Raw genomic sequence first — 144,179 nt, 5'->3', positions numbered from 1 at the left:
TATATGCAAATACACACAGTGATGCTAACCACAAATTGGCTTGCTTACATCTTACCTTCATCTTGCAGGAGACTGGACACTTTTTACCCTGATGAAGCTGTTATATAATTCTGTATTTCTCACAGATTTGTAGGAGTCCAGTAGTACCAGCTGATGGCATCATTCTAAGTAGTTCCTTCACTTCCATTCACAGTAGTTACTATCAAAAATGCAGTGATCCACCTTCTTTTTGTAATAATTAGGAAATTTTCTGCACTCTTTTTCCTGGGTCTGGATCTTGTTTTCCAGTTTTGCATTTTCATCAGCATTTTATATTTGTCCTCATTTTTCCTCCAGGCCAAAGAAAACAGTGATGAACTGGCTTTAAGTTTTGCTCTTAAAATCTTACATGTCCTTTTCCTGGGCCTAAGAGGGTCCTAGTGTAGTTAAGGCTGTCATAGAGGAGTTACAGTGGGGACCTGAGGGAAATAGTGTCATTTTTAGAAGGCAGTGGTTTTTGAAGCAGTGCAGCAGTTGGTTGGTGAATATCATGCTGACTGACATGCAGAGTGATGTTCATCACAGAGGGGCTCCCTTAGGCAGTTAGTTCCTGCATTGTAGATTGCTATGTAGATCATAGCAGGCATGGTAGGTGCTACACTCTAATTGCTGCTAATAATTTACCATTACCTGAAAGGACTAGATTCTTTCCTGAATTAATCAGGAAAGGCTTTTGTTTTGACTCGAAATGCTTTCATGTAACCATAAGCCACCTTCTTCATGACCTTGAAACAGCCTCTATCATACAGACTTTTCAGAAGATGAGGTCATTCACAATGTACTGTCAAAGGCACCAAGCCAGTCCTGAGTGGCCAGCTGCATGTCAAACATGAGCTGCACAGTGACTTGATTGTAACCTAGATTATGTTAATCATCATGGAGGTTCTTTGTTGATTACCACTGAAGAAACCTCAGTCACCTACTGCACCACACTCAGTTAAGCTGCTCTGTCAGCTCTCAGGTTGTCAGTTCAAATGGGAAAGGAAGGAGGGCAAAGGCAGTTAAACTTCATTCATGTAGCTGCAGCCAGAAGGACCAAAACCATTTTCATTTTACAGGCATCACTTGTAAGAGCATGCCTCCTTGCCCCTTTGGTCTCAGAAGACAGGGCTGGAGTGGAGAGACATCAGGTGACTGTGTACTGTTACACCAAGGGCTCAGGGGAAATACACAATTGCTATGCAACATCCTCACGCCACCCCACCCCAAAAAAAACCTCCCCAAAAAGACCTTTGCAAGCACAGAACTTAGAGCTGCAATAGACACCATCACAAGGAAAACCACACCCACCATTCACTGCCACTGAACCAAAGCCAGGTCTATGCCTGCCAGACCTCATCTTTACAGATCTTCTTTCTCTTTGTACAACGCTTCTGTCCATTGTGTCCCTTCTCTGTACCTCCCTACTGTCTCCTTTTCCCAGTCTGGTTCTTGAAGGTTTTCCACCAATCTCTCAATTTCAACTTCATTGCAATTTTCTCTAATACTTCAGTTCCTTTCTTGGGTCACCTGATAATAGCAAACACAGAGGCTCCAGACTTGTGAATCATTGTGGAGACGCGCAGAGTGCTATATACCTGCTCTGCTAATCTAGTTCTTTCTAAAAGCAGGCCGAGATAGTGATACTAATAAGGATTCAAACATCTGAATCATTTGAAGATTAGAAGCTCTACATAATTCAGTGTTCAGCTCTGAAGAAAGACAAAGGGAATTGCAGGGTTATGTCCTGACATGCAGATTCACATCCACACATCACACATTTCATTGGTCTAATTTCAGATTGAAGAGATTAAAAGGGCAGTCTTTAGCCTGAGACGTGCAAAATTGGCCTCCATTTCTAGTATCTGCAAAAGGTATTGCAAAAATGAGTAAGTGTAACTGGGATGGAGGAGATTTTCCTCTAAGAGAATATGCTTGTGTTGTTTTTCTATGATTAATGACGAATCTGTCAACTTGACTCCTTAAGCACCCAGTAATAACAAGTCAGCATTCATATGTGATACTGGACAAAATAAAATTCAGTAAGGAATCAGAGGGTTTTTCATGCTTCTAAGAGGAAACATTATTTTAAACATTCTGGAAAGTACATTTACCTTTTCCTTTTCATTTTCTTTGACTGATTTTGAGGCTTTCATTCCCTTAATGATGACCAGAGGCAAAAGCAGATGACAGAAGATTCTTCTGTCAGGCAGAGCAGGTTCTGCTGATTACAGAAGAGAGACTCAATTAAAGCCCGTCACTAGAATGGTGTGGTTATTTGTCACACAGGAGAGATTCCTTGACACAGAAATATTTGTACAGTCCATTGGTGGAAGGAAGTACAGGCACAAACACCCAGCTCTGCATCTGGAGGTGGTTTTCACAGCAAAGTGTTGATGTCAATTCAATGTGAAATTTGAATGCAGCAATCAATGAAGTAACAAATTTAAGTCGGACTATTGTTCCCAGTGCAGAGAAATTTCTGGCTTGAAGGAACATATATATTATAAACCCAAGATAATATGATCCTGGAATTATTTTTATAACATGCCTGTGGATAAGTCAGGTTATCATTTTCTGATGAAGAATGAGATAGTTCCCACCATCTGAAATGTGCATTTTTAAATTTATTCTTGAAACTAAAAAATCCTGCAACTAGTTTTAACTCTTCTTTGGATTTAAAAAATTTATTCCCAGTAATGTATTTGACACCGGTTTTGAAAAGCCAGTTCGGAACCTGGAATAGTCAAAAGTTTCTGCCTTTGGAGCAGTGGAATACTACATTTATAAGAATTCATATGAAGCCTGTGTAATACATTGTTCTAGTTACCATGACTACCTCTAATAAATGTTTGTATACTTCAGCAGCGTCTACATCCAGTTAAAAACCCTTTATCGCCGTTCACTTCCTGCTGCATTTGGCACAATAAACTGAAGCCAGGAACAATTATGATTTTAAAGGAAACAGATATCGCATGTTCACACTTTCAGACCTGTTTTTTCAAAATCCCAGGTGGTTAGAGTAGCACATACACAATTAGAGCATGCACAGTGATTTCAGTCATTTATGGAGCAGCCAGTAGGACAGCTGATGCCTGATTTGTGCATACACACACATGCTCAGGCGAGCTTTAGTACCTGGCTCAGTAGTGTTAATTGTGTTAAAGTACAGAATCCTATGCAAGCTGGAGCACAAAAGTTTTTATAAGTCCTACTTCATGTCTAATTATGTTGGCTGAAAATATCACAGGCAATCTTTACAAGTTGAGATTGGACTTTAGGAAAACCTTCTTCACAAGAAGGGCAGAGCAGCACTGGAACAAGGTTGCCCAGAGGAACATGGCTTTACAAAGTCACAGCTAACATGATCTAGTGGTGGCAACACACAACCATTTTGTATGGGAGGCAGTACACATTGACCACCAAAGTCTCTCCCAAGCAACATTTTAACGACTTCTGTCTATTTTTTTAAACTTGAGACCATATTATATGAACTGGATGCTGTGAGTTTAATATTCCCATACATTCACATAGCTGTATGCATGCACATATACTTACACATACAGAAATTGCAAGTAGATATACAACTAGTACTGTTAAGAACATGAAAAATGCGTGCATTTTCATTCATACATCTGCAGACCAGTAGGTTCCAAAACAGGACTTCTAAATATCTGCTTGACATATGTGTGTGTATCATTTTTGCTCAGATTGTGGTTGTGGCCTCCACTGGGGTTTGCAAGATGGTTCAGGAAAGGGAGGGTTGCAAAACGTAGAGTGCAGCTATCAGCAGCAGCTCAGGTCCTTCAGGGTGGAGGTATGAGCGTAACCAGCTAGCTGCTGCAGACATTTTTACTGGTTCTTAATCTCCTGCCCAGGCCGAACTGAACATCTGCTGGTTTAGGAGATGGCCCAAAGATAAGATAAAATTGTGTCACATTTGCTAGGGGTTTGAAAGGTACTGATGTTATCTGCCTCTTGCAGTGCAAAACTTCTGAGTTTTAAGGTTAGATGCATTGAATAGGTTTATTAGCACTGGACTCCAAGCCTCCATAAGGGTAGGCTGGTTTTGACAACTAGACCAGGCTGTGTGTAAGGCGTGTCCAAAGACGAGCAGCAATTTTGAGCAATCTCAATAAATCTTTGGGTATCTGGAATGCAATGAGAAGGGGAGTACACCTCTGTGGAACAAGACCAATATTCCATTAAGTGAATTTTGCTGTGCTGGACTGATGCTAATTCACAGTGCACATTTTGATGGGAAGAAGCTATTATTTTAATTGAAGAGTTGGTTTTGTTCTAAGTCTCTCAGGCACTGCAATGTCACTTGCAGAAAAATTACTTTTGGGCCACAACTCCTTGTTCTTTTGTCAAAAGCAAATACTTCTAGAAGTTTAAAGTCTACTTTAAGGAGTAAATGGAACAGGCATTTTGCCTCATTTCAGAAATATTTACTAGTCTCAAAAGACACTTAAATTGTAGATTTAATCACCTGTGTATAAAATTTACAGAAAAAGAAACAAATCCTGCAGATCTGATATGTTTAACACACTACCCACAAGACTGGTGGCCAATGTGTCTCTTTAAGGATCTGGTTTACGGCTTTGTTATGTAGAAATCTTCCAGCAGCCAAGTAAGCAGCAGTGGCAATCCAGCATAAAAATTGTTCAAACACTGTCTAGCTTTTACTCTTATGACTGAACTGCAGCACTGGTTAGAAATAGACTGTTAATATACCTGTAAAATTCAAAATTTACTTAATATTAGTGTCATTGTTCTAAATAACATTTGCTTCCATCTCTAAATTCTTCCTCACAAATCCTTCTGTTTCCTGTCCTCTATTCTCAGCCAATACACCCCTTGCAGAAGTGAGCTTGGACTCTCTGGCGCACAGCAAATCACACACCTTTTCATTCACCTCTCACTGATCCCTGATATTCTGGCTTGGTGCAGTTCTTCCTCTTTCCCAGACCTCAGTTTTCCAATGCATTCCACCTACCTCAGCTGGTTTTTGGCAGAAGGGGAACAGTGGGAACTGGCAGCTGGCAGGCAGTAGCTCCCAGCAGATGGACAGTGCAGGAAAGGAAGGAAATTCTGCAGCAAATGGTGCAGATGGAGCCTGACCCTATTGTGTTCACTTGGCCCTGCCATTCAATGAACAAATCCTTTCCTTAGCCGTGAGTAGCTCTTTCTGTGGCTGCTGCAAACCCAAGGCTAGTCAACAAACTCATTACACAACTGGACAGTAAGAATTTTCTTTCTTAAATGTCAGACTTGCCACAGGTTTAGTCTGTCATGAGGAACAATAGTTTCTGCACATATGAAGGAGTAACCCTTAGAAACAGTAAAATAATGGGAATTGTTAAGAGGTACTTTAACAATTTAGGTAGGAGGCATTCCAGATGAAAATGCCTAAACACCTTTTTTTTTTTTTTTTTTTTTTATAAACACAGCTATCTTATTGCCACAGTTTCCTAGCAAGCAAGACACACAAGCATATATTACACGTAATATGCAACAAGCTGTGCTAGCAAGCAAAAAAACAAATCAAAAAGTCTAAAATCTATCTTCAAAATACATCAGAAGAGAGCTTTTGTATTAAATTGTAGTGTTACAGCCTCATAAAATTCCCTCTAAGACAATTTATTAAATGCTGTTTTCTATTTAGCCTTAACCTACAACTTCCTGTTTACTTGGAATTTGTCCTATATTAATTTTTTTCAGTCTTGTGTTTCTTTTCTTTTCTTTTCCTTTTTTTTTACCAAACTATTTCAATGATTTGTAAAAGCTGATATGGAAGTTCATTCCAAGAAAGAAGTTAATAAAGGCAGCAGATCTTGATTCCTTACAGAATTAGAAAACTGTGTCTATGGAAACAAAAAAAGAAATAAAAACCTGAGATTCCCCTTTTCTTCTCTGCTGTATGGAGTGATGAGAAATAATCAGTATGGTGATATCTGAGGACAAATATTTTGTTGTAGCAACTCCCAAGACATGAAGTGCCAGGAAAGCAGCGTCAAACAAGCTCCAAATGATGACACATACTAAAAGGTAACACCTGCCATTACCCCAACTAGTGTGTCTTGGCATGCAGCTTTATGACAAGTATCCCTAACCTATCAGTCTGTAGGTTTGTGCTGGTTTTGTAGTTGTTGGTCCTGCGTAAAAACAGCAACTAGTGTTGGTACCAGCTCATAGAAATACATAACTATAGCTCTTTTGACCATGACTTAATGCATTGCCGTAAGTTAAATGTTGCTAATGTCCCAAACATGGTTTGGGACATTATCTCCCTCACACAGCTACTTACATTTTATTTGTTATTGTAATCTAGAGAGTTACAGAACATTTTGTGGTATGTCAGCAAGCTTGATCTGGGGTGGTGCTTTTCTTCAACTGTGTGTTTTGTCTTCCCAGATTTTTTCATTTTCTGTTGAGGGCTGTGTACACATAGTAGTTCTCTTTCTCCAGAGAACGCTATATTTATAGTACATATTTTTTAAATCTTTGTTTAAAGAAACACCATCTTAACAAGATAACTCCCCTCTCTTATTTCCCTCTGACATGACTCCCAACAGTCTTCTAACATCTTCCTTACTCTTCATTTAGAAACACTGGCCTTCCATCCTCTTACTTTTCCCAGAGAATACAAACTTTCTTTCTCTACCTTTTTTTAATAGGTTATTTCTTCTGTATCGCTTTCAGAGCAGTCTAGTGAATCTACTGAATTGCCACAGATATAAGTTAACCACCTCTACTTTAATAACTTGTGGTAGCCCTTTCACTTTAAATCTATGAAGGTTTATATCCATTGGGTAAATTTGGAGGAACGATTCAGCAAATATAGTCACAGTTATGAAACATGAGTCACACTGAGGTAAAATACACACACCCCACATACATACATACACATGCATGCTGGTCACTAACAGAGCAGTTTGATTTAATTTTAGTGACCGAAAGGTAAGTCTCGTCACTTACTCCAGGTAGGGTTTTGCCCTCAAAACTTTCAGTTCTTCCAAATTGGGACTGCAGGGGCAAAAGGCCCAACCTCTATTTTGACCAGTAGCAACAGACTAAATTCTCAGACTCCACAAGACTACTGCACAGCTACAGTTCTTCTCTTTACTTTTCCAGTCAGTCAATCCAGTCCAGCCATTCCTTTCTTCAACTGTCTTGGTAACTCCCATAACAGCAACCCCGCTTGTTTAAAATGCAGAGCCCATTTATCCAGCTCTACTCCCTGACTGCCACATTGGTAGTGATCTATCAATCAGAGCCTGACTCTGTCTCAGAATAATCTGGATAACTAGATGAAGTACAAATCCAGCAAATGGTCAGCACTAGAACATCAGCAAGATCCCTGATTTAAAAATCAGCCTTTTCTTACTCATCTGCCCAGCTGACTAGAACTGAGCGGGAGATACTGAGAAATAGCAAAAGTGATGGTAATTTTCCATTAAATTATGCTGGGTAGCTTGAGCTAACTTAGTTGGAAAAATGCCCTGTTACTTCGTCCTAGTCTGAAAAATTCCCTAAAGCTGAGTCTAGAATTGGCACGGCTTCAAAACTGTCTTCTAAGTGCACCAAAAAAAACCTGTCTACCCCACGGTAGTGATTAATTTCCTTTGCAAAGACTTCAACATACATCTTCTCCTGAAAGAAACAAATGAGACAGACACATATGCTGTAGCAAAGAGCATATCTGGCTAAAAATGCTCCATAATCATACCTTTTTTCAGCTTTTAGCTACTTCATTTTTTACATCTTTGGAATATTTTCTACAGGAAGGCTGATATCTATCTAATGAGATTATCCAAACACTTCTTCACACTATTTGAAAGTATTTAATGTCTAACCTCAGAGGGTCATTGACTTCATTGCAGTGTCAGAGATATACAGAGTGGGTGCTTAACAACAGATCTCCCAATCTGGAAGCAGCATTATGCTGTTATGCTACTGTGATGCTCCCTTTGGGCTAATTAGCCCTGATACAGGGGCACAACGTTGTGCTAACAGCTGTGCTGCTGTCAGGATCCCATGATAACTCACATGCAGAGCTAGCTCATGTACCTGTGTTGTCTAGACAAATCTGTGATGTAATTTTTTTACTTGCGCTCCACAGAAAACTTTTTAGAAGTCCAGGATTATGAAGTCCTTGGCTTCCCTTTAAAATTCTTTCTGGCAATCTCCAATTACTCATGCATGACTTCATATTTAATAGCTATAATTAAGTTAGAATTTATCCAGTGCTTTAACTGCAATCTACATGAACAGCTTTGCTTTACCTAGATATGATAGTTACTCAAGTCAATAGTTTCCTGGCTGTTCCATAGAAGTGACTCACATGGTAAGAGCAATGTTAATTTCTGGAGAGTACTGAAACATCCCTCTTCCCAAAGGATGGTTGAAGTATTTGAACTCGTTTCTTTGCTGTGGGACAACAAGAAGTCTTCATGGCACAGGAGTTTTATTATTTCTCCTAGTTTCTTCTCTTTTCAACTTGCTTCTGGTAACATCACAATTTCTTTGAGTAATTCCACTTTCTATAGAGGAAAAAAACTTTCCTATATCTACTCCTTTACCTTATATGGCAAAAATTACTGTAAAGTTTTAGCAATGTCTTTACAAACAAATTGTCACCTTTTGGAAGTCTGATAGCCTATTTCAGATGTTTCCTGATTTTCCTATAATAAAAATGACTGATGTGTTACTGATTTCTGTGCAGTCTTGCTTTCTGTTAGTACCACCTGTTTTTACAGCTATGCCACCATGTCACTGCTAAAGTGACACTCTGCTTAGGCTGACAGGAGAAGCTGGAAGTAAAGACTGGTCCTGCCTCAAGAAGTGCAAACAGACCACACACATGGGGTACCAAAGGCCAAACACACTACAGACTTGACTGCGACTACTCAGGAAAGTCCACTCAAAGCATACCCAATACCTTAACACATAGACCGTGCTTTTGTTGTGCTATTGCTTTTCTTCCCATCTTTCTATCTTTAAGGTAATTCCACACAAGTTCCAATGTTTCCTTTTATCCTTCGACATTTGGGCCCTGAATCGTGATTACAACAATCTGAAAACCAGCTTTCAAATCTATCATTATTAATAATTGCAAAGGTAGCACACTCATAGAACATGGCGTAAAAACAAGAAAATATGAGTATTCTTGGGCTTTATTCTTGCTTCTTTTTTTTTCTTTTTTTTTTTCCCTTTTAAAATATTTATTTAATCTTGCTAGTTTTTTAAAATTCATCTCAAATTACTCATCCATTTCTCCCCTGGCTGCTGGAAATGTATCCTCTCCTAATTTTTTTCCCTTCCTGGTCAGTTTGGCTGCTTTTAGAATTCTGTTTCATTTTTGTTTTCCCACCCTTGAACAAAATAGTTAACACTATGAAGTTGGAGATTTTCTTAGGTGTAATTATCCACTGCAATCTCGGTTTACTGGGATACTCTTGATTAGGGTCCACATTTTAACTTTCCTGCTGACATCCCTAATTTCTCTTTATTTATCTAACTAGATAATTCAGCAACAATTCATCATGACATGAGTTCAAATGGCACTTATTTCCTAGTTTGTCATAAGTTACTTCTTTATTTTGAGACTGTACCTTTCACTTTTCAATCTATCATTTTTCTACATTTTCTTTGCTAGTTATAAAACTATTATCTGGTAGAAGTTGTTTCTTTAGCATACAAGGAGAAGAACATTAAAGTATGTGAACTGATGCACTTTCATTGATCAAAAGTCTATGCAGCCCTATCTACCAATCTTGATAAAGGCCAGCAAAAGTTGGTTAAGTAATAGCAGAAGCATATGAAATTAATTCAGTGATCTTTCACCGAGGTATCCAACCTGCTTTTGACAGTCAGCTTACAGACTTCCTGAGCTAGAGGTTCCATCCAAAATAGCTGGCAAGGGCTGCTCTTGTAATAATTTGTCTGATCCATTTTTGAACACATGCAAACTTTTGGCTTCCAGAATATCCTGTGGCAATAAGTTCCACTACGTATGTATGTGTTGTGTAAAAACAATTCCTTTTCTGTGTGTGTTTCAAACCCAGTCACTTAATTGGGTATGCTCTTGTTTCCAAAATGCTACAAATAGAGAATTACGGATCCAAATTTTAATTCTTTTCACCACATATGATATTTGAACTTCTTCCATAGGCCCCAGCTCCTTTATAAACACAAATCCTCAAGTATTTAATCTTTCTGTATCTGAAAGGAGATGAATAATCATTTCCAAAAGGCATCCAGGAACACCTCAAGCAGACCCACAGATCTGGGGACTAGTGCTCAAGTTCCAAGCAAAGCCTCTCAGTTGTAAGACAGGTAGAGGTGCGCTGCATCATTTACCAGCCATTTGTGTGGCTCAGTTTTGGACTTACTACAGTGTCTTTAAAGTCTGAAAAGTGTGGGGCTGCTTTGCAGCTTACCCTGTTAGAAACAGCTTACAGCTGTAAGCTGTGCACCAGAGTCATTTAGCAAAAATTTGTAAAGGGAGAGCACAGCACAGCACGGCAAGATCCTTCAGATCTAGCCCATCTGGAACTGAACTGAGCTTTTGGGACATGCAGGTAAGCAGCCAGGCAAGCACCTACTTAGTACTCAGCCATCTCTCTGTTACCACATTGCTTAAGAAAAATGTGTAATTACTCCAGCAAGCAGTTCTACATGATATGTAGGCAGACTGTCTGTGCTACACTTTAACAGCCTCTAGCTATAAATAACATTATTAGGAAAGCACATTGCCTTAGATGGAGAGAAGAGAGATAATCACCTTTCTGACTGTCTAGAAACATATTTAGATTTCATGCTTAAAGATTAAAAATAGACTCAACAAATGCATTCAGTTTTAGACATTGGGTTAAGCTTCTTACCCAAATGATACAATTGACACAGTAATGCCAACAGTTTATTAAAAGCCTTAAAACTCATTAAAATGCTGGTCAAAAATCTGAAACCCTAAAAGGCTTTTTAATTAAAAGGTGAAAATTAAGGCCACAACAGATTCATTCCAGGAGGTAAAACACAGGTGGCTGGCACAGTTAATCCCCAGCTGTGTACACATACCACCCTCCCAATGGACACCACTGCCCTAAACCTGGGACAGCTAAACTACCACAGGTTTCAGCCTGAGTTTCCATCCAGTATTAGGACTGGTTTATATAAAATGTCAGCCTGCAAATTCTGGCTGATTTTAAGGCAGACATTCTGTATGACTCCCTGCCATGTTAGGGATATTATGGGCTAAATCTATGTCCCTGCTGTCTCTGTCCCAGGGTCAAATTGTGGGGGCTACTTGGTGTGTCCTGAACTGTTCTTTTTCTGGAGCAAAATAGAAAAGCAGTGGCTGCAGCCTACTGCTCACATCTTTTTTGCTCTTCTACCTTCATTTCTTCTTTCTTTACATGGTGGAAGGAAAGGCCCTGCTTCTGGTTTTGTGCCACTGTGCCCTTTCCCCCCTTTCAAGCACCATTGGCCCATGGAAATGCTGGCCTGCTGAAAAGGCCAAGTATCCCACCTGGCAGAGCCTAACCTGGAAAACCTGAAAGCTGTTTGCTCAATGAGCGTCTCTCCAGGAAGCATGTGACTCCCTATGGGTGGGCACTTTAACATAATTTCTGACACAAGAAAGTTGATATAGCTTTGTGGTAAACTAAAAGAGCAAGTTTTCACTGAAGCCAGATTAACCCAATCATCTTGCCCTCTTGCAGTGCGTGGACGTTTGTGCCACAGCTTTCATGAACATTGTTAGGATGCACAGAAAGATCTGCACCCGGTCTCTGGGGTGTACACCATTGGGACCATTACAGCCTTTTATGTTGTTTCTTTCTGTTTGGTCCATTGAAGATCCAAGCAGTCCCACAAACAGCAGCATTGCTTCAAAGCAGGCCAGCCTCACCCACAGCCAGTGGTAACCAGCAGCGTGTGGTCAAGTGGAATTTTGCCAAGTGGATATGCATAGCTCTGTGAAAAAAATTAGGTGGCTAGGCTTATTGAACTAGTGAACTACCTATCAAACTAGGCCAGCTAGATTGGACTTCCACTTTCTGTTTGTAGAGATGCAAAATAACTACATGCATACACTGAACCACAATGCCTTAACAAACAACAAGCAGAGGATGTCACTGGCCTGAAGCCCATACAGGATATTCATTCACACAGGATACCTGCTGTGAACACTCCTTGCTATGAATTTTCTTTTGGTTGTTTTCTTGACACAAGGGCAACCCCACACCCAGGCACTCCCCGTATGTTCTCAGCAAAGTTGTAAAACAAGCTTTCTGAGTCAGGAGTTACACATTTCGGGTAAATACACCTGATAATGACCCACAACCTCCCCAGTCGCAGGTGTGGGACTTCATTGGCATGCGTGGTCTGGTGTAAGTGCCAAATAATCCATACGAGGTCTCCCATGTGGGATAAATTATTTTTATAGTTTATGAGAGTATAAAAGGCTAAAAAAATCTGTATTTTTGTCTTCATCATTTGGTTCATCTGAAATCAAATATTTGCACCTTTTGTTTGATTATCACATACTTGCCTCTGCTCATCATCTGCTCATCTAGCCAGAATGACTAGTCCTTAACATTCATGCCTTTCCAAACTTCATAGTAGCTGGCTTATTATCATTGTTCATCTCTATTTCTTGAGAAGGAGAGAAGTACCACAAATAGAGATGCGTCTAAACATAGAAACACTGAAGACATAGAAAACACCTTTATGTTAATGATTATAACACACATATACAATATTAACTGAGTAGCTGAGAACACAAGTAACATACAACAGCTTAAAAACAAACAGCTTCATTACAAGCCAGGCAGTAAACAGACAGCTGGCTTCTAAAAGATATACTACTTCCTGCTGCTTTCCACATACATCATGTTTATTTGAAATTTCAGTGGGCTTATGCAAACTGGACAGCCCTACAGAATTCTCATTAGGTCATTTAACTTTCTGGTGAATGAGTGGTACAAATTCCTCTTTGAGACAAAACCCAGAAGTAAACATGTTGCAGACTCTTGCCGTAGAGATTTGGCTTCTTAATTTGACCCGTAGCAGCTAGAGGTCCTGGTGTGATGGTGAGGAAAGAATCATCACCCTTGCTTCCACACAACATTCAGCCAGTGGATAATAGTTGATATATGCATTTTTTGCTTGTTTGATTCTCAAAACATCCACTTTGCAATTGCTAAACAGGAAAATTAGAAACTTCATAATAAGGTGTTTCTTTAGTTAAATCAATGTCTTCCTAGACAGCTGTTACCACACACTTTGATCAAACGCAGTGCCTCTAAAGCTAGATGAATTACAGAGTCTTTTTGCATGATCATCTTTATAGAATTTTTTAAATGTTAGTTTTAGTCCCTATTCATTCCGATGAATATTCCTGATCTAATCTCCTTTCGCACTAGTGGCATGACCCAGCTCTTGGCAAAATAGATGGGAACCTTTCCATTAATTTCAGTGGGCACTAAAGTGATCCCTGAAGATCAATTAGCAGATCATTGTTTAGTTATGTGCAAAGCTCTGCTAGGGATGGATTTTACACCTATTTTGTAAAGGAGCCATCCAGAAACTGGAAGTTTGTTTCCTGTAATTCATGGCCCCATTGGGTAATGCAGTAGAATACATTATGAGTGCTAATGTGAGCACCAGTATCTAGACAAATATTTTGTTTATTCACTGCCATCAGGGTTCTTGAAAAGAACATCCCATAAATTCTTAATGTTAAGTACCTAAAATAAGCATCACTGAGACACACTGAGTCAGAGCAGAAAACGAATAAGGTATCATATTCTGAGATCTTTTTAGTAGTGTTTAATTATTACACCTGAAAAGAGTACTGTTCTTCTTTTTGAAAGAAGTGTTTTTATAAAGGTGACATTTACATAGATCATAAAATAAAGTCTCCCAATTAGAGTACATGTGGGAAAGCCAATGCAGGAAAAAGCTTGCCTCACTGTTTTGTACTGCCTCCCAGCTTAGAGACTTAAAAAGAGATTCCAATTTCCAGATAATCCACCCTTTGTCCAGAACCAAATGCCAACACTTCTTGTGTTTTTTGTTAAATCAGTAATAGTATCTAAATAGCATTTTGAAGAAATATGAGTTAGAGATGTGGAAAAAATGAAAAAAATATCACAAAAAGTGCAATATGTTGTTTACCATGCCAGATATCCAGATATCTTTCATGATAACTGTCTTTCAGGACAAATGGAAGGTTGGTAAATCATTTGAGAAGTGTCACTGGGAAATTGTTAATTCAACAAAGAGACAATGGGTAGTGTTGAAAGGGGAACTTCTGGTTAGAGGAAGACTAGCAAAGGGATTTCTAAAAGATCAGTCAGGGCCCATCTTTTTCAGTACTGTCATAAGAGAATTTGGCACAGAAATAGAAATGAGAGAAAGAAAGCTGGTGACAATTCTTACCTGAAAGTATTTATCATCACAGTGAGGGAGCAGGCTTTTTTAAAGGAAGAACCGGAGAACTTTGAGGTCTAAAGTAATAGAAATGGCATAAAATGCAACATTATAATTGCAAAGTCTTCCAATTACTAATAAAATTTTTTTGCTACAACACGCTACTTTGAAATAAATGAGAGGGAGAAATAACCGAGAGCATCAGTTACTCACAGGATGATTATATTCCATCAGTGTGATCTGACTGTGAAGCAGGCAAGTGCAATCCCCATAAATCCCTTTTCCAGGAGAGGTAAGAAACTATTAGCATCATTGTACCTGTGGAACCTCCTCTTATATATTCTGATTGCTTGTGTTCAAGAAAGATGAATGCAAGCTAAAAGAAATATGGTGAACAAAATAATGATGAGCAACTGAAAGCACTTAACTTGTCTAGCAAAACAAGAACTGTGAGGTGGTATGTTTGCTGCACCTCAGGGGTAAAACAGAGGAGAGAGGAAAAAATAGTAGTGCTAGAGGATAATGTCAGGATAAGGCCAAGTATAAATGGTCCATGGGTGAACATAGCCTAGAATATACGAAAAGTTTTCTAACCATCAAAACATCATATGACCTGGAACAGTTTTCCTCCTGCAGGTGTGGGGCCATACTTTTGCAGTGGAGCTTCATGAATTTGTAAAGAGGAGAAAGAAAAAAGAGACAAAGATTTGCACGTCCATGCTGAAGTTTTATATACATTGATTTCAGTCTTCGCTTCTCTTAAAACCTCCTGGAGTGTTTTTGATGAGTAGATAGGTGAATCTGCGTCATTCAGGGGTTCAGCTGTAGGTTTGCCACCAGCCCTTGAGGCTGATGACTGGTTGCAGCAAGTTCAACAGATTAGCAATCGGACTGTGATCCAGAGGTGGGATGGATGTAATCTTTGCCAGAATATTTTCCCTTGCTGTGGCACCACACAGTATGAAGTGCATTGAAGAGAAGGAACAAATTCTTTTATCATTCCCTTCCCCTTTGCCCCATATTTACCTTCACAGATGTAGCCCATTACATTGACTGAAGTGTAAGTATTCCCAAAGGAGAGAAGCAGGGTAATTTGTGTTCCTGACTTATTCCTGCTAACAGTTGAACCTAGGATTATTTTCTGTGGACATTAAAAAAGCTTTCCACAGGTAGAAGCTACAGTGGTAACAGCATTTCTTCGATAAATACTTCTTGGTATTGCCAAGATTTCTCTTCAGATCTATAGCTCTGCTAGGCATCTGTGTGGCTGAATTGTAACAGCAAGAACTGTCATAGGTTGTTGGAAGGATTCATATACCAGCAGAAATGTCTGTATGTTTACTTCGATTAGCAGTCTTCCCTTTTGCCAAAGGAATGTCATGTGCTAACTTTGACGGTGTTGTGTGAAGCACTGTTACTTTTGTTTTACACATGGGAACCTGAGAGGCTATATATGACTTACTGAAAAAGAATTATAGAAATACTGTGAAGAGATCACAAGCAAGTTCTCCCAAGGCCTGGAGTAGCATTCCAGCCATTTGAATAACCCTTCTCTTTCATCCTAGAAAACTTCAGCTGAGGTTACCAAGGGTTCCTGCATGTGAAAGGCCAATGGGATTCATGCCTGGAATAGAAAGTACACAGTGAAGCCACATATATTTCTAGTCTGTGCAGCTGAAATGACAAACAAAAAGCCATCAGTACTTCCTACGACATAGAAGAGATGTGGCTACAGAAGGACTTTTGGCACTCAAGCCCGTTAATTTTGGCTCTCTGAATAAAGGGTTGTGCTGTCCTGCAAAAAAAAGGCATTCTGTTTCTGTTGTAAAAGGGGCCATGTAAGAACGGAGACAGGCAAATACACAAGAGAGCTTAAAGAAGGAAACCTCTGACGCACTATGTGTTTCAGATCTTTATCATTGATTTAACTTGTCCGTGGCAAGGAGCTGTTGTTTATAGACCTCATGTTCTTCTCTGATGAGTGATTTGGGCTGTGTTGATTTATAAAGTGAATGGTCTGACTATGGTTTTGAGTTTTCTGCTTTGCCTGCTTGCCCTGCAGAAGCCACCATGAAGTTTCTCTAGTGAGATATTCTCTGTGGCTTCTCAAATGTTGTCTTATGTCCTCTGTTCAGGCTTAAGCACTTATCAGAAATATGGGATAAAGTATTTCACATTGCTTTACTTTTATAGACATAAGTCTGTCAGACACCTGAACATCCAGTACCAGCTGTTAGAGTTACATACCCAGGTAATCTAAACAGCCTATTTACTGAGGCAGTCACTTAGAGTTACTCAATAAGAAACACCAAGATTCCGGTTGTGTTTGAAATCACTTTTTCATTGAGAGTTAAGGTCTCTGAGAGGCATTTGCAAGGAAAAGTCTTGCAATATCCTTGATGTCCAAACCCCCAGACTCTCATCTCTGGACAGGGCAAATCTGTGCTTTTTCCTTACATGGTATCCCTAAAGAAGGAGCCAGCCTTTTCTACTATGGCCTAGTGGTTGCAGTGTCTTTCTTTTCCTGCAGAGGATTATAGCCATATCTCCCCTGTAAAGTGGGATTACATGGATAGGCAGGTTATTGATTGGCCTGGAATGGAGGAGACTCTCCCTCTGCTAAAGTACAAAGCAAAGAGGTAAATATTGGTGAGAAAGAGAAGGAATGACTCCATGGTCCTAGTAGTCAGCCTGTCCCTTACAAGAGAGCTCTGCAAAGTGACTGCCACTAAGGCACTGCAGTTGTGGCCTCTTGCTGAACAGTGGCATCACCGTCAAAATAGATGGGTCTTTCTGCAAGTTGGGTTTGAAATCTTTCATGCTGAGAAGGGCTCCAGATCTTCTGGAGAAGAAATATAAGCCATTACAGAAAAGCTGGACTCCTAAATCTCTAACTTCCCAAAAGAAAGTGGCCAGCACTGCTTTTCTGGGAAGCTTTATGCTACCAGACTATATTAAGGATGCTCTGTACATGAGGTCTCACAAGAAACTTAAATGGTGGAACAGCTACTGCTGGTCTCAGCTGAGACCTGCATGTCCATTTGCTCAAAACAGATCTCTGTAACAAAGCACAGATGTATAACTCTAAGCATCAGAAAAAAAATTCAGGTTAAAGAGGTAAGCATATACTGAGATTAGCACCTTTTTCTACCAACAGGGTTTTCTAACATGATTTTCAGTTTAGGTTCCTCAGAAACATTTTGATCCTACTTCAGGATTAAAACCCTCTGTGGTATAAAGCCCTTTGTCCAGTCACATGCATTAGCTGTAAAGTCCAATATTAAAAATAAGCATGAATTATCAGTTTTGTCCACACAAAAATACTCCTCAAAAGTGCAAATACAAAAGGTCTCTGGAGGCTGTTACTTTGGGTAAGCATTGGCTCAGATTTTGGACCCTGCTGACTTCAGAGGCATGTGACTAAGAACAGATCTTCACCGTGTGCATCTAAATGGCTTTGGTTTATATGCATTATCATTTGTTAACTCACCTTAAGTACTGAGGTGTAAGTGAAGTTAAAGTGGTAAATAATGTGTAACACTGCATTGTTACATACCTAAAAAGCCTCTTGGCTTGTCTGAACTGTGCCTGTTGATATTGGCGATTCTGTGGTGTCAGTGTCTCCCAGACACTGCAGTGACATTCCTTGTGAATACACCAACCTGGACAGAAGACATAAAGAAACCACATTTAGAAGAACTTCTTCTTCACCCTGGTCACGCTATGTTTTGAGAAAAACTGGCAGAAACCAGCTTTGAGGAACAGCTTTGCCTTGCTTGGCAGCTGCGTTCTCTGTGTCGGCTGCCGGCAGAGCTCCAAGGTGATCTCACCATCACCTTCTCTTTAGCCTCATTTCCTGAGGAACTTGAGCTTCTTTCTCTATTCATGCTGTCTTTCCATTTGTATTTCAGTTTGTCATTTGCCTCCTACCCTGCTAGCTTTTAAATCTGACAGCTGCTGACAATCACGTCAGACAAGAACAGAATTTCCGATGGGAGATGAGTTCCTACAAGCCTTGTGAAAATCAACAGGTGGGTAGAGGAAAGCAACTAATGCAAATTAGAGAAAAGAAAAACAGAGAAAAGTTTCAATATGAGCTCCACAAGACCTTCTGGCTGGACAATCACCATGCATGTGTCTGCTTTCTGAGCAGCATGCATATGGGCCACAGCATCTGCAGTACTCGTGCTACCTCAGCCTGTAGTTACAGGACATGGGGGTAAAATGAGGTGAAGAAAAAATAGGGAAATAGAGGAAACAGGAGTAAATTAGGATTAATGTGAGGATGTGTAGCAGACATGAGGGGACTAGGGAAGTCTTACAGACTTTTGAGAGAAACTGTGATTATCATGGGAAGGTCAGATGAAAATCCATAGGAAGTTGGGCTTCCTTGTTCTGCTTCACATGAGACAGGATATGTGACATATTTAGAACTGAACCAGCTCAAAGTATAGTGGAAAAAATGCAGACCTTCAGAGTAGAGCCAAGCTACAATTTCATTAGATACTGTCTTCATTCCAGATTAGGCCAGATTTGACAACAGATGTAGCTGTGCCTATGCAGTAACCGTATTCAGAGCGAAAAGGGACTTGCAGCTAAGCTTTCAATAAAGGCCCTTGCTAAGTAGCTCCATTGCTGAAAACTGAGTGTCTGAGTTTAAACTAAGGAAACATTGGCTGCATCAAGTACTGAATGTGGGTTATTTTGAAGCATAAACTATACCCTTGCCATGGATGAAACAGGCCCCCATCAAAGATCAACAGACGTCTCCACTGTCAAATACTTCAGCTCCCTGTTTGCTGCCAGCATCTGATCCTCTCATCATTCATGCTGCATATATGCTCGCTCACTCCCAGGCTCCCTTCTGAAGTGAAATGACTAGTTTCCTTGGAGAGGAAGCCTGGATACAGTTGACAAAATAGTTTGCTCCAGGCTCGGCTCCAGACAGACAAAATGGACTTGGACTGTAGCAAGTTTAACTCCCTCAGCCTGTGATAGTTGTCTGATGTCATTCCAATAGGTCTTGTGTCCTCAAATCACCTATGTGCTGTCATGGCATACCACAAGCAGGCAATACATACTTTGAATTAGTAAATCATAAATACTTAATAATAATTTCTCAGGGCCATATGGGGCCAAAGAAGACCTGTGTCAAAGACTATCCAAAATCCAGCCATGCTGCCTAAAAAAGAGTAGTTACTCCTGAGCAACGTGGATGGGAGTCATCTTGCACCACTTGGCCTGGGGTCAGAGACTACCCTTTGAGCAGCTGCCCTGGTAGTGCAAATACGGCTCCAGAGAAGCCAGAGCAGACACCAGAGATCCCAACAGAAGGACTTTGCTTCCAGGCTTACAGCTGGAATTTGAACTATTCACACCGATAGGTGCCACCCCTCTCCATCAGCTTTTACTTGGGAGACTTGGGCAGCCGCACCAGCCCTTCTCCTCAGAGGCTGGGTAAAATATTCCCTCAAAATAGATAAAGAGGTAATAATTTTATTTTCCTAGTTGCTTAAGGAGAGTGTTAGAAGAGTTAATCCGGGATCAAAGGTCTTTGTTAGCACAGAGTCTTTTGAATCCCATGTGTGCTAGACACAAAAATAACACAGAAAGTGTACAGATCTGAAAATGACAGCCAGGATGGAAACCAAATCAGCCACTACCTTCTAATGTCATTTAATGTCTTTTGAATGTTTGGGTCAAGTTTGATTTTGGTGGTTTATGTAATTTGTTGTAGATTTAGCCAGCTGCTGGATCCTTTCAAGTAAAACTTTCCAAAAGGGCCTTAAACTCCAGCGACAAGTATAGTTATTTGTATGTCAACTGCTGCTTCTATTTATAGGATGATGAAAATATCCCCCAATCAGTAACTCTCTAAGAGACAAGTATTTCATAAAAATAGATTACAAAAAAAAAAAAAAAAAAAAAAAAAAAAAAAAAAACACACACACAAAAAAAAACAACAAAGAAGCAGGCATGTTTTAGGTTAACAGAAACATTGACATTCCAAACTCCCCTCGTAACCCTTATATTTAAGATATCAGTAAATTGAGGTAGCAAAACCACTCAGACACAAACACACCAACTTCACATAGGAAAAGGAATATTAATATATCCTATGGTGAATGAACACAAAAATAAGTGGAAGTTTTTAATGACTCACATAAAATTAAATTAACCATTTTCTGTGATACCCAGTAGAGCTCACATGAAGGCATTTACCAGAGGTGTATGTGCTTTTAAAGGGTGTTGATTTAGGGCCTGATTTGTTTGAAGATTGACTTGAAAGAATTTTAAAGGATGTAGCTTAATTAAAAATATTCCAAACTTTGCATACCTTGCAAAACCTTTTGACCTTTCATGACATTTAATGCTTGAAGGTGAGGAGCTGACTGACTGCTTCTCACTTCACCAAAGGCACTTCTGATCCTTCCCCCCATGCAACAACAGTCATTAATTGTTGATAGGTGCTCATTACACCAACCTAAAACGGGTGTCTAGAGAAGTAGCAGGTTAGTATGTTGCAGGCATCTACTGCACTGGGGGTACTTTTTCCAGCTGTGCATCAGACGTGGCTCATCCTTTCAAAGATCCCAAGGACAGAGCATGCACGCAAAGGTCTGCCTGTTGCAGCCATTGCAAAGCCTGGCATTCCCACCGATGGAGGAATCAAATGGAGCTATCCATTAACAGGCCAGCGAGGCGTCATTAGAGGGACTCCTCCGACCCCCGCTGCCTCCCATGATGGATGGCCTGCTGTCACCCCCTCTAAGAGGGCCTCTCACCACGCAGGCTGTTTGCATTCAGTCAACACTTTGCTTTTATAGGCCTGCGGAGCCAAAGATTGCCAGACTTTTGAACCCCAGGCTAACTTCTGTCTGGCTGCAGCCTCATTTTCTGGAGCCAAAATCTTTTTTAACAACTACACAATAACAAGTAATTAGGGTAAAGTCTGCTAATCTTCTCCTTTGGGCCTGGAGGTTGTGTATCCAGAATCCGTTGGGGTGAAGGTAGAATTACTGCCATCAAAGCCTGAGGTTACTTTGTAAAAGGGGTTGAACTCTAGGTCAAGGAAATGTTAACTGGACAAAGAGAGATTGGGGCAGATAGCGTTAAAATTAAAACTGAGATAATGCAGAATTGACTGCTTTTCCTCTGGAAACTAGCTGAATGCAAGACATGAAGGGAAAGCTACAGCATTTCTTTTGAAAATAAAAACACAGCAATAAAGGATCTATTGACTTACTTTCATTTGGGAATTTATTTTTAGTCTCTTTATTCCATAAGACAAAGCAAAATATCTTTCTTTTTTTTTCTTTTTTTTCTTTTTTTTTTTATGTCACCTTATATTTGGGCCACACTGTTTCCTAAAGCTGTTCATTGTACTAAATTAAATAAGCTATTTCTTAAACTCCTTCTCCCTCTCTCTCCCCTAAAAGCCCTAGCACAAAATTCATTAGAAATGGAGAGGTTTCTGCTCTTAAGAGTCCTGAGGACAAATGGGACTTTCTGGGTGGCCAGAAGGATAAACAAGCCCAGACTCACACATACGTGGAGGAAACGCGCTCCAGAAGAGAGCAGTTTTTGTGCAGTGTCCTGCACATAGCACAAGGCTGGGTTTTGTGACTCCACTGCTTGTACATAGCATAGGTCGAGGAGAGATTCCAGTTTTTCAAGGGATTAGAGCCCAACCACTGAAAATCTTTAAACATTCAAAATAAGATGACAGATTTTGCCTAGAAATCCATCACAGAGCAGGGCAGCCCTCATTCCACAGAATGGAGTCACTCCAAAATTAAATCCGCTTGCTGCCATCAAGGATAACAAATATGCTGCTACCCCCTTGCTGGTATCAAAGCTGACAGCTCCAACAGGATCGGCGGCACTTTGTTCTCCCCCGTTGCTGTGAGCAGGCCTTTGCCTGCTGCTGCCAGTGAATTTTGAGTCCCTATACGGGAGCGGAAGAGGGGAAATGTTGAGGCCAGCTATTTCCCATGCCAGGTCCTGCTGGGCTCTGTCATGGCACCCTGGCCACCTCTCTTGCTTTTGGAAAATGGGTGGAAATGCTTCAGCTGACACAGGCAAGGGGTATCTTTGGAAATCCTCAGTATGTGATGGCAATTAGCACAGCAGTGGAACTACCTCAGAGTTCAATTCTCAGGGCAAAGATGCATTTAATGGTGCTGCAATTGCCAGCTGGATTAAGCCAAGCACAGGAAAGCAGATACAGCTTTCCGCTTCCAAGTTGAGCTACCAGAATGATCCTCTTGTGGGTCCTCTGCAAAGCTGAAGGCTCCCAGAGTAGCTGGCACAGCTACCCTGTGCCACATCTACATTGTGTGCCACAGCTACATCGTGGCAGGAAAAGTGTTTTGTACAAGACCAATGGTAGCAAAAACAACTCTCAGCTCTGTGATGGGACACATGAGTCCACAGGGAAAGATGTATCCAGCCTCACATCTTCCTCCCAAGGAGGTGGCATCCTAGAGCTCTCCCCTGGGCAGTGGACAGAAGGACACTTTCCAGTCTTTCCAGTAAAAAAGGCAATAGCCAGTCTTCTTTCTTTCCCTGTCATTTTGTTGGCTTTTCCCAAGGGTTTTAGGAACCCCAGGCTGGTATTACCTTCATGAAAATGTAAATTTTCTCCATACATGAGCTAAATGAAACAGGTTTCATCAATAACAGCTTTCTTTTGTGATGGGTACGTTTTGCATATATTTTCTTTTAATTATATGAGAATAAAAAAAATTAGTGGTGATGACTAATCATGGACACAAAGCACTTTTTTTTTTTTTCTTTTGAAGCGTTCTTCTGACATGGAGATAGAAAATGACAAGTGCATTTTTATGTTAATTATGGCCATGTGAATTACCCCAGATAGATGGCACAGCAATGCTAAAATGCACTGAAGTGGAGAGTGCCTTTTTTTCTGAAACCTAGCACAGGAGCAGTGTCCATGTTACCACAGACATTGTGATGTTTCTTTAAGATTCAGGTAAGAAGTAACTGCTCTCTGCTGCACTAGCAGCAACACCAAAACTAGTTAACTTTTGCCTGGTTTAAATGCCTCACAAATCAAATTAAACAGTATAACCGTGAAGCAATTCTGTATTTGTGTGAATATAACAAATTGGTCTTTAGTCAGACACCTTTCAGACTGAAATGCAAACCTGTCTCCTAATTCAAATGCCTCTGTCCATACGCTTTTCTGTGTTAACTATGTAAAATGGCATTTTGCAGCTACCAGTGAAAACTGCCCATCAAAATACTACACAATACTTCTTCAATTAGGACAGCTTTTAGTTTTAGAATACGATTTATAAGCACATTGTGGCTGTTACACAAAGTTCAGTTATAAATGGGAAGAAAAAGTAGACAGAAATTGATGCTGCAGAATAAAAAACTAGCCTTCTTCTGTGAGGAACCTGTAGTTTCACACGTGGGTGTTACCCTGTTGTGCAGCTAGCAACCCAGTTTGGGGGTGTTGCAGGCTTGTTTCCTTTAGGAAAGAAATCAAGCGTATGGGTCCGGCGTGCCCTCTGGTAGCATCCCATTTTAATTCTTCATTTTTTTTTCTATGAACCCAACAGAAGCAGACATTAGAAAGCACTTCCCTTGGCCAGAAGCCCTCCAGTTTGTCTTTCTAATTAATTCCATGCCCAGACACTGGGGCCATAGTTAGATTTTATAGCTAAACCAATCTCAGCTCAAGCTAACGTCAAAAGGTTCAGTTCTATCTGTCCCTCTATTGCCACTAATTGCATCCTCCTATTCCTGACATTGCACTGTCTGTTGTTTTTCTGACCTCATGGTGTGCTACATCAGGGCTGGATCACCAGAAAAAAATATTGGTAAGTTTTGCAGTGTTTTGCAGACAGGCAAGTGCTTATAACAGGAAAGGAAGAAACAAAAGGACACAACTGAAAACTGAGAAGGAGAAAGGGAATAGACTGTCTTTTCAGAGGCATCTGATCATCTGATTGCCTGGTCTAGCATCAGACTGTACCCTGCACCCTGACTGTCTGCTCCATCTCAGTGTGATGACCATGACTCTTTCCCTTATAATCTGGTGACTTTTTTCTTTTCTGTATAAACAACATCTTGCCCATCATATTCTTGTTCTTGCAGGCACAGACCAAGTATTTTAGTACTGCTCAACTTTGTCATCCGCTCCTTGCCTTGGGCTGTAACCCGTGTCTGCTTCCTACCATCGTTGTATAAAAGAGCATTTATTAAACTCTCTGGTACTGAGTCCAAAAGAAGCAAACCCACTGTCTTTAGCCAGGACTGTGATTACCAACAGATCAGACCTGCCTGACAAAAATTCTGACCTCCAGGCAGACAACCAAAAGACAAAAACAGCTAGAAACTTCTACAGGGAATGAATCAATCCTCATCATCACCATAGGTAGAAGGCGCAAGGAACAGAATCATCTGACATTCACTTTGGAACAATACAAGTTCCTTTCTGTGTTTCTTGAGTAACAGTAACTCACATTTACAAGAATACATTAGAAAATATATTTTTTCCTTTTTTTGCCCTAAGTAATGGCACTCACACGCACAGCTCCTGGGCCTGATTCATCACTGTATTACTTCAGCTTTATTTCAGAGACTCCATTTATAGTGCTGCAACAAGATGAACCATGAGTCCTGTTTGTGATGCTCTCAAAAGCAAAAGGGCAGGATGGACTTTTAAGTGGCTTGTCACTTAGGACTGAGTTGCTTAAGTTCCCTGTTTGATGCTCTTCTGTGGAACCAGCTCCCCAGGATGTGAGGGCTCTACACTTCCCAAACAAACTGCTTCTTCCTCCCTTATGCTCAGCAGCCAAAACACAACGGCATTTAGCTCGTTAGTTAATTCAAAAAATGCTAGTAACATGAGAAATTGCCCTGCCCAAGAATTCTCAGATTCTTCAATCATTAGTCGATATTATCAATTATTATGTAGCCCGCAGCATGCCAAAAGGATGCCATAGTGTCTGATTTTGCCAATAGTTAAGCATGTGAATAACTTTACTGGCAGGAACAAGTTCATTGAACTCTGCAATAAGACTCAGCAATCCAAGGCTGTAGATAAGAATTATCATTCTGGAACATAGCAACAGGCACGTTATTTAAATCAAGCTACACACTGTAGCTGGCTGTGCAGGACTCAGGAAAAAGGGCAATTTTCTTTTGACCTCACATGATTATTGTATTTATTATTTATATCACAATAATGTCTGATAGCTTTAACTAGCTCTCATTAGCCAAGGTACTGTATAAACATACCAGGTGAATAAATCCATGCCAAAGGAAACTTACATATACTTTGAAGCATAAAAAGTGAGAACCCTGTTAATTTTATTCCACCATAATCAACAGGGTCATTTAAAACCTAATACTGTAATAACAAACTGAGGGCTTGAGTGTGATCTCTGCTACTCTTGTGTAAAGCCATAGGAATGCCATTCATTTAGACCTCAACAGAGAGGTTGAAATACGTATCGCTGGCAGGAAGTAAAAACACTATATTATTAAGGTGGCAATGATGTCAAGCACTTTGAAGCTTACAGAAGAACTTCTGCATCTAGCTGCCACCTGAGACACCTCAAAACATACAAAGTTTAACTTTTAACCAGAAACAGCTACATTTTCTCATCTCTCACCTTTCCAGCAACATCATCAAGGTACCCTGCTTTCTGTCAGCTGACGTGCATTTTCTCCTCTGCCTAACACCAAAGCTCTTTGTATATGACTGATTTCATCCATATTTTGCCCAGGGAAAACAGGGATGTAAAGAGCATTTATACTGCATAGTGCAGAGACACTTGAGACAAGTGCAATCAGTACTGCTCAGGTATAGAAAACAGTATAGCCATGCAATCAAACTTACCAATTTTGTGGCAGACTTACTGCATGATCTTCTACCGCACTGACACAACATCACACGTGTCCCCCCCGCCTCCCAGCACACTGTGCCATCACTGCTCACCGGGGCTGGCAGCTCAATGCCAGCAGCCGGCTCAGCTAAATTTTAACACTGCTAACTTATAAAGACCGTTCAAGATGCAGTTGCTTGGCATGTGCAAATCACCATCTTACAACTGCTCAAATCTTCGGCAAACGGAGCTTTTCAGGGAAGCAATGCCAAGCACATATCCAACACACCCTGCCAGATTCCGTGTCCCTTGCTCCAGGCACAGAGCACTGAAGATGTTTGAGGAAACAGTAACAGATTTTGTTACACAGACAAAAACCAAGGCATTTTCTTCAGAAAAAAGGGCCAAGTCTTTTAGGATGACATTTTCAGAGGGATATTCATTTCTTTTCATCTTTGTAGATCAGCCTGAGGCATTTATATTCAAGTCCAAACAAAGTCTAGCAAAGCTGTAAACATCTAAAAAATCCTCTAAGAGGAAGCATTGGTCTACCTTAATAATAGGTATTGTCTACTGTCTGCTTTGACGGTAATTTGCAAATATAAAAAAGCTTCTGTTCACATACAGTAGCCTGCAAAATTTCACTTACAACAAAAAAAACTGGGTGAGGGATTGTAAAAGTGTGTGTGAAAGACTAATTTGTTGTTCCTGTTTGTATTCCCAGAAATCAAACACATTTTGTCTTTATTTATAACAAAAACATCCTGCACAGAATCAAAGCATTACTCAGTTCCTAATGCTTAAATTCATTATCAGCTCAGTGCTGGGCTTCAGCATGGGCTGAATTTCAGCCAAGATGAGAGGTGCTGTACCACATTTCTTCACAGAGAGCAGGGTTGGCCTAGAACCCCTCAAACAAATGAATGTGGTAGAAATACGGACAGAGAAAGTGCAATTTTGATCACTGATAGCCCAGGAAATCCTAATCAGTCGAGCAATAGGTGAAGTCTCACTGATCCTGAATATTTTTTTTATATGTTAGTAGGTCCCTAGGACACTAAAATTATAATTTTTTAAGGTGAGACATTTTGACTTTCTAGCTCTTCATCTCTTTCAGAATCCTATGATGTATGCAGGGAAAAAAGGATCTACAAAAATTACTAATGTCCCTAATGGTCTCTACATAGAGGCAGATGATGTCTTCAAGGGGCTCAAGACTGTTACGACCACCAGTCTGTGGCAGAGTCTCCACTGGTAGTCTCTACCACTATGCTGATTTACATCATTTGAGTGTCCAGCCTACTAACTGAACAGCTAATGTGTTTTCACAGATACTAAAAACTAGTGCTTCCAGTCTGTTTTTGTAAGGACATAATTTCATAGCAAAGGGAAAGACCTCCATCTTTAAACTATAAAGAACTTTTGCCCCGAGTAAACCAAGTGTCAGCAACCAATGTTTTTCAGATGGCTTCACTTGCAAATGGGAATTTATTTCCTACAGAGTTGAGGTCAGCAAGAAAAAAAGATGAAGACAGAGACTTCCGCAATGCCACAAAACATGGCTTTAACAGAAAAACAGAGAAGTTCATTAAAATAAAAATCTTGGAGTTAAGCAAGAACATCACCCATTTAGGAAGGTGGAAGATCTCGGTAGCAGGACCTTCCAAAACACTTGTGCCTTTGGCAAAATGACCGCAGTGCTTCACCATAGCCTTCACTACTCCCATGTAGTATCATTTTATGTCACTGGTATCTGCAGTGCTAGAACAGCCTAGGGATGGGAGAGCACCAGCATTTCTGCACGCTTCCTGCATCCTGGGGATTGCAGCTGTGAAGCAGAGCAGGGTGCACTTTCTATTGCATCTCTCAAATATAGTCTTGAATGCAACTTCTGTCATTAAGAAATATTTCCTAAACAGACTCCATACCCCCACTTTCCATCTGATAATCATCTCCTTGTGTTTGTGGTAAGTCAACATCCTTCATCTTTGCCTTATGAGGAAAAGCTATGGCTGTGAGCACTCAAAAATTCCCTCAGCGCTTGCAGATGCCTATGATAACAAACAACAGAAAGCATCTAACACGCTTTTTTCCTTTCCTTACAGAGACAAGCACTTCACTCAAAAGAGAGCGGGTCCCATACCAGCTTTCTGCCTGTGCTATTTACCAAGTTATAGCACATGCTTAGCTCTCAAATTTGGCAATGAAGAAAGGAGACACATGATGCAGCAGTATCCATTTCTGGCTGTTGGGGGCGGGGGGCAGGGGGCGGGGGGAAGGGCAGAGTTCATATACCCCAATGTCACCACACACCATGAGAAAACACTAGTGGGTAGCCTTTATTTCCCTTCAGCTATGAGGTGTTTGGAGCAAACTCAGCCACCTTGAATGCAGCATCTTGCTGGAGTCCCAGGAGTCACTCACATGCGCTGCTGTGTGATGGAGGGGTCTGGCCCCATACTTGTGTACCTGGGGTAACTGAGCAATGCTGAGCATGCACACACGATGTCTAGGGGGCCCACTGAACTGAGCTTAGCAATTTGTTCCACGATCTTCACTCAGGCAAAGCTTCTAGTGATTTATAGCGGTGTGGAGAGGGGGCCTAAGCTGTTGCCTTGTTTGAATGCTCACATGCAATTGTTTTTCCTGGAGCTCTGAATGAAGTGTCATCATGCTTTTCAACAGGGAAAGATTTTTGGATAAGCTTTTCAGAGAAGCTGAAGAAATGTTCTCCAGACATACGACTGTTAAGCCTTGCTTCAGTTTTTCTAGCAGAGCCACCTTTGGCAGCCACGTTTTTGGTCTCTCCCTGCTTTCCACACCAATCCCCACTCCTCAGAGGGGAGTCAGTGCCCCGTGATGCTGGGTGGGCCCGAGGAAAGGCTCCTTCCTCACGCCCGCCTTCCCTGTTAGCAGCAGCAGAGTGCTGGGTGCTATATACAGAGGACCCTGGGAAGCCATGTGGAGCCAAATCTACACAGCAACAGGGAATGGAGATGGGAAATAAAGTCATCTGCTACAAGTGGCAAGAGGACAGCAGTAGTATTTACTTACTTCTTGCTCATATACACCTTTCCTACAGCTCACGTACAACTGACCAAGTCCATGAGACTCATCCTGTTTTCCACTGTGAAAACAAAGAGAAGCAGGGAGGCTTAAGGCTGGGAGAAAATGGAGCTGATTTAGGAAACATGAGACAAACAGCAAGAGGGTAACAGGGGGAAAAGAGAGGGTAAGAAAATGAAAGAGAAGTAAGGAAGGACCATGGAGCTTAAGTAAAGATCTGTGGAACTACAGAAGGCACAGTGGGAAGAGCAGCATTAAAAAGGGTCAAGAAACAGGACAGGGAAAGAGAAAACAATGGCTACAACAACCACAAAAACCAGAAGGAGCTGGAAGACATTTTGAAGGTGGCCATAGAGTGGTTTGAAAGGGTGTGAGTGGGAAAGAGGAAATGCAAGAAGGGGAACAGCACAATGAACTACACGTTATTGCGCAGAAAATGGAAAGCAAAGTGCTAATGTGCACCCAAACACTGAGGGGAACCTTGGCCTTACCAGAGCAAAGGGGACATGGGTGTCCTGGGACACAATTACACCCTTTGTGTTAAAGGCACAGATGGGTCACATGAGAAAGCTCTGATCACTCCTGAGGGTACAGTTTTCCTTGCTAGTATCTCCATAGCTTCTGAAGGAATTCAGTGCCTCACACTCCTACATTATAATATGAAGCAGGTTCTGAACTTTTTAGCTGCAAAGGGGCGATATTCCCCACCCCACCCCCCTTTCCCCTGTACACATCAGGCCTGTCCCTACAGACACAAAGGATTTATTCTTCCCTTTACAAATTACTTTACCAGCTGAGGAACCGCAATAGCTGCCAAACCCCCCAGAAGCCCGAGACCTCTGCCCCATCACAGCAAGGACTGAAATGCGGGAGGAGAAAGAGGAAGCAAGTTATTTTGAAACAAGTGCTGGGGGGTGGAGGGGTGGGAGGGACAGAGAAAGGCTGCAGGAGCAAGCAGAGCCCGCTCAGAAAAGCTGGCAGGTTCTCATGTAGCATGAGCCGCTCCCTCCGCCATGCTGGGGCAGGGTTACCCAGGAGCCTGGGGCAGGGGGTGTGTATGGTGGGTGTGAACTTTGTTGGCAAGAGCTCTCGCTGCTTTTCCCTCCAAACCACTTGTAATTAAGAGCCGGCATGTGAGTGAGCGTGAGCACCCCCAGCAAAATCAGAGGTCAAACCAGGTTTTGGGTTGGCTCCAGCTCCGGTTTGGGTTTGCCTGTGACCAAAGTTGTTCTCACCCCAGTGCTGGTTCAAGTTCAGCCAAGGTTTCTGACTAACAGCCCTGGTTCGGGCCTTGCTTTGAGGAAAAAATCTGGAACAAGTTTTTTGCCCGACTTTGCCGTATGTGTGTGTTTATGTGAGCAAAGCTTGTCTTGCTTGCTTGTCCTGAAAAATGATGAATTGCAGAAATACCCACTTGGTGTTAGTCATTCAGTGAAGCAGGAAGGAAGCAGGAAGCCCTTGTAAGCACTAACTTTTCAAAGCAGCTCACAGAGAAAGCCAAGGCCCTCCTCCCCTAGGCTACATGGCTGCATGCTGCTCTTTACCTCCTCACCTTGACGGGCACCCAGTCACAATTAACATTTGCAATTCATTCAGCTGGAAATATTTGCCTGGTGCAAACAGCTGAGGCATTTGGCTCCAGCCCTTTCTCCGGGCAGGGCGTATTAAAAAAGGGGGAGGGAGGACGAGCCCTACACTTGCTGAACAGGAGAGGCCCAATTGCGCTCAACAGGTTCAGTTCACGCTGTGACCCTGCCCGGCTTCCTGCTATTCAGATGTGTTACTTCCCCTTTGTGGTAATGGCCTGTGGCAGCCGGCCAGAAAACACTATTAATTTCAGAAGTGGCCTGACAACAAACCCACAGCGAAATGAGAGGAAGTGGCGGGGAGGCCATCTGTTGACTTCAGCAGAACAGTAGGGACACAGCTACGTAGGTTCTACAAGGAAAGCAGATTAATAATCCACAAAGAGGAAACTGGCTAAAATTATCTGCAGACCACATAAAAAAAAAAAAAAAAAAAAGGAAAAAAACCAAGGGAGTCACTTGAGCTGCAGCTGGACAGGAAATTGCTAGAGCTGCTTGCAAATCTCCACTTTGAACAGAGCAGCACAGGGAATGCCAAGAGCGGAAACCGTTCAAAACTGGATTAGCACAAGCCAAGTTTAACTACAACCCACTTCTACTTTCACAGTTTATGCACTCAATCTAGGCCACTACTGCATGAGACACTGACTCACTTTTTTCCCATGTTTTTGTTTGCTTTTCATTTCACACACTTGCAGTTTCTAAAATTACTTGAAACGTGCTCTGGCTGCCAGGAGTTCTGCAGAACCCCAGCCGACAGCCCCAGCTGCAACATCAGCCCATCAGCCTGGTACTGCACACGCATTTTGGCACCACCCTACCTTGGGCCACTTCTCATCGGGAAGGATGTTAATGAAAATAAGTTGCAGCAGGAAGTTTTGCAATCCCCCTTTTTCCTTCTACAGAAACAGGGCTACTTGAAGGGTCCAAAGAGGAAATGAGGTGACTAAGGATATATAGAAACTTTTCCTCCCTGCCTTCACCTGCAGCATGGCTGAAAAGTAAGTGGAAAGGAAAAAAAAAAATTACAGGCTACAGAATGCTGATGGATCTCTGTAAAATGAATTCCTGCCAGACAGATAAGGAGAGTGTGAACCCATCTCCTGGCACCTGTAATAGAGTGGACAAAAAATCCTTATGCCCTAGGGTCAGGTGCTTCCCTGGGGTAGCAGAGGGATGCTGGAATATTTTGCAATTAACCTAAAGGCCTTCAAAAGCATTCCCTTCACCAAAGCAAGACAAGAATCCAGCACATACACTGTTTATTCATTTAGGCACCAGTGGACCAAAGGGGAAATCAAAGCTTTATTGTCTTAGGGGCTGTACAAAAACTATTGAAAGCAATCATTACTTTTAAACATAACCATATGTGTATGTGCAATTAACCACACCCACACAGAAGGGAAAGGGGGAATAAACCAGCCAGGTTCTCAATAGCCAAAAATAGTTATTTATTTATTAATAATTTAAGGTTTTACATTCTTATAATAAATTCCATCTTAAAACTTTTACACCGTGAATTAGACTCTCCCTTATTGGCAACCATGTGCAGGTTCCCTGTGCGTACACACAGGTACAAATGCTTGCACATACTTCCAGTTTTATACAAAAAAAAAAAGGACGCAAAATATTGCATTTGAGGTGAAGCTCCCTGAAGAATTTGTACAGAGGTAATGCACTGTTTAGCACATCTGAAAGTTTTAAAAAGTGATCAAAAAATCTTTCGCATTCAAAGACAAACCTCCTCCCAGATGATCTATTTACAAAAGATAAGGCAAAAAATTAATTTAATTTAAAAAATATATATTTATCATGTGGAAACTACATCAAGAGAGTGAGAAAAAAAAAATCACCACAAGGAAGAGAAAGATATATGAAAAAAAAGACTGTACTTGCTCACAAAACATAATTTGCAAACTTCTCACCATTGCCATTTCTCCCTCACGGAAAGCTTGCTTCAGTTGAACAATAAAATTAAGCATGCTGCAAATATACTCTTTGCAATTTAAAAAACAAAACAAAAAAACCCCAAACAAATAAAGCAGAATTTATGAAGAGAACAAAAACACAAGCGTCCCTTGGATTGATTTCTTGAATACATGTGAATTCAAAAAAAATTGCAAATCAATTTAAGATTAAGTATTTACATTGATCAAGTAGAATACTACCAAGCTCCCGGCAAACAAGTACTCCAAATACACTAAGCTGAAATCCTTCTTTGGCTCCTCTAAATTAAAACAAACAAACAAACAAAAATAACCAGTCTTCACTGAAGACAAAGATGTGTGTCACAGATCCGAAAGCAGAGAAGGAAGCAGGACAGTTCCAGTCTAGAGAACACGTGCTCAGCCTGTCCAGCCTTCCCCTACCCCCCTGCAAGTCCTCGGACCCAAGCCACTGTGCAAGCAGGGATGAGCGTGTGCTGTCCACCTGCCGCCTGGTCACTGTGGTCCTTCCCAGAGAGCTCACCATGTTCCCTCCCTTCGCAATAGCTGATTCCATACTGTGTAACCTTTCCTAGCCTGCCCTGGCAGCTGCTTTTTGGTAGCAGAGGCCAGAAAAAGAGAAAGCTGCGTTTTCTGTATCACTGCCAAAGAGAAACCATTGAGGAGTGATCCCATGAAATGGACAGGAGAAGGGAGGTGGTGGGAGCTCACGTGGACTGCAGGGAATCCACCTGGAAGACGTTCTGGTTGGAAGGGGTGGTGAAGTACAGCTGCTGGTTCGGCACTCGATTGTCACAGGGGCTACTCAGCCCCAGAGTCCGCTCGAAGTCCAGCAGCTGACCCATGAAGTTGAAGTTGGGTGAAATGTTGGACTTCTTCATCTTTACAATATCATAGGCATCGTTCATAGACAAGTTGAGCTTCTGCATGAGGTAGGCCACTGTCACCGTGACCGAGCGGCTGATCCCTGCTAAGCAATGCACCAGGACACCGCAGTTCTTCCCCCGTGCTTCATCTGTACAAAGAGGCAGAGAAGGACACGTAAGACTGGGGGTTGGTAACTGATCTCTCAACACAAGTGAGGTTAGTGTAAAGCAGGAAGAAAGGACGATTCTGATCCCAGTGGCCAGCAGTGCAATGCAAGAGTTAACTTCACCAGCTTAAAACCAGGACAAGAGAAGAATCCACCCCCCTACATATATGTACCTGAGTTCAAGACCTGAGAAAACTAAGAACGAGACAAAGGGAGTAGGATATGCTGCATGACACTGGTTTAAAAGTCAGTTTTAAAGGACACGCTTTCGCCTGGAGATTTGCCTTAAATTCTTCCAGTCCCCTTGCCCCGGCATGGAAATCCTGCAATATGTCACTGAATGCCTTTTATACAGACCAGCAGACTGCAAAGGTCTATTAAATTATTCTCCAACTGTTGTGCAGCTAACAATGGAGGTATTCAGGCATTTTAAAAGAATGAGGGAAGTCACAGGGGACAGCCCATTAGGAGGAACAGGATGTCAACATTGGTTGAAAATGGGTTCCTTTGTAATAGGAAATGCATTACAATGCCTGGAGATTAGTTTCTTTGTGGCTTCCAGCCCACATTTCTTCCTGCTGGGCTCAGATTACCTACATTCTCCACTATTACCGGTATCACTCAACTGGATTACAGCACAGCTTCCCAACAGATAATGTGATGCCGACCCCACCGCACCCCGATGGGGCGATTTCAGTCCTCCCCGAAACGAAGGAGAGTGCAGATTTTAACCAGAACTCCTTGAGCCCAAGGGGACGCGTTTCCAAAGCTGACGGATAATGTCTAAGGGCTGGCTAACCGAGGCACGGAGCCCGAGAGGTATATCATTATTACCACGAGATTTAATTAAAGCTCTGACTATACATTTGCCAGGGATACTGCCTATGAATAACTTGTATTTAAAAGCTAAAGTTAGCTTCCCAGATAGTTTCTTTTTATTATACTGCTCTTCAGTAGCCTCAAGAAGCAAAAAAAAAAAAAAACAAAACAACAAAAACAAAAAACCCAAAAGCACACCAAACACTACCACCAAGAAAAGAACGAATAAGCCATCGACACGGGGCTCATCTGCTCATTTACCCCCCCCTCCCTGCCCCGCCGGGAAAAGATTTAAACAGATCCCCCACCCCGCGCATCGCTCACTCCCCAGCTCCAGCAAACGGCTCGGGGAGGAATCCCCCAGCCAGCCAACCCAGACAGGCGTTTGCAACCTGCAAACGTCGCTTACAATTCACCGGGCTCCTCAATAACCTCCCAACCAGCCCCCCCGCCCCCCGACTTAGGCCGGCTTTAAAACCAGAGAGCGGGGCATGCCCCAGAGACCGCCAGCAAATCTGCTGCCGCTGCTCGCCCGCCCGAAATATGAATTCTGCGGCAGAAACTGAGTTCTGCCGCTTGACATACAGCTGTTAGCAAATACCCGAATCTCACCTATAAAGGAGATGGCCTCAGGAAAGAACTGAGACAGATTTTGGCTCCAGTGGTCAGAGATTGGGATCTGTTTGTACTTGAATTCGCCGGCGTTTTCAAAGAGATTAGGCAGGTTGGGGGTAACATTCAAGATGTATTTAATGCCAAACTCTTCTAAAACGTCCAGGTTAGTGGAGTCCTTGGCACAGCCTAAGTAGAGGTAGGGTAAAATCTCCACCGGGAAGGAAGGCTGGTTGTTGGAGAGAGGGCTGCCATCGGAGTCCGTGGCACTGTTGGGGTCTCTGTCAATGTCAGATTCAATGTCTGATGAGGAATCGGAACTGATTCGGAGGCCTCCCAAGCCCAGGACCGGCAAAGGAGGAGAGCTGCTGCTACACGAACTGTCTAGGTTAGTTTCGCAGTGCAGGGCAAACTCGGCCTGGAACTTGCTGAAACCACCTGGGAAGAAAAGCAAAGGAGGGAGGCGGGGGGAAGGCAACCTGATATAAGATGGCAAGCCGGCATACTTCCCTGGTACAGCCCTGTCTGCAAAGGGGCATCCGCTTCCCACCCCTCGAGCCCCGGGAAAAAGAAAAAAAATAAATAATGTCACATCGCACTCTCATGCAGACGGACTAACCTAAAGGAGGTAAAATCCGCCCGCTGCGGCGGAGGGCTCAGCACAGTCAAGATTAAAGCTCTGTGCCGCGTCTCCCTGCGGGGACCTCCGAAGAGATGCCTCGGCGGCAGTGCCTCCTGCCCTCCCCGCCTCACGCCGGGATCCACATTAGCCCCGTGTTCCCCGCGCCGCTACAGCGATCCCAGCCCTCGAGGTCTCTTTAAACAAAGCGAGGACAGGGATGCTGCGGACGGAGAGGGCCGTGAGAAAAGCCCCCTGCCCAGGATGCTGTCCTCCCCGAGTGTCAGCGTGCAATGCCCGGGGGACGCTGCAGACACCCCCACCACCCGCCACCCCCCCCTTCCCCGGGCACAGAGCCGCACCGCCGAGCCGCGGGGCTCGCCGCCCCGCCAGCCACAGCTCCGGCCCCCCCGGCAGGCAGGGACCTCTCCCCCAACCCCGGCAGCCCTTCTCACCTTCCAGATAAAACGCCTTGCAGCCTTCGTCTTTGAGGCGCTTGAGGAGCAGCCCCAGCACGGACTCGCCGCCCGTGTTCTCGTTCCAGTCGCGGCTGTGCTCGTCGTACAGCACCACCGTGTCGGTGCCGCACCGGCGGGCGAAGCGCTCCCGGTCCTCCTCGCTGCTGGCGACGAGGGACCGCAGGGGCAGGTTGCCCTTCTGCAGCCGCCGCAGCATGATGCCGGGGATGGCCACGTTGATGGCCGACTCGATGTGGGACGACTCGTACAACTCCTGCGGCCGACAGTCCATCAGCAGCAGCCGGTCGTTGCCCATCTCCAGCTGCTCGTTCAGCCACGCCACGGATTTACTAATCGCCATTTCCGACGCGAAAGGGACGGGTCTGAACGTATCTAGCATGAGGAAGGACGGGGGGAGCGGAGCGTGCTCTGGAAGCGCCCCTCTCTCTCACAGAGGCATGCGGCTGGCGCGGCGGCGGGCTGCACCCCTCCAACTCCGCACAACTTATCTCCCTCCGCCCCAGGAAAATGAATCACGCAGCCCCCCCGCGCCGCCTCCCCCACGCCGGGCGGCGGTGGAGTCACGGGGAGGGAGAAGCAGCCCCGGCCCCGGCGTGCGTGTGCGAGTGTGAGTGAGTGTGTGCGCGCGCGCGCGTGTGCCTGCTCGCGCCACGCGCGCGCAGCCAGCCTGCCCGGTCTCCTCTCTCCTTTTTTTTTTTTTTTGTCAATGAATCCCTGAATGAACCTGCCTAATCGCCGCAGCAGCCCGAGCCCTGAGGCTTTTCCTCCACCGCGAGTGAATGAAATCCAATTAACGTGCCGCCGAGCGGGGCTGCCCCGCTCAGCGCGGAAACACCGCGGCAGCGGCGCCGCCGCTGCCGCTCGCCGCTCCCCGCCCGCCGCCACCCGCGCCCCGCGGCCGCGGCCCCGCGCAGCCCGCCGGCTCCTCAATGGGTACAACCGCGGGACGCCTCAATGGATACATGCTCCGGCGCAGCCAATGGGGGCGCGCGGAAGGGGCTGTTGCCGCGGCGACGGGCCGGCTGGAACAGGTTGTGTTGATGAATCGTTAATGAGTTTGTCATTCACAAAAACGGAAAGGAATTTCCGCTCCGGATAAGCCGAGTGCAAACAAGCGGCAGCCGCGGCGCGGCGGGCGGGGGCGGCGGGGGCAGGTGAGGGGGCGCGGCGCCGCCCTCCCCTCCCCTCCGCGGGCGCTGGCACCGGCGCCAGCCCCGGGACGGCCGCCGCCACCGGCGGAACAAAAGGCACCTTTCCTCTCCCTCCGCATTTCCTCTCCCTACATCCGACGCCCGCGGGGGCCCGGCTGCGTCGTACCCCCGCTAATTCCCCAGCGTTGCTCGCCGCCCGGCTTTTCATTAGGGCGTTCTAGGAATCCCATTTTTAAGGAGGCGGCAGCCTCTGTCCTCAGCTGATCTCTGCGCGGGTGAAGGGTAAACCCCGAGCTAATCTCTGCCTACGCGGCCCGGCTTTATTCGCTGCAGGCAGCGCAGCCGGCACCGCCTCGGGAGCAGCCTGCGGACACAGCCAGAGCCCGGGCGGGCCGCCCCAAAACGCGACCGGGAGGAGAGGAGCCCGCCTCGGCGCGGCCGGCCCCTGCCGGCAGCAGTCCCCGAGCACGGCTCACCGGGCTGGGGCGCGAGGCTGCCGCCAGCGCGGGGCTCGCAGCCACCCCTGGGGGCGCCCCGGCCCGGCCCGGCGGGGCCCCCCGCCCCTGGCAGCCCTCCCGCAGGCGGGCCCGGCCGCCGCACCGGCTCCTCCCGCCAGGCGGCCGGCGGGGGGTCCCGCCGCCGCCGTCCAGCGCCTTTCCCGGCCGGACGGAAGGACACCGCGGTCGCTCCCGCACCGGGGGGCGGGGGCTGCGGAGCGCGGCGCCGGGGGAGCGGGCGGAGGGGCGCCGGCGGGCCGGGGGCTGAGCCGGGCAGCGGTGTTCCAAGGTGCGGGGTAGCAAGCTGGTGAGCGTACTGCGGGAGCGAAAATAAATCGGCAGAAACCTGGCTGGCCTAAACGCTAATCCCGTCGCCAACATCTGTTTGGGAGTAAAATTGTTCTGGAGAGGCTAATCTCGTTCACACCGCTGCGTGTTTCGGGGCGCGTTGGTTTTAGCCCGGTTCCTTCGGTAGCGAGCGGCTGCAGAGCGTTGGCCCTGGGAACAGTGGCGTGGACAGTCCTGGGTGTTCTGCACAGAAAACACCTCTGATGTTAATTAAAGTTGGCACATCGGTTGCTGCGGTTTCAAGCAAGACTGACGCCCAGATGGCATGAACGACATCCTCCCCAGCAGGGATTTTGAGAGGATGCCTGCTTGCTACCTTTTTCAAGGGCTTGAAAGTGGGACTGAAGTAGCCCTAAGCAGGGCGGGCTTTGGCTACGCTGATGTGCCACCGGCTGGGCAACGCACCACATGCCTTGTCCCACCGCTCAGCGGAGGCAAATTGTCCAGTCCACCGTGCCCACTGGTCCTGCCCCCTCTCATTAGGGAGTTCCCAGGCTGTTCTTACCAGCTGCTCCACTTGCTGATCAGCTCTGTGTATTCAGGGTATGGCGTGTAACTGTTCAGAGAAGTGACAGATCAGAGCAGGAGCCTTTAACTTTTATTTATTTGTTCGTGTGTTTTAATTCCCTCCCTGTCTCTGTGTTATTTAAGTCTTCTGTTTTCACCCATGTCAGGGGTCAGGCAGGACAGCAAATTCTTTGAGGCTGGCACTGTTGGTCACTCTGCGTTAGTATGACAAATAGCACAGTCCTGGTAAAATGAATAATGAGGTCATAATTTAGGTACTACTTCCCCCTACACCCCGCATCCCCCCTTAAAATTGCCACCGTGTTTATTTTTTACCCTTCTTCTCAAGTGTATCAGATCAAGTTTTTGTTCAAATTTTACAAACTAATATAACCCGAACTTCAACCTTACGAACCATGGATTTCAGGCTCAAGAAATGGAAATTCTGCAAAGCACGAGCAACAGAAATAGAAATTCTCAAACCACCTCAGTTGTAGTTATGTCTTAAGGTGCAGTATAACGCAATACTTGTCTTACAATGATCTCAAATATTCCTTATTACTCATTTATTCTAATAATAAGCTGTGTTTTCTCTGACAACCTTCATCCCAACAGGAGCCACAGCCAGAAAAATCCTCAAATGATCAATTGTCACCTAAAGGGTCAACTCAGAAAACAAGCAGGAGTCATATTAAACTGTAGAGAATGTGACCTGAAAGTGAAAGACAGGGGCAATTTCACTATATCATGACAATTCCCAGCAAGTTTGACACAATGGTAAATACAATGTTTTCCTTGTAATCCATGTTATTATTAGCTAACATGGTTCTTTTGGGTTACATTGTACTTTGATTACGTTTTTAAAAATGAAGAGGCACAGAAAACCATCAGCACGTTGCAGAGTTAGGATTCATAGAAAACAGAGCAAGCCCCAAATTACTTCCACCAAACACTTCTATATTCATATAAGGTAAACTTGCCTCCCTGATGACTAAAATATTTTAGGAAGAAAATATGTTCTGATTATCATCTTCAGGGCATTTTCAGTGACGTTTTATGGCAGTGGTTTAAAATAAAAATCTTAGTCATTCAGCATTTTAACTGAAAGCTACATATTATGCAAGCAGTTTATCAAGCTTATTGAGATACCTGCCTAGTAGTAATGCAACAATAAATAATGGTAGTATTTAAATAGGTTTTTATCATTAATACTGTCAGATCTGATTGATATGTTATGAGCATTAAAATTAAGTGTATGAAGGCAATAAAATGTTAGACGAAGCATGCTCAAGAGAGGTGTATTTCTCAAGAGGAGCTGGGGGCAGAGGCTTGTAGTGATGATGATGGATATAGCCACTTTATTGCATGGCAGCAGTCTGAGGGTGGCATTTGGCGAGCTGGGAGCCAGGCAGGAGATTTTGCACTGCAGCAGATTTAAACAAGTAAAATACAAAAACACTCTTTGAATTTGTAGTAGTACCTCCTTCGTCCCACACCAGCTGAAGAACTCTAAAGGAGAATGAAAACTACATGGCACGTTGAAAATCTTTGTGTTTACATGTATGTATGCGCTCACTTTTCCTCTCTCAGTCTGAACCATGCTGTCCTGCCAGTTGCTGAGGGATGCAGGAGCAGGTTCAGTTAAGCACACTACCATTTGATGCTTTGTCAGAGACCAGATCTACAACCCAAGCCTCACCAGAAGTCACTTACCCTTCAACTTCTAGAAGTTTTTATAATATGTAGGCCGTAAGAAGAGCCTATTCCTGTAAAGCATGATCCTCTCAGTCATCCAGTCACTGACAAAGTTAGATTTTGAACCCTGAAATGTTTATTTCTCATAGGGTTTGCTTTGTTTTGGTTTGGTTTTATACTTCCCTGGCTGCAAATGAAACTTCTTCAGCCCAGTTCAAAAATTATTCATCACAAAAAGGTTATTTTGCTGGGGTTTGGAGCATAAACTTTTTGCTCATTCTTAGCATGTGTAGGGGCCCGAATAGATCTTCATGGGTGCATATAACCTGAGCTTGTCTTGGCCAGAAATGCAGAGGGCAAGATCCTCACATGAATGATGGAGATAAGAGTTCAGTGTTGCTTTACCCAATTCCTTCATGTCTGTCCCTGTAATAGAAGCCCTGGCCCTGGATTAGGCAGACAGGCTATCCACATAGTGTAATGGGAGAGAGAAGTACCAAAAAGGCAGGTATCTGTGACATCTTGAAACCAGGCCAGCTGGGCCACTGTGAGATGCTTCACAGCCTGGGATACTGAAGCAGTGATGCAGAGGCATCCTTAGGAAGCTTGATGTACTGATGAAGTTTCTTCTTGCACTAGACATCAGTGATGGGAAAGTTTTTTTCCTTACAGAAGTGCTTTCTTCCTCTAAAGATACAGGTTCACACCTCTCTTCTACTTAATTTGGAGCAGAATTCGATAGGATCCGGTCTTTGTATGAGCAGATGGGGCCTAAAATACAAAAGGTTTTTCTGTTTCTTTAGTCAGACCTTTTCTATGTTGCATCAATAAATATTTACGAAAGCAGGGACTCCAGCCTTCGTTTTCCATCTCCCGCTGATGACCTGAATGAAAGTGGCAGACACCTTCTGTCTCTGCACTGTTTAATGTTGGGTGAGTGAAGTATGCTTTGGGATTGCCTGCTGGAAAAGGCAGCATGAGACGTGCTGGCATCAAGATTTTTGTTGAGATGCCTACTCAACTCAACTCTGGAAATGCAAGAGCTTGGAAAATGTAGTGGAGACAGATTTTGCCAATGACAGGTCACACTTAGGCATGAATTTTGAGGATCTTTCTGTCAGCTTTGACTGAACCAGTAGATGCCTGTGGTTCAGCTAGGCAGGCATTTGGCTTTAGATATCAGAAGTTAGATGTTCACATTTTAGCTAGTTATTTCTCTTAATAATCACTTTCAGGGGGGGTCTTCAGAGAGGGTAAACTGCACTCTGGAACTGCTCAGTTCCTTTCACTGCCTCTGTATGGTGTGTAGCGTAACCAGCCCTTACTTTTAGGTGCTTACCTTACAGGCGGTGATTCTCACCTCTAGGGTTATCTGTAAGTCCCTCTCACAGTTGCTTTTAATTTCAGTAAAAGTGAGAATAAATGGTCTGTCTGTGTTGGTTGGTGTGAATGATCTATTTGAAAATAGAAATACACAAATCATCCTAAACCAAACTGGCCATAAAGTACAGTGCATTTGGTGCAAAACTGGTTAGTGTAGGCAGCCTCAAAGGAAAAATGAAAGTGCCTTGTAAAGCACTTTATTTGTTTTATGTAAAGCACAAACAATTTATGGAAATTACATTTAGCTGATTATTCAATGTCCAATTATTCACATCTAAAATAATTCCTGAAGTTGGAGAAATAAAACACCGAATGGCTCCATTTAGGAAATCCTTTTGACTCAAGTGCTTTCCTTGAAACAGCAAATAGCTGGATGACCTCAAGCACATATTTAATTGTGCTTTGTAATAAAGTAATGTAATTAGCAAATACTTAGGAATGATGCTTTGAAATACTTAATAGGTACTACAGACATGCATTTATTTAAGAGGTTTTGTTTTCTTTTGACTTTTTGTACTATAAACTAAGTTCCGTTCTGAATGTAGCTCATAGGCGAGTTCTCCAAATGGGTCCTCAGGATGTGCAAAGGTGAGCAGTTTTGTTTGACAGCAGATCGCTAATGGCTGTAAGGTTCTTCTTCCTTAGAGGAAAGATTAAGCTTGCAGGAGGGCAGTGCAAGGCACACATTTAGCAAGGCTCACAGTGTATTGGCCAAGCACACAGGCCAGCCCTTTAATCTTGCCTCCCACCCCAGCCTTTTTTTTTTTTTTTTCTACCAGGTACTACCATCGGTAGTGGCAGTTTTGGTGGCACTGACCTGTGCATGCCTTCACAGTGGTTTACATTCTGCTGGCAACAAAAACATAGTACAGGTGAGCAGCTCTGTCTTAAAAATAGTAGACATGAAGAGAACAGAAGGCTGTGTGTGTGCGTATGTTTCCTATAATGCATGTTAATTTGAAAGCTTTCAAATAAAAAATGGACTACATAATAGAGGCAAAAAAGAGAAGCAGACTAAATTTTAAAAGTGGTACTGAGACTGTGATTGCATAAAAATACTGATATGCCCTTAAATTTGGTGGCAGTAATTAAATTAATAAATTAGCTTACTATTTGAAATCCAGATTCATATGGTTCTGTTACCTTAGCTGAGGAAAATACCAACTCCTATTCAAAAGTCCTGATCCATGGTGCAGGAATATCAAGCTATTTGTACAGGGACAACAAGGTCCTTATATTATTTCTTTGCCAATACCAAAGAGTTGAGTAGTGTCCAAAGTGTGTTCTTATGTTTTGCGTGCTGGTGTGTTTCTCTCAGCTGTTGCAGGCTCTTCAGGGACAGCCTGTATCATGCTATACTGGGCACATACATCACACTAGATGAGGCTGCTGAGGAAATGCTATAATCTCTTTAGTGCTGCCCATTTTGATGTGCTTAGAAGGGCTTACAAGGCACTAACATGTGGGCTTACCTGGGGAGGCATTAGTGCTATCTCTAGTTCCTTCAATAGCAGTGTCTGATTTTCATCCCTATGAGGAAGCAAACCTGCCAGCAGCAAGCAAGTGTGGAAAGCAGCTCTCTCTTCCTAATGCTCAAGATTTATTTCCCTCTGTGTTTATGAGGTCCCCTGCTCCCAAATCTCTGTCTCGTTCTGGCCATGGGAATAAAGCCTGCCCCTGGGGTGATTGAAGGCTTGCTCTAGATGTGAAAAGAGTAAACAAGGACTTCGTTTGCACAGGGCAGGGTGAATCAGCTGTGCAGAGAGAAGAGCAGGGACAGCAAATTATGTAAGATAAAGATCTTTATTCTGGGACATGCAGATTCAGGAAAAGAAATGCCATGCAGCTATCATATATTCTGGTTCCAAGGAGATGCAATTAGGAGTCCAACCCAGGCATGAACAATTCGGTTTCCGCTGTCTGTTTTTATATGGCCACTGGAATGTGTCCTGGGGACCTCATGGAGCCAAGCACACAGTTTGGCTCCAGGATATCGCAGGGGGAGAGGCGTGAACAGACATATGCCCTGGCACCTGCAACTCCCATTTAGCACATCTGCTTTACTTTTCACAGATGAAAATTCCTACGTGGGGACCTCTCCTGGGCCAGGCAGGGCCTGTACTGAGTAGGGTAAATGCATTGACAGGGGCAAGAGTTTCCTTGTTATGGGGTCTGGGAGGTTCCCTGGTGACCTGCTGCTGTCAAACACAGTTTGGCAAAAGCTTATCGAGGGGGAAGCACCGAACTGGGAGCCTGATCTAGGTGCTGAAGTGTCCTACGCTGGAAAAAAAGGGCTTGAATCACATGCTGAATTTGAAGCACCAGCAGCATCGCTGGCTCCCAGGGGACAGCATGTGATGTAAGCCTTCGTCTCCTGCAGTGCGAGGGCTTACCTTTCTGGTTTAGTTTGCTACATTTCACACACACACCACCCCCAAAAAAAGGACGTAAAAAGAAAGCTGCCAAACTACAGCGATCTCAAGGGATTGGTCACCACAACTCGGAAGTCCCACAGATCGGCCTATTAATTTCTTCCAATATGGAAGCTTGAGAGACTTCGGTTGGTGGGAGAGGGAAACCAGTGGAAAGAATTTGGTGTAAATAGAACAAATGGGGAAAGGATAATATCCTAACCATTGAGCAGTAACAAAAATGTCTGGGGCGGTATTGAGTTGTGCACGTTGCTAGGAAAGTATGTGTTTAAGGTGTAGAGTCCTTCTGAAAGGCATACATTTCAAGGTATAGCCACAAATGGGTATGGTAATTATTTCTTCATCTTTGATTCAGTATTCAAGAGCTTTGCAGTATACAACATCCCTTGAAGACTGGGTTTGTACAAGTGTAATCTCTGCAAGTGTTGACAAGAGAATTACTGCTGTTGTTTATCCTAGCTTTAGTATGCTTAATTTACGAGGACTTAATGGTAGAACTGTCCCATCCAAACAGCAGACTACCACTTGATATACCAGAGCACCATGGCATGATGATTACAGTACCGTTCATGGTCACAGTTCGACTCATTTGGTACATTGGTGCCACCAGCATACTGCAAAGGTAAATTATATTAAATTATTGCTTTCTCTGAGCAGTTTTGTAGTGTAAAGTATGAACCATTTTCAGAACGTTTTCTATTCTGGCTAAACTGTGCACATAAATCTCTGTCCAAGTGTTCACAAGAGGTTGTTGTAGAGATGGCTACACCCCCGTGCTTTCTAGTAATACATTGGAGCCTCCCTGCTCTTAGAGACTTTCTCTGGTAGTTGTTATAACAATGTTGGTTTGTTATTTTGCTTCTAGCCCCATTTTGTACCAATCTGCTTGATTTCATGTGGCAGTCCCATCAGATCAGGGAAATTAAGCAGTTCTGGATCACAATGGAATTTGAATGGGAATAAGACATCAGTGTGCAGGAAGCAAGGACCAGGATTAAGCAGTGCGCTGCTCCCTTTCCAGTCTGCACCAGGTCAGTGTCTCGGCACGAGGTTAGGATGAGCCGCATGGAGGGGAATGCTGTCCTGCAGATAAGAGGGCTCACGGCCAGCTGTATTAACTGTGAACGTTACACAGCATGGAGGTCAAAACTTAGTAGGTTGTAGGTACTATTGCTTTGATATCTTGTTTCAGCAAGGAGAATCCAGAAGACCATGGACAGCCACATCTAATCCCAGCCCTGCCCTTGTATGGGGCTCAGGCAGATTTTTGGAGAGCAGATACTCTCTGCAGCACTGCGATTTTTGGCTGTTTCCTTCGTGATGGGTAGGCAGGATCCCAAAGATACAGATTATCCTTTTTTTTTCCCTGAGTGAAGTGTAACTTTATTGAATCAGGGAAATCACATTAGAATTACGCTATGGATGATGTATCCTACATGGTTAGGTCTTGAGATACATAGAGGAACGCTCAGTGAGTCAGCCCTGCAATTTTTGGTAGAGTAGGTCTATTCCGGCGTGTGGGTGTTCACAGAACAATTACGTAAGTGTCAGGGTAGCGAGGAACTTTTGACATTTCTGGCAGCTTAACTGAATGCTTTTCAGTCAAAAATACACTAATTGTTGTTCTCTTGCATTAAACACACATCATTGCCTTAACTGGATTTGGGGGGTATTTTTTTAAGCATCAGTTGTCAGGGCAAGATATTGGAGCAGTTTTATTCTTGAGAAAAGAGGAGATTTTTCACAGTTACAGTGAGACGAACATTTGTGAGAACCATTTTAAACCATATAAGAGGGTGTGAAAGTTGCTATGCCATATGCCTGGAATTTACTATGGTAAAACTAATTACTGCCACTGAATGCAAGGGCTCGTCAGCATTTTCATCATCACACCCACCCTCAACACCTTTTCTCTTTTTTTTTTTTTTTTTTTGAGTTTTAGTTTGCCTGAATTTTTTGCCTATGTAGTTTTTGGGCTGCAGAATGATAATGCAGTCTCCAAACTAACACTTGAAATGCCTTATGGCTTATATTCAGGGTGAGTAGGTTCAGTATCCCACTGAAGTATGGTGGACTAAATTATGAGGCAGCTGCTTTTCTACGTGTATTATAGAGGGGAAGAAGGAAAACCGGTTTGTCTCCCAAGAGCAAGCTGCCCAAATTAGTCAGACTAGGTCAGTGTCCAAATGGCATTTTCAGAGATTTCTCTCTAAAGGTTAAATATGAAAGAAACAAAAACTGGTAACTGCTTGCTTGCTTTCTTATTTGATCCAAGTGGTGCCTTGGTACTAAAACCCAGTAAAACTGGCTAATTGATTATTGTTTTTTGTTTAATCTGGATAAATAAGCAATATTTCAAGTGATCATGACCTTGGTATACTGCCTCTTTTTCTACATGGTACAGTTAATGAGCCAGGTCACAACTCTGAATGGTACTGGGCATCCAGCTGACCTGCCTGAGTGATTGATCATCTTGCAAAACAACATTTGTCCATGGATCTTGGAGAGTCAACAAATGGCTGTAGGATGTTTTTCACCTAAAAGAGTATATTTTCTGAAGCCAGTCAGAGAGGAGGGCTCTGTTACTTGCTCTGTGGGTTCAGAGGGAGAACGGAACCTACCAGCTGTTTGGGTGCTTGTCCATGCACAGACCATTGGCTGTGTTAGCAAGTCCTTACCAAGACTGGAAATATGTAAGATGAAGACTCTACCAGTGACAGTATGTGGTGAGGTATCACTGGGATAACCTGTGTTTTTTTGTGCTCCAAAACCCATATTTTTGGCCAGGAATTTTCCTAATTAGTGAGGACAAATTCAGCCTGGATGTTCTGTCTTAATGTATGTACACTATGCCAACTCAGACTTTTAGCATAAGGGGGTACATTTTATTACTTGTCTCCAGAAATAGAAGACTCGAAGTTTGAATCTGAAGTTGCTGCAATCATCCAATTACTTCTCCAAAACTCAGAAAGATCTGCAGGATGAACCCATGGCCTTGTATCACTGACAGCCTGGTGGACTGAAGGGATTCATTGTTCTGATGTGTGCAGGAGGAATTGCTTAAATCCAATGAGCAAAAACAAAGGGACTCTCAGTGCCTCATATTTCCTCCCCAGGATTTATGCAATATGCAAATAAAGGAACCAAGTCTTCTGCACTGAGTGCTCGGGGTGAGAGCACTCTTCACTCTAGCCCAGCGCTTTCAACAGCCACCCGTGTTGATTCGTGTGGATACTCAGAGAAAACTGGAGGCAAATAAGCATGAGTTCTTGCATACCAAGAGCTCTCTGTGCTCACTGATAAAATTAATCTCTCTTAGATTCAGACACTGACTAATTATTTAAAAACAATTGCTCCCACTCCTTTGAGACTCATTAACAGCCCACGTGATGCCTCTGCTATGTCAGGTGGACAAGAACTGTTACACACATGTAGGGAGAGGTCACCTTCCCACATCATTCAGCTTCAGGGCAACTCAGAAATGTGCAATGGGGTATTTTCTTTGAAGGATTTTGTTATCTGGACTTTTTTTTTTAAAAAAACCAACTACAAAAGTAAATGTATGAATACTGCATTATAAGTTGGTAAAGCTAAGAGATATATTGCTATGGGAAAATAGTGATTACAATCTAATTGTCAGATGCATGCCTGTCCCTCTCTAATGAGGAGGTATCACTTGGTTCAATCACGTTGATACTATTATCTCATCTGAGTAAGATGATCAGTATTCTCAACCTAGAGACTGGACTGGAAACAAATAGAGCAGTAGGTATTTCTGGGTTTAGTGCTGAGGCAACTGTAGGTAAATTGACCCAATTCTCTTCATCAATATGTTCCATGACAAATAGCAACCGTGACATTAACATATTAGCAAGAAACAATAGGAAAATTCATAGCCATTGAGATAACAGCAGTCTGTGCTGTGCAAACCATTTCAGGTGTAGTGCCTCACCTCCCTGTGAGTGGCATTGCAGCAGTTTCTCAAGCTGGGTTAGCTGACATAGTAAGGCAAAAGCAGTGCCTGGAATAGGACCCGTGATGTTGATTGCCTTTTTGCTGTTATAAGCATAGCCCATATTGATTTTGCCACCGAGTCCCTGCAAAAATATATTGCATATTACTTTAGAAGGCAGATGAGGCCAAAATTGCAGAAAAATTAACCAAGGGCTTTTTATTCTCAGGGCTTGGAATTGATCAGTCACTTTGATGATCCATTAAGCTGGGTTCAGCACATTACCTTGAGAAAGAAGGGGTAAATGAACTTCTGACCACAAAGACAGTAGAGATGAGATGGGAGAAACATGCCAGAGGGATCAGGTCCAGCTGTGGCAAGGCAAGCTCCAGACAGGGATTTCAAGTAAGGTGAAGATGACCCCAAAACTTCCCCTATGCCAACAGCTTCCCTGCGGATCTGTGCAGCTCCAGCCCTACGCCCCTTGTCTCCTTTCCTCCCAGATTCCAACCTGACCTTCATATACAGGCCTCCAAAAAAGTGTCACCTGCCTCCCGTTACTATGGGTTGAAGAGTTTACCTGCAAGCGATTCCTGGGCACCTGACATGTGTCCTACATGCTGCTGAAAGTGTTACATGGACTGGAAAGGAGGGAACCAAGCATTGGCTGAGGTTGTTTTTGCCTAAGACCACGTGTTAGAGACTTTTGCTTGGCTTGGGGTGGGGTTATGAACTGTGACTGAGGCCAGGGAGGAAACGGCAAGTTCTAGACAAAATGGGGCTACTGAACCTGAGATAACAGCCTCCCATGGAGTGTGGTCTCTCCCTCTCGAGAACAGGCTGCCCACCTGCTCTGGTCTCTGTCTTAGCTCTTTTTACTGGCATGGGCAGAAAATGCTTAGCCAACATATACTTCGGTAAAGACTGTTTTCCTTAGTTCTTCACAATGTGCCCAGCAAGGGCATTTGTTGAAACTCAAGGTGTCTGTTTTAATTTCTGCTGCTGAGAGGCTGCCTCACACTTCTTTGTCAGCGTGGTCTAGTTCACTTTTGGAGGAAGTATGAAATGCTTCTTGAGAAGTGGCAGGGAGGGCTTTGTTTTCTGACTCCTTTCCTTCCCTCAGGTCCAAAGAAGGGTTTCTAGGAAGCAATTTTGTGGGTTTTTTTAGAAGACATAGCACTTCTAGGAAGCTACAGTCACTGTATATTTGGAAGAGAGAAGATGAGTGTATCATTTCAGAGGAATCAAAATGAATTCCTAACATCTATATGTCAAAGATTTCCTCCAAGGATTTTCTTAGCACAAGGTCCATATTTTTCTGAAATTTCCCATACGTTTTCAGGACTTTCATAAGAACATGTGGGCTATATTTGCTACAGAGTGGCCCTTGGACCAGGGTGAATTTTTCCTTCCAAGCATCGAATTCAGCTGAAGCAACCCAAAGATCAAGTAAAAAATTTTGTTTTGCCCCACTGTCAGTGACATGTATGAATGATGGAAAACCATCCATGTGGCTAAACAGACTATCTCCACTCCCCCACAAGTAGTAACTTAATGGATGAAAGTAATATTCATCCTGATCATCTGTTTTGTAACAGGATATTTATCTCAAGCTTTCAAGAATGTCATTATTACTGGGGGAGGAGGGGAATGGGCAGTAAGACAGGATCTCTAATAGATTATTGATGCTGGGAAGCAGGTATATTGGAGGGAAGGAAATCTGCCTGAAACGCTTCAGCTGTGCTGTTGCCCAGAAAGAGGGACTGTGGGCCCATGGTAATACGAGGAGGAGGAGGAGTAGGAAGAGGAGGAAGCATTCTCATCATGGTCATTTAGGAGTCCAAGGAGACTAAGTAGGGTTTAAAAAATGATAGGACCCTGAAAGGGAGGGGGACGATGACACATCTAACACATGTGAAGAGAGGGCTGGTTAGGATGGGGACTAGGGACAAGGCTGTAAAACTGTTTCTGTGAGCACATCCTTAAAAGCTAATTGCATTGCGCTGCAGGGAGGCCAGCAGTGCAGGAGGCTGAATCTCACCTCTGGGACTCTGGTCCCGTTAAGCAAATGGCATGATTCTGACTGACACTGGCCCAGAGTATGGCTCAGTTGTTGTGGCCACCTAAAAATGATCTAATTTAAACTCTATTTCTGAACTAAGGAGCGTGAAAATTTCAAAGCTTTTTGCTTCTAGTCTGGACTTCCCGGGGTGGTATTAATAGCTTTGGTGAACTGTACTCCATTGATTTAAAGCACCTGTGCTTCTGAAAGTCAGGATTTTATCAATTTTTTATCACTTACACAGGAAGCAGTGCTGGGCTTAATGCTATTTATCCAGCTGGACATATTGACTTTGACTTAGGAGATCAAAGCATTTGGGTGAGGGATTGTGTAACATCTTCCTATAAGAATTGTCAGGGGTAAATTTACCGAGGTCTGAAACTTTGATTGATGATCATTTTGCATGAGTGTTCAGCATCAGGAAGCATACAATAGACCCTTTTTCTTAATGGAACTGCAGGCTGTGGCACCTTTAAACATACATATTTTTAAACATGTTTCATCACCTTCTGGAACATAGCAGTACATGAAACCCTGGAGGCGCACTTGAAAGTGAGCTTTGCCTTGGCTCCAAGGAGGTGACTCAAGACCCTTGAAGATACAGCTTGCTGTAGTGCAAGTTGGGAGCCAGTAAGGAGAGTAAGTTATAATAAGTCATTTGTCTTTTGTTGTTTGTTTATTTTTTTCTTTGGGTTTTTCATTGTAATAACAGCATTTCCCAGTAGGTAAGAGGCTGGAAGGTATCTTAGGAGCCCAGAGATTCAGGCCTGTGCTCCCATGAGTCCTCCTTGCAGGACTGCAGGCAACAGCACAGCCTGGCAGATAGATCCAGCCCTTCCTCCGAGGCTAGATAAAAGAGACCTGACTTCTTGTCCCAGATTAAGATGGGAGATATTACCTGTGAATCAACTTTCCCCACTTATTTATATGTGAAGGGTACTAGATGCTTGTTGTTAAGCACTTTGGTGTCTTATATCATCATGTACTAAGGGTTTATTCACATTCTCTAACTTTTAAAAGGCAGGACACTGCCCCCCTTCACTAGTGTAATGAGGAGAGACTGCACAGAGCAGAGCTCAGCAGGGGACTCTAGTTTAGGGGCATTATCTGCCCCCTGACAGAGAATACCTTCTACTGTTGGCTATAGAGGGTATGTACCATGGAGAATAATCTCCTGCCTCTGTCTCAAATAAAGTCATACAAAATACCTTTCCCAGCCTCAGTGGAACTAAAATGATAGTGGTCTCCTCATCACAGGAGGTGTTGTCGGCATGGATGTACTCTTTGGATTGTTGCCCTCACTGCAGTAGTAAGGGGCACATACAGAATTGAAATAGATGAAATATGATAGACGATTGTCTGAGTTCTTCTCTCAACAGAAAATTAAACCCCAATAAGCTCTATAGCATTATAATGGCCCTATTACTGTCCATCTCTGTGTTTGAAAGCCATGCAGAGCTTTGATCTGCTCCAAAAATTATTGCCATGTACAAGACAGTGTTACTTTTTTTTTTCTTTTTTTTTTTTTTTTGGCTAGGTTCTTAACGTGCAGACCATGCCCAAAAGATGGACCAACACTACTCTGGCTTGTTCCATCCTCTAGCTGTGCCTTGTGGTTCGATCCCTAGGGCTGGCTGAGGCTGCAGGGAGCCGTGCTGGCCAGCACTTATCCAGCATTCAAGCGTGTGTGGCCAGCTTGCTGCTACCCAGGGCAGCACGGGCATTTTGAGTGGTGGTAAAGGGACCTGTTGCTGCTGCTGCTGTTTTGTCTGCAAGTTGTAGCCTTGGACCTGAGTGTGCAACATCCTGTGCACAGCTGTTACTGCAGTGTGCAGAGGTCTCCTGTCCTGCAGAAGGGTGGCAGTTTGAAAATGTTCTGTGGGCTTTTCCTTTCTTTTCCTTTTATTTTTTCCTTTTTTTTTTTTTTTTTTTTTTTTTTTTTTTAGCTACAAACAAACAAACAAAACCTAAATATTTGGAGTGCAGATTGCATGGCTCAAGGACTCAGGATGATTAAAAGCAGGAGCCACACAGAGACATCCAGAAATGATTGTTTTTAACAAGACAGGAACTTTGTCTGAAAACAGGATGACCTGCTGCAAAAGACGCCAACAAATCCCTGTAGAGCTTTAGAAAAAACAAGCAGGCGCCTGAGTGTGCTTAAAAAAAAAAAAAAAAATTCCTGCCTTGTAATAAAAAGGGATGTGAGAGTAAACAGGAAAAGAGCACTCCACACTGCGAGCAGCCTGGAGGAGGAGAGGATGGGAAGAGCGCTGATCTGAAAACCTGATATGGAAACTGAAGGGAAAGATTTCTTAATGTTCCCCAGGACAAACTCCATGTGAAAACAGAGCCTCAACGCAGCTTTGAGTGGCAGTTGCCTTCTAGTTCCCGTGTGCCTTTCTACCAGTGGTGTGGACAGTTTGGGAGGGTAGCACAGGCTCCGCAGTTTTTGTTGGCTGGCTTCTGTGGCTGTAACGAAGTGTCATTTCTGACTTGTATGAAATACAGGCTTAAGAGATATTTCTGCTGCATAACTGTATTTCCTGGTGATGCAGTTACTGCAGTTCTGCACACCTGTACTGTAGTTATAGTGCAGTATGGCTCACTCTCCCAATTTTAGTTGTGAATCCCATGACATATGTTTTTTTCCGCTAAGCCCTAGCTCCTCAGGTCTTGCAATTTCATGACTGTCTTCGTTTTCATGTATCTGAAACAAGTCTTTCTAGCCTTCATGCCTGAGAAAGAAGATCTTGAAATTGTAAATGAAATGGCAGTTTACCATAATGTGTAGACCAAAATTCTATTATTGATTTATTTATTTTTTTTGATGGTTAATATTAACATCAAATGCTATTTTAAGCAATTAGGATATTTGGGCTTGATCACATTGGCATTGGCAGAATTTTCAGGCTCAAATACTAAGCAGGTTTCCCATTGCAACCCATGTACCATCACTGAGACACCCGTAGCGATACATGTGGTGGGATATGTATGCAGCATCAGGCCCAGGCACAGCAGAAACTTTTAAAGCAGGTTTCTCCTCAGTGCTGCTCAAAAGTCTAACACTTCCTAGGAATTCACTTACTGCAGCTTGCGTTCACATGTGGCCAGAAACAGATTCAGCAAGCTGTAAAAACCACAGAGAGTAAAAGATTCAGCCTCTCAAATGTGGGGCCTGGTCCCCAGCAAAAGACAGGCGAGTGGTTTGGTTTGATGTCATTGGTTTGGCTTCGTGTCAGGGCTTTTGGCATGGAGGTTGCTCCCCGCTGGGCACCAGACAGCTCTGCACAGCCAGCCCCACCATGGCAGCGATGCTCCTGCTCTTGCCAAATGAGCACAGCTCTTCTGGTTTGGTGGCTCCTGTGGAAAATGCTGCAGTTCAGACAAACACCTATAGCCTTACAAGCATTGATGGGAGTTACAGAGAGGCTATTGGATCTTCTCCCCTGGATGCAGCCCTAAATCTCCAGTGATGCATGTGTCCTAGAGCTCCTTTAGCTCCCTGAGGGCGTTTACCAGCCCTGGCCTGGGAGTGTCTCCATGTCCCTCGGTACCAGGGCTGCCTTCCAGAGAGGCTCCAGCCTTTCTGAGTTGTACTGGGGGAGCAGGGAAGGAAGACTTGTTTGTGAGCTCTTCAGATAATGGAAAAGACATTTGTCTCCACCCTCTTCTGGGTATTGCTTTAAGGCTGACAAAGAACAGCTTCTCCTCGCCCAGGAGGAGGACGGGAGTGCTCAGTACAGGGGCTGCCCTGAAGCTGGGCATCTCAGACTGGGGGCCCAATTCTGCAGCTGTTCACAGGGGTGACAGCTACCCCTGCACGCCTTTTTGGCCCCTGCATTCTGTGCAAAATGCTTCCCACTCAAGAGCTGTTGTGTTTTGATCTGTGCTTAGTTCACCTGCACCATTCCATTTTGCACCTGCTTTCTCGGGCAGCCCAGTACCTTAGGCATGGGTTTTTATTCATGCACTTTTTTTTATTACATAATGGACATGGGTTTTTTAGTTTGCTTTAGTATAAATGAAAAGTGATTTGCTGCTGTTAATGTATGTGACTGCCCATAGGTCAAATACTTATCCATGGCCTGCAGCACCCTTCAGCACTGCACTACTTGAGGTGAAGAATTACATAGTAGACACTATAATCAGAAAAATTTCCAATTTCCAAGAAATTAAATTGAAAATGAAGTAATTCTTTACCTCACCAAGATGGATAGAAATACCAGCTGCTTAGTCTGCCAGTTACCTTACTACCTGATCCTCACATGCAGGCTCACAGGAACACAAACAACTGCAGCGGCATGCTTTGGTTTGCCTTCATTCCTTCCAAACTCACTATGAACACAGAACACAAAAACCTACTCACAGGGTGTAGATAAGCATGTCTGTTGAAGTATCTTGAGGATTTTTTTCTTACAAGATGTTCTTGTCCTCCTCAGACAAGCAAAGACATGATATCATTTATATTGGTCTAAGAAAAATTAATTCTAAGTAGACATGTCAAGGTGGTGACAGCTTGATTTATAAAAGCTTGTAAAATAAGTGTGCGAGGTACTTAAATACATCATTGGGGGGGAAAAAGTTAATTCCTTCTCCATAAGCAAGACATGCTTTAAAGTCTGCCTTAAAATGAATACAGATTGGGTGAGATGTCCCAGGTCCCAGATTCATCTCACAAATTACCAAAGGAGCACAGCAGAAGCAGCATCACTGGAGACCTGACACAGGAAAAAATGTTTCATTTACATTAAAAAATGGTGAGTTCAGGGCAGCTGCTTAGTTTTCTGCAAATATTTTTTTTCTCCATAACTCTGTCTTAAGTAAGACATTGTGGCTTCTGTTCATCACTTTTTATTTGAACAGTGGCTCTTGTGAACCCTTGCATTTACATTTGAAGACATTTTAACTCTTGCAAATGACTTGTTGATCTCAGCTTCTTGGAAGGGAGTCATGGAGTACTGATGCCATTAGTGCAGGATAACTTTTAGGCCATTCTCTTTTTAATGGGCTATGCAGTAATTGGCTATTTTGGCACTGCCTGGCGGGGTCTCCAGCTTGGCCCAGTTTTGCTCTCTCAGTGGCTGCCATGCCTGTGCCCCATGAACGCCTGGAAGCACAGACCTTCTTCCCTGAGAAAAAAGGCCATTCAAACCAACCATTTTGCTGCAAAAAGCTCCCTGCTTTGGGCAGTGAGAACACAACCTCTTCACACCACTGCCCTCCCTCCAGGGGGACACTGCCATTTGCAAGGGCTAGCCAGGCAGCACAGAGGTCATGCTGGGCGTGGAGAGGTGCAGCCCAACGCCAGCGTCCCCAGCAGGGGACAGTCATGGCCACTGCCGTCCCTGAGCTGGCTTTGGGGAGGTGGCTCCTGGAGAAGACAGCAGGGAAGAGAGCAAAGGGGAGGCAGGCTGTGGTTAAGGTGTGAGGAAAAGGGGCTATTTAAGCAAGGGGCCAAGGCTGGCAGGGACCTCTGGAGACCGAGCCCCCTGCCCGGAGCAGGGTCAGCCAGAGCAGATTGCCCAAGATCAGATTCTGCACCTTTAGCTGTCAGCAGTGCAGAAGCAAGCCTTGAAGCCAGAGGTTTAGCATAGCACAGCTTATGCCAAACTCATGCGGAGAGGTTCGGAGCTGTGAGGGATGATGCTCTGAAAAAAAATTTCAACAAAGCTCTTTTTCTTTATATTCCAACTAGTCACAGATTATTTTTCTTCTTGCTCCAGATATTATTTTGCATCATTCTGGCCATATGGAAGAAAGCAATGATGCCGTTCTGATCTGCTGCCTTAAAAATATGAAATGCTGTTTGTGTGATCTTCAGAGTAGATTAGATCTGGGAATTTCCACTTTGGGGAGGATTTTCAACACGTTGAAATTTGTTTTCAATCTAGACAAGCCACAGTAGTGTCAAGTTGTCCTACAAATCAGAAATCCTATCACAAATTGATTTTTAAAATATGTAAATGTTTTATTGATGTTTATAAACAGTGCTTCAAAGCAAGATGTTCCTTTTTTAACTTTTTATAAACTTTTTTCTTTTATAAACTTCCTTTTATTATTTTACATAATTTGATTTTTAAAATATTTTTTTGATAAAAAGGTTAAAAAATATTCTTTTGGCCAACTAGAGCCTCAAAATATTCCATGAGGAAGGACTCTCAGAGACAGTCAGCAGTGGTATCGCTGCTCCCTCTGAAGTCATCACTGACTTCTGGGAACAGAACATGACAAAACCATGAGTGCTTTTAGCAAGCCCAATGTTGAAGAATGCTGTTCAGCACAAGGAGTTAAAAAAGAAATACTGTGAAGATGGGAGCTGTGGGTAAGCATCTCTCCAGTGGTACATGTCATCTATGATCAGTTATACCTAAGTTGTGAGGCTTGATGATAGACTGTGGTGTCTGTTTTCCTAATGTTATAAAATGACATAGGATTTCCCTTACTAGAGGTTGGCTACTCCTGGTAATGGAAATAATACAGCCAACGCAGGTACAACTGCTTCTAAGTCTCACAGAGGGTTTAGGTGTTGCTGCATTACCTTCCCAGCACTCTGGTTTCTGGAGAGATGCGAGCCGCTGGAGTGGCTGCAGTGGCAGTGAGCCAGTGCTCCCAAGGCAGGTTCTCCGCTCCAGCTAATAAATCCCCTGGGAGCTGGGCTGGTAGTGCAGTGCAGTGTGCTGGCGCTTCAGTGGCTTGAAGAAGAGCTGGCCCAGGTGCAATGTTCATGCTCCAGCAGTGCCCCACTGGAGACAGCCCGGGTCTCTGCCCCACATCCCAGCCACTTTTCCATGTTGGGAGGTGGTGCACTTGCATCCCAGCCAGCTCTGTGTAGAAATGATGGGTTTGGGTTTAGCGCAGTGGGGACACAGCCGTCCTGCTTCTTGTCTCATCTGCCCCTGGAAGCAGTATAGACATGCCTGCATGGTGCTTCCCCTGAGCCAGGAATCCTGGGTGGTTTCAGCCATCATCCTGATGGCACTGTTTGTCCCCCAGACAGCTCAGCCGCCCAGACACTGAGATAGAAACATACTTGGGGAGACCATCTGGCATCATTATACTTCTGTAAGAAGTAGGCGAGTTCATTACTCCTACAAGGGCACTTACAGTACAGGGGAGATTGGACTTCACATCGCTGAGTTTACATGGTGTGGCCTGGGTTGTGCCAGCTCAGCCCCACATGGGGATGGCTCCTTACCCTTCCCATCTTCATTCCTTAATCAGACATAAGTCATGCAATGCTGAAAGGTACAAAGCAAAATGTAAGAAGATTTATTAGGGTACATTATACCAGTACTCAAAAACAACACAGCAAAACAAAAAACAGCAACATAGAACTGTATCCACATGTACTTTGGATGAGTTTGCAGCAGCACAGAACCATTTTCTGAGGCATTTGACATGCAAAGTGCACCTATGGCCTTTCCTGGTATGAAATGCAGAACATTTTCAAAGTTTCTTGGCAGTGCAGACAGTGAGTTACTGTTGACTAGATGAAGTGATGCCACAAGTGGGAAGTGATAGATGAGGAGACAACGACAGCTCTTGGGGGCGCAGACAGATGTGTCTCCACTGCAGCACAGGGACAGATGTATCTTGTTCAGTCCAAAATTGCTTGTAAGTTGTCGTTGTCCAGTGTCACTGCTGAGTGAAATAAAGCCAAACTTGATTACTAACACAGAGTCTCTAGTCCTTTTCTCGTAGTCTGAGTCTATACATCATAACTCCAGGTTAAATTGCATATATTGGGGACGAACATAAAATAGCTACAGAGCCCAGAAGTGCAGATGACTGGGGAATCATGTTCATGAGATAAAAATCGTATTTTTCCTTGCAAATGCCAAGGGGCTATTTAAAGAGGAGAATTTTCCTTGGGGGAAAGCATTTCTGAGGGTTTTTTCCCATTGTTTTTCAGCATCATTCCAGCTGAGCCAAATAAGCCAAGCTACCAGAAACAGGGCAGTATCACCCGTGCGTGTTGCAAGAGCAGCTGCGGAAGGGGAGGAAGACAGAGACAAGCTGCTGGGGGAGATATGTGGGGCTTTGGCAAGTTGTTGAGCTATCTCCTGAAGAAACCAAGCAGAGTCCACCAAGAGCAGTCTAGAGCTGCTGCATGAGGAGGAAGAGGAGGCGGGGGTGGATTCTCTTTCCCCAAAATGATCCCGTGGTAAAAAAGAACCGGTAACTATAAGCAGAAAAGAAAGATAAGGGACAAGTGGAGAAAATGCTTAGTAAGGGATAGAAGATGCCAGACCTTCTCATGGTCCACTGACTCCCTTGCCAAGCAGCTGTGTCCTACAGCTGGTGGATAGTCCCAGCTGGTGGATAATCCTAGACAGGGAACAGCCAGCCAGGGAAGGCATTTCACGAGTGGGGTGTATACAAGGCTGTACTTCATCTGCAGGCCTCAGTGGAGGAAAAGGAGCAGAGATAAAGCCCTGATGGGTAGTAGCAGGCATAGATGTGATGTTCTTTCATCATGCTTGTTTATGGTGTGGCAGCTGGGCTGAACATGCTCATTTATATTGCATTGCACAATGTGTGAGTGCTCAGCAGAGGCAGGTACCTGAAAACCAGGCATCAATGAAGGCTGCAGATCTACAGTGAACTAAACCTGACCACAAACAGGCTTTAATATTGCACTGCAGGACAGTAACTCCTGCACTAAAACAAAGAAGAGGTTTGAACATGTGGGTTGTTGGCTTCATGCACTCTGGCAAGGACCGCCATGCTGATGTTTATAAACCATCCTAGAGCGTGTCTGAGAACAGCGCAGGAACTCAGCAAGGGCAGCCAGTCTTCAACAACACACCGCAGTTGAATTTAGGGGGTGAGGTAACTGGACTGGGCTTGGGCCACCCAGCAGCAGTCCAAACCCGGCCAGTAGTGCCAGGCTATACACCTGTGTAGACATAGCTTGAGCAAAGTACTCCATGGGTGCTACCACAGCCTAGGCAGCTTTTGCTGGTGGGACTTTCTGAAGAGAGTAGAAGAAACCCAAGCTGGACAAACAGGGCAAGCAAGGAGGAGAGATTGCAGAATCTTTTGTAAAGAACCCAAACTATAGCAAAGCACATGGAAACGTACCACCTGAGAGCAAACTGTTGCATGTGAAATGCTATGCTGTGATAGGGAGTTGAAGAAAAAAAGATTAGTGACTTTGTAGATGAATGACCAAAGTGCTGGCATAAGAAAATGAGCTCTTGGTTTGCTGTAAAGGCGTTTGTTATGCTTTCAAGTGCTGAGCAACAGGAGTGTACAACCTGTTTCAATTTGGTGGGAAGAGGCAGCTGAGAAGTAGGGGTACTCCTCTGAATTAAAAACTGACTTTGCTAGAGTGGTGTTCCTGGCAGGTTACACCTGTTTCCCACCCCATGCCTTGCTGCCACTCTGTCTGGAGCAACGTGCTCTTAACAATAGCTGGTGGCTGGAAGGTACAGCGTGTGCTGCACTGCTCATTTCCCCTTCCTCCCAGCCTGATTGTTATTGCAGCAGTCAGGAGCAAGAAGGGCTCTTTAACTCCATTAAGCTGTGAGAAACTGCCGCTGTGACAGCGAGGGTCTGACTTCACGCAATACAAAGTTGAGGAAAAACATTTGAAGAGAGAAGATGCCTTCCTGTAAGTACTTAGTACTGTAAAGCATATACATATACACACACACTCACATGCCCATGCATCCGGGAGGAGGTGTGTGTCCATGGGGGAAATCCTGCCTGCACAAAAGTCAATAACAAAAATTCCCACCGACCTTGGCAGGGCAGGGCTTCAGCAACTGTGCATGTGGTGGGACATTGTACAAGCATTCAGGCACACTGTGAGCACTTTTACTCACTGTAAGGCTGGGGGATGGCAGTCTGAGCTGTGCTAGCAGGGCACTGGGATACGGCTGGGGAGTGAGAGCTCATCCTCAAGCCAAGCCCCATGTGCCAGCAGCGTCGCATCACCATGTTGTCATGGCTTCCTGCGTCATGTCTGAGCTGGAGCAGCTTTGCCTGCCTGTGAGTCGCAAGAGCAATCCCAGGCAGTGACCTTGCCTACCTCCAGGGACTGGCAAGGGTCTTTGGTTTCTTGTTTGGTTTTGGCTTGGGGACTTTTCCTTTGTTTGTTTGTCCCTTGTTTGTTTGTCTCTTTAACATTTGTTTGGATTAGTCTAAAAACTGGTAAACTGCCTTCATTTACTCTGCTCCAAGAACAGGTAGGATAGTTTTCAAGGGTCAATTGGAAGAGCCAGCAGGCACTTGGATAACTCTAATCCTACGTTCAGTGGTCTCATCCATCTTATTTCACCCTTGGCTCTGCCTTTGCTGAGGCAGAAATTCAAGAAGCCTACTGCTACAACTGACTTTAGTGGTTACTGTCTTGAATACAACTATTTTAAGTTTGATTGTAATTCTATTCCAGTGGGTTTTTTTCAACTGTTTTGAATTTGTGCAGCTCTAAGCATCTTTCAGTGATAATGTAGATAGAAATTTAAGATCCTAGCATAACAAATATAAATCTTGGATTTCCTTAGGTACCTTTTGGAGATCCATTAAAAGTAATGTAGGGGCCCAAGGTTTAAAGACCTGCTCTAGTATTTTCAGCTATAGTGTGCCAAAACTTAAGTGGCTATTTTCACATCAATCCCTGCATGCAGTGGGTCAGCCACCTGATTTTATTAGCATAAAATGCATATTGTATTTATGGATTCCTCCTGTTCATAACTATCATTTTGTAATAGCTGAATTGTCATTTTTTCTCTCCTTCTTTGGCACTGCAAGCATCACAAGCCAGCATCACCACGTGTGACAGGCACTTACCTGCCACCTTCATCCTGACCACCCACCTCCCAGCCAGGACTCCTCTGTGGGGCACAGAATTGGGTGACTCCCAGAATCAGAGCTGCGATTCCTACAGGAAAGCAGTATGTATCTGTGCCTGGGACCAGACTTGGGGCAGTATGCCAAGTGCTTTTGAGAACTTGACCCCAACTGTAATTACCATAGCTGATGGCTGTCCGCTTCTGAAAGTCTGCTGCAATGTTATGGGTGCTGAACATTCAGAAAAATCAGATAAAGAACAGGCAGTCAGTGGGGTGCTGCCTCAGTTTGGGCGTGACACAACGCAGAACAGGGGCCAGAGCTGCTAGTAAAGGAAAACAGAAATGTGTTCACAGTCATAGACAGTGTCTGGTCAAGATTCCAAATACCTGATGAAACCAACCAAAACAGTATTACTAGCAAACATCAAGCATACCTATTTCTGCGTAAGTATAAAATGCTAAATCACTTCCAGAACAAACAGTCAGAATCTCCTTTGTAAAATACTAGCATGTCCTCAGCTCCTGTGGAAGAGCTCTGAACTAAGAACCTGAATCCAGGGCCTTTCAGTTGCTCTGGGTGAACACATCCTCACTTCCATGCAGAGCCATGGCCCCTTGGCATGCTCTGCATTTCACTGGAACAGACGGTAAAATTGCAAGCTGCTGCAGAAGTAAAAGTGCTGAACTGTTTTGGAGCTCTGTCTGGGTGGGTGAAATTCATTACAATTTAATGATTTTTTTTTTCCCATTCATTTTAAAGATGTGTGTGAACTACTTTCAGAATGTCATTTTCATCTGTGATTTCTTTTTCAGTGAATCTTTACACTGGCTATTTACATATTCTTTACACTCTTCCTTTGGCACATCTGTATGTGGAAGCCTGTGCGGGATAACACATACAGGATTGTGGTAACCACTCTATAAAGACGTAAAGTGCGGTCATTGCCAGAGTGCAAACCAGAGTCTATCAAATTTACCTTCAAACAGGGATCTCAGCTGCCCCCAAACATATCTGGATGACCCCCACATGTGTTTGCAATATGCTGCAATGACATACATGTGTTCCCACGCGGCCTATCGCCACACTGACAGCACAGGCTTCTTTGTTCAGAATCATATTATGCATGTGTTTGTTATTCATGTTTCTGCTTCCCCAACTTTCCTTTGATGTAAATTTAATAGAACTTTTTTCATCATTATTTGAAACAGAAACTCTGGGACAAAAGGAGCATCAAATATAGGACATACTGAATAACATTAGGCAATGTTTCATGCTTTTTCTGCAAGTCTAAGCCATAATAAAACATACACATTTCTCAGAAGAAAAAAAACCTCTCAACTTTTATTCAGGAGCTACAGACTTAGAGTTAGGGTAAGGCTGGGATGCCATGGTGCTGAGCTGACCGAAGTCTACCACAGAGGGCTTGTGTCGAGAGAGGCAAAAGACTGGCTTCAGCTGTGCTAGAGACATTTTATTTTAAGTGGGCATTAGCTTCTAAGTCCCCTGCAAGTCTTATAATGTGTCATATACACATTTGGAAAATAAATGGAAAGATGCTTATATGAAGACCGGGAAAGATGTTTAATCTTAATCTTTGCATTCCTCTATAAATGTTTCTGAGCGACACCTTCACCTGTTGTTAGCTTGCACAGTGTGTGAAGATAATGCTACTCTGTGCTTAACCTTTAAACAAAACTTCTGTGATTACTGGCCCTGGTTCCCAAAGAGACTGTGAGAAATGCACAGGGCAGATGGGAGCAGGCTTTCCCAGTGGATGCTACAGAACATTTCTGTAATGATTTAAAGCCATGTTAAACAATAGCTTGTTCACATTCAAATGCAGAGCATCCCAAGATGCTGCATGAGGCAGGGGAGAGAACTGAAATTGCTTTTGCGGAGATGCTAGGCATAATTAAAGGCTTATGTCTGAATCTTACAGCTTACAAACTGCTGTACAACAAGGGAAACAGCTCCCTAAGTAGCTTTTTACTAAACACTAAATATGCTATCATAACTATAAAAGATAGCTATCCAGCTGCTGGTGAATCGTGTGCTTGTGGTACTGTGGACATCACGTCCCTGCTCTCCCCTTGAATCCATCCCTTCCTGCTGCTGGAAAATAGCAAAGGTCCTCCAAGGAGCAGCTGAAAAGTTTAATAAAAATAAGTCAGAGCTGTTTAATCTGCTTTTGCAATCTGGCTGCACTTTTTCTAAAAATCATGATTGTTCCTTTGACAAAGTTCAGGGTGAAGTGAGAGCTTTTAGCATGGCCCCCAAAGAGGGAGGAGGAAAAAGCTGCTTGCTGTCTCCCCTTTTGACATGACAAATAAAGGCAAATGTGTGAAGGTATTAGAGCCCCACTACAGAGCAGGAAGAGGAAAACAAATGGCACCACACCATATGCCCGTAATCCCAATTAAAATGCATTCAAATTCATTTGTCTTCTCCTCAGGTTCCCTTTTCCACACCAGTGAACAAGCATGTTTGACAACAGAGTGTGGGAATTTCTAGTTCACTGAGCAGGTTTCCTTTTTCTTTGCCCCTGCATCTACCTGAGGCTGCTGCCCCAAACCCTCACCATATACTCCGAAGCAAGACTTGTCTCCTCTTGCCATACAGCCAGGCATTGTACACCATGCCAGGGACTTCAGGAGAAAGCAAACTGGGAAGCAGCAGACATGGCTTGAGGTAAAGCACTCTCAGTGGCAGAGCTGGGCTTTGTAGGAAATCAAATCTTTTAGGCTCCCTGATGACACTATGCTTAACTTGCTGCCTTTCCCAGGCACACAGCTTCCCTCACTTGAGGAATACATGTGGGGAAACATCTAGCAGGTGAGCGGCTCCTTCTCCCTTCAACAGGCACAGAGTTGCAGGCACGGCCGCCAAGGTGATACCTACTCAGTGCCACTGGCAAGTAGGAGACGGGGAAAATGCTGCAGGGTACTTGGGAGGCTGGAAAATACCTTGGAGTCAGCGAGGTCATGAACACATGAGAGGAAGACTGTGTGGGATGTTCGTTAGAGGCTGAACAGATCGAGAGAGGGAGAGAATGTTAGTGTGGCAAATCAATCTGCAAGCATCAAATTGATTTTAAAAAATGCAAAAGGATGCACTCACCATCATAAAATCGAATAGGAAGAGCAACAAATAAACATGGTCTATGGTTCATAAAACCATGGTCAGATAGATAGCAGAACACTTTTCTCAGGCAGGATATCAGGCAACCTCATTTGCAGCTTTTCACATTTCTACTTTTCACAGTTCTAATACAGAACTAATTACATCCCTCTAAAGGGCCTCCTCTCTCCATCTTCCTACTGACATTAAACTTATTGACTGGACATCTGATCACAGCATTGCTTTGCACTGTCTCTTCCTTCAGACTCTCTTGTTTTCTCGCTTGTACCATCTTTCAGTTCTCAACCAAGAATTCAAAACACTTGCTTGTAACTTCGCAGTCTCCAGGTTTTGGGTTTTACATCCTCCTCCTTGCCAGCCTTTTCAGATCTCCATCCCACTGCTTCCCACACAGAGTACAGCTGCCAGGCTGATGATACAGATGCAGAGATAAAATTCAGTTCTCAAGAGCTGCCTTAGTAAAATGATTTTAACATACAATACCAGACAGTTTTCTCTGCATGCATTTTCTTCATGCTTTTAGGTTCACACCTTGACCTTTGCCTCTTGAGCAGGTGGGGCAACCAATGGCAGGAGCAGGGTGTTATCTGCTGTGCTCACTCGTGCCACAGGAAGGTGCGCAGCTGAGGAAGACACCAAGCAAGTGGCTCAGTAGATGTTTAGTTAAGCAAAGGTCTGCTCTGCAGACTGGTAGGAAACGGGGTCTAATGGACCAGGGCCACTTCTTCCTGTTGCCCCAAGCCTGACTTCTGCCAACACTACAAATCTCCTTAGTCCTGCTTCAAACTCCTCAGTGTCTCATACTGTCCCCATCCACCCTTGCAGTTTTCGGATCTTCTGCCTCCTTTCCCCAGTCTTAGTCTTCATGCTGAGCTAGTCTTGGTCCCACTGTATCTACATTTTGTCTGGCCTGGGTCATTCTCTGTGACAGCTTCCAGTGAGCTGCCTGCCTGTGCCCTCAGAAGGAATGTCTCCTACACCAGTTTGCTCCCATCAGCTGTCCATATGCTTTCTGATGACAGAAGGCCTCCAGGGAAGATCCAAAGACAGGATCACATATTAACTCCTTCTTCAAAAAGGCTGAAAGTTTCTAGATAATTTAATCCTGAAAAGGATACCTAGCATGGAAAATCTCATTCAAACATTGGGAAATTTGTGGGAATGGCCTCTTACGAAGAGAAATGCAGTAAATGAGGGTTATTTGTGGCACTCCTGGTCTGTGGTTGAAATAATTATAAGGGCTCTTGCCCACCACTTTCCTAACCAGGAGTCAGGGCTCCCAAATCGGCTAAGTGAGTCTGTATGTCGAGCCATATTAGTGCTGTATGAACTGTAATATTTACTTCAAATCCTCTTGCAGACACTGTACTGATTCAAACTTGATCCCATAGCTGCTACAAACAATGTAATTATTATACAGCTCGTTATCCCCCAACAGCTGGCAGAAATGAGCTTAGTAATTCACGCACAAGCTTGAAAATATGTCTGCACTTCTGTGTTACCCATCACGACTTCTTAATGGCCGCTTGGACAGGCATCTACTGAACAGTATTGGAACTGATGCTTCAGACTGCTCAGAAGAAACGAGCGAACAGGAGGCAGATTCCTCCTGGTGTATGCTGAGGTTATGCGCATGGTCACTTTTTCCTGTGTGACTGTGGAGGCCATGGAGTCTCTGTTGTGTGAGGTAAGCCACGACAGAAATCTGTGAGGAGGCACAGCATTCTGAGGTTGCCTCACACTGCTCAGGGTTTGGCAGGCCCATTGTTTATATATACAACATTAATACAAAATTGATGCTTTTGGGAAACTCCACCCATGTGTGATCTAGAATACTTCCTGATATGCCCAACAAGACTTCAGCCAAGTGCACTAATTGTAGGCTGCAAAATATTTTTTCAGAGGAAAAGGATGGGAGAGAAGTAAGGGTGAAAACATAGAGAGGAAGAGATAAGGAAAGAACTGATGGGCTACAGCAGGATGGACAATATAGGCGGGACAAACAATGAATGCAGAAGGAGTCAGAGATTGTGGGTACGTTTGGGAAAGCTGTTCAACCTAATTATCAGAGGCTGGACTTAGGCAGAATGGGGTTCATATTTGTCTGCTCCCTATCTCTCTCTCTCTGCCCGCATTCAGCTTCTGCTGGCATTGCCTTTTCCACTCACTCCCCTAAAACCTGAACCCCCCTTCTTATTCTTGGAGGTTTCAGGGTCTGGCAGGGCTTACAGCACTGCCTAGGAAATTATACTGGGGCACAACCCTTTCTTTCCCCATTCTTTCTATAGCTCCTGGCCATGCTGTGACAGCAATACAGTCTAATCCTGCTGGTTGCACGAGCCTCTTGGACAATCCACTTTCAGATGTAATGGTTTTCCTGATTGAGAAAATATTAAAACTGAGAGGTATGGAAAAACCAAGATACTCTAATGCTTAAAGAGAATATTAAGATGATGCTTACAGCTATTGTTTGGTAACACCAAGACCAAATAAAATCCAGAGTTTAAATCTCCAGGTCTTCTCAGTGTTGGCCAAATGCTTCTTCTCAGTCACATGCTTTTCAAAGCCAAGTTGACCCAAGTACACAGACACAATTAACATACTGATGAAACTGATGGGCTGAAGGAAAGAATCGTATATGAGAGCCTGGAGTACAGAGGCAGATAAAGCTGCTGCCCACAACATGAGCCCTGAGGTGAAAGAAGTTATCTGCCTTCCCGACCTTGCTTCATCTATTGAGCCTCCAGGACCCTGGGCACACGCCTGTACATGGTCCTGCCCTCAGATAACCCCACATTTAAAGAGAAAAAAACGAAACAACTGGCACCCCGCAGCTGATTCAGACTGACGTGCAGAGAAATATCTCTGGCACCAAGGGAAGATGGAGCAGATAAACCAGGAAGCAGCATTCAAGGCACAAGCAGCTGGCCACTGAGGCAGATTTTTTAAAGTGTATCTCTGTGCCTAAGGTCCCAGGAAGCCACCTCACTTCCATGATTCCAGCAGCTATGAGTGCCCAGAAGATGCTAGAGAGGTTGATGCAGCCTCTGTACCAGAAACTGGCCTGGGAGGAGTGAGTGAAAGAGACAGAGCTGAAGGGCACTGCTAGTACAGAGAAACCACAGTGCAATTAGGCACTTAGAAAATAGGGAGGAGGAGACCAATATTGGCACTAGGTTTCCTGAAAATGCTCAGAAATGAAGCTCAATGTGGTATGAAAATGCTTTAGCTTCCAGGCAGTTTAACCTGAGCAGCTTGTCTGGAAGAGAGGATCTAGAAGAGACCCAGGATGCTCTGGGTCTCCCATGTAACAAACGAACGGACTGGGCTGTGCAAGCTCCTTATTATCAAAGTACTTAATTCTGAACAACCAGAAAAAGCCAGGCAGAGTCAATGTGTATTTCTCCCAAGACCTTTTCCCTATAATTAAAAGAAAGAAAAAAATATCAAGAAAAGAAGTCAGGAAGAATCACAGGTTCAGTCCAGAGCTGTCCGGGAGCTGTGGAGCCTGGAGATCTGCCAGGCAAGCTGGCAGGAAATCAGGCGGGCTTGTGATGGAAACCTGCCTGTGTTTCATCGGAAGTTCATCCAAACAGAGATGCTGCTGCGAAACATTCTGCTTACAACAAATCAGCATTCTCTGACAAAAACCTGTGCTGTTGGAAACCTCCCAGCCAGTGTTTCTTGTGGCATAATCGTTCCTCAGATAATAAAAAAAGGGAAGAGAGGAACTGGGTGTGTCATAGCTAACATTAATGGGCTACATCATATATAGTTTTTTAAGTGACTCCTTACATGGGCCAAATCTTAAAAATGAGACCTCAGGCATTTCAGTCTGGTTTTTTTCAGCAAGTGCTGAAGGTTCAGCTTTGTTACCTTACAATGTACACAAATGTAAAAGTACTGGTAAGATGCTGGGCGAGGACAGAACGATTTTATTGTATCCATCATTTTTTCATACTGAATAGCATTTTTCAGATATTACAGACTGTTAGTTTTGTATTCCTCCCTGTTCCTCCCAAATCCATTAGACAGAAAAATACGGATAATTCCCTCCCGATACTCAGATTATGTAACAAGAGCACAACTCTCTCACTTTGAAATTACTGACTCAAACATCTTAAGAGAGAAATGTGGAAAACACATACACAACTCAGAATAGCTAAGAACATTTTTCTTTACAAAAGAAAAACAGAAAAAAATGAGGGATATTTCCTCTTTAATGGTTTTGAAGGATACTGGAAACCTTTCTCATTCTAGCTTCTCTTCCAAAGGAGTACCCAAAAGGCTATAGGGTAACGTCTGTGTACAACCTGGGAACTTGGTCCCAAATACTCTTGATTTTCCTAAGTGCCAGAGCCAGAAGTGGGAGGTTCTAGTTCAGACATCTGTGAAATAAATAGCAAAGCACCCATTTAAACTAACCAGAAGCTCAAGTTATAATGGCTATATTTGTTTTCCAGGTACCTTTGAAAGAAAACAGCCATCAGCTGCTTTTAAAATTTTGTTTCTTTGCCCCCCGGTTATGTGAATACAGTGTGCAAGATAAGACATTTTCAGCATGTAACTTCAATCATGTGAGAAGTCCCACTGAGTTCAGGCAGCAACTTCCTATTGAGTCAGCAAGTACTTGTGCCTGTGTGTGATTTTAAGATGACTAATGTCCCTGGCTGTGTCTGCAGCGGTGGGTAGGTACCTTGGGCAGGATGTCCCGCGGCCCCAGCCCCCAGCACACGCCCTGGCTGCATCCTGGCTCTGGGCTGCGACAAGACTGGCGTGCCCACGAGCTTTTTTTTTTTTGAAATGAAATCCCTGTGCCCAGAGCCAGCAAGAAGTGCAGTGTACTTTGTGAGAGTATGCAGCTGGGGTTATCGAGGGGATGACTGCAGGGGCATCTACTCTGTCGCATGGCCAAAAGCCCAGCTTCATGTGCAGTGTTACCCACATGCTGAAAACTCCTTGGTAACTTGGAGTGGTACTATATCAGCCCTGGCTCGAATGAGGCTATCGCAACTTCTCTAATGAACCTCTCACAGTCTTTCAATAATGCAGCTATTTATAGGCTAGGTCTATACTGAATAAATTGCAGAAGCTGCACAAAAGCTCGCAGTGTTTCAGCAATGAAGCTGTAGAGAGACATCAGCACAGACCGAAACCACTCAGTATGGTTACGTACAATCAAATATTATAATCTACTATGCTTTGCCTGATTACACTCACTGCTTAACTGAAAAGTTAATGGCATCTTATTACATTTATAAAATTTCCTTGAAGTGAAAGCTGGTCTTGTGAAGTACAAGAATTTTCAAGTCTCATAATTTAAGAGCTAAGCTCTGCTTTTTCGCAAGATCAATTTTTCGGTGTAGCATCATGTAATTTTAACAGAACACCCCCAGTAATCAGTGCAGAACTTGGACATAGACAGAAACCATCGCCAACCATCTCATCTTTCTCTTTCAAGTTGCTCTTTTTAGGCTCTAGCAAACATCCTGGGTCCTGTGCTCCCATCATGTATCATAGGGTGAGAATATTAATAAAAAGAATGATTAAAAAATGTACGATGTGCTCTCATGAGGAAGAACTGCTGACAGGAGCATTTTGTCCTTCTCAGCACCCAAGCCCATTCATCTTATAGGTTTCTTTTTGACATGTGGAAGTAGCATGAAGCAGCAGGATCCTTTGTGCGTGGCTCACCTGAATCTTTCTTAAAAGAAATCAGAAAGGATTTTACTGCTTTCACCCTTCCAGACTTCTGTCTCTATGACACTTGTTCATAAAGTCCCAATAAACAGCAGACTGCTGCAAACATGCTTCACTTATGAATCTTGTAAATCTTCTGAACCTTATGAAAGAATTGACATTCAATACAGGGTTTGGAGTAAGCACTGTAAGCCTTTGACTTCCACCGCTGTGGCCAGAAAAGGCTTCAGCAACACACTCTAGCACAGAGAGTGTCAGTTCCTGCTACTTTCTCCTAAGATTTTATCTTTCTAAAAGGAGCAGGGATTTCCTCTGGGGATAGGAGGAAGAAAAAAACTTGAGACAGAGGTACTTTTTCATTACAATACAAAGCACAGAAGGATGAAAAAGAGAGCTAATGGCTGTCTTCTCTTACGGCAATTGCTTCCCCTTTAGCAGCTTTGAAGACAAATTGGATCCCTCTGTTTTATCCAGGTCTGTAAGGGCAGAGGCCATAAAGGGACTCACAAGCCTGACTGCTACTCTGAGCTGCAGAATCCTGTATTTAGATGGTACTGAGACCCTCAGCATTTCTTCTCAGCCCACTCCTGCCTCTGCAAGTGCACTGAGCCCACAGATGTCCGGGTCCCTGTTGCAGGTGTGGGGAAACCTCATGAGCCCAGTTGCCAGCAGCCTCAGTAACCCTGTTAATGCCAAAGCTCCTGGGGGATTCCTGAACTAGATGTTCCTGTGCTGGTCTAGACCATCGCTGCTTGCCAGCCGCCTGACTTTTAGATTCAGCCCTCCTCAGGTGAGGGAGTGACTTGAAGGATGAGGTTACGTTAGGCACATGGATCCAAACTGAAGTTCCTGCTCCAGCAGACTCATATGAGCAGCCTAGAAGTTTCCAGAGACCCTTGGATCAAACTACTAAACTATCAAACAGCAGCTCTTCTGACCCTAACACTCCCAGATATTTTTTTCCACTTGTTTTATTCATTTTTGCTTTTAAAGACAGGGAAAACAAAGCGAGGCAAAGTGAAGACCTCAATCTGATTGTGTAGCTTCATGGCAGGAAACATGTGAGTGAAAATAAGCAATTTTCCCACTTTAAGTTGCATTTACAAATACACTGGTGGTACCTTGTCTGGAACTGCTGCCTCTCTTACAGAAGTATTTTGAAAGGGATGACACATTTTGTCTCAGGTGAAGCTCATCAGTAAAGTTCTTTAATACCAATAAATAATCAGAGACCTTATTTTCACGTTATTAAGATGTTTAACTACAATACAAAGTTATAAATATGTTCTGTAACAGGTAATAAATGCAGCTTGTCAATCACTGACTAGTTTTAGAAACTCATTTTTTTCTGCTGGATTTAAAATTGCTGGTGAAATTGATGAGGAGTGTACTCAGCACATCCCTTCAGCTGAGTGAATTCAAATTGCACCTGTTCTTGGATGCAAGTCATAACAAGTGCAACCCATATACATTATAAAGAAAAGGACTTGTATGCATTTTTTCCAATTAACATCTGCCTTTTGGCAAGTCATTAACCTATTTTCTCACAAAGAAACGTCTTCAATTGTGTTATGCATCTGAAGCATGCAAAAGTCCCTGAGGGGGCATTCTGACAAAAACAGATCCTAGACCCAATGTGAACATACATATTCATTAATTGTTTGGGGCAAAGAGTACAGAATTTGATTTTTACAAGTCTTACAAGGTAAACAGGTTACATAAAGCTGTGTCCCTGGAAATACATACACATTGCAGCTACTGTTGCTCAGTAGAAAACTCAGGAGTGGTCTTGTACTGTGATACGGCAATGAAAATAATTCAGCAACACTGTAATGGCTTTGTGCTGGTTTTGGCTGGAATAGAGTTAATTGTCTTCACAGTAGCTACCAAGGGGCGATATTTTGGATTTGTGCTGAAAACAGTGTTGATAATACAGGGGTGTTTTTGTCACTGCTAAGCAGCGCTTATGCAGCATCACGGCCTCTCCTGCTTCTCCCACCGCCCCGCCAGCGAGTGGCTGGGGGTGCACCAGAAACTGGGAGGGGGCACAGCCGGGAAAGCTGGCCCCAGCTGACCAAAGAGATATTCCATAACATATGATGTTATGACACCACACTCAGCAATGAAGAGCTGGGGACAGAAGCAGGAAGGGGGGACACACAACACGTTTGGAGTGATGGCATTTGTCTTCCCAAGTAACCATTATGTGTGCTGGAGCCCTGAGCTCCCGGAGATGGCTGAACCTGCCTGCCCATGGGAAGTAGCAAGTGAATTCCTTCTGTTGCTTTGCTTGCATGCGTGGCTTTTGCTTTACCTGTTAAACTGCCTTTATCTCAGCCCACAGGTTTTCTCATTTTTCACCCGTCTCTCTCCCTCACTCCACCGGGGGGGGGGGGGGGGCGGAGGGAGAGAGCAAGCAGCTGCATGGGTCTTAGTTGCTGGCTGGTGTTAAACCATGACAGACTTATAGGAAGAAAAAAACCCTGTTTCGCCTAAAAATAGTACAGCATATTTATTTATGGAAACAAATATAAATAAAGGCAGGAAGTTACATTTCTTGAATCCCTCATGCTACAGGGATCTGTTCAGCTCATCCTAAAATGGCGAGGAGAACCTATTCTACCACAATTTCTCCAATCAGATTAGTTTAATAAAAATTTTAAACTATGGTTTATATTTCTCACCATAAAGATAACCAAATAATGAATTATTATCTTACACATGCAAAAACAAGAAACAACAATCCCCCAAAGACAAGGGAGTTGTTCAGATACATTTGCCTCCAGGAACATTTTCCAAAACCGTAAGTTTATAAAAAATGTTTCAACAGTAGTAAAAAGCAAATACTGAAAATTTTTGGAGAATGTAATGAGTGTTTAAAAAAAAAAAACCAAAAAAACCCCCCCAAAACACACACCAAAAACACCCAGCCTCCAAAAAATAAAAAAGAGAAAACCCAGAACTGAGTTTAGGTTGTCAGGCTGGTCCATAGAGCATAATGGACTATTGGCATAAACTGTCCCTAGTATTTGAAAACCTCTATGTTCAGATCAAAAGAAAAAGTAAAATGCCTTAAGATCCAACATTGCAACATTTAGCCATTCGGTGTCTACAATTGGGTGATAATTAGGAACCTCTAAACATGCTCCCAAAGGAAGTGCGTATTGCCATCCAAAATGAAAAACTGAGAAAAATACCTTTATTGCCTCAACATTGTGCTTTATGTATTACCCAAGATAAAAATTCCATTGAAATTCCACTAAACTTTGATGAGAGTTACAAATAAAATTTAAGACACAGGAGTAACTGGCAGCATTTCTTTCAATTTGTAAGAGCATTTTTGTTTCAAAATGTCTGCAGAAGCACATAAAATGAATTGCTGAGCTACCGCGTAACACTTTGACACATCAGAAATTTGAAGTTGGGTTCCTCCAGAGACAGTCCCCCAGTGATACTGGCAGGAGAGGTTATTCCTGCTGCTGCCTTCTCCCTCTCCCCAACAAACCTCAGGGATCTATTGCACGTCATTGAGACATTAGAGTTATTTTTTTATTATTATTAACAAGTAATTGAGCCATTTTTGCAGTAGCTGGCCTGGATGCTGGAAGCAGCCTTTCTCCAGCAGGGTGGCCTATTTACATTTTGCTGTCAGAGGGATAACTTAGCTTGAAGAAAGCAGGACTGTATGAGGTACACGGTTCAGCTTGTTTAAAACAAGCATGGGTGATTTTCAGTATTTCACTGCCACCTGCAATACAGATATACTTTTCATAATAATTTAATAAGACCCATGCAATTATTTTTTCACGTGGTGCAGAAGCACAACTAAGGCTAAACAGCAGTCATTTTCCTCTAACTCTATAAGGTAATTCAAATTAGTCAAGTCACCATTTATTTACCAGAACACAAACCCTAAAGGCTTCAGATAGTTTAACCAGCCTCTTCACGTGCTTTTAAAGGAAGTTTTTCTATTCTATAGCTTTATTTGAAATTATACAGATGAAGAGAATGAGATAACTATCCCACATCAATGCTCCTTTAAAAGAAAGATCACATTATCTGGATATGTTTCAGGAGAGCCATAACAGCTTGAGGAAAATACCTCCATCATGTTCTCTAGTTATACAGGCATCCCAAGAGCCATGCATGTTGAGTTTTGATATCAACAGACCACCTGAAAGAGTGACAGGAACGTATCTTAATCTTGGAAATGTTACGTCACTTCACCAGATTCACAAACAGCAGAGGAATAAACTGGATTAAGTAGTAAATGCTCCAGATAATAGGTACTGAAAAGGAAGAAGGACTAGTGATAGAAACTAAGGCAGAAAGGAAAATTTCAACAGATTTTATTAAAAAATATGGAAAAGAAATTTCCAGATCTTGTTGATAAATACTCCTGAAAAGCTTAACAAAACCCCCAAAACAATATAGTTTTAGACCATACATATATTCCACTTAAAGAAAACAAGAAATAAGCAAAGGATTTTAATAACTACATGTTTTTGTGTCTTCCAATGGAGCCAAGAAAAGGCAAAAACCACAAGAATATTTGCAAATGCAGAAAGCAAAGTCCACCTGACCTAAAAGACAGTATTTACATAACTATGCATTATATAGCATTAAAACAGTTGCATAATCAAAGGTCAGGCTGTTTACATTGGAATATGTAAGAATCCTTTCACAAAAAAATCTGTGGCTAGGGTGTTGCATAGAAGTAGTTGCATCTAAAATTTTTATGGGACCACTTCTTTGTGATAAAAAGTACTACATAAGACTGAACTGAAATTACATTGAGGTTATTGGTAAAATTCAGAGTTTACCAAGCAAGCGTGGTGACATCTGGCTATCTGAAGGTGATTACTATGACAGAAAATGGAAAATTGTAAAAGAAAAACTGACTACTCATTGCTTTGGCTTGAACTGCAATAGTATTTGCACAGTGAGCTTCTGTACTTAAGCTGAACTCTATTGATGTTAATGAGGTTCAGCCTGGGAAATGGGCTTTAGCTATATACAGTCAGTTACAGAATTGGATTAAAATGCTCCCCCCATTTCAAGTGTCCTATTTTTCAACATACTAAGTGTGAAGTTGCAGAAATGGATGACTACCTAGTTTTGACTGTGGATTTACAACAGGTCTTCTGCAATTGCAATTAAAAAATAATAGGTAGACATAAAGAAGCATAGACATTTTCTATTAAAAGACAAGACCTACAATTGCCTGTCTAAAAATTACATTTTTATTAGAACTAAACCAAAAGCATCATACATTTCAAGGTCTTTCTTGATTTATGGCTTCATTCATTAACTGATGGGGGACATTCCTAGCATGCAAAGCTTGAGCACCTGTAGTCCTTGGAGGATGCAAATCTTTTGTATTTATGATACAGATTTTGCATAATTTTGTTTGGTTCAAATATATTCTTCAGAAGTATGAAGCTGACTTTTATTTTTCTAAATTTGAAAAATGAATTTTGATGGGGATGAGATCAGAAGAAGTGCTCAACTTCAGTCTTGCAGCTGAATTCACACAGGTGCAATCTTATTTTCAAAGTTTAAGTGACTTCATTTTCGTATTTATAACTAAAAGTTTTTACATTGTATCTTCCTGCAATCATCGCTAAAATGTTTAGAAGATAAAGAGTTACTGTTGCTACTTATTGGTAAAATATTTGAGGGTATGTAAGGGACAAAGAAAACCTCTGGCATTTTTAGAGTTAGGGCTAATTAGGTCTTATTTAATTTAGATGCTTGAGAAATGTTGCCTTAGCACAAAGACCATTATTTTCACAATCCTTACCTGAGTTAAGAAACCTCACAGTGCACTTCCATAATAACTGCTATTCACCTAAAATACGTAATTTGTTGCTTAGTCATATTCAAAAATCTTACATTGAAATAAGAATCCTGTAATGTTCAATGAGAATTATCCTACAAACTTAGTTTTGACTGGGCTATACATTATTAAACATATAACCAGAATACCTGTTTTCTACCAATGTTTAAAAACGTGGGGGTTTTTTCTTGTCTTCAGTTTTTATTACATTGCCTTGTTAAGAAAGGTGGATTTTTTATTATAGCAAAATTCAATGAAGTAACATTTATTTTTCCTCGTGAATATATGAAACATATTCATCAATACATATTGTTTTCATCTTTTATTCTTCCTGTCTTCCCTGAAGTAACATTTTTTGCTGATTTTCTAAGCATTCTTTCAATTTATCTTCAGTCAAAGTCAGACGTTGTTCCAGGATTGAAATAGTCTGTGTGAAAAGGACGGTAATTTCAATTTGGTTTTATATTACTCACACAGTATCATAAAAGTGTACAACACAGTAACATAAGAAAAATCACCTTAAATCAACAGGAAAAAATATCCTAAAGATGACTTTTCCTTAGCTATTCCACTATTTATAACTGTATTTAAAAATAGTGGCTTTGCATCTATGGAGATTGTCTAAAGGTTTAAAATTGTTTTCACAAAATATTTTCTCTGAGAGAGAAATACATCCTTGCATATATAAATTACTCTGAAACACTATTTGAAAGCTGCATCCATATTTCAGTAGAAAAACAGCCATCACTGGTGACCCTAAATGATGTATTCCAAAATCCTAAAAGAAACTTCTAAGGCATAAAAAAAAAAAAAAAGGAAGTGAGAAAAAACCCCACTATTAAAAGGCATTCTCCAAGAGATTACCTTAATCAGAAAAGGTAGGTTTCTGGACACAGACTGGCAGTTTCTTTTTAATCCAATTTACAACACAAGTAATTTTCAACTGATGGCTTCACTCCATATTTCCCAAAACTTGTTTGAGTTAACATATTTATTGCAAAAGAGTGCAGAATAAAAACCTTAGCCACTCCCTTTTGATTTGGTTTAATGCAGATGTATTACAGACAGAGTAGTTTCTTAAAACATAGATCGGCTAAATCTGGATTACTAAAAAAGAAGTATTGAGCGTTTGCAAACAAGTGACTCAGCCACTGACTGAGACTACTAGTTTGCAGTTTCATTGACACTGGGAATTATTCCACTACGTAGATTCCTATCTAAGCCAGCCAACACCTTGAACACTAAGTCTGAAAAGGGATTTAATGGTACACTGCCAATTGACTTTGCTCATCCCCTCCTAATGCGTGACTATTCAAGCTGGAATCTGACAATGTCTGCTAAACAACTGGTTTCTGGCAAATCTATGCTGGATCCCACTATTGAAAAATGTTGAATTTTCCTCCAGAGTTAAAAATCCAACAATAATCTTTACGATTCTGTAGCTGGAAGCTTTCACTTTAGCAAACACAATACACGTGATCAATATTTACTGAAAGAAAAAAGTTGTAGAGTCACGTGACTATACAACTATTCAAAATAACCCATAGATTTTAACATTCCGATTTATGAACACAGTTCCTCAGTTTTTTGCCCATTGACTGCATTATCATTTTCTACTGCAAGTGTTATCTGTTATTGTACACTTACTAGAGTTAAAACATCCAGCTGCTCCACAATGTGCTCCAAAGCATTACCCAGGGAGGAGGAGATGCCTGTTTGCTTGTCTGCATTATACACAGCTGATTCGCTCGCATTCTCTGACTTCCTTTTTGAACTTGTTGCCAAGACAGAAGCAGAGGGATACCGCAGATCTCCACTGCTGACATCATCCTTGAATACAGAAACAGCGTTTGAAGACTCAGTTGCCTTTGTCTTCATTTAATTAGAACCATACAAGACGACAGGTAGAAAAGTGTGGCTTTTAATTTTTAAAAGTATCTATTTACACATATATGCACATACACAAGGGCCTTCAGATTTGCTTCTCGTAGCGGGTCTGATTCATAACACTTCTGACCTAAGAGAGAATTTCAGCTGTGATGGATAAGGCAATAAGAAAAAGTTCAACAGTCTTTAGGTACGTTTTAGGTACATATGATGGAGGAACTACATGCTGTACTACTAGAGCTTGAACTAAGGCTTGAATTAATACTATGGCTGACGGGAGTCTTCTTCAAAAAGATAGCTCTGGTTCACAAAGGAATTCATTCACAGCAGTCATATGGATGAAAAACCCATATGTGACTAGATGATCACAAGGGTTCCTTTCAGCTTCATAGCATGAAACCTTTGTTTAGCATGAATTAACATCTTCTTTCATAATAATAATAGAAAAGTAGGTTTTAGTTGTTTATTCAGTGGCATTACATTTTGAGAAACTGATTCCCTCAGAAAAATAGCAGAAGGAAACAACAGAAAAGACTCACATAATGCAAAGCTAAGGGAGAAATAACTTGGATATACAGACATTGCTCCAGGGTAAGCGAGAGAGCAAGATCTTCCCAGTCACTTCTGGTTTTGTCTGTGATGTTCTTAATGGCACTTTTGAGTCATGAAAGGTTAAATAATCACTAATTCATCAGAAGGTCCTTCACAACAACTTTACTTGACTTATTAATGAGTTTTTAAGATTTCTTTGAAAACCTCTTACACCTTCAGATAGTTTTAGTTTATTTTTACAATAAACTGTAGCAGTCAAGTTTTATGAGCTCTAACTATATTTCCAATATCCACAACATTTAAAAAATAAAACTTTTAAATGGTTACAGTTTAATGGTTTCTCTGAAATTTATTGATAGCTAATGAAAATATCTATCAGCAATGCAAAGGAGAAATTTCAGTCTTACCTGATGTGTTTAAAATACACAATGTTTGTACCCACAACATATTGATGTTGTAAAGCCAAACAGATTTTTAAAAGAAATAGTCTTAAAATCCTTGTCAGCCATTAAAAAACAAATCTCCTAAGTCTATAAAATAATCTTGTAGGATGTAAATTGCTAGGCAGTATTAGTGGCAAACCTTTACAGGATTACCTAGGCATGTTGATGAGTTTCCATCAAAAATTATTTGTGTAGCTGACCCTGCCTTTGCATCTGGTAGGATCAGAGCCTGATGGATGAAATACTACTACTACTATGATAATGTCATAATTTTAAATATAAGCAATACTAAATCATATCAATATTATCAGAAACTTATACTGCTGCATTATCCACAATACTGTTTCTGTGTCTTCAGTGCCATCCTGCACAGTCCTGACCAACTAACATGCTCTGTCTGTGGACTCACTGTTGCTGATTCTCCAAAACCTTTTCTTCCCTTAGTGCTGGCGTTGTGCTGTCTACATCAATGAGAGAACTAAACAAGAGACAGGTTGTGTTCACCATCTATCTGGAAGGGCTTTTCTTTTTACTAGCAAAGCACAAGAGCAAAACAGAAATGCCACACACAAAGTCAGTAGAAGGCTGTGGGTCTAGGCATGGGAACGGCCAAAAGCAGAGACTGTGGTGGGGTAAGAAGTTTTCGTACCTTAGGAAGAGGAGGGCAAAGAAGAAAGTCTCACCACCCTCTCTGGGTTAAAAGCTCCATCATACACTTAAGTTCTGCCAGGACATGTCTCAGCCCCCAAGCAAGAACCCATGAAGTGCAGAGCATGGGGCTGATAGGGATAGAGAGACATACCCATGCATATACATCAGACCTTAACTTACAACACTACTAAACCACATGGAACTCTCCTAAAGGTTTGATAGTAGCATCGTGTTTGGTGATATGTCACTTTCATTTATTTCATCATGATGAAAGAAACAGATAAATAAATTAGAAGGTACCTCTAGTTCTCTTTCAGCCCTCTTTTCCGTGCTTGGTAACTGATTTATGCAAATGAACTAAGCATGTCAAGTAATAAAGGACAGATGCAAGTAATGCCGAAATCCAGTGATCTGTATTGATACTGGGATGTGTCAAAAAATAAAAATATGCTAGACATCAAACTACAGATTTCGAACATTAAACATCCAAGACTATTCCATGGAATGTTCTAATGGTTACATTTGCGTTGGACTATAGAGAACTGGCCTTCTCTGTTTAAGGCTTAAACAGCCTTAAACTCATGGCTCATAGTGCAATGCTTTGTCAGCCAGGCTGTTCCCTTTTAAAGGTATGAAACTGGAAGAAAGGGTACTCTTCCCAGCCATGCTGTTCAAGTTTTGTCACTGATCAGCAGAAAACAACTTTAGTTCAGTGGTTAGGATGCTCAGTCAGGAGCAGGTAGGTCCTGTTCCCATGAGAGACTTTGTATTTGACATATAAGGGGATGGAATGAAAAAAAACTCCATAGAGGAAAGAACTGGAACCCAGAACTTCCCCACTGCTAACTAGATGGTTAAATTACATCTTCCTTTCCAACACCATGAATTTCAATTTCTTCTCAATATAAAAATTCTGTGATGTCAACTTCAAATTATTCTAAAGAAGCGTACATTGTGATGGAGTCATTTGTTAGCACAAAATGAGAGAGAATACAAAAGGTTTGATCTTTGGACAAGGTAGGCAGAAAATGAATTTCCCATTTAATTTTATTTTGCTTTAGCTCCTTGCTCTTAAGTGTTAGAATTCCTCAAAAGAAAGCGTTCCAAGTATCTCGGAATATTCTGGCTCACAATGTATCCCACGTACTTTTAGGTGAGCATGAAGTATACAGCATTACTGCACCTTAAGACTGCCCATATCTTCCCTTTGCAGATTTTGTTGTATGAGATACCAGTAACTCAGTCCTAGAAGAGCTCAGATTCACTGTGTTATTTCTGACTTACCAAGTTTTATCTGAGGTCCTTGGGAAACAGGATTAATGGAGGCTTTTTGGCACACTTACTAAATTACAAGATGGGGAGAGTCTCAAATGCTGATTAACATGGAAAAGATTAGGTTCAATTTGGCATTCAAGCGTTAAAGAAAAAATATTGCCATACATTAAAGAATTCCTGCTATACAACCAGTCATGCTATGAAGAACATCCTTGTATTTAACTACAACAGGAGTGTCAGAATAGACTTCTTAGTGGGACTTCTACAGACAGTGAGATTACAGAAACCTTGCTTCTGTCTGTAAATCTTGCCTGCTTGCCCAGAACCTTCCAAACCTCAACCACGATTACCTAAATTTGATAGAGAGGTAGAGGGCTCACTGATTAAGTTGCAACGAATTTCAGGAAAACTGGAGGCAGGGTAAGTCAGACACATTGCAGGAAGGACAGGTAGAACTCGAGCATTATATATTCTTCATGGCAGCAGTAAACCTGCCTGGTTATCACATGCCCTATGAAACCTAGGCAGCTGATGAAGGAAAAGTGTCAGTGAAAAACAGCAAGATGGTGCAGGAACAATTTGTAAAGCTTACGCAAATATTCTTTGTAGACACATGTATGTTTCCTCTGAAAATTTTGGCACCTTTTGCTGATTTTAATCAAGCCTCGTGAAGAGGTAGGGGTCTTAGAAGTAACTAAGTTCCTGAAAGCTTCAGGAAACCATTTGCCAGAGCTTCCTACCTGAGGTTAATGCAGCTCTACAAGTTCACAGTCCTTAGTTCTGAAGGAGAATAAGGATGTGAATTCCAAAAAGTGTGAGAAAGACCCAGGCTGGAACCCATGTCGTCCCAGACACCAGTATCAATAAGCTCATTGGAAATAAACCTAGTGTGATTTGTCTAATGTTAACAAAGCTACTTGTACTAATGTTTTGAGAAGTACATTCATTTTCTTGCTGTTTGAATGATACAAGTGATTAAATAACACAGCCAAAACAGATGTAACTGTAAACTTCAGCTGATATTCTTGCTTAAAGTCATGCTTTGCATGTTCAGTGTCCTAAGGATAAACTATGATTTCTCAAGTACTTAAAAATAATAAAAAATAGAATTAATATTCAATAGCACTCAAATTAAAAAAAACAAAACAAAACTGTCTATGATTTGAAGTATTAGGATTTAAAATTCATTTAAATTAATGGAGCAGGAGAGAAAAACCATCTGAGGTTATTAGACATTGACAAGTTCTTCTACACCCAGTTCTCTGAGGTTGGTGTTTCTCAGTTTCTTTTCAAACAAGCCTACTGTACTTCAGACTGAAAATACGGATTTCAGTTTAAGTTCCCACAAAGTGATTACACATTTTGCTATTAAAGCCAAACTAAATAGATTCTTCTAACCCAAGGAGGAAAACTGTCAATCCAGGTAAACAGAGCAAATGTTAAGCTACTAAAAAGTCTCACCATTTTTTCCTTACAGTAAATTGATCCAAAACCCGATGTATCAGACAAATAGGCTGTGAAAAATGTTTTGTGGCTCAGTAAATTGCCACCAACATTGCCAAGTCAGAGTACTGGAAAAGTCTTCTTGTAAGTTAGTGGGTTAAGCAGGAAATTGAGATTCTTCTGTCATACCACAGGGATAATGAGACACAAAAGTGCTTATATAAATAAAGCAGGGGCCTTGATGGTTGTCAAATCTGAAAGGATTAAATACAGATAAGCAAATCATTGAACTTTCAAAATTAGTAAGAGAGAAATGAAACGAGACAGTTTCAAATTTTCAACATAAGTTGTGCCAAAATGGTTGTTATTTTTATCATGTTCTGGAAATTTGTAGCGATTTTTAAATGTTGGACAGCAAATATGCTGCTGTATCCTTAAGGTGCCTGCTTTATATTTTAACCTTTCCTGGTATCTAAATTTACAATCTCCTCCAGCTCAGTGAAGGCTCCAGAACTGTTTAAATCTAATGCAAAATTCAAATGCCAAAACCTTGTTATAAAGGAGTGAGACTAGTCTCAGTAGATTTCCTTTACTTTTTGATACCGATCAGTTCACGTCCACCACTTCCATTCTCCATAATCTTTTTAATAAAAGTTCTTTTTGAAGAAACTTGTTTTATTCAATAGCCTATTTTACATAGTGTTTCAAGAACTAGATGTTCCCTTTCCTTCAAATCAGCCCCTTTCTAAAGTTCTTTAAATACTACCAATTCGTAAACAATCCTACATGTTGCCAGCAATGTAGTAAAAGTGCCTCATAATTTAAAAAATCCCAAACTATTCTGAGAGACTTCAGAGCTATAGCTTATTCTGAGAAAATAAATTTGAATAAGCCAATCAATTTTAAATTGTTACTTCTGAGCAAAGCTAAAAAGAAAATTAAAATGTATACAGTGTTCACAGCCTGTTAGTAATAAAATGGACTTACATTTGCGCAACTTGATAGGAGTTACAAAGAAGGAGAAGGAACAGATTTAATAAATCAATAGGAAGCTATTACCATGACATTACCAAGCGGATGTTCAGTAGAAAATTAAATTTAGCTTATAAATGATGTCACAAACAGCAAACCATAATTGCTCATCTTAGTTTTCTGTCAAGCAAAATAACCAAAACTCTGTGGGTGGTACCTAACCAATTTGTGAAAAATCCTTACACATAACCTTATCACCTCTGCCTATTCCCAAATGTTTTCCCATTAAATATTCACAGATCAGATAGAAACAAACACTGTATCCCAGCGTCCCTTCGCTTCATGATGTATAAGGATAGAATCTGAGCAAAATGCATCCATATATAAAGATGCCCCAGTAGTTTTATTTATAGAGGAAAAAAAAATCCCTCAAGGAAAAAAATATGAAAACACACAAGTCTTTTTCACTTGATCATTAGCCTTCAATCTTCTAAGAGTTTCAAATTCAGAAAATATAGACAACAGCTTCCAAATGAATATCTTAATGATCTTATAATTAAGATGGGCTTATATGAAAAAGTGACATTGTTAAGCTTTCTAATGAGTCACAAAAATTGGCATGGTCTGCTTTTTAAAAATAATCCTTTAAATTTTGAACACATGGTACGTTTGCCTACTAATACTAAAACATTTCTGATACTGTGATTAAAACAACTACACACAATTAGTCATAAGTAGGGCATTAAGCTGAAGCAGACCAAAGAGCAAATGCATAACAGAGTAGTCTCCCACCTTACCAGACCTTGATTTCCTGTGTTTTTTGGTTATTCAAAATCATCGAAGGTTTCTCAGGAGAAGTAACAGTACTGTCATTATCAGTGCTTTTCCTTCCATCTTGTGAGCCTACCCTCGAATGGAAATGGTTCACTGCGCATATGCTAAATTGAACTGTTTGGGAGATTTTTTTTCTGGTTTTTTGTTGTTTTTTTTAAGGCCATAATTATTCACAGATCACTTCTATTGCTTTGAGATAATTTTTTTTCAGTCAATAAGTGATCCACATAAAACAGAGCTCTCTGATCTATTAGGCCGACACTGAGTATGTTAAATTACAATCTGTTTTATCAGTTTCTACTGCAGAAAACTTCCCTGTAGTTTCAGCTGATGACAGCACTCTTCATTTCCTCTCCTCTCGCACGCATATGAATCAGGACAGAAAAAACCTGCCATGTGCCAAACTGCAGCTTTCTGCCCCTTGCTATCTGATGAGGTACTTCTGGTATAATTTATTTGCAAGCTTTAATCAAAGTTTTGCACTCAAGCAGCAAAATACAGATAAACTATGCAGCACACCTAAAAATAAAAGTTCTACTAAGCTTTTCTAGCTTGAACAGACTTCTTTCATAAAAAATCATAACAGAATTTCACACTTAATTCAAAGTCTTTCACGGCTTCTTACACATCTCAGTTGTCTTTAGCTCTTAAAAGAATGCCCAAGCTAAAACCCAAAATTGAAAGCACTTAATGTAAGTGCACTTCATCCAATCTGACAAGGAAACATTCAGTCTCCTCCTCTCTGACACAGGTATCATCACTGTAAGGTAGCACATCCTTCGGTACCGCCACAAGTAGTGGTATCAAGGCGCAAACACAGCTGACACACCAAGCCAGACTATGCGACTGTATTCCTTAGCAAAACAGGCATTTTCACCTAAAATGGAATAGCACTTTAAGTCCTGAAAACAACAAATTCAACCTGAAGCCAAGTTAATAGAAGTCACGAGGCCAGGATAGTACAATGAAAACTACTTGCTAATATAGTTTATTTTGTTTGTTTGTGGTTTTTTGTTGTTGTTGTTGTTTTTTTAATATCAGTACAAAATTAGCTGAAATCCTGATGCACTTACAGCTATCATCTGTTTAATCAATCAGGATTACAGCTACGATAAATTTAGCATTGCCGTGATAGCATGAAATAATAAACCCCTTCTGTTCACAGGCACATCTCAAGATATCCTGAATAGATAGTTTTACATAAAGAAATTATATCATAATTTAAAAGTGTTCTTTCACACACATAATGAGAAACTGGTTACATGGTTTTGTAATGTCAGCTTTTCCCCAGATTGCTGCTGCTGGTCTCAGAAAACACTGTAAAACAGTGCACATTCAATGCACTGTTTTGCAATTTGATTTGTACAGAATCTAATACAGAACCAAAAAATTTTGTCTATATTCCATTCATATCAAGAGAACACAGAAAAAGAATGAAAAATAAGCTTTGTTTTCTCCAAGAAATATAAAAATTAATTATATTTCCCCAATTAAAATCTCAGAGAGGTCCACAAATATTTAAGTGCATCCAGATAGAAACAAATAATATTTCTGAAATATGTTTCTAAACTCTTAGATCAGTAATACCTATGCTTTACTTAAAACCAGATAAAAATAAAAACCTGGGGGTTTTAATTTGCTCATTGATATTAATTCCTACCATCAATAGTTCTCTACACAGAGTCTGATTCAGTAAAGGGATCCGCAAACCCCAAATACCTATGCTGTGTCTCCACTGGATTTAGATAAACCTAACCCTTAAAATGAAAAACAGTACCTAAATACAGTAGTTATACAGCTTGTAAAGGAAGAAAAAACCCACAGCACCCTCAAACATTTCTAATCAAATCACTACATTTTAAGAATTTAGAGAAAACCGAGGATTTCCCGCCACAAAACAAGCAATACTGCTGAAAAGTTAATAAATAAAAAAATTAATGTCCTGAGCATGCAACATAAACTAGATAGAAATCAGCAGAGGTTCAATTTCCAAACATGAGAAATTCCTTCCCAGGAAGTCAATTCTAAATATAACACTTCAGAAAGACCACATTCAAACACTTTCATAAATTATAGAAATACTTGCACCACAGGCACTAAAAATAAAAATATGTACCGTATGGAAAAGGTAAAGGAAGGTAATAAATGATCTTCAGTATATCTTCAGCTTCAGCAAGAAGCTTTGTAAAGCTGAGGACAGATAAAGAGGAAAGCATAGAAACATCCCCACTATTTAAAATTACAGAATAAAGTAAGCAATTTTAATTTAGGCAAATTACTTTGGATTGCATGTGTGCACATCTATGGGAACATCTTATAGCTAAAATCAATGCTAAAGTTTCAAGTGATGACTTCTTTTTACCCATATAGAGGCCTAATAAAAATTGTACTACATACTCTGCTTGAGCTTCTTATCCATACTAGGGCAGAGAAAAGCTGAAGGCGGGCAGGAGGATTACTTGTAAGAGAAACTGGAAACGTAATGAAACAGACACAAGAAACAAAATAGTAACAACAAGTAAATAACCCTACATGGACAAGGCCTCCTTTCTAATACTATAAATAGAATATTCTGCTATATTTGATACTACAAATGCTAATGAATAAAACCAGAAGTAAACAAAGCCCTAGGAATTCCCTAGCATGTGGGCAAACACCCTAAACTCCAAGTAGTAGATTGTGGAGTTTCACAGAAGGCATCAAATACCTGGAGGGAAGGAGGCAGGTTTACCTCGGAGCATGACTGAGAGCACAGCATCCTCACCAGGAACACATCTACTCAGAGAAATGACAGCCATTGCCCTGGATTGCCTGCTCATGACTTCTGTCCTCTTTCTGCTACTTAAGAAACTGACTGAAAGTCTCTGTTTTAGACCTGCTAGCTAAGTAAGTGTAACTGAATTTTACAAAGAAACAATACAGTATGATGTATTGTGCAGAATCTTAAGAAAAATATTATATATATATATATATATATAAAAAAGGGCTAGCACTTTCTTTATCTCATTCAAATGGCTGGCAAAGTCATTTAGTATGTTCATTGGTATTGTTCAAAATGAATTTACAAAGAAAAGAGATTGGTCGACAAACTCAAAAGAATTTCTCTTTCTTGAACGCATGTTTACCCCTAGGAAAACCAAACCAAAGCCATTTTTCCTAAGTTGAACTTTTAAAATTAAGCCATATACTTTACAATATGCAATTGATTTCTCTTAGATAAGTGTCACTTATACTTAACCCATTGTGGCAAAACTAATCTTGATCAAGTTATAGCATATGTAAATGAGAAGAGCTAAAGGAACACCTATCTTAAACCCCACCTCTCAATAAGAATGAACAAAAAATTACTGAAAACAAAATCCTGAAAAGACAGACTCTGCCAGGACAAGAAGGACCGAAGAATGTGATTAACCTCTTCCTAAACACTGCAGAAAGCTGAGAAGAGCTGCAGTCCCTGTGCTGCAGACTCCACAGAGCAGGGGTCTGGTGCTTCACAAGGGTGGGAGGTGACTGCGCAGGAGAACCAGTGCAGAGCTGACTACGCTGCAGAGCCTGCCTTCACACACATATACACACACTACCTTAGCAGAGACCCCTGATGTAGAATGAGCACGTAAGATCTGTCAGCCCAGATACACGTAAGTATATACTCATATACTCACACATCCACGCACAACCTTCTTTCAAAGTTACAGGCAGAATCATCATCGTCAGAAGCTCCTTTCTGTCGGCACAGCTGCACCTGTACCAATGGTTTTTGTCAGGGTAACAGTGTCAGTGCTGTGGTATGAGTTTGGGGTTTTTTGGTGGTTGGGTTTTTTTGGGGTTTTGGTGGGGTTTTTCTGGTACTTCGTACCAGCATAACTCATGTCAACAAAAGATTCTTGAATAAACAAACGTAGCTTGCCTCCTGTTAGGGAATGCTAGGAGGTACAGGATGTCCATACAAAGATTTCACACAGAAATCTTCTCTTGTTAGCTGAGACCTGGTAGCTTTGACTTCCCTTCCAAGCAGGGTTAAAACCAGGAGAGTATACCACTTGACCACCCAGTTATCAACAACACCACTGGGTTTTTACTCCTACTAAGTTAACAATCCAGCACAGCAGAGTGCAAAGTTAAATCCAACAGGGCCAGCACAAATGCTTGAAGGCTTTGCCAAAAAGCCAGATGCTAATATTGGGGGGGGGAAGAAAAAAAAAGTGCCCAGTATTCCACAGTTTGCAACTGAAATCCCGTGACTATAGCCAGGAAAAAAATATCTTGCTATGTAATAGAGGAACAGTGCTCCTCAGCATTTGACCAAGCCTTTTGTTAATAAAATGTTATACCTATAATGGATGATAAAGAAGTTTTGACAAGGACATTAAATACTTTAACAATAGGGTCACAGAAAACTCCCATAAGGATAAAATGAAGCCTCAAAATTTTCCTTGAAAAGCCGAACTTATATGCATTTGTTAGGTGTCATTTAATACCTGGAGAAAGAAGCAAAAGTCTACACTGAGCTGTTTCAGTGTTCAACGTTAGTAATAAGCTGAAGGTTTGGACAAGCTGTCCAATTTGTCCACATGAAAACAATACTCAGTGTTGCTGAGCTAAGTTCAGAGGTGGGATTTGCAAAAATTGCTTCAGCAGCACTAGCATAACTTTGTATTTAAGTCAGTTGAGTTTTACAGTTTACTGTGATAGGAATCAAATTAGGGTACTGCAGAAACTGAGAAATTTGAGAATTGCATACAAATATCCAAGAAACATTTACTTTGGAGCGGTCTGACATGCCTGTTACACTCTTGAAAAATCATTTATTTTAATTAGTGTTCTATTACAAACTTCTGTCAAAATACACACATTATTCAGCACCAATTAAATGCTAAATGTGTTGGTACAGAAGACTGGTAGGTAGATAGGTTCTCCTTGGCTGTATTAAAAAAGGAATTCAACAACTATAAAAATTACAGTTAAAGCATTAAGGTTGCCAATAATAGGTTTATTTTGAAATGCTGCATAATTTTCTCCCACTGTTGGGTTGTGACAGTTGGAACTTTGAGGAAACTAAAATAAACACCTTACTGATTTAAGAATATGTTCTGCAGCTCTGCCAGTTCATTAAAATCAGAATTCAATTAAAAAAACCCCAAACCTCTCTGTGGTAAGCTGAGAGAGTGGGTTTCATTGCTCAAGCAATTCATTAGGTACCAGGCTTATCTTCTCCCTGTTTGACACTTGGTATTTGTATTTTAGCCAATTTCTTCCTACCTAAAGTCACAAAAATTAACAAACCATCTGAAGTGACTAACTGTCAGCACGGGATAAGCGGCAACACAACTCTGACTGAATCGGGGTGGTCATTACAGGGGGAAGGGTAGGAATGATGGCTGACTCCGTGAGTTACAATTCCAAGAACATTTGTTATTCTTACATTTCACAGGAACATACCACTAGAAAAGATCTTGACAACTGAATTCTGTCCTCAGGTACGAGGAGATTGCATCTACACTATTCTCATTAAATAATCCCTTACTTTGGAACTGACAACATCTCCTATGGTGAATTTCTTTTATGACTATTTATTTAATTTTAAAAAGCATAAATATGGACAATGCTTAGTTTATACAGATTATTTTCTAGTGAAGTAAAAGCACAAAACTATCCCACTTCTGCCTCAACAGATGCTCTTTGTATCACAATGGTCACATCCAAAATCCTGTTGACTTTTGTTAAAATATAGATAAATAAATTAAAAGAATAGCCAGCTAAAATGTAGGGGTTTGCTCTCCACTTCTGCAAATGATGCTGGGACAAAGCCCGCCTTTTCCTTAGTTCTTTGTGTGTGAATGTCTTACAGATTAAGATGCTGATTCACATTATTAGAGATGTGAGATGCCCATCTACATTGCAGTCAGCTTTTTCCTCCCGGCCAACCAAAAAGATGATGGGGGGAAAATAAAAATGTAGTACAAACTCCTGCCTCTCTCAGCAGCAAAATGCTGAGGCAACACCTTGAGAAAGCTCTCCCTCATGATTCTTAACAGGATTCCTTCACCACAAAGCTGCAGAGAGGCAGCTGGAGAACACAGCAGAAGGGAAGGAACATGGTCTAGTGTCCACAATTTACAGCTTCATGTTGCACATCCAGTTGCTGTCACACCTTATTACCCTTTCTAGGTACAAGAAAAAACCTCCACTTACAGTGTCCCCTGTAACAGTCCTCTGTTAGTGATGCTTACATGACCAGAAAAGCTGAGGTACAAGCCAATACACAACTCACAAGAAACAAAACCAGTGCTAACTCCTTCATTCAACAAGGTATAGCATCTTTTGCACAGAAGAGGTTCTGAAGAACAGGCTCACTGTGAATTGCCACCTCTTTCCATTTAATGTATGTAAGTAGAAAATTTTAATGTAATTTACGATTTTTTTAAAAAAATAGCATAACATCACATAGGCAGTAAAAAAAAATATAAAGAAATATCTCCTTAGAATATAAGGATATATACAAAAGACTATATATATATACACACACACACACACACACACACTTCTGTATCTGTATTTTATATATACAATATATAACATTTTTCATGGATATTCTCCATGTATACATGTATATACACACACATGTAAAACACCTTACAAACTCTTACTACCTTTAGAACAAAAATAAACTAAAGCTCTGTCCCCTATAACATACAAAGTTTTAAAAATGTGTGTATATATCTATATTAGGAAAATACATGGAAAACACTAAATAAAGCGTTTACCATTTGATGATAAACATTAAATTCCACTGGTTGCAGTGTATTATTTTATTCATACATCCAACCAGGTTTAATTAATTTGTTAAACACCCATGAAATTCTTCTGCATACATTCCATATCCACTTATGTTTGCTGCTATATTATTAGCACTTGTATTAGTACTTACGGTGTCTTTGGGGTTTTTTTGGTTTTTGTTTGTTTGTTTTGAACAGCCAAACTTAAAACATTGATTAACATTAATATTTAGTACTTACGGTGTCTTTGGGTTTTTTTTGGTTTTTGTTTCTTTGTTTTGAACAGCCAAACTTAAAACATTGATTAACATTAATATTCTCTACATGTTCAAAATGGGGAAAAAACATAACACAATTATATATACTAAGTCATCATTTAACTGGCTCACCTTCCTATTGCTCTAGCATACAAAGAAGTGTCTTGGGATTACATTTGTATTAGTGGCATCCAGATCAGAACCTTCACAGTCTAAAACAGTATTCAATAGATTGTTTTTACACTGTCTACACAATTTAGTATATTCTTGTATGATTGCTGTATCAAAGGCCTTACAAAAGAAAAAAATCTACATTATGAATTATTTCTTTTTGGTGTAAAGAAATATCCTTTTAATGTGACTAAACACACTGGCAGCCAAAACAGGAGCATCAGTATGTCCCACAAGCAGGATGGAAAGCCATTTGTACATGTACAAATGGAGTTGAAGCGCAGGGGTAGAGCACACTCATGTCAGTATATCTCACATCTGTTCTGGAAAACTGGTTCTCTGGTTAGATCAGGACAAAGAGAAACAGGAAAATTTTTTCTCTTCCAGCTTGCCATTTCTGTGGCGCTGAGGTCTGATGCTTTACCAAGCAACAGAACAGAAATTTTGTTAAGAATCACCATGGATTCAAATTAAAGCCCTCTTGCTCTGTAATGATGACTAAATTGCAGTCTCTCTACAACTTCACTAGTTTTAGAAAAAAACCTCCCTTATCTGTACTAGTGCTATGATCTTTTAAAACTTCTGAAAGGAAGATTACTTTGCTAGTTTATTATCACCAGCAGCAGCCTGGTGATTGCAAGAATTTACAGAGCTATGTGTCCCTGCAAGGTACAAAAGGATGTATTGTTTCCCATACTCAAATGAAAACACAGCATCACTGGTACTCCCTGTCATATATGTCCTTGAGTCTTAAGGAAAATAATTTCTAACAATAATAATGGACAATATTAACACAAATCTTTTCTAGAGATCAATCAAGTTAAGCACCTAACACATATAAAATACTTTTGCTAAGAACAGCAGCTCAGACTGAAATGTACTTGCGCTCACTTGTGCTCAAGGCCATGTAGCATTTTCTTTGAAAGCAAAGCACATTTCTCTAAACAGTTTTGTTGTTAGAGTTGTTTTGGGTTAGAGTTGGATTAGGGATGTAACTGAGTTGAAATAAAGATATATAAATAATATTTAAATACTTCACTAAATTAGCATTAATGAAAATCTGCATTAACTACTATCCACTGGGGTATAAATAAGAAAGATAAATACAACTATGCTAAAATGCACGTAAAACAGTATATCATACTGTTACATCCCCTTTATTAATTTCATTTAATTAAGGTTGACACTGTGCTTGCAACTGCATAGAAGAACTAAACAACACATACTCAACTGCACAAATTCAGTTACATCAGGCAGTGGTCTAGTCAAGATGTGGAGATGCCACACGCAGTGGGATATGGAAGAAGGCATGTCCCTACCCCGTGCCGCACTCCATACTTGATGTTAATATGACAATAAAAATGAAAGCAGTTGGCACTATAATCCCAGATCAACAGCTGGCATTCCAGTCCTAAATGCCAAATTCCTGTTGGGGATTTAGAGCCTTCACAGATAAAATATACTGTTGCTTTTTACAACTGTAAAAGGCAGAATAATACAAATGACCGCAAATTAGAAGTGATAAAACACACTTGATCAGGATAATTGAAGGCCTCAGCAAAAATTCTACAGCCATTAGAATCAGGAGCAATAAAAAGGGCATTTAAGCCCTCTTTCCTAAGGAAACAATGCTGAGACTATAATTTCTGTCTGCTTGTCCCTACACCTCACTTAATTTTTGAACTTGTTGCAGAAAGGTCTGATGGAGGAAGAGATATCCTAGAGGGAGCTGATTTCATATAGTTTCCTGACAATAGATTACCAGCTAAAGGAGTGAAATCAGTAAGTACTCCCACTGGGAGAAATGCTCTGGCATAAGTTTATATATTATTGGAGACCAGAGAATGCATATGAGAGAAACAGAACTTATAATTGCCTCAAAGCAAGGGAAAAGCTTCAAATAAAACCTTACAGTCAGCTATGAAACACAGATTTGTAGGAAGCTAGGCTACACAATTTCTGTCATTCAAGGATTATTTGTACTTCACAAATACCAGGAACAGAAGTCCTAGCAATGGTATACTTATTAGCTAGAGGTGTTAAAGAGTGATGCAGAATTTTTTTTTTTTTAAGTGGTTAATGACCTATTTTTGTCTTCCATTTTGGAAGATGATAAATGCTGTAATTGTATTTCTGGCAAAATACTTTCTATTCCAACCACAGCAAAAAAGACTATTAAATTACACTGTATGTAAGTATTTTTAAATCCTGGGTTACATAGTTTGAACTCAATGGTTTTGAAAAAACTTAGTAAGTAAGGTACAAATGTTGAATTTCAATATATCCTGGAATAATGGAGAAGTACCAGGGAAGCAAGGAAGCTGACATTCCATCAGCAGTTGGAAAGAATAAACAGGATAACTGTGTGGTCACAGGTCAAAGTCAACTTGAAAACTGTGTCAGGGAAAAACACCGAAAAGTTGATTTAGGACACACATAGCAAAGATTTAAGGCATAATGTCAAGCAAATCAATAGGGTTTGAGAAAGAAAAGAAATGATCTGTCAAACTGAAGACCTCTGTAGTGAAATATTTAGTCAAACTGTTCCTGATAAAATTACTTTCTTTTTTAAACCCATAATATGCACACTACAGTTTTAATTAACACATTTTAGGTTGTAACGCAGTATCAAGTCAATTATCTAGTGCTTCTTCAAAAACAGTTAAATCAGAAGGTTACTACAGAATTATGCTGGTTTCAGTGATTCCACTTAAAGCTGTTCTTGTTTCAGTCCCATGCAAAACGTACCAGCAATCTGGAAGATCAAGCTTACAGATGACACAAAAAGGTATACTGGAAACTGCTAAAATACCGAGGGTTACTTGGCAATCTCAGATTCATTCAGCTGTCCAAATGCAACCTTATGTACACATGTAAGATTTCAGAGATGAAGACACTCTAGAGTAATAAACTATAGAAAACAGAGGTGTTGAAAATAAATACAATGACATAATATATAATTGAGGGAAATGATAAAACTTTGATAACGTTATTGAGTGAAGAATTACAGTAGCTTCTTACATGTACTTATAACTAGCTGAAAGTACTGAGCAAGAGGTAGTATTGTGCTGTTATACTACAACAGCAAAAATTGGGAGTATGGACACAGAACTCCTGTCCTAAGACATGTGGAAGAAAAGAGGAAACGCCTATAAGAATGAATCATAGCTTGGAAGACTAAACTTTTCAGTGAGGAACATTTGATACTGGTTTATCTAAGAATAGGTTAAGGATAAAGTAATTGATTTTCTTAAATGTCTATGTCAAGAAATGGGTCTTACTCTACAATAAAAATACTGCAATAGTCAACCTTGAGTTGCATTGCAATGTCTGTGCTTCAGGTATCCGATGTGTGGTGTGGAATTGACATCTTAGCATTCAGGAATCTCTGCACAATTAGAACACGCCAAAGGACAGCATATGTCTGTCCCTCCCTCCCTCGCACCAACCTAAGCTGGTACAACCAGAGAACCATAGTGTGAGGGGATTAAAAATAAAATAAAATAAAAAAATTACAGCATTTCACAAGTGATGCCATGTACCTCCACTTATGCTATTAGTCACACAGGTCCTACATTTTAGCCACACCCCCCCCCCAACTTTATTGCAAAATGCATAAGGGCAGTGGAATCTAGTGTTTCACTTTCCGAACACCCTACTAACTAACCATGGAGTGGTTCTCACTTGCTTTCACCTGATGTCATACGCTTCCAGCTTTTACTATATAGTGCTTCAAATTCAAGCATGAAGGATGGAGCTGCCTCTGCTCAGCCTCTGTGTTGGTTACCTGCTGTTTAGGCTACAGCCATGCAGACAGAAGCAAGCAAGCTGAATCCTCTCAGGCTGAAAAAATAACTAAACCCACCACACCTACTGCCTGAACAAAAGGGAACCATAACTACCACCTCCTTTACTTTTATTTTTCCATTGCATCTTAAGAAAGGCGATGTTCAGATGTGTCACACATGTAACACACCTGTATATGTTACAGCACAACCACATTGGATACATGGCTCCATGGACGCCAGTCAACCTCAGTTAAGTTACAGCCAACAGTAATCTCCTACTCAATCCCAAACAATTTTTTTTTCATTATTTCCTTTGTGCTGGTATTAGTGTTTGGATAGCTGAGGTGATCAGGGAATTGACTTGTAGAGAATTAACCAGACAAAAAGCAGTTAAATTAAAATGACTGTGAAATCACCCTTTAGTGTTGTCCTAATTTCTGACCCCAAATACATTTTGGTGGAAGATACAAGCCAAGATTCTTTCAGAGTTTTTCTGTATCAAACATCTATCTGATGAAGAAAGATTTTTGCCCTTGGTGCTAAAATTTATTTGAAAAGTCTTGGCCACTCAGTCTCGTTTTAAGCAACCTATGTAACTTTTGGATCAGACTCAGTGTTTCCATTATCTCACATGAAGCAAGTAACTATATCTCTTACAGCAAACTAGATAGTAACACAGCATGGCTTGCAAGAAGAGACGTGTTGTATTAGAACAATTGATATATTTAGAAAACACTTAAACAAGCTTTTAGGCAGAAAGCAACCTCTGAGTTTAGATATCGCTGTAATTTAAGTGAAAAATAGAATCTGCTAGCACTTGTTCAAGCACTGTCATTTAGGAAAAATATGAAAAAATTTAAACAGCAGTAAGGTGTTCGCTTTTGTAACAAACTTGCATTAACCATTTTGAATAACATATGGGTTATACATATGTATCCATATTTCATTTTATATTCAAGGTTCCACCACACAGTTGCAAGCATGCAGTGCTAAACTTGACTCCAATTGTATTTAAGAACAAAGGGTAATCCAACAGTATTTAAGAACAAAGGGTAATTCAAGGGCAGTGTTTTAGCTTTAGTATCTTGTTTTCTGACATGCTTGATCTGTAGCTCAGCTTTATTATCCAACTTCAGGATAAACAAAACAAACAAAAAACTTGCAACCTTCTCTAAGAGAGTCACGTACTATGAAGGAATATAAAAATTTCCCTTGTTTCTCACTCACAAATTGTGTGATCTCAGAATTATTAAAGTTTCATGAATACTGAGAAGTTCAAGACTTAACTTGTGCTATTGCATGAAAATCAAAACAGGTGTTTACAGGGTAACAGAGCTACTGAATGCTAACTTCATTAACTGCCATTAAGCTAAATAGCTCACAAATGGCATTTAGATCAGTAGTAAATCATCATCTAGGTCAGCAGGAAGCTCATTACAGACTGACAATCCAAGTGACAGAAACACTTTTCTACAAGTGCTATAGTAGTAATTTCCTGTGTGAAAGGCTTGCTGCTGTTCCTGCATTCCCCAGGGGATGCTTCTTCTCAGAGGATGTTACTCTTCCCCAGGAAGAGGAAGGAACCAGTTGTTACTGGATGTGTGGGCTGATAGCTGTTGGGCATTTTCTGCATGCCACAGAATCAGCTGTGAGAACTGTGAATACAGCTTAGATTCCCAGCTGAAGTGGGGAAAAACACTGCTTGGGCAGACAAGGTCAGAGCATACACACACAGTATCTCAGGAAATTGAAAGAGAAATAATACCCCAAACTTCTATCCCAGAAATGTGCTGATTTGCTAAAGGAACAATATACAGACATGGATCAACTTGAAAAGCATTCCTGAAGCGTTGTACTGTTGCCATGAGTAAGACTGTATACAAAGTAAGATACTGCCAGTTCCAAGTCATGTACAGCAAGCCAGCTATCTTACAAAACACACCAATAGTCTAGCAATAGCATCTGTTAATAGTGTCACTATGGGCAAAGGCAACACAACTAAACAAACTGCCTTGTGAGGAAACTGAATATTGATGCTTGATCTTTTATATGACAGGTGCATGTGTGTAGATTTTTTTTTTTTTTCCTGTTAGGTCCTCCTCCTGAGCTTCCTGTCCTACAGTAACTCAAGCTCCCTCCATATATGCTGTGACACTTGCAGGGCAAGGCACCAGTACCTAGTCCCTGCCTAGCTGAGTATCAGTGAATTCAGTGTCACACCCCGCTGGCTTTTTCTTTAGTGCTGCACTAACATGTTTCCTTTTTCTACTAACTGTTTTCTGCCAAACTTATTTAAAAAAAAAAACAACCCAACAACAAACCCAAAACCACAAACAACAAACCACCAACTATTTGATTCAAAAGTTATTAAGGAGCCTGGACGGAGACAGACAAATAAACAGTACAATCTCATAAGGTACATTTCCTTGGGAAAGCAGGCTAAAAATAGTAAGGGAAATATTACATTCTTGCACTCTCTAGTGCCCAAATTCAGAATTCTGTCTCCAGTGAAAACTTTACTTTCCCTCAAGCTTCAGCTCACTCACAGAATATAATGAAGCCTATTAAAGAACATCAAGACATATATTATTACCTAATTATGTAGCAGCACAACACATTTCCTGTTCTCTCCCTGTAAATCAGCAGTTACATGCTGTGTTAGAACAGCATCACTGCAAAACGCAAGGGCCATTCGGATCATACTCTTTTATTACAAATGCTGAGTTGACCTTCATGTATCTGATCTTTTAAGTGTTATTTCACGCTAGTGGTACCAAAGCATTTTGCTTAGATTAAGTACACAAATCTTTCTGAACATGCCTGCACCTCTACAGAGGCTCAAAATACAAGTTTAGAAATTCACTGTTCAATACACCAGGTGCCTCATCCTTTTGGCACTTGTGACAGAAAATGAATGATTTTGTTCATATACACCATACCTTCCATGGAAGGCCCCTAGCTGGGCAACAGAAAAGGCCGTCGCTATTGCCTCATGGTTGTTGCAGACAGCTTAGGTGTAACCTTTGGGAGGGATGGGAGACTTTCCTTCCCTGAGAGCAGCTGAACATGTTTAACTGCAGAGCAGTGGGGAGAAGGCAGCCTATCCTCTTCCCCCATCCCCACACACTGTACCTGCATAGTGCGCAAAGAGTGCAAAAGGTCTGTCTGGTGAGTGCTGTAAGACAAGATGACACTAAAAATTGCTTGTGTAACAGCAAGGCTGGACAGAAAAGAATTAATTTGCAAAGACAAGACCAGAGTTTACAATTTTTCATTCTGCTGCACTGAACATTTCTGAGTTCCTCTATATACAGCATTTATTCTATGTTTTTATAAGACCTAGCATCAGATTCAGAATCTGTTTGAGTGGTTTTGGTATGCTCATCTATGGAAAAGGTGCAGACAGTTTTACCACAAAACTCTGGAGAAACATGACCTCTTTAAGTTATTCCCTAATTTCATTCTGTGTTAGTGATTTGGAGCTCAGATTATAGAGTTGGCAGTTCATTCAAATATGCATTTACCAGTAAACAGAAGAATGGCAGTATATGAAAAAAAATCCATAGCTATTCATGGAGTGGCCTTTCTTATTTCTGTGTCTGGCAGCAAGGAAGATAAGGTGATGGGAGAGGCTGGGAACTGTCAATTACTATTAAAGCCCTTCTACTGGTGGGATCACTCCTCAATGCAGAGCTGAGTCTAATGGGCATCGGAGCTTTAGACAAGGAATACAAGCAGGACATTTTTCTCTCTTAAAGGACTCAGATGATTCCAGTCTTCCTTTCAAAGGGGCACCACCAGAAGCTTCCTTTGGTAATGAAAAACATATGAATATCATGCAATGCTCAGTTTAACTGAAAAGCTAAATGTCTGAGGTCCCAAGAAAACTTGGTACGCATGAAATACAGAAAGCTGTTGTGTTTTCTGATGAGATATATACAAGAAGTAAGAGCAACCGCTATGCACAGTGAAGTGCCATATAGATTTTGCCCTACTGGCAGCTCCCTTGCAAATTGGACTTGGGCCCCAGAGGAGATGATCTATGTACATAATTCCTACTCTTTCCTTTCTTCCTTTTTGCCTCCTTTTAACCTCACTGAAGACAGTTGGTGTTTATTTCCATGTAGGGCTGGAGCCAGGAAAGGATGTAAATCAGAATAAATTTGAAGTTGCATGGTAAGGAAAATATGCAGTGTTTTTAGCTTTCAAGAAAAAAATTTCTTTTGTCATCCTCTTCTACAAGATTCTGGAGTAGTGTTAAGCCATGCAAGGAAGAGATGTTACTCCAACATCTTTTCAAAATCAGTTCTTGTGAGGAAGAATAGTTGTGGAAGCCTTCATGTACACAGAGATGGAAGAATAGATACAAATTTTGCATTCATAATTGCTTATTTATAAAATATATGGGATTTTTTTAGGTTGGTTTTTTTTTGGGTTGTACTCAAAATAAAGGCAGAAAAAATTGTGTCAAAGGTACCTAAATCCTGAAATACATACTGGGGAAGTGATGTGTATAGAATAAATTGAGAGTACATATACTACTACTTTTTGCATCGAGACTCCTACTACAAATGCAGTACAAATACGCTAACAATGTCTTAGCTTGAGGAATAAAAGTTGAACATACTTTTATTTTACAAGTTACAGGGGGAAATTTGTTTGGTCACTTTCTATTTTAAAACTTATGTTCCTTTTCCCCTAAACAAGAACAATCCTTATCTTTCTTTCTTTCCCCTTCAATCTTATCTTTCCCCTTCCCATAATTAATCCAGTCTTAACTTTGTAGAAATTGTACTGTAAATGAACAATAAACATGTCTTGTTTTCAGCGTTAATTTGCACTGGAAGAGAAAGAACAGCAAACACCACCAAGCCAGCACAGACATTCTGACTTCCAGATTACAGTACATTGCTTTGCTTCCTCCAAATCCTGTTTACATGAGCAAGGTCAGGGGATGGAACATTTAGAGAGCTTCTACAGTGATTTCCTGCTGCTGTCAGTAAAAACTACCACAACATCATCAACTTTCCCTTGTTCCCAACAGCTTATCAGGGACCAGAGGTTACCAATGTATTGCCTTACAAACTTGAAAAAAACCAACCTCCCTCAAAACAAAAAGTAAAATTGGAGGATGAAACAGGAGGAAATAGTTCCAAAGGGAAAAAAAAGACTTCCAATTTTCCTTTTCAATAGTTCAGAAAACAAAGGCAATATTAAGCTGCTTGACACAGAGAAGAAGGGATGGGAAAGAGGCAGTAATGCTTTCAGAGCCTTCAGTGAGATAGGAAAAAGAAACACCACCCCCAGCCCCCAAACCTTGACACCAGCAAACATTTTCAGAGTAAAAGGCTAAAGCACGCCTCAATTTTAACAACTGCAACATATGAAAGCTCTTACCGTTGGAAGTCAGGGCATTACACAAACACCAGTTAGTTAGGCATAGCTTGGTTTTATACTGGTACACAGACAGGAATTCTTAATGTTTTTGTAATTATAGTCCAAAAGAAAGCAGCTTCATACTGAAGATTACACTGAAGTGTTTCTACCGACATGACCACATTCCCTTCGCTAACTTTACAAAGGAAGTTGCATCAGTGTGAGTCTTACATTAAAAACAGGTTTTTCACCATGTTCAAAAAGAAGTGGCCTTACAGCTTTAGTGTTAGAACACAAGCTGAAAAGATAAGGTGGTTAAAGTTCAGAGAGTTTAATAATTTAAGTGTTTTCTAGCAAAATCTCTATGAGAACATTCAGACTTGCATATCTTGGCTTAATCCTTGCAGCAAGAAAATACAAGTACATTTAAAGAACCCACATAAGTAGGCATTTTAAGTGTGGAAGTTATTATGGATTGTTGGCTTTGATGAAGCAACAAATTAGAATTCCTTGAAAAGAAGAGGAGGAGTGGGTGGAAGAGATACCAGTATTTCCTCATACAGATAAAGCTCAAAATATAAATGCATTGCTAAGAAAAAATCCTAAGACATATATTAAATTCACAATAAAATATAAAAAGTGTTATTTTTTTAAATATTTGGTTTTCAAATCTTCTCCAGGCAGACTGTTGTCAAGAATAGATGACAGTGATACTTAGCTGCACGTTAGTTATCTGTAGTTGTGTGTCCTGTTCTGGGCTTCTCAATACAAGACAGACACTGACACCCTGGAGCAAGCCCAGCAGAGGGTGAGCAAGATAGTGAGGGGGCTGGAACACACGATATACAAGAAAAGGCTGAGAACTAGGTTTGCTCAGCCTTAGGAAGGAAGGATGTAGGGGAATCTTACTGCCATTCCATATATTCAATGGGTAGATAGAGAAAAAACAAAGCCAGACACTTACTAGAGGACCGCTGTGCTAGAATTAGAAGCCACAGACACAGGGAATTCTAGCTACATATTGTGGAAAAAAATATTTTCACCAGTCAAACGCTAGAGCAAACTGCCCAGAGACATGGTGGCATCTCCATCCTTACACATATTAACAAATGGACTGGACAAGGCCTTTAGGAATCTGATCCAAGTTGGCCTTTAGGGGGTAGGTTTACATGAAATGACTCAACATCCTTCTCAACCTATACTGCTCTAATATTTTTATTAACAAATATTTACAGAAGGGAAGAAAAGGAATACCTTTTGCTCTGCCAAAAGTTGTCTTAGGGGCAATAACAGCATATTTCCTATGACCAGTAAGACAGGACAGAGTTCCACTAGCTGAAGAGGAGATTCTCAGTTGGGAGAACACTTTCTCCTATTTCCTGGAGTAGCCTGCATCTATGGGAGTTTGCCCACTTACCATTAGGAATTCTGATAGCCATTCAATAAAACATTAAGAGGTTTTGTATAGGATTACAGTCTTCCTGAAGATATTTCAGGGAGCTTACCACAGATCCTACAAAAGCTTCAATACTGTTATTTGTCCCAGAGAAGTCAGTCTTTAAATACTTGAGACAATGGATCCAAGAAAAGCTGTATCTCCCTTCTTCAGCAGAAAAACTGAAGTAATCATGTCAATTGGCTACTTCCCACAGTCCAGGGATTTGCCAAGGTGTTTTGTAAATAACCCTTAGGGCCCCGCTGTGCTGCCTATATGATAAAGACATTGAACAAGAACCCTTAAAGGTATGTAAGTGCAGAGTGCATTTTTCTCTCTGTACATTTCAGAAGGGCAGAAGAACTGCTTAAGCTAGAGCAAAACATGTCAAAAAGAGTAAGTAGGTATAGACAGGTCATTTGTAAATTAACCTGGTGAGCTGATAAAAGATTTTTAGTAACTTGAACAAAGTTCTTCCAGTAGAAGTAGGATCAAAAAGCCATACGCAGCCTTAAGATGGGTCTTGACAAGTTTACAGGGCAGGAGGGTTAAAGTGTACACTGATGTTTTCTTTCTAACCAGTAGAAAATGAGCAACTCAGGGCGGCTGGAATCAGGGAGAGGGACAGGGGAGGAGGATGAATTATACTAGAGGTTGTAACCTCTAGGTAAAAATAAATAAAACCACACAAAACGCATAAAGACAGTATCATTTCAGTGAGGACAAACACTATCAAGAGGAAATATGGCAGTGAAGGTGGCATGGGAAGAAATCCAGCATCTGCACTTGCCCCTTTGATTTTTTTGAAGAAAACATGAAGCCTCTATAGAAAGGGCCTCTATACATTAGGGAAGTTCAGCCAGCTTCAGATAAAAAGGTCCAAGTTGCTGAGATCCAGTACCCTTTGGAAACAAGACACAAAAAGACTGGATGGCTGGCCTGATTAAAAAACAGGTGATAATTCCACAAGCAACAGAAGCTGGTAATGCAGCAAACAGACACTGGACTGGATGATGACATGAAAAGATGAGTTGACATTAGAAAATAGGGAGGACCACACAGGCTGGCAAAGTTGGGGTGTTACTTACTATGGGTGAGGAAGGATACTAGTGCCAGAGAAAACATGCAAGTGGTTTCTGGATCTGTGTCAATAGTGTGTGTTGGACAGAGCAGTTGTTAAGGTTGTTAAGATGGAAAAAAAGATGCAGATGGTAAATGCCGAGATGCAGAAAGGTGAGAATCAATGGCAAACAGGAGATCAAGATAGCAGGAAAAAAGTAGTGATTACTACCACAGTGAAATGGCATGAATCTACAATGAAAAGGCATGAATTTTGAAGCAACATTTTTGTAATGAAGAACACTGTAAAGCTAGCCAGCCAGCCAGCCAGCAAAAGGACTCTCTCTAGTAGGTCAACTTATTCCTACTATGAGTTCTGGGCATAAAGTTTTGTAAACTGCTCTCATAACAGAAGAATGAATGAAGGAGATTAAATGACTGGCATATTTGTAGGTATGTAACAAAGAAGTAGAGTGTAACCATACATTTGAATTCTGCGATCAGTATTAAGATCGGGAAGTAATGAACACAGAGTATTTTGAAGTAAGAAGTAGACAATAATTTATATCCACCACAATCCACTGTCGAGCCTACTAAAGAGATTTCTCTAAGTCTCCAAATTACTTTTGACAGAAATGATCTTAAAAGAACCATATTTCCATTGTGAAAAGAGAACACAACTGCTAAACCTTAAAATATATGAAATTACTATCTCTCAAATAAAAATTATTATATAATTGTTTTGAAGAAAAGGTTTCTCTTAGACATCAACTGCTGTATCATGATCTTCAATAAATGATCTTAAAGAATTTCATGAAGTACCTTCACAACATACCTTTTCATAAAGCATTCATGACAAAATAGAACAGCAGAAACTTCCCCTGCTGCCTATTCATATATATTAACCCTTCAGCCACACAAACTCTTGTTATGGTAACTAAAATTGCTCAAGATACAATTTATGCCTTCACAGGAACAGAGCTAAAAGAGAAATTCTCTTTTTAACCTAATTCTAGAACAGTACATCTTTTAGATTTCATATCAGGAGAGCATATTTCTCCTCCTACGAAACTAGCGTTAAAACACTGCCTTCCTTTCCTCCCACATGCCATACCAATGTCATATGAAAAGCTAACACTAGAAGGATCTAATCCTGTGATTCTGTCTTAAAATGTGGTGGCTTTTTTTTTTTTTTTTTTCCTCCTAGAGAGCTACCAGATGCCTTAAAAGTAGAAAAATTAAAACATCACTTCTGGAATTTTATCAATGGGGCAACTATTCTTCACGTTTCCCATTATTTGTAGATAAAGACAGTTAGAAAAAGTGGTTGAGAATAAGCCACAAATTTTAACAGTAATATTTAGAAATAATTAGCAGGGGCTTATAATTAGAATTTCTGGTTAGTATATTGGTAAAACTATTAGCCTAATGTGAAAGCTTTGCTATTACACCATCTTCTGGTTAGCCTTTGGAACTGTGAAAGAAAGCTAAAGTTGAGAATTTAGAATATTGAGCTCTGAGCAGAAAACAATTGTTAAAAAATATATTTTGTTCATACAGACAGAAAGAGCTCATTTCTGGTAACGTGTTAGTTTAAGCTACACCCTATCTCTCTTTTTTCCCCCACCCCCTGCAAAGGCAACTTACCGGAATAGTGAAAGATGAAGAGGAATTAATCTCTATGACAGGTGGGTCAAATGTTTGTGTATTAGTCACATCAAAGGTTGGGTTGACCTGTTGAAAATTAATTATAAAATTATTTCAGCACCAGCAGAGAAAGGGAAATAAGGCTGAAATAAAAAGGACCAGTTGCTACATTAAGGCACCATTATTCATTAAGGTCTGGAAACAAGCTTTAAAATTCATAGAAATAAAGGTAGGGTGTTACCCTTCAACCATGTAAAATTCAATCCTATAATACAGAAATAAAACCCAGATACACATTAATTACAGAAGTATGACTTATACTTCATAAATATCTATCACCCAAAACTAACTCAGGTGATTCGTACCACAAGAGGTGCAAGTATTAAGAAGTTCAGTTGTATGACAAGTCAATAAAAATGACTTGTTTGAAATGGGTTTACTAAGGCAGCTAACTCAAAACCTGCCCAAGGCTGAAGCTATGCAACTAACAGTGTGGCCAATGATACTGCTGAAATACCAAACAGCAGGAAGTATTCAAACAACTTCCTAACCCTGTAACTGTCAGCTTGCCTGTGAAAATTTTTGCATGTGCACAACTACAGGGGCTCCTAAAAGTCACTGAGTTTTACTTTGCAGCTCACTTGTGGGTGCAGTTGTAGGTTGTCATTCCTATCACTCCTTCCACCAGGAGAACTGTCCTTGCAGAAGTGGTGTAATGCCCTGGATAACTATGGACTTGTCAGCTGCTTTCTAGCAATGATGCTCAATTGGCTTGTTACAGTCCAAGGACTGCAGTAGCCCTCCACTTGTGGAGGTTTCTATATACAGCTATGCAGCACCCCATTTTTTTTATGTTACACTGCTCCCTTGCCTGTTGTAATTTACTTAGGATACATCCTCACTCACAGTCTCATACCACAGCTTATAAGTCCCACTACCACTAAGCCTGAGCTAGGATCACTGTGGCTGCAACCACTCTGGCTCAGCAATGCACAGGAAGATGTGTGCCAAGCCAGTCCCTAGGCCAGACCTGCCTTATTGATGTGGGTACATCATCAGCACCAAAGCTGCAAGTGAGCACACAGCCACCCAGATCGATCAGTTCTCAACTCACACTCAAGTTCAAGTCATCCATCACAACCAGTCACTTTTGACATGCTTGCTTCTTACATGCCAACTCTGATTGCCAAAATAACTTGAAAAACTGTTGTGGAAAACAGGCAGGAGCTAACACTGAAATCTGGTAAGTTAACCAGCCAAACACAAAACATGCTGTTCCTAAAACCACAGGAAAAACTGCTTTATACTGGGAATGTCAGAGGCTGATTGATCAGATATGTCATCACAACATCTGCGATTTTGATATCTTAATATCACAGATGGACTACTAACTTATTGTTGATTATAGCAGTTAATCTATAACTTTTGCAGTATTTTGCTAGTGCCCTTGCCTGAAAGTGAAGCATTAACAAATAACAAGAGAATATAAAGTCTGAGAAAGCTGCTGCTTTTATTTATCTTATGGTTTCACCTAAGGATCAGAATATTGTCCCTACAAAAATCTGTGTGCATGTTTTCTACACCACTGTGTTACCTAGGTATATCACAGCCTAATTCCTTTGCCCTCTCAGCATGAGGTATGGAAGTACTTACTATTTTATGAACTGACAAAATTCACAAAAAGACTAGATGGCTTTCAAATCCCCAAGAAGTCTGGTGTAGTAAAGAAATTAACTTTCCTCTTCAAATTTTATCAGTAATCCAATAGCAGCCTTATCAGAGACAGCATTAATTCCAACCATCTTACTTGTAAGTGGAAAAAGTGAAATAAAGACAAACTCTGAATCTCACACTTCACTAGTGACAGGGTTATATTTTAGTTGCAAAGTTTATTAGATATAAGACTTATTCTATTTTGCCTTTTCAAGAAGAGCCTACCATTTCACCCGAAGACTGTAAAAACTCTGGCTCAGCCAGAGCTGCTCACTCAGTAACAGCTTCAGTGCTATTTCCATGAGCCCAAATACTCTGATGATACTAGGGTCCATACATTGGCACATTGACTTTTAGGTCAGTCGACCCATTTGTTAAGTAGCTAGAATGAGATCTTAAAACTGGTATTAGTAGCCAGGGAAGGCAGGCAATAGCATCCTGTATTGCCTGAAGCCTTTTCATTCTGTTCATTTGGATTTTCCTTAACTTACATGCAGCAATCTAGGATAAAACTAACAGAACTAACATCTTCTTTTGTAAATGCTGGTAAAGGCAGAAGATGAACAAAGTTTACTAGCAAGCTAGAAGGTAAAAAGACATTTAAATACAAATGTTACCTGACTATTCAAGCTGAAAGCGATCCTTACACTTCACAGCACTTACAAATCAGAGATGACAAGCCTTCCTTAAAGCCAGATCTTAATTCTGGTTTTAAGCTAGTTCACCCTTCTGACTAGAAAGGCGACTAGCTCAGAAATCTTGGATTCAGTTGCAACAAGCCATTCTTCGCCCATGAGCTTTTTTCTGTAGACATTCTGTCTTTTAATTTAGACTACAGTTGCATCAATCGAGAATGAGTTACCCACAGACTATCAGGAAAACTCATCCTGCTACAGGGCTATCAGAGCTGATAACTTAAAATTCTCCACAATTTGTAGATATTAGGATCAAGTCTTGCTTTCTTCCAATTTTGTCAAATGGACTTGGAGGAAAGAAACAGAAAAAGGAGAACCAAAGCCAGGTAACATGGTCTAAGTAGTAACTTGCCATTTATCTGAAAGTTCTACCATTTTACCTGGACTTCTTTAGTTTCTTCTCTACAGACACATCATTAATGAAAGTCTCCCCTGCATACAGTATGGCTTACGACTTTAACAGAATTAAGGTGAGGAAGAGGGGAACAGCCAGTTTTACTTTTTTCCCCTTTATACATATGCCATCTATTTGGATTAATCAGACAACGGTCCTAAAGATCTTACATTTGTTTAGTGCTCAGCATAACCAGGGTCATTTGCTTCTGACCTTCAGTCAGTCCTGTAATAAATATAACTAACACATTATCTGAGTGTCAACCATCCTATGGGCAGCTAAGCCCAAAGTCTTTTTGTGACATGCATCATTTGGGCACTGAAAAGAAGAGAGGACAGAGCACCTGTAGGACTCTACAGAAGAGGGACAGCAGGTGCTTATCACCTATCAATACTCTAATGTAGAGAAGCTGCTGTAGTAGTATTACTAATAGCTCTTGAAACATCATCTTTGAGATAGCATCTCCTTGCTGTATACATCAGAGATATTGTAGAATGAGTTAAATGCTTTTCTTGATACAGGACTGTTAATTAAATACCTGGTATGATTAAGTTAAGAAAATGTGCTCTTTATGTGGAAGAGTCACATTCTGGAGCTGGAATGAAAGTCTCCTTTGCATATAGTTCTGCTTACTGCTTTGTCAAAAATAAGGGGAGGATGAGAGGCATTGCAAACACTGACTAGGGGTGCAGGAACTGTCATAAGCTATACTAAAAGATATATCTGTACATAAAGATATATAAAATTGTTAAGCAACAAGTCAGAAATAGTGAAGTGTCTAAAGAGAAGAGCACAAAAACATGAAGGCTGTAGCTAAACCCTTCTTACAAATATTTGTGTTTAATACTGAACTAAAAATTAATGAAGTAATGGAATGAAGCTAAAAGTTCCACATGACTTGACATTTCCTGACACAGCAATGTAGTTAGCTGGCAAATAATCTCACCAAACACATTTTTAAGAAAATCTTATCTTTAAAAAAAAAAAAGAAAGAAAAAACAGAACACTAAAAAGCAAGGTAGACAGAACAGACATGTATCAAAGGTTTTCAAAAAACACTCTTCCAAAGTTTTCCTTTAGTTACCTGGTAAACTGATATAGAAGTATTTTCATTGTCTTCTTCCAATATGATGGAAGTTATCACATTATCACATTTTGATCCATAGCACAGTATATTTGAAGGAAGGTTTCTACACAGCCTCTTATGTAAGGAATTACAGATTTCTAAAGACTGAAGTTGAGTGAAACTGAAATATATTATTTAAAGAAAGAGAAAGCCAGGAATTAGGATCTCTGCTTAGGACAGAGAACTAAGGGAGGAACAAAAGAAGCAGGTCCAAACTAAGTCCACGATTCTCAGCTATATGCTTCAGTTAAATGGCTATGCCCCTACAGATATCCCTCTGTTGATTTTAATAAAGTATATCCAATCTCAGAGAAAAAACCCACCCTTCATTTTTATAATGCATTCATAAGACACTGGTGTTATATCAAAACCTTAAAGGTTAATAAAATTAAAAGAGAAAGTTTTAAATGACTCACACAAAGTATTCCCTAGGAAAGTGATGGAGCTAGCTGTGAAATAGTGTCTCCAAATATACCAATAGAAATTTGGCTTTCAATTTGATTAAGCACTGCTCTTTGTGCTAGACAGGATCCCTTAAGACAAACAAGCCGGATATTCTTACTTCTACTGCCACCTAGCGTACATTTGGATTTCCTTCATCTAAGAAGGTACAATTGAAATTAAGACTGAAACTAAACCAACAGTAGTTTTTCATGCTCAAGATATAAACTCTACACATCTTAATATTTTCAAGCCTCAGCGTTATGTTTTTTAAGGAAATTCTGATTTCTACCTTCCATCCACTATAAAGAAGTCTCTATGAAAGATTAATTGTGTACAAACACAGGAAATTTAGAAATACAACTGTCACCAAGTAGAATGCATTTCATTTACTATATTGCACTAAAATTGCATTACTGATTAAACATACTAATTTCAAATATCTCCAAAACCTCCTTATATCAAAAAGAGAAAGTGACTGGGATTTATCTCAGCTAAATTTAGACATACTGCATTTGAGCTGGTCACCGCAGTTTACCTCTACAGTCAATGGAAAATGTAGGTGCCTTCAGAGGACAAGTCATTTACTTACATTTCCAAATTGTCTGAATGATTGTAATGATTATAAGCTTTAAACCTCTACTTACTTGAATATTCAAGAATCACATTGCTTAGTGCAATTGGAGGACAGCTGTAAAGACTTATAAGACAAAAACATGAAACTCAACACTTAATATTCAGGCTACCGCTGGTCTGAAGAGGAGATACAAGTGAGGAATTTCTTGTGAAAGTTAATTATGCCTCAAAAAGCAGGCAGGGAAAGCGAAAAAACTAGAGGAAGTATCTTAAAATATTACTGGCTCTGTGTATCGCTTTGAAGAGTCAATAAGGAATAGTTCTGAGAAAAGACGATAGTACACTCAAGCTTCATGTTTCAGTCACTGTCCTGGAGGCAAAATACCAGGTGATACTTGCAATCGTTATGTCCTTGGGCAAGCTGTTTTGTTCAATCTGGAACAGAAGAGACCTTACCACATTCAGGCAAGCAGGCACAGAGAAGCAACAACTATCCAAAAGCAATAAGAAACCTGGAGAGGCATGAAAAATTAGGAATTAAAAAAACACGGACAGAATTACTTCCCTCTTGAGTTCTACCTATCTGTTGAACTTCTGTTCTACCACTCTGAATTTTACCCTAAGGCAATCCATCTTCATCTGTGCTATAGAGGCAACTAAGCTTAACCCCCTCAGCATAACTCAGGATGATGTATTTAACACATCTCAAGAGTTTAGATGACATTGTAGCAGCTTGTAGCAAACCTTAAAAGGTCATCTATACTTTTAAATACCACATATCTGAAATGCCTCCTCTGCCTGCAACTCCTGCATGTTACCAAGTCTCTTAAAATATTGGTACTTCAATTTAGTTAAGATCAATCATCTTCACCTGTTCCTCATGAAAGAAAATAAACAAAGCAAATAGTTCTGTATTCTATCTGAGGCACAGATGAGATACTAGGAAAAACTGTGCCACTACAGTTGCTGAACTGTAGTGGAATAGATCACCCAGAGAGACGGGGGAATCTCCATCCCTCTTCGAGATCCCCTAACTAGACACAGCCATGGCTGACTTGATGTACCATTGGTAACAAGACCAGATGACCTCCAAAAGCTCCCTCTGACACGTCTGCAATTCAATTCCTCTTTTCCCTGATACGCTAGACACGTGATAAGCCACAGAAAGATGAGGGTGGTGGTGTAGTGGAACTGCCTACTACTAGTTTTCTCTATTGTCTCTTGCTTAGAAAGAGATGAAGAAGTTAAAAAAGAAAAGTATGTGTTTTAACTGAAGAGGGACAGAAATATTTTTATTCTTTTTTATTTCTCCAGAGCACATAGCACAGCACAGTGAGGCTAGAAATGCTGCTATTTTTCCAGTTACAGGAGGAAATATTTAAGAAGATGCAACACTGAAAAAATGCAAGCATAGTTAGTACCACTAAAGCATGTTACTGCTGGTAGTAACCTGATACTAGTTTTGTGTGGATAAATTAAGTCTCTCTCCAGATGGTCAGGTCCATTCTTTCTTGCCACAACAGAAAATTTTTTGTTGAGACAGACAGGAGGGGCAGTAAAAAAAAGGAAAAGACATACGGAGCAACAAAACTTGATAACTTCACTTTAACGCTGTCTAAACTATTATATTATTACATTGATTTTAAAAATAAGCTGCAAAAGAGATCCTAATAATTATTACTATATTGTATAATTTATAAATATAAAAACATAGTACATTACAGTAGTATCAGATATATAGAAACTACCAGACACTGTTCTGTCTCCAGGGATATAATATTTCATGTTTATTTGAAAGCAAGATATTCTACAGATAATGTGATGCTAATAGAAAACTGAACACAGCAACACTTTTCTTAAAATCCTAAAATCAGGCCAGGAAATATACCACAAGAGTCTAGAACTTTGCTACAACAAATGACAAAAGCCACAGAACGCTTTCACTCTGCAGAACAGCTAACCCAGAAGCCTATGAGCTGCTACAAATGTTATAGCCATGAAGAAATGCAGACACTAAGTGAAATCTGTCAAAGCTAACTGAGGAATAAATTCTCGACATTCAACTATCAAATTTCCTCTATGTGCCCTTTCAGTATTGGTAATGAGGTGCTTCCTAGCCTTAGTTGAACTTTAGCTTGAACTCATTAATGCTTTTCCAGAGCTTCTCAATTACCTGGGACCAAGGACGAAAAAAAAAAAATAGATCTGGAAAGTTGCTTTAAAGAATATTCATATCTTTGCCAGACACCTGATCAGCAGAGGTCTGGAAAAGCTGACCAGAAAAGAAAGCAACTGAAGCCTGCCGCTATAAGCTACTGTGGATTTTTTAGCATGTATTATAACTGGGTGCAATTGGAATGGGTCTTGAAGCAACCTGTTGATGCAGCAAGAGTGGCTAAATCTGGTGGCAAATGTTGTCACTGAGTTTGTTCCAGCACTGACCACCTATACTGAAGGATGCTACCAGTAAACTTAACTTCATTCATTGACCTTAAAATGAATATGACAATCTGGCACAGAAGTTTGCCTATGAAGCTTGTCCTACATGCGGTTGTCCTGCTCTTGTTCTGACCAAAATGCTAAGCATCAGAAAGCTTCACATCTAACTTGACAACAGAAGCAGACACATGAGAATACTTAGAGATGGATTCTACCAGGGTTTTCCTCCTCCACCAAAATATTTTCAATCTTTAACCTCCTCATATTACATAGATTTATATTGCATACACGCACATACAAGAAGCCCAGTATTGTCAAATTCAAATGTTTTAAAAATCTGAGCAGGAAACAAATGCCATAGCAGCAGTATCTGCACCGTACATGAACAAAAACAGGTAATGGTGAATTTCTATATTCCATTAGTATATGACAGCAGCCAAGACATTTCTAGATTTCTATCAGATACAGCTCTTGGACACCAGAGGCACATGGAGAATATCAAAGTGATAAAAGTATAGGTAACCACCATGTGGAAGCTAGCCAGATCTACCAAGGACAGTCACAAATCCCTGGGGTTTTAGCATAAACAAGGGTCTTGTCTAAGGCATAGTATTGTTTACCTATTTATCACAGCTCTCACACAACCTGAAAAACAGAGAATTTTCCAAATACTAACAAGGAATATTTGACATTTCACTTTGGTTCCCTAATTCCCAATATGTCCGGGGGTTGCTGGTAGAAGTTCTGACAGTAAAGTAGCTGAAGAATGAAATTATCAGGAAATCAGACTACATCGTGACATAAACCACACTGCTAGTCTAGAAAGGCTTTCTAAACTTTTAGACAGATATAGAGATCTTCTCACAATACCTAAAGGTCTTGGAAAGAGGGACAACTTGTGGAAAACAAGTATTTGCCTCTCAGTAATAATGCCACCTTGTCCTGCTTATCATGATATATTTTGAGTAGTATCCTAAAGCTCACTGAAAATTCAGATATCTTCTGCAACAGCTGCCATGCTACTTCAGAAACCAGACTATAACCTCTGTTTTGCTTACATCAGGCATACAGTACAGACTTACACAAGAAGCGCAAAAGGAACTCACCAGGATAAAACTGACAGCATCAGCTAGCCTAGTAAACTTAATGTGGATTCATAAGTTATGGTTGCTTCCAAAGCACTAGACATTAAAACCAAAACAGATTTAACTATAAATGCTAGACAGACAGTGTTTACAGAAGCTTCTGGTTTCCTATATTAGAGTACCTGATGCACTCACCTCAACTGACTGAAGTTTTTCATCATGGAGATGAGGTGACCTTGGGTAAATATCAAGAAGATGAGGAGGCTCATCAATATGTGTTCTTCTAATGTGGTGTTCAAGAACTTCTTTATAATCAAATGAATCAAAGTTGGTTTTCCACAGTAATACCTGTAAGAAGCCATCATATCACCAACTACTTGAAGCCTATTCAGTGCCGAAAACAACTGTTCAGTGAAGTCTGTTATTACAAATAGATCATGACATCAGAATGAGCTTGCTGTCATCACTTAGCCTGATCTCCGCTACAACACAGGCACTTCCCCAGAGTATCTTGTACTTCAAGTCTAATAGATGCGGTTCAATCTATTTACAAAAAACCAAAACCAACCTCTTAAAAGATGTCTCAATAATCATAAAAGAAAGCAAACTCCATCCCACTGGACTGTACTGTTATTTTTCTGCCAAATCAAGGGGTCATATACTATCAAATTTCTGTCCCCTATGAAGGCTTGCAGGTCAAATGAGAAAGTTTGAGGGGATAAGAGAAATTACAGAGCTCCACAGAACTCTAAAGCACCTGTTCCAGTGTTTGAGCAACAGGAATCTGTTTTCTTTGTCCTTGTCCAATTACATTCATGGTAGAAACAATACACAACCATCACACAATGATCAAATGCAGAAGTAAGGTAGCAGAATGCAGAAGTAAGACAGCAGAAAGTAGTCTATCCAGCCTTATGGATAGACCAGAAAACCAAATTATAAGAGACAAGGTTTCTCTCTCGTGTCACAGAGCAATTGTACATTTAAGTAATTTAATTAAGTTTGCGTAAATGTAGATGATGTGTTGCCTTTGTTATTTTAAGCACTAAGGGAAAAAAGAAAATGAAAAAAGAAGTTCAAAACACTTAGAAGACGGCAGTTTCCGAAAGTCCTATGTTGATTTTTAGCTGCTCCTTAAATTAGATGCAACAAAGATGGAGACCATGATCTGAGTTAATATTACCTGCTTGTCCAGCCAAAATTATTTCTGACAAGTGTTAGAAGTATTTTTCAGAAATTTATATACTATACAGAAGCAGCACAAATCAGATTTGATCACAGAAATTCCAAGCAGACTGAGTAATATTTTTAATATATTCCTAAACAGCTGCATTATTACAACTTCATTTCAGGTTCAACATCTTCTGTGACTCTGTTGAATGGAAGACCCTAAATATGCACCGGGACACACAGTGCACCAATAAAGACAGACCCCAAACCAACTCAGACATTAGTAACAGTGAAAGTGGGATGCATGGATCTCAGTACAAACTATATAAACCTGCCTCAGAACCCGGCACTTGTGGGACAATTAGATGTTAGATTAATTGATTCACAGCAGCCCACTGTGTTGTAAGAGGGAGTTCCTGCTTTCTCTCCCTCCTCTTTTCAGCTGTGTAGTTCCATTACCGCCATCATCCAATCCAGCAAAAAGTTATTCACATTTTTCATGTGGCTTTTCCCCATGTGTTCAGGCTAATTTTCTGTTGGTTTAGCAATTCAGATTGGCTCAGCAGAGTGTAAACAAGGGTAGCAGGAGGCAGCAGAAGTAGGACTTGTCAACAGTGGTGAGCATTTGAGCTGCTTGAGCTCTAAATATGTTTTATTTTGCTTTAAAGTAGAAGGCCATGCCACTGCAGCTTCATCATTACAGACAACAAAGTTAATAAGAGTAAAACCAACATGGAAACATCCACACATGCCTTGAGTATCTCAACTGCAATGCAAACTGTGTAAAAGCAACTATGCGCTACCCAAGAAAAACAGTTATTTCCTAAGGAAGTATTTCCTTTTACATCAAGGCAGTCACCAGACACAACGTCTAATTTAAAATAACATTTTTGTTTTAAATGCTCAAACAACTCTTCCCTATATGAAGTCTAGTACTTTGCTGTTTCACCAATGTAAATTAGCGAAGTACAGTAGTAGTACAACTTAATTCTTACAATAATGAAGTAGTGACTTTAGAACAAGTGAAAACCTAATGGAGAGTGTAGGCATTAATACTAGTTGCGACACAACTACTTTGTTGACACCGAATTGACAATTAAAATATTTCTATTTAAAAGCATTCCTTTATTTTAATTCCTAACACAGAAGTGGCTAGTACTGTGGTCTTCATATCATGACATCCGATTGAAATTCTGTATAACACACAACTAGATAGAATGCATGTCAGCATACCGTAAGTGGTATGTAACAGTAATATGCTATATTTAACTCACATCCACTGTAACAAACATTAAGACATGTAGTTCAAAAAGACAATACCTGAGCATCTGCTCCACCTGAGGCAAATTTTTCACCACCTTTTGAAAAAGCTACAGAAAGTACAGGTCCCTGAAAGAAAAAAAATTAGCATACAGTAAAATTACACTACTACTGTAATAATGGTATTTTAATGCAAAGATAAACACACTTATGTTATCTAATATGAATAGATTTTTCAATTTTAATAAAATAAAGATCTTAACTGTATTTAAATTTTTGCAAAACAACTTGATTGAAAAGCTTGTATTGCACATCTTCGTAAAATGCTGCATTACAATTACTACAATCAATACTAGGAAAATAATGGCATTTTCCTTAGAATTTATGCTTCAACTCTGCAATGAAAAATTATCAAATATCTATTACATTACTCAAGACAATGTGTTTGAGTGATTCATTATCAAAAGTAGGGTTTGTTTTGCATTAAGAGGAAAGGCAGTAAATGTCTGCTAATCTTCATGAAAGTTACCTTCTATAAGCTTCTCCCTCCTTCGAAAGCACTATTTTTCAATAGACAAAAAACCCTAATGTGCCAAATAATCGATTTTTACAATCAAGAGAGTGGAATTATTAATTAATTCATAGCTATCTATTACATTAAGCATGCCTACAATATTGACAGGTAACTGCATGGTCATAGGTAAAACTGATGCATTTCCTTATGCACTTGCGACAAGATGTATTAACAGAACACTTTGCTGTCCACTCAAGTTTATCTGCAAGTTGCAAGACACAAGACACAGTGGCATAAATGTTACTTTCCATTTGAAAAGACACTGAATAATCTATGAAGGTTTTCATTTAAATAGGATTATTGTGTATACCTTATGTCCATGAAGAGTGTAAATAAGTCTTCCTTCTAAGAGATCCAAAATCTTAAGAGTACCATCAGTAGAAGCAGTGATGAGATAGTTACCAGAAGGATGGAATGATACGCAATTAACGCCTGCTCTGTGAACTAAATTTACAGAAGACAATATCAAAAGACTGTAGATATCTACTAACAGAAGACGTACACTTTATGTCTTCACTCTTTCCTACTTCCCAAATAACAACCTACTTCGTTTAAGGCAAAAACAACCAAGGTACTGGAGCATAGCAGACTCTCCAAAGTATTTGCTTAGTTCTATTCTAAAAATTAAGAGAAGCATTGCAAAGAAATAAGCAGGAATCAAATTAGATTTTTAGGGCTGTTAGACTACAAAAAGATTACTTCCTAATTGCCAATATGACCTATTTGTCCGCTTTCCCCAGTAAAGAATGAAATCATATAATCTAAATAAATCACATTTTGTTGCAAAGAGCTCTGTTCTAAAGCAAATACAACTACTTTTTTTTTTTACCTTTGTAATGCTGCAGTAGCTTGTTCATTCGAATATCCCACAGTTTCACTGTATGATTGGAACCTGCAGAAGCTATACACGTACCACTTGGATTGAAATCCACAAAATTTGCAAATCTAAATATAATTAATGAAAATAGATTGATTATGTGTTTCCATAGAAATATTTGGGTATACATGTGTATACATAGATATAGATATATATATATATAAAGCCCACAATACTAATACTGAGTTGCCACAAACTTGTCTGGAATCCACAATTATGTATGCACTCAAATAAGGTATTTGAAACAACTGAAATAAGCATAAGAAAAGAAGATGTGCATGACAAAACAGACTGTATAATCCGGCTGTTGTTAAAAAGATACTATAATTGTCCTGACTCAAACCTTCAGTTAGTGTTGGAGGAAAAGTTCCTAGAAAGAAGTGTTGCAAAGAGTTTGAAAGCAGCAAGTAAAATAATTTTCTCTAAGAACATAGTATCTAGCTGTAACAACCTTTTAGCTTGGAAAAAGGACAGAGAAGGCAGCCATGAAATTAGCAAAGCACATATACAAGATTAATATTCCATTGCATTTGTTAATTAAAACTCTGGTTTCAAGATGTTTAATAAAACTGCAGATAAGTAAAAGCAAGTCTTTTCTAAACCTAAACAAGGCAGGTCACTGAAGCTAACAGACCATTGTTTTCATCAACAAGTAGAGAATTCTTAAACTTCTCTTCTTGTTGAAGCATCCAATATCAGATAGCATTGTCAAAACGGAGGGGAAACATGAAAATTATCAAAAATCCAAGAACAATCTCACTTTCCTCCGGCTTATTTCTTGACTGGTGAAAAACAGTTGGATAACTGCAGCCAGTTAACCTCTTTAGAAAAACATGATATGGATTATTTTCATTTACATAGGTGGTAGAAGTTTGATCTATTTTCAGATACAACATATATAGATGTTAATACCACAAAACATGAATATAATCTCATTAAAATTACAAATTTACATTTCTCCTTTTTTCTAGTAACACTTACCCTCCATAATCTAAGAAGCTATCAATACAAGTTTTATTTCTTGTATCCCAGATCTTAACAGATTTATCCTCACTGCAAGATGCTATTAGTCTTCCATCAGGTGAAAATCTGGAACATGCAAGTGTATATATTACCAAATAACTGATACTACGTAGCTTAGCATTAAAGACAGAAGTACCAAAACAACAGAACTGAGAAAGCCTGTTTCAAATTAAAATGTTTAACATTCAAAGGACATTTGAATTTATCATATTTTTTAGTGAATAATAAAATTGAAAAGATTTTCCCCTCACTCCTCCCCCTTCCATTTCACAATCAACTACAATTAAAAACAGAGCCATAAGCAAGGTGGGAGGGGGAGTAACAGCAGCCTAAGGCTGCCACTTCAGATGTCAAAGAGATTATTATAGAAAACTATAGGCAAAAAGACAAAGAGGGCACAGTAGAACTTTGTGTTCAATTTAACCTACATATATATTCTCCTGCGAATTCTCTCTAGACTTACCAACTGTCAGCAAAACATTCATGATTATTCCTAGACTTGCAGACTATGTTTTTAAACAGGAAAATTGATTTGTCTTTAGTATCACCAATCATTACTATTTCTCACATTGACCAACTTCACAAGGACATTAAAACACTGTTCAAGAACTATCACATACAATTTTCTAAAGCTTTTATTTTCCTTTTCAGCGATCAGATACTTTGGAACTTTATAGGGCTCTACATTTCACCAGTGTTAAATTTCTTTCTCAGGAGGTTTAAACCAGGCCTCTCTTAGCTGCAGATTTTCCATTAATGTGGAGGGGAAAAAAAAAAAAAAAAGTCAGCAAAGAACAATCTTTTCTTGTCTTTGAAGAGCTGCCCTGCCTTTATAGAGTGCAAATCTTAACTTGCAGTACAAAGGCCGTTTCTTTTACCTTTTCCAATTACATAAGCCTAATTAATTTTGACTCATGACCATTATTTTCTGTCACTGTTGTTCCAAAAAAGGTTGAGAAACCCCCTACCATGTATAATAAATGTAGAAACAAGTGAATGCTGTGAAATATGTTAATACAGCACAACAACATACAAGACTGGGGAGAGACAGGATACTGACTGAAAATAAATATAAAGACCTTATTTGTCCTTCAAAGTAAAAAAATTAACTCCCAGCAACAGATTTAATATGTACACATATTGACACAGAGCAAGCTTTTCTATTAAAATTTAGTGATAGATCATCATTTATCCTTCCACAGATTTTTCTTCTCTTAGTTCTGCCCTGGGAAATAAATAAAAAAACCCCAAACTTTGTTAGGCATTCTGCTTCTTTACAAAGAAAACAAAAGGAACACTTACTTGGCACAGCGAACCCAATGAGTATGCTGGAATAGGGAAAACAAAAGGCGCGGACGGTGAACACTCCATATTTTTATTGATTTATCATTGGATGCTGAAACTAGAAAGTGGCCATCATGCGAGAAGTTCACGCTACGAACAGATGCTGTATGACCTTTCAGTATCGATGATTCTCCATGACTGAGGGCAGAGAAGGAACCAAACCCAAAAACCAAGATACAAAACATATTTATATTAATCAAAGTTTAAAACCCCATAAAACTCAAAGTTACCATATTTGGAATCTTATCCAAATGAAAAACCAAGGTATACAGGCTAAATCTCAGTGCTGCCAACATTTTTTGTCTTATTTGAATTATTAGAATAATAAACTTTAAAGCAACTGTATTTAATATGACCAAATTTACAGAACAGTGCAATTAACTAGCAGCATTAGCTTCCATACAGTATTTGAAAGAGGATTTATTCTAATTTTTGATACAGTAATCTACAAAATCTTCAAAAGTTAAAGTAAAACCAGTCTTTCTAAGATCATTTGGAATAGCTCATGATCACCACTACTTAAGAACAATCTAAAAAGGCAAGTCAATTAATTTTTTTTTTTAAAAAAAAAAGCTATTTTTTTGTTTCCTTCAGCACTGGTTTCATTAAAATGAAGTGCAGCCATGCAATCCTTATTAAAAGAAATATATCCTTTAAGCCACAGAAACACTACCAAGCTATAAAGTCCTACACACATGAAATTATGACCTTGAAATAGCTATATTTTTCTTTTGAAACTACAGAATATTCAGTAAAGAACAAAGTAACACAATAAAGAACCATGTTGTTTGTGCTCCCCAATCTCTGTTTCTATCAAAGCCCAGGGATATGGGAAGAAAAGAGAAAATTTCTCTTTTCCAATATTCACATTGCCAAACATCATCCAGTTGTACTCACATGCAAGGAATCCATAGTCTGACAGTACGATCTTGAGAAGCTGAAGCGAGTAGCTGCCCATCTGGAGAGAACTGTACACTGGTCACAGCTTCCACATGGCCTATAAATTTGTAAGCTCTGCACTGTGTCTTCAGCTTCCACACCATAAGAAACCTATCCAAAGAAGAGGTAGCTGGCAAGAAATAAAAGATATTATGAGTCTGCTGGCTGTTACTAGAAAAATCAGAGCCAATGACTATGGATTTGGATTCACCAGTGAACTTACTGGGTATTAGTGGGAGGGAGCAGTTATTGGGTTTTAATGGATACTCAGCCTGAGCACAACGTCTGGCAGCCAGCAATGCCAACACCAGGCTTTTGGAAGGACATCAGAAGACTGGGAGGAGTAAAGGATAATTCTTAACAGGTAGCTCTCCTACATATTAATCAAACTGGATTGCAAGAACTTTAAAGATATAGAATAAAAAATCCAAAGCCGAACATCATGCACATATCATTAAGTATGAATTCAGAATTGGCATTACCAAATACTACGAACAAGAGACAAACTCTTCAGTGATCTCACTTTGACCTCCAAGATGGAATTTGTTTCAAGCATCAAATGCTTAGCTCTGAAAAGACAAGCCAACTTAAACTAAAGATATCAGTTGTACCATTTCAGATATCTATGCTAAAGTGAATAACCAAATATGATAGTTCTACAATCCTGAGTACCAATTTTTTAATACTAACATTTGTGTAGTTCAAAACACAACGTAAAGTTGCCAGCCTGATAACAGAAAGAGCATGGTTGGGTGTGGGTTTTTTGTTTGTTGTTTTTTTGTTTTGGTTTGGTTTTTTAGTTTTTGGGTTTTTTACAGTCACTTTACAGGTGGACTATCTACATTTGAGAAGGCAAACATAGCTTTTACAAGAGCTTGATCATTTTCAGGAAGCTATAACCAGCAAAAGCAATGAGCAGTTGAATTAAACTGACAAGTGTGATATTCCTGTGCCCCTATTATCTTCATCTCTGTTAAGTGCTAGCATGCAGGACATAAATAAAAACAAGGGATTCACACTCCCACCTCTCAGTTATAAAATTCCAAGCCCTAGCACAGAAAGGGAGGAAGAGTTAAAACAGGGGCCTCCTGCAAGTTGAAGAGAGCATAAAAAGGATAGCTCTTTTCCCAACCTCTTTAAGGCACCAACATAGAACAAAGGAATGGTGTTTGTTCATTGGCATATGGGTCAAGACAAGCCTCCAACAAAATGTTAGATATTTAACTCTCCTTAGGGATTTGGCCAGAGATATCATTTTTACTCCCAGAAGTGTAGCTTCTGGTAAAAGATGTGGGACCAGACTACCCCTAAGCCTGTATCAATAGACCTAAATTTGACACAGAAGTACAGGCTGCTTTCCCCCCACCAGCTTTTCAGAACTCTATTTTACAGCAGGCTTTTTCTAATGGTACTTGAATGATTTCTTTTTCCCCTTTGATTCAGAAAAACATGACCTAGAGCAGCATAAAACAGCAAGGAAAAAGTGAAATGTAAGCTAAAATAGAATTTGAAGGCATCAGGCTGGAAATGTGGAACAGACAAGATTGATGGCTTCTGAAACAAATAATGCAGGAACTACCGAAGTACCTGTGGTACTTTATGAACTGCACAAAGGCTGTGTAATACCAGCCCTCTTGGCTTTCAGTTTTAAAACCTGAAGGAAATATTTTAAAAGATGACAGTACAATGAATTCAAAGCCTGGTTTCTTGTAGCTTGCTCTCTCACAGACGGGTTATCCCAAGGTTAATGAGACGCAAGCAGTGACCTGAAGTTCTCTTTCCCCTGGGACACCCACAAGCACCCCCTCTGGACTCCCTGTTGCCTATGCTCACACACCATTTTCTCTCCAACCTTAGGTAGTTTTCTCCCTTGAAGTCACCTGCTCATTACCATGACACTCAAAGGCTATTATTATCTCCAACACTGGAGCTCCAGCCCAGCTGACACCATCCCAGGGGTGACAGAGAGAGCTTCAGGACCTGCACAGCAAAGGGTGAGTAATGACAGACCTACTGCAGAACCGTTTTCCCAAGGCACACAGGCTGATGTGACTCTATATTTGAACAGCACAAGACAGGCCTAGACAAAGGAACTCGAAGCCAAACCTCCAAATCTATATTCAACTTTAGAGTCTATCCTGCCAAGGAAACCAGGTCCCTTTACCATTGGCAAGCCTCAGTCAAGCCAAGCTATTCCCTGCTCAAGCAGGCTCAAATAAATTTTAGTGCATATGGCTAACACACAAGCATTTTGCTGTAACACTAAATATTTTATCTCGGCTAACCACAGGCACTAAATAGAAGAGTCTATAGGGTAACAAGGTTGCCAGTAATAATTTCCATTATCAATACTAATCTTAAAAATAGTTTTATACATTAAAAACATACTATTAATATTATCAAATAAACTTCTCTATTTCTCCTTTTATTCCATTTTAAGGGATTTTGCCTACTTTATAACATTGCTTCTCGAATTTACTCAAGTACACTATCTTAAGGATTGCTTCTTAATCCTTTATGCATTTTTCTCCCCTCAAGGTCATGTTATCCACACATTTAAGTGTTCAAAAGGAGGGGAGCAAGAACCTTGCAGGACAGATTACACATGAGGTCCTACAGCAACGCAGACCAGACCCAGCTGATGCATTCTGTCAGCACTTGCTAAGTATTGCCAGCATCCTACAGTCTGACTTTCAACTACCAAACCACCAGTAAATGGCCCACAACAGAGCTCCAAAGTATTGGAACTGAAACAAAAGAAACACAGAAGGTTCAGAAGAAGTCTTAAGGATGGGCTGTACCACAAATAGGTCTGTTGCATATGCTCCTCAGAGAAAACACAACATAACCAGAAGCATGTGTAGAGGTGAAGAACAAAATCTGTCCTTGCTGTAGTAATGAAATTGTTTGATCAACTGCAAAATATAACTAGAAAGAAGCTGAAAATTCACTCAGAGCTGATTCCAATATTTAATTTAGTCCAGTTTGTAAACTCAGTGCCTTTTTTTTTAAGCTTCACTGCTTTCTGTACACACCCAAGTACAACTGACCCATTACAAGGTAATTTGTTTTTCTAGTGATGAATCGTATCAGAATTAAACACTCAAGAATAAAGGCCTTACACAAAGGCCAGATTTACAAACCACACTGCTACAGTTCCCTAAACCAGTATTTGGGTTTTACATATGCCACAAAAATTTTGTTATGGTATCTGCAATGGGAAAAAGTTCAACTTATATGCTGTGAATGTTGACGGTATTAATTTTCACATATACACACATATATATGAAGACACAAGTTGCCACAACATGGAAATACCATTACACTCCCGTTTCCCACAATACCACAGGCACCACTCTAAGAAAGCTGTGCCAAGATTAGAAGAGACATGCTCAGCCAGACTTCGACAACTAGATGCACCTCGTGGTCATCCTTTTCCCCTCCCAAAATACCAAAGCATCCCTAGCATTCACCTCAGTGCAAGAATTACAGGTCAGATGGGGTACAAGGCTGTGCGCATGATGTGCGTGAATATTCAACCACCACCACCAAACGCACACACTTTACAGGAACCCTGCAAATCTCACTGAGATAAGGTGAACGTCACCATACAAACACATTTAACAGTGATTTGCAGGATCTCCTGCTTGAGCGAAAACAATTATTAATTGAACCTCTGTCAAGAGAGCCAATCTGGAATTCTAAGAACAATGGATAAATTACAAGGAACTTCTAACAACTCCTGTAAGTTCAAGCTCATGGCAGTTTTTATTGTATACTGTATGTACTTAAACAACAGGAAGAGAATTGGAAAGAGTCAGCACACTAGCCCACATTTAATTAACATTCTGGATTTTATTTTTTCAAAGAAACCCCGAAGCCCTCCCACATTTATTCAGTGTTAAGTTTACATTCAATTTCTTTTAAGTCACTTAAAATCAGTAGTTTAAAATATATATAGAAGTGTTCCCCAAATTTTCAAAGTCTAACAGGATAGAAAAATCATTCCAAATTTCAGATTTTCCAAAAATCTGTACACACTGAAAAACAACCAGATTGGAGTATTTCTGTAGAATTGCTGCAACTTACATCAAAACTAGTGGAACTTTAAATGGCAAGGGTTTTTTGTTTTCGTTTCTTTCTCCTTCTCTAGTCCCTCCTCTTTCCTTCGCCTCCCCCCATTTTTTATTGCCATTGGGAAGAAATGTAAATATATTTTTTTAATGCCAGGTTACTCACATTTGCTTCCCCCCCCCCCCCCTTTTAATTTTTAAATAATCACAAAAATAGAATGGGAGGTGGTGGGGAGGAGGAAGGGTTGAAATACATACATACAGAATAACTTTTCCAACTTTAAGAGGCAGATTCACTTCGACTTATTGCTGAAGTAGATAAGGAACACTGTGAATGTCAGTTTTAACATGAAGGTAGTTCTTTATATGAAAGGCAGTTTTTGCCAAGTGTTAAAAAAGTTAATTGTATAAAAGTTGCATAGTCTATATTCACACCATTAAATTACTTTCATCTGAGGAAACATGCATTGCACACACAACTTATGCTCCTGCTTATGTAGGAGAACACAGGCCTTTTTCCTGTCATTTCTATTGAACGCAACAGTCTACAGCAAGCTTTTCAAAAAAGCACATATTTTATGTAATTTATTGCTCCAGCACATAATGACTGGCTATCTTTTAAAATTTGATAAATGGTTCATAACTTGTAGGTCCACAAAACAATTCCTTGCTGCAGAGTGGAATGGAATTTTTCAGGAATGTCTCCCTTATATAGTAAAGAAGTTCCCTTTGTTAAAAAAGATAAAGATTAAAAAATAGCCTAGGGAACATTAAAAAAAAAAAAAAGAAAAAAGAAAAAATTCAAATTGCAAGTAACCTCCTAAAAATAAGTTAGACTTAAAACAACCCACGCCACACAGTGGCAAGCACTTTTAGCATGATTCAACACTACAACCCCAGCTCCAAATTTTTTTTTTCTGTTCCCCTTCTCTCTTAGCCTGCTTCCACCCAAACCTCTCAACGCTTTAAAATCACCAGGATTCAAGAATATACCTTAATTTACTTTTGCTTTATTTTTGGCAAATCTTCAGTTATTTCAGGGTCTCACTTGCTCCCTTTTAACCCTTCTACCTACTGCAGCAAATGCACACCTACCACATTCCTCAAGTGTCCAGATTCTTATTCCTCACTCACTAGCTCCAGTTCCTACCTACCAGCCCCACGTCAAGAATTACTACACTGTGGTTAATGAAGAACATTTATCACTTCAGTGAAAGTAATCAAAAAAGCTGGAATGCCTGAAACATTAAGATAAGTGTTCAACCTAAACCATATAAAGCTAAAAAACACAGATACTAAACACAAGATTTTTTTCAAGTACGCTACACATATCACATCTATTGTCTATAATCACGCTCAAAGCAGATTAATGACACACGTCAAGAATCAATACTCTTCAAAACTCAGCATAACAGGATACAGAAAACATTCTAAATTTGTCTGTGAACCACTTAACCAACAAATCTTGTTCTCCTCCAAACTGCCTTTTCAACTCACCTCACTTCAGGAACTGCAGCTTCACAGCCTTACCCGAGGTCTCCTGTGGTACTGTTGTGACTAGACAGAGGCAGAATACACTGCATTATTTAAACTCTGCCTAGGGCTGATGCATGCCAACCATTGCCAAAATGCAGAATGCAAAACAAAACAACCCAAGTTTGCCTCTGTGTCTCCTTCCTCTACCCTGCTGACAGACCCCCTCCAAAAATAGATACATGGTATAGTCACATAAGGTATGTGTCCCTAGGATGCCAGGCTCAACATGGAAAAGCAACATAATATTAAATATATACCTAAGAAACAGCAGCAGATAATGCAGCTTTGTGCTTTCTTTCCTTCTTCATTATCTTTAAATAGAATTCTTACTTGTAGCCATCCCTATTTCTCCCCACTTGTGGCACCACCAGCATGTCCACTGCTACCATATTCTTCTCCAAACCCACGAAAGCTCCTGACTCAGCCTCATGAGGTAAGTTTTTCCAGAACAGGCACAAAAGTGCAAAGCAGTGCCAAAGCCTATCTACTAAAAAACCTTCCTTTTCTTCAATGTAAGAGAGCTGGCTGTCACCCTGAAACCTTTAAGAGCATGTAAATTCCAAAAAACCTGCAGAATATTACAAGGCTTAAGATTCAGCTTTCCCCATCAATGTTGACTCAATCACAAGTTACTGTAGCATTACTGAAAGGTGTTAGATACATATGTTATAATATAGCCGCAACATAGGTCAGTTAATTCTACTGAAAGAACCTTAACTTTCACTTCTGTAAGGAAAGACTCTTCACTTTCACGTAACATTAACCCTGGAAGATAATGTGTATAATTTTTCTTTTAAAGAAAAAACAAAAAAAATCCCTCCTCAGTCCACTCAAAAGCCTTTGCTTTACCATAATCAAGACAGACCAAAGTCAGAAAACAATGGATCAAAATGTTACAAAAGTAAAAGGCATTAGATCTGTACTGAACATTTTAGAAACTAAACCCCATTATTTACTTTTGCTTTCCATACAGTTCACCACAGCAGATACAGTTTCTCCACCACTACAGACACATCAGAAGACATCCCAAGGTATACAATCCAACATTGCTATCTGCTCACACATTTAAAAACCTTGGAGATTACAGTCCATTCAATTTGTACTACCAGCAGTGATTATTTCTCAAATTTCCAAATCTGATTTTTATCTGCAGCATTACAAGTTCTCATTTGCACATCAGCACGCCCCTCAGTTGTACGATAAGCAGTAAGGCACTTTCCTGAATGAGGATGATAAATAGTCCCATCTTCTTTGAAATGCCATATAATAATTTCAGGGGTAGGAGATCCATCTTTTGGGCATCTCCTCATACCTATGAAGTCTTCATGCTCAGGGACTTCAGCACACAGCTCAGTCACTGAGTTAAATCTAATCTCTTTATTTGATGTGTATTCAAAAAATTGATTGCCTCCCTGACCATGACATCCAAAGAGAGAAAGGTGAGCCCCAGTAGGATGATGTTCTGGTAAGACATAGTCGAGGCATTCTGAAGCTATTCCTGCACTGCGGATAGCACCATGCCAGCCAGGACGATCTTCTGGTACATGCAACTCGGCAAATACGTTTTTTAAATACCAGTTAAAACTCTTGCATTTCAAACGCTCTCTTAGTATCTTCCTTTCAGAAATATCTCCATAGTTTTCTTTCCTTGCTGAAGGATTTCTGTTGTAAAAGTGCTCCTTGTACTCATCCATCCACACCTCAGCAGCACGTGCTGTGTTCTGAAGGAAATTTGGTCTGGCATAGGGTGCACGCTTTGGAAACACATGGCCTACATGGGAGCACGGATGAATTTCCAACATGCCTCCACACTGCCAAACCCTAAATGATAATTCTAAGTTCTCCCCTCCCCAAACATCCATTCCTGTATCGTAGGTGCCCAGGTACTCAAAATACTTCTTGCTGACAGCAAACAAGCCACCAGCCATAGTTGGGGATCTGATTGGGTCAGTTTCAGATTTGCGCCTGAGACGTTCATGTTTAGGCACCGAGTGCCACTGGAATGTCAGCCGCCAGTCAAACCCCCCAATCATGGGCTCTGCTGTTTGCATGTAGTATTCAAATGTTTTCCAGTCAATGGTGTCAATGACAGGACAAACAATAACAGTCTCATTCTCAGCAATCCTCTCGAGCAGTGGTTCCAGCCAGCCAGAAACACATTCACAGTGACAGTCTAGAAACGTGAGGACATCACCAGTAGCAAAGGTAGCGCCAATTAAGCGTGCACGGACCAATCCTTCTCGTTTGTTGGTTCTTATCAAACGAACTCTTTTCAGACTGCTTATGTATTTTTCAAGTTCAGCCTTCAAATACACTTTATCACTCAAGTCATCCACCAGTATAATTTCTTTTAGAAGTACTGAGGGTGATGTTTCAAGAACGCTATGTATCGTCCGCAGCAATGTCGACCAGGCTTCATTGTAAAAAGCAATTACAACAGACGTCGTGGGCAGCCTTCTGTAGTCATAAGATTTAGTTTTACAGCCACTCAGTCGATTATCTTCAATGTGCCGATGGAGAGAGATTTTATCACTCAAATAAATATTAATTGCATACTTCTCAATCAGCTCTTCTTCCTGTTTCTTTTCCTCAGGGCCCAGCTGCAGGCGAGAAGCCTTACCCCATTCTCCTGGGGCATAGGGATCAGGCGGGGATTTGTCATAAACTGGACGAGCCAAATCCACAGCTTCTTCTGCACCGTCAGAAAAGCGCCTCTCCCATTTCCCTTTGCTGATGCTCTCCCCGGCGAGGGAGGCACCGAAGGAAGAAACCGACAGCTCGACCGCAAAGTAAGCGATCATCAAGAAGCCGAGAAACACACAGCTTTTGCGGACCCACGTCCATCTTCTCGCCAGACGGATCCTCATCGCAGCCGACTAAAAGCAGCTACTGGCAGAGAGGAGCTCCGCGAGCCGCTACCGGCCGCCCGCCGCGCCGCCGGGACGGAGCGGGCTGCGGGCGCTGCCAGCTGCGGGCTCGGGAAGCGGCGGAGTTGCAGCCAGACCCTCCGTGGCGGGCCCGGCGGCTTCCCGGGGGCCGCGGGGGCAGCGGGGCGGCAGCGGCGGCACGGAGCAGCCCCCCGCCCCTCCGGCCTCGGCGCTCCCCTCACTTACTTCCTCCTCCTCCTCCTCCCCGCTCGCCGCGGGACAAACCCCTCCTCCCGCCTTGTGGTTTGCTCAAAAAGTTGTCGCTTAAGGAAGGGGCAGAGACTCCTCGGCCCGCCCGGCCGGCGCGGGGTCCCGCCCCGCCTCCGCGCCCGGACGCGCCCGGCGGCTCCGCCGGCTGCCGGGGGAGCGGGGCGGGGAGCAGCCGCCCCGCCCGGAAAGCAAACGGCGCCCGGCCCCCCGCACTCACCCAGCCCAGTGGCGTCCGCGTTGAAGGCGACGCCCGTGACGGCCGCTCTGTGGCCTCGGAAAGGCCGGATCAGGACGGGGTCCTCCTGGGGGAGAGGGTGCGCACCGTCAGGGTCCGCCCGGGGCCCCCCACCCGCCCGCCCCCTCGGGAGCCGCTGACGTCCCGCACGCGGCGGGGTAACGGGGGCCGGAGGGCCCCGCACCCCCAGCGCTCCCACCGGCGGCTGCGGCAGCCGCACCGGCTGCAGCCGCGCAGCCCTTGGAGCCGGGCGACATCCGCCGGCCGCGGCACCCGCTCGCCGGCCGGCAGCCGCAGCTCGCCTTCCCGCCAGAGTGCCGCCCTGGCTGCCTGGGGTCGGGGCCAGGGCCGGGGCCGGCCCTTACCAGCGCGGAGGCCATGGGCGGAGCGGGGCGCCGCGGCAACGGCGGCTGCCGGAGCGGCGCGGCGGCCCGTCAAACCCCCCGCGCTCCAGGCGCGGCCGGCCGAGCCCCGAGCCCATCCGCGGCGCCAACGTTGCGTGTTTCAATCGGCCCATTCGCCGGCTGCCCCGCGGGGGCGGGGCCGCAGAGCGGCCCATTGATCGTGTAGGTGCTCGACTCCCTCTTAAAGGCGCAGCGCCGCCCACGCCACCCGGCCAGCGATCCGGCGGGCCGCGCCTTCCCCGCCCTGTGCGGGTGTTCCGTGGCGGGATCCGGGTCCGGGTTCAGCGGCCGGGGAGCGAAGCGCCCTGCCCCGTCCTGCTCGGTCGGGCCCGGCCCGGCCCGTTAAAGCTGCTGCCCGGTGTTTCCCAGTCCGCCCGTTGGCTGGGACGCGGCGGCTCGTGCTCGGAAGGGGCTGAGCTGCCGCGGGGGTCCGGCCCGGTGGGCCTGGTGCGGGCCGGGCGCTGCGGCCGGAGGCGGGAAACTCGACCTGGGGTTTATTCGTTAAAACAACCCCCAAACCATGGTCTCCCCCTGTCGGCCTGTGCGGGGCCCCCCGGTGCTGGGCTGGTGCCCCTGCCCGCTGCCAGCGCGGCGCTCTGCCCCTCAGGGCCGCCGGGGGCCGCGGGGGCGTGAGGCGCTGCCCGGCCGCGCAGCGCAGGGCGGGTGCCCGGAGCCGCCTCTAGCCGGGGCGCGTTCTTCCGGGTCGGCGGGCGCTGCCTGCTGACGGGTGTTCCAGGCCAGCCGACAGCAAAGCTGAGAAAGCAAAATCTTCAAAGCTAGCGGAAGGTCGGGCCCATGCTACCTCGAATCTGTGACCCATGAACTGGCGCAGGATAACTCTGTTTAGCGCCTCAGGCCGATTTTGTGTTAAGCTATCTTGGGCAGTTTGGCTTCTTTTTTCCCCAGTTGTTTCTTAGGCTGTTAATCTTTCTAGATTTCCAGGTCAATGGTTGTGTTTGTATGTTACAGAGTTGGCTTTAAACAGTCCCTTAATGCTCTAAAAAAGTACAGCTACTTTCTTTTTATTTTATTTTTTTATTTTTTAAGAAAAAGTTTACAAAAGCCCTACACAGAAATGTTGATGTTAGTGCTGTGAATGTTCGTGCAGCTTCATGGTGAGCTAGGCAAGGGAACCTATCTCCCTGGGAAAACACTGCTGCAATAGCCATGCTGGTAACAAGAGGATTGGCATCAATTAGAAAAAGCGAGGGCTGCGACAGCAAAACTGTCATTCAATATGCAAGTCTTCATGAAGAAGTAACTTACACTGCAATTACCCTTCTTTAAAAATCCAGTCTGCATTTTACAGAGTTTCATCTGATACTGAACTTTTACATCTACAGAATCAGGTTAATAATTAGGCCAACTTGTAAGATTTGTCAGTTTTAGAATAGTTCCTAATCAATTGTGTTTAACCATGAAATGCACATTTAAAATAATAATTCAAAAATCCTGAAAAAAGCAGGATTATCACATGCATGTGGGGTTTCCATGAAAAGCTGCGAGCCACTCCTTAACACTGATGTTATACAGGCTGATAACTTGCCTTTACAGCTTCACATAAAAGTTTTTAAAAAGAAGTGGTGGGACAGGACATGCTGACTTTAACTTCGACCTAATGAAAGCTGCAGTTTTATGTCATTATTTGTTCTTGCCTTGATTTAGGTTTTTGGGTTTGGTTTGGGTTGCGTTTGTTTTCTAAACAGCTGACTCACCCGTCCCTTTGTGTTACCTTCCATGGTTTAGTTATCACAAAGTGAAATGTAACATTAAAAGAAGTTGGTAATGGTAAAGACTTAAATGTCCCACATTCTACCACTGTGCGGGAACAGTGAGTTAATTGGTTAAATTTACTTGGCCTCTGACACTATTGAAGGCTTCCAGCTGTTTCTCAACTGCTTTTCCAGCTATCCTCTTTCTCCTAGGGTTTATCAGCTGTGAATGATGCCTCCCAGCAGGAGACAGCCAAACTACGTTTAGGTCCTATCCCTCTGGGAAGCAGGTTTAGTACCAAACTTTGAGTGATCTGAAGTTATGCCGTGCTCTCTTTCCTTTTCTTTTGAATGAGAAACTACCCTCTGTGCTGCTGTAGTTGTGTATTATGATATCTCAGTGTTTCTGGTACCTTGTGTTCTCAGGTTCAAATGTATTCTGGAGGGTCCTTAAATCCCAGTGGACCAAAGCACATGTTATTTTATTTACAGGCTGAGCTAAATGACAATACCCAGTTATACCGAATCCTTTTCCTTTTGCCTTCTTCACAGCTGCTACACATCCAGCAGCTTGCTATCCTTTAGTCATTTTGGGGTGCTAGCAACGTACTGGAATCTGTACCTGCCTGAAAAATTCCTGAATTATAAAGTTCCAGGTGAGAGGCATAAAGCGAAGGAAGGCCTACGGTTACTGAGAGAAAGAGGGTGGCATCCCTCTTTCTAGAAATCGCTAGAGAAGTGTTTCTCAGATTGTAGGGCTTACAAAGTTAGTCTATTCCTTGCTGCTTCTCCTCACCTGAGGCCGTTTTGAAGACTCCCAAATGCTTACAGGAAGCAAAGTATTCCCTTGCCACAGACATATAATTAACTGTAATGACTGTAGTTATAAAGCTGGCAGGTAACAGTTTTTGTGCTGATTATTTTTTATCGTTAGCATGCATAGATTTTATTTTTAGAATTAGATTCTTGTAACTCCTAATAATTTAGTACAATTATGAGCTGGCATTGTTTTTTTAAGGTTGAGAATAACTGTTCTGCGATATAAAAGTGCAATCTACTGTATTAAGTTGTTGTGCACTGTGATGACAATGATAAATAGTGCATCAGAAAATATCTTCAATGTCATGTCTCACCAGGCTGTTGTTTCAGCAGCTGTTAATTTTTTATCAGGCACTGAGTTAAGGTAGTATATGTCCAAACAGAAATTGTGTATATGGAGGAACACTTTGAGATTGTAACTCAAGGTTCATGGCAGGCTGCATGGTCACTGTAGGAAAGGACCTAGTAAAAGTATCTGTAGAATTCAAGGACTCATAGACATACTTGGTACCCTTTGTGCATGTGTTGCAATGTACGTCTAAATTAAACTGATCACATATGGTTTCATAATAATTGAGGTAATAAAATGCATGTGCAGAACGGGCAAATATAATATACTAGCCCACCTAAAATTCTGTCATATCTAAAATGAGAACTTTCAACTGAATGTTAATCCTACTTTAAAATAAAACGGAGAACCCTGACTTTAATTACACGGGATCATATTGGGAGCAGCTGTGTTAGAGGCAAAGCTGTTCAGACCCCCATAGAGGCCTTTGGCCCTCGGGCTCCTGGCAGAAGGGGGACATAAGCAGGCAGTGGTGTGCTGTGGGAGCTAAAGGGGGGCGTGAGGTACGCCTTGCCAACGTGGTGTCTGTTATTCGTCCACCTACATGCAGGAGAAGAATGTAGTCTCAGGGCACAGAGACTTAATTATAGACTGTCTTACAGTTGTAGAACCATTATGCCTTATGTTCCCAGCCTCTTTCCAACCTCTGATCCTACCTTTTTTTCTCCTACATCAAAACGGTTATGAAAATAAATATTAAGACTGTAAAGTAACTTGCGGAGTACTGTTGGGTTTTTTTTGGCTCTGCTGAAATTTTCTTATCAAAATCCCATTAAATTCTGTTTGTGAACAGCAATAAGAAAATGGAAAAGAAAAGGATATCAAGTAGGTACATACAGATTTGAAAAGCAAGGATGGTTTGGAATATATATGATGTTACGTTTAGTCTAAGAAACATCCTGGGATCCTGAGAGAATTGGCAGGTGTAGTTGCTAAGCCATTCTCCGTCGTATTTGAAAAGTCACAGCAGTCAGGCGATGTCCCCAGTGACTGGAGAAAAGGGAATATCACACCCAGAACTTGGGAACTACTGAGCAGTCAGCCTCACCTCTGTGCCTGGTAAGATCATGGAACAGATCCTCCTGGAAGTTGAGTTGAAGCTTATGGAAGATGAGGAGGTGATTAGAGAAAGCCAGCATGGCTTTACTGAGGGCAAATCATGCCTGACTAATCTAGTGGCCGCCTCTGATGGAGTGACAGCATCAGTAGACAAGGGAAGTATAACTGATGTCATCTACCTGGACTTCTGTAAAGTCTTTAATACAGTCCCCCACAACATTCTTGCCTCTAAATTGGAGTGATATGGATTTGAAGGACAGACTATTAGATGGATGAGGAATTGGATGGATGGCCACATCCAGAGTTATAGTCAATGGTTCAGTGTCTAAATAGAAACCAGTAATGAGAGGTATCCTGCAAGGGTCTGTTTTGGAACCAATACTATTTAACATCTTCATTAATGACATAGAAAGTGGGATTGAATGCACCTTCAGCAAGTTTGTGGGTGACACCAAACTGAGTGGTGCAGTTGATACAATGGAGGGAAGCGATGCCATCCAGGGGACCTTGACAGGCTTGAGAAATGGGCCTGTGCAAACCTCAAGGTTCAGCAAGGCCAAATGCAAGGTCTTGCACCTGGCTTTGGGCAATCCCCAGTACCAATATAGTGTGGGGGATGAATGATTTGGAAGCAGCCCTGTGGAGAACTTGGGACTACTGGTGAATGAAAAGCTGGACATAGGACAAGAGAAAACAGCTTCAAGTTGAACCAGGGGAGATTTAGGCTGGATATTAGGAAACATTTCTTCGCTGAAAGGGGTGTCAACCATTGGAACAGGCTGCCCAGGGAAGTGATTGAGTCACCAGCCCTGGAGGTATTTAAAAGATGTGTAGATGCGGTGCTTAGGGACATGGCTTAGCAGTAGAATTGTCAGTGCCAGTTTAACAACTGGATTCAATGGTCTTAAGGGTCTTTTCCAACCTAAATTATTCTACAATTTGATGATACTAGGAGACAGCAATGTGCACTTGCAGCCCAGAAAGCCAACCATACCTGGGCTGCATAAAAAGTAACATGGCCAGCAGGCAAGGGAGGTGAATCTCCTCCTCTACTTTGCTCTCATGAGACCCCACATGGAGTACTGCGTCCAGCTCTGGGGTCTCCAGTAGAAGAAAGTCATGGACCTGCTGGAGTGGATCCAGAGGAGGGCCACGAAAATGTTCAGAGGGCTGTTGTAGCTGACAGATATTTGAGATTTTTCCTTGTTCAGTGTATAGATTGCATTTGTACTGAAGGATAAATAAGAGAATTTAAAGTGCCCAAAGGGAAACATGTAAAGGAAAACTGCATAATTTAAAACCAGCACTTTAAACCAAACAACCATCTCGGTTAGAAGCTGAGTGACAATTACTCTCCCAAAAGACTTGTCTTAAAGTCATCAGAATTTGTATAAAAGTGGGTGTGTTATCCAAAGGGGTTTTTTTTCTGTTTGTTCCTTTTAATTAGATGGTTTTGTATAAAAGATACATATCTTTCTAATGACTACAGGTTATTAAATTCTTTAATGTTTCTCCCTAAGTACTCAAACAACACAGTAAAACTACTGATGCAGTAATATGCAGCTGGAGCATGCACTGAGCTGCATGCAGACCTCTCTTAGTCTTACTTTCAATGTCAGACTATAACTCGCACTCTATAATGCATGTGCATTATTTGAATCTGAGAGTGTTTGCAGCCACTGATTGTTCTGATAAAGGGACTGGTTTGACTATGACATTTTCTGGGATAATCCTATTATGGTGTTTTGTAGCAGTGGCATCACTACTGGCTGGATACCTACATGCAATTCCAAATTTAAAGAACATCTTTCTCTCTCTCTCTCTTTTTTTCTTTTTTTTTTTCTTTTTTTTTTCCTTGCTAATGTTGTTATGGATGATCAATAGCGATAATGTTTGTTGTGTTACCAGCAACAAGGGTATGTTGGTAAATATACTTTCATTTCAATGTATTTGCATCTAGCTTTTCTAAAAATATTTAAAGCAGTGGTTTTCTAAATAGATATGTAGTACGATGGCTCTTTGCCGTTGTGTAAAATACCTGAGAAAATGTCATGCTGCAAAATTCAATGTGTTGAAATAAAGTTACTTGAGCAAATTGTTTGGTAATGTGTGTTTAAAATCAAGAACAATTTGTGTGTCTTACCCAAGTCATGAGGGTTAGAACAGGTTTGGAAGAATTTAGTACAATGTAGCAAAGGTTATAACAAATATATTAATACTTCAGCAGATGCCGTATAGAATGGTGTTTATAAAATATCTTCCATTTAGCACTGCTTCACAACAGCATCACCTAGTATAATGTGGATATTAACTGCAAGAGTTCATGACAGTTGATGAACAGTGAACTGTTGTATGAAGATGCCTAGCTTGCTGAAGTATCTGCTTCTGTATGTATCACAAGGTATGTATCACTTCACCTGAAGAATCTGGTAAGAAGAATGAACTAAAGAATGGAATAAACAGGACCAAGAGAAACAAAAATAAGAAATTCAGCTAGAAAAATGACCTCTTGATACCGGAGCTTACTTAATTTTAGAAAAAAGTGTATCTTTTATTGAAGTCCAAACTCCATGAAACCAAATTATGGCTTGGCTGACAAATTTATGAATAAAAGGTGGCAGTAAATTTATTTGCTGAGTGTTAATGAGGAACTTGGTATTTGCACATAGCAGAATTCATATTAGTAGGTATTTTATAAATTCATATGGTTTGTTTTAAACCAGATTACATTAAAACTATGGGTAAGGTTTTCAACCATTAAACTGAAGATATAGAGAATATAAGGCATGATAAAAAAGTAATACATCGTGCTTGACTGTTTTCAAAAGGAAAACTACTACACGCTTAACAGGCAGTCCAGTATCAGCAAGGTGTGTCAAGGTTTGTGCATTGACAGTATGTCCAAGTATGCTAGTTTAAGACTATCTTATTTCAGGTGCTTCTAATTGTGTTAATTTTGAATTTTCTTGCATTTCTGTACCATATTCATACTTAGTTGTAGTACCAAAACAGACGTAAATAAATGTGGTGGTTAGCTGCCGCCAAAAGGGGCATCATCAGTCCTTCTTTTCGTGGTGGCATTAGTGGTTGTCTAACCTAGGAGTGAAGTGGTTTAGAAAGCTAAATCAACATGAATAGTAGTGTAGTGTAGTGATTGCTTATTTATAGTTGGTTTAGTGTTCTGCCAGTTTAGTGCATTCAACTGGTTCTTCTCAGGGTCAGATCAATGGTAACTGGCACACATTAAGCTGTTGGAGCTTGCTCTTGCTGCTGAGTATGGAACTGCTTCTTTTGACAATATTTAGCCAACACATTATCTTAAAAGAAGTTGTCAAGCTATATACATACCCTTAGACAATTTTCCCAGTGTCATCAGCATACAGGTGCTACCTCATGCTCAACCAGTAACGACAATCTTCATGATTCCTGTGCTAATTTGCTTTTTCTGCTGCTGATAGGAGGGGGAAATGGAAATTACCTCACTTTCTGTCTTTCATAAACTTGCTTGTCTGCACTTATCCAAGGAGGACTAGGTGAAAAAACACCTAAAGATATCAAAAACAATGAACAGTGAAGGAACAACAGAAAAGCTAAAGCAAGCACTTGAAACAGATGACCAGAACTGCCACGTACAAAGTATGCAAAATGGTAACAAATGTTATTTCAGAAACAAGTGAGGAAAAACAATATGCCACTATTACTGGAAAACAAGGAACATAATGGTGCCTGACCCCCTGCAGCTACAAGTGGAGGAAAGGAGTATGTAGCTGTTAAAAAAATCACAGGGGGAGGTCAGTGGGCCAAATTGATCTTGTGGGTCCTCCACATGACTGCCAGTTTAACAAGCCTGTTTACAGTGGCAAAGAAGGGGGAACATGATATCCAGAGAGATGGAAAAGGAGGCAGAAGAGCACGTGCAGTGGAGCAGGGATGGTCTTCCACTCCACATCCTGGTGCACATAACCACGTTTTATCTGTGGCGTTAGTTTCTTCTGCTAAATGCTTGGTAGGGCCAGGGTCTGAGCCATCAGAGACTTCAGGGGCTTAGCACAGAGCGTGCTCTATGAATTCGCTTAGCAGTGTCACGGTGCTAGTCTTCCAGGTCCACGCACCCATGTATCTTCTAAAAGGGATCCTTGACTCTGTATCTCATGGCCGTTTCAGAGATGACTTGGGCACTGAATTAGAAATGTCATTGCTCTCTCCTCTGCTGCCCCTTTGTGGCATGTATCTAAGGTCTGAACCACCAGTTTATTTTACCAGGCCTGAACTAGATTTTTGTTAGTACAATTAAAAAACCTAAGAGAACGTGATTCCACGTTTCCCTTAGGTCGGTGTCCAGAGGCACAGGAATAAGGCAAGGTGATTCTGACCAGCAGTGGCAGCTGCTTCATTTTCGGGATTGTTGCAGAGAAGACTGGGTTACACACGAGAGAGAAAACCTTACAAACCTTACAGATCACATTTTTGCCACTTTACAGGCAACCCTAAATTCTGATTATTCTGTGTTCATCATTGCTACACCAGGGCAGGGACTTCTTTGTCTGGAGAAGGAAAGCAGACATCTGTACTTTTTTTTTTTTTTTTTTTTTCCCCCCTCCTCTTGCAGCACTGGCTGCTCGGGCAGGAAAAGCTTTCCAACATGACAGCTGGCAAACCCACGATATGACAAACTACCACAGATGCTTCCTGCTGCTACCATATAGATTTTCTCTTGAACATTACTTGTTTGGCAGATGCACACAGAAAGATAAAGGGGGTACTAGCAGTTTCAGACTCTCAGAAGGTTTTTCTTTTAAATTATTTTTTTAATTAATTAATTAATAATGAATAGATACACTGTTCCATCTGCATGCCTGCATCAAGTATAAAAGCTGCCACCATAAATGAGACACCTAGACACTGGCCTGATTCAAAGAGTAAGCAGTGTAACTATATCGTCTGAAATGTTGCTCATGAAATGATAAAAATCTAACCAATGAGCTCTGTTCCACTGACAAGGCACATACATACAGTGGGTCATTTTGGGGGTAGAAAGTCCAAACTGCAAATATCTTGCCCGCTCCACACCTCCTTTTTTTAAACTCCCTTTCCTCTGCTGCAGGAAGGCTGTATGCATGCCTAGCTGGACATGTGTCCACTTGCTGTAAGAATTCTTGCAGGGGCTCTAATATTATGAAACTTTATGCTCATCTCACATAATGACTGGTTTTGTTTCAAAGAGAGATGACTTCTGAATGGCTGAACAATGCATGTACTGTACAGCAGAAAGAAGCAGAAGGTGATATCTGTTTAATATCATGAAATGGAGCAAGGAAGAATGCCCCCAATTTTTTTGTTAAAACAAGTTTGCGAGAGCAGTGCTCAGGCTCCTTGTAACATTCTCCCATGTCAAAAAATACTTGTTTTTATCATTTTGCACACTTCTAATCACAAGGCTGCTGCGTATGGGCACATTATACCCAGAATCTCCACCACAATCCAGTTGCAATTCCACAGGGCATCTTACAGTTAGCATAAGGGTATCACAGAGACTGGTCCCAGCTGTGGGGACGGTCAATAGGGCCTCATAGCAAAGATCTGCAGCACAGCAGTAACACTGCAATCTGCGAGCCCTATAGAAGAGAAAACAGAAGTCAAAGCGCCTTCCCTTTTAAAGCAAGAAGGGACATCTGGGTGGCACAGCTTTTGCAGATGCAGCAGCAGGAGTCACACAGAAAGCATGCCCTGATGGCTTCTGCCTGGTCAGAACTAACCAGGCCCTGCTTCAGCACGCTGTGAGGCTGCCACCTAAGAAGTATTTTCACACCACAAATGATCACAAGGCAGCCTGTTAGAGATGATAGCACCTAACTTACTCTGTGATCTGCTTGCATCTTTTTGCACAAATTCTTACTTTTAAATTGTTTGCTGGCTTCTTTCACTGTAGTTTAAGAGAATTCATCCTTAACTAGAATTTGTTTTGAAAAACGCAGCCTGCTGTTAGATAAACCCCTTGTTCTTGCACCTAAAGAACAGACAGGGTGTGCTTTGAATTTCCCGGTTATCAGCAAAGAATGCTATGTGCTTGCTACAGCTGTCTTCAAGATCACTTCCGCTGCAAGGAAGTTTTCCTGCCATAGTATTGAATACAATCATGAAACACGTCTTCACCAAAAGCATATGAACACTTGCAGATAGGCATGTTTTACTGTGACACACCACTTAATTGTTAGGCACATTTCATTTTGGTATTTTAAATAGAAAGCACTAATTAAGTTTTATACATCAGCTTACTGTTGGTGTTCTAGTCTCGTTACACTCCCTCCAACCTATCATCAGTTATGTGCAATCATATAATGATCCATAACGGTTATTAAATTTTGGTATTCAGATTCACAGCACAGATCATAGTAGGTTCTCCCCCAAAACAAAACACGAGGTAAAGATGACCGAAATGCTCAAGCAAAAGTATGAGCTGTAGCACTCCTGACATTCGTGCCTCAGGCTGGAGGAGGCTGCTTTAAGATACGGCCTTTTCAACTTATATATTCATTTTGCTTGCTGTTGTCACTCCTATCCTGCTTTGCTTCTGAAGCTTTCAGCAACTTCCTGCTGGTTGTGCTTTTCTTTCCACTCTCCCCCTTCAACTCCACTTAACTTCCTTCATGCACAGTGTTTTAGCTATTGCTTCCTCCATCTCCAGTTCCTGGGGTACTAGGAGCTGCAGAGGGGAATGCAATTCTGCTTGAGTTTTGCTGACCAGAGGACAGCCCATGCAGCCGTAGCATCCAATAAGCACGAGCCTGCAGCAGCAGTTTATCCAGAAGCAGCTCCAGTGTGGTTCACCACGATGTCACAGAAGCTGTTGAAATGGTACAGCTGAGGGGACACTGCAGGAAAACAGGGGCAGAGCAGAGGTAACCTAAGCCAGCATCATGGACTACAGTCCTGCTGTGTGGAAGGCTCAGTTGCAACGCAATTGCAACCCCCTGCAACCAGGCAGAGCAGTTTGCTCAAAACAGGTACAGCTTTGCTGAGCAATGGACAAGGCTGACTGTAAGATATTTAACAGGATGCAACTTGTCCATACTTTCCACTGGGATAGCAAAAGACATCTCCACCACCAGATCCTCCTTGACAAGCTTCAAAGCTTGTTCAAAATCTTGGACATGGTAGACTATCAGCAGCAACAAGCATTAACAGAAAAATAAGACTTCCCCCTCAAATTCCATTCTTTGAAATGGCTAAGCCCTTTTATTTCATAACATTACTCTCCCCCTACCCCCAAAAGCAAACCCCTTGAGCTGTATAAATTTATTAGTGGTTAAATGTATTTCTCCATGAAGTTTCCTCAAAAGGCTGATTTCCAAATTACAGTACAACCATTGAGCCTTGCAAGACTGAAACAAGGCAAGAAAGCCACAGAAGCACTTGTCTTACATTTGGCAATACCCCAAATGTAGTCAGTTTGGAAATAACCATGTATGGCTTAACTGTGGAACGTGGACTGATCCTAAATGCAATGTTTCAAACTGGGTTTACGCTAGCATGCAGGTGTATGTTTCAACATTTCAGTCTCTTTGACAGTGATTGTCAGAGATCAAGTGTGACTTCGGAAAACACACACAGAGGGGTCTATTGATTGTGCTGATTGCCTTTGTGGACAATAATGATGACAGTTGGTGTAAAGTAGCATTCTCAAGTGGCATTTTAATCAGCTCACACTCCTCACCCAGTGATCAAAAAGCCTGTAGCACTTCTTCATTCAAAAATATAAAATGCTGATTGTGTTGATCCGTATCAAGCTGACACATGATCAATTTAGTTGATATTCAGACTTGGATTGTTTGTGAACCTTTTGAAAAAGAATGAAGTCAGTAAGATTTAAAGCTGTAATAGTTATATTCAAGTACCGACATACCTGCAGAATGGCTGAGGACCCCTGCTATCCCAAACTCTTTAAAAATGGCAGTTCAGAATACTTTTAACCTCCTGCTGTACAGTTCAGTTCATCTTTTATTGGAACATTAATACCTTTGAAATTAAATACGCTGCAATATACTGACCCTACAGAAGAAAATTCAAATGATTTCTGCACCTTTAAGGCAGAGAGCCAACTGTAGCATATTAACATTTAGTGGCGTAGGCACTCTGCCACATCTTCTAAACATACTTATTTTAAATCTGGTTTAGTTTCGAAAGCAATGTGTTATTTATAACAAGAAAAGTCTATGACAACTGTTTTGCAGACACACAGCTATTCTTTCCAATAGTTAGAATGTCAAATTTCTATTTGAATCATCGCACATTACTTTAACATTTGGTCAGCCAGCCAGCTAGTTTTACTATAGAGCTTACATGTGGAATTTTGACAGAAGCTTTTCCTATTACATCCTTTCTAAGACCAGAATGGCAGTTTTGTAATGTCAGGCTTCCTACATTAGCATTTAAAATTTTATATGCAATTATGTGAAAACCAGTAAAAAGACTTCAAATCTGATATAACACTAAGTTCTCCAAGTGTAACAAAGTATTTCTGTAACTCAAGGCAAAAGAGGAAGCATTTGTATGTAACGGTAGAATTGATACTGCATTTAATTTAATTTCACTGATAATTTTCTCAGTTAGATAAAAGCCTGTAACACCACCACTCTATGAACTAAGGTTAAGGATAAAAGTTAGCTTCTCAATTCCATTTAAATTATAGGCTTCTATGTCTGAAAATATATTTTTCAGTGCTCTTTATTCTTGATGAGTTAGAACAATGACATAGATTTCAATAACTTTATATGCCTGCAAGTGAACTTTCTGTTTCAGAAACTGATCTTAAACACATAAAACCAGAAAGAAACCCACAACCAACCACAACAGCTTTGAGAAAAAGGAGCAGGTTCTTGCAAGAGAGCCTTTACAGAGCAGGGCAGTGAAACCACACAAATCTGCAAGTAAGTCAGCTTTTCGTTTTCCTTAGAAATAGCTACAATTTTTATTCTTTATACACCTGAAATATTTGAAAGAGCCAAATAACAAAGTGAGAAATCCTCTTCTTCCTCAAGGAGTAGCTGCTTTCCACAGGTGTGCAGCTTAACCTTCTGGAGATCACTTTAAAACCTTTGGGCTTTGCTATGAATTACAGGCTGTTACTTTGAAGCAGCTAAGCACGTCTGGCTTGTATTATGAAACACAAATATTAGAAGGCATAAGCAAAGTTTAACAGTCACCCATTGAAGACAGTTTAAAAATAGGATCACAGAATAATTCAGGTTGGAAGGGGCTTTGAGAAGTCATCTGATGCAAACTCCTGCTCAAGGCAGTAGAACTTCATGAAATTTCATTCAGATTATTTCATGAAGTATCATTCCTTCAGTGCTTGCAAAGACAAAAAGGCTGTGAATTTTCCTCACTAAAGAGTTATTTTCTGCTGAACAGTTTCCCATCTCCACACAAAAAAACCCCCAAACAACGACCAAACAAAACAAAACACCAAAACCCACTGAATAACCTGTAATTTTGAACATTTGAATACTGATTGAACCCAGGATCCCTCTTCACAGCTCAGAATATCTTCCCAGACAGCTGTCTACAGAACTGCTTTGCACTGTGATGGGATAAGCTCAGGAAGGAGGGGAAGGGGTGGGGATTAGAAGCCACACAGAATCCATGCAGTTCAGCACCAAACAATAACAGCTAAGCTCTGTATTACTTCTGCAACTTTCTCTCCTAAAACGAGGTGAGAAAAGCTCAAGTCCAGTTTAAGCTTCACCAACCTCCACTAAGATATGCTGCGAGTAAAAAAAAACAACAAACAAGCTAAGGTATCTCAAGCTTCCTACAAGGAGCTTTTAATTCATGACCAGTAACTTAATTCCTGACCATCTCTGAAATTTAAAAACATCACCATTGAAGACTTTAAGGTAGATGTTAGCTTAAGTTCAGCTCACTAGAGAACTGTAAGAGCTGTAAAAACACTTAAGTAACATTATTTGTACCAGCTTCATGTTACTGACATTAGCCATAGGAAAAACTTATAATTCTTTTTATTCCTTTTTCAGCTTTTAAGATGATGATAATAAAGAGCTGCTAGGAAGAAAGAAGAGAAAAATGCATGCTTCTGTTTACTAACAGATGCTTCTACAGAGAAATGGGAACTGCAAATTGTCTTCAGCACACATGCAATCCCTTTTCTTCTGCATCTAATGGCCCCATCTGTCCAAAAAAGATCAAAGCCACTGGAGACATTTTAGACAACCCGAGTGCCTCTCTTCTAAGAAGTCCTCTGGTAACAGGCCAGCAAGCATAGGTTATCATCTTGCACGCATAACTTAAAGCCTGAAAGTAGTAGCAATTTAGATAAAAACCAAGCAAGGTAAAGTTTTTATGCTTAACCACATCATTTTGGGAGTACTTCTTAAATGGTAGCATCTTTCAGTGCTGTCATCTAGAGCAGCTCATGGAAGAGGTCTTTTGACAAGACGTGTGGAAAGAATTAGCTTTGAAAAGTACACATTTTCAAGACAGAGGGACAGATTTTTTTTCCCATTAGAAAAACAATAATATGAGTTTCACTTCAAAATTTCAAAGCCCAAAAGAGCTTAGCACCAGAATCGCTTTGCTGGTTACTTAGATCATCAGTATTCCAGAACGCCAATCGTGTCTTTACAGA

The 144,179-nt window shown here is 41.1% G+C and overlaps 3 protein-coding genes and 1 long non-coding RNA gene across 12 annotated transcripts; all 4 read right to left on the bottom strand.

The window, feature by feature from the left end:
• Nucleotides 1-12,903: 12,903 nt before the first annotated feature.
• On the bottom strand, nt 12,904-29,532 carry LOC119149487. Its single transcript, XR_005104720.1, has 3 exons — nt 29,376-29,532; nt 18,014-18,119; nt 12,904-14,534 (listed from the first exon to the last, which is right to left on the bottom strand). It is a non-coding gene; the product is annotated as an uncharacterized LOC119149487 (long non-coding RNA).
• Nucleotides 29,533-32,403: 2,871 nt separating this feature from the next.
• Nucleotides 32,404-37,459, bottom strand: DUSP6 (dual specificity phosphatase 6). Its single transcript, XM_037389980.1, has 3 exons — nt 36,458-37,459; nt 35,384-35,821; nt 32,404-33,934 (listed from the first exon to the last, which is right to left on the bottom strand). Exons 1-3 carry the CDS (start codon nt 36,858-36,860, stop codon nt 33,627-33,629), a joined length of 1,149 nt encoding a protein of 382 aa, XP_037245877.1. The 5' UTR covers nt 36,861-37,459; the 3' UTR covers nt 32,404-33,626.
• A 20,297-nt stretch (nt 37,460-57,756) lies between these two features.
• On the bottom strand, nt 57,757-129,688 carry POC1B (POC1 centriolar protein B). 9 transcript variants are annotated; one of them, XR_005104311.1, is made up of 13 exons: nt 129,557-129,688; nt 129,174-129,258; nt 120,169-120,340; nt 119,230-119,409; nt 117,886-117,993; nt 116,857-116,972; nt 116,338-116,471; nt 115,514-115,582; nt 113,219-113,371; nt 104,555-104,641; nt 64,429-64,858; nt 64,275-64,335; nt 57,757-61,630 (listed from the first exon to the last, which is right to left on the bottom strand). XR_005104311.1 is itself a non-coding variant. In XM_037387823.1 (12 exons), exons 1-12 carry the CDS (start codon nt 129,569-129,571, stop codon nt 76,311-76,313), a joined length of 1,407 nt encoding a protein of 468 aa, XP_037243720.1. In that variant the 5' UTR covers nt 129,572-129,687; the 3' UTR covers nt 74,482-76,310. The 9 variants fall into 9 exon arrangements, 5 of the variants coding, with proteins under 5 accessions (XP_037243723.1, XP_037243720.1, XP_037243721.1 ...); XR_005104309.1 differs by having other exon boundaries at nt 57,757-58,152; nt 61,490-64,858; XR_005104310.1 differs by having other exon boundaries at nt 64,275-64,858.
• On the bottom strand, nt 123,956-129,138 carry GALNT4 (polypeptide N-acetylgalactosaminyltransferase 4). The gene has a single exon (XM_037387821.1). The coding sequence runs from the start codon at nt 128,684-128,686 to the stop codon at nt 126,935-126,937; it is 1,752 nt and encodes a 583-aa protein (XP_037243718.1). The 5' UTR covers nt 128,687-129,138; the 3' UTR covers nt 123,956-126,934.
• Nucleotides 129,689-144,179: the final 14,491 nt, after the last annotated feature.

The sequence above is a fragment of the Falco rusticolus genome, chromosome 5 (assembly GCF_015220075.1).
Source record: "Falco rusticolus isolate bFalRus1 chromosome 5, bFalRus1.pri, whole genome shotgun sequence".
NCBI classification, from domain to species: Eukaryota; Metazoa; Chordata; class Aves; order Falconiformes; family Falconidae; genus Falco; species Falco rusticolus.
Note: the sequence above shows the minus strand (reverse complement) of the source record. Positions and strands in the feature narration are given on the sequence as shown.

Bases quoted from the DNA above. Each gene is read 5' to 3' on its own strand.
- DUSP6 (XM_037389980.1), bottom strand. From the start codon at position 36,860: ATGCTAGATACGTTCAGACCCGTCCCTTTCGCGTCGGAAATGGCGATT. The intron at 35,822-36,457 runs GTGAGAAGGGCT...TTTTCTTCCCAG, and splicing joins CAAGGCGTTTTATCTGGAAG to GTGGTTTCAGCAAGTTCCAG. The intron at 33,935-35,383 runs GTGAGATTCGGG...CTCTTTGTACAG, and splicing joins TGAGGCCATCTCCTTTATAG to ATGAAGCACGGGGGAAGAAC.
- GALNT4 (XM_037387821.1), bottom strand. From the start codon at position 128,686: ATGAGGATCCGTCTGGCGAGAAGATGGACGTGGGTCCGCAAAAGCTGT.
- POC1B (XM_037387823.1), bottom strand. The intron at 113,372-115,513 runs GTATTGTCTTTT...GGCTTCTTACAG, and splicing joins CAGGTGGAGCAGATGCTCAG to GTATTACTGTGGAAAACCAA. The intron at 104,642-113,218 runs GTGAGTGCATCA...AATTTTCAACAG, and splicing joins AAAAACTTCAGTCAGTTGAG to GTCAACCCAACCTTTGATGT.